Source organism: Phaseolus vulgaris, chromosome 5 (assembly GCF_000499845.2).
Source record: "Phaseolus vulgaris cultivar G19833 chromosome 5, P. vulgaris v2.0, whole genome shotgun sequence".
In the NCBI taxonomy this organism is placed as follows: Eukaryota; Viridiplantae; Streptophyta; class Magnoliopsida; order Fabales; family Fabaceae; genus Phaseolus; species Phaseolus vulgaris.
Window position 1 is genome coordinate 36,785,434 of NC_023755.2, and position 144,179 is coordinate 36,929,612.

Sequence of the window (144,179 nt, forward strand, 5' to 3'; positions counted from 1 at the left end):
GTTGATTGCATTACACATGCGGTTTAAAAAAGAAATTTTTGCATATTTCTTTGTTGCAACTCAGTAGGCTTACACGAGAAAAGAACTTCCAGAGATTTACATTCTATATTATTTGTTTTAAAAATTGATTGCAATGGTTAGATATTATTAAGAAAATAATGATTATCAAATTATACATAATTATTGTACGCAGTTATTGTACTTGTATCATTTACAACTCTTTTAATTTTATGTGGACGATATTGTTTTGACAGAAAATAATTTGACAAGAATGCAACGTCTTAAAAATTGTTTATTATGAAGCCATATAAAATTTTATGTGATAAAACATTCATGAATAACGTTCTTAACAAATTAACCTTAGAAGATGAAGGAGCGTTGAAATTATTTGGGAATAGATTTTTGAATAAGTGTGGGGTGTATCTCATTTTCATAGTTTACCTCTTTAGTTTTAAAGAAAAAAAAAACAATACAACAAGAAAAAAGAAAAGCAAAACAAAATAAAGAAAATAAGAGTGAATCCTCTAATACATTGGATTTACTGTTTATTATATGAAAAAAAAATTATATCTTGAAATAAAAAGAAGAGTTGAATTGTCATAATACTTACACTTGTTTTTAGACCTATCCTTCGTTGCTCCTTTGTTTTTCTATGCTTTTTAAGCCTATTTTTCCACTTTTATCTACCTTTACCTTAGCCTCATTACATACCTTATGAAGACCTCTTGATCTTTGATTGCATGTTTTTTTTCTATTGTTATGAATATTAGAGTCTTGCTAAGCATATGGTAGTGTTTGTCTGGATGAGTACTGAGTGTAAATACAAACCCTACTAAACACTTGAGAGTTGGAGAGTGTCTAGTGAAGTTCTGTCAATTTTGATTCAACCTTCGATTTTAATTACTTGCTTGTATATTAAAATATAGGAATTTTCATTCACATTTTTCTTGATTCCTTGATTTCTTGAAATTATATCATGTTTGCCATTATGCATTCTTAGAATTTGCTATTTGTTATTTGCACTGTTTTTCTTTTCTTTTTAAACCTTGTTTTGGCCGGGAGTGCAAAAGGATAAGTGTGGGGTATTTGATGAGCATATATTTATTCACACTCACTAGCCTTATTCATAGATTATTGGACTATAATAATAAATAAATTCATTGTTTTAATTAATATTCTTATAATTGGGTTTATTTGGGTCTTAACTATTATTAGAGTAAATTATCCGGAGGAAGCATCTACCTTTGTGAATGGGCCAAATATGCAAAAGTCCAAGTTGTTTCTTGAACCAAGACAGGAAACAAATCCTGAGGAGAAGAAAGACAAAATAAAATCTACAATATCTCAGAAACAGAATTGGAAGGAAATCTTCTGCAAAATACAAGAATTATGGAAAGATAGAAACTTGGAAACGGTTAACAAAATATAAACTACAATTTTCTTAGTTTATTTTCTTCTTAGTAATTCTTTTGTTTTGCCTCTGCATGGAAGGCTAAACTTTTTTTATTGATTCCTTTGTAATTTCCCATTGAGTTCTGAGGTTTTGTTCAATAAAAGTTTCGATTTGTTTTCATGGTCTAATCTCCTGTAAAACTAGTTTTTGTGAGAGGTTGTACTTGAACGCATGATTGAGAGTGGTTATTGATTAAACTAGTATACGCATGTTTTACTAGTGAGTTTCAGTTGAATCAGATCGGCGCATGTTCAATCTGGTTTAGCTCTGTTGGAGGATTGAGAAAAGATTAATCTTTAGAGAATCGGTGAAGAATTCAATGGTGGAAGAACTTGGGATCAACCACTTTTTATTTGCTATTTTAATCTCTTTTATACTTTCTGCACAACTATCTCAAACTCCCTTTTTATCTTTATTGTTATTGCTAACTTTTATTACTTGCAGATAAATTTTAAACCCTGATAAACTGATTTTACTATTGGATTCGTTGGGAGACGACTTCGATAAATTTGTCCACAATTATACTATCATCTCTCTCTAGTGTTAGACAAGTATATGCTAGAATCATATTAATTTGACAGCAAAACGATAGCTATCAATGTACCATTTGCATTTATGCTCCCGATAAAAATAAATTTGATTTATGCTTGTTTTGAATACATAGCTTACTATTGGTTAAACTCTTTGACTATTTTTGTATATTTTAAATTCGTAATAGTCAAGATGACATGTTATTTTATTATTATTTTTAACGATAGCTATCAATGTACCATTTGCATTTATGCTCCCGATAAAAATAAATTTGATTTATGCTTGTTTTGAATACATAGCTTACTATTGGTTAAACTCTTTGACTATTTTTGTATATTTTAAATTCGTAATAGTCAAGATGACATGTTATTTTATTATTATTTTTAGAAGTCTTGAATGATCAGTATTGTTTTTTATCTGGGTTTTAAGATATTTGAGTGGGGGGAAATGATCATTACTTTGATATTTAATCTAACCAATTTGTGTATGTAAGCATGACGGATTGCTGGATGCAGTTGATTGCATTAAACATGCGGTTTAAAAAAGAAATTTTTGCAGATTTCTTTGTTGCAACTCAGTATACTTACACGAGGAAAGAACTTCAAGAGGTTTGCATTCTATATTATTTGTTTTAAAAATTGATTGTAATGGTTAGATATTATTAAGAAAATAATGATTATCAAATTATACACAATTATTGTACGCAGTTATTGTACGTGTATCATTTACCGCTCTTTTAATTTTATGTGGACAATATTCTTTTGACAAAAAATAATTTGACAAGATTGCGTCTTAAAAATTGTTTATTATGAAGCCATATAAAATTTTATGTGATGAAACATTCATGAATAACCTTCTTAACAAATTAATCTGGGCTGAGAATAAACTATCATATTTCTTCAATGCTAACTTTAGATTATACACTACTAGCTTCTTCTCTCTTTATGGGTGCTTATATTATATTTTTTTTTAGATTACAAGTGTATTTTAGATGAACTGGATATGGGCATATAAGGTTATTCACATTCTAAGAATTCTAAGCATACGAAGGAGGGTGCCGGTAAACTTGTATTTGTTAGGTAATTAACTCTCTATTCGAGCACATATGATGTGATAACTATTTCAAATTTCAATTAAGAGGTATCATTTGCATTTATGCTGCCGATAAAACAAATTTGGATTTATGCTTGTTTTGAATACTTAGCTTACAATTGGTTACACTCTTTTAATTTATGTGGACGATATTCTTTTAACAGAAAATAATTTGATATGAATGCAGTGTCTTAAAAAAATTTTATTATGAAAACATATAAAATTTTATGAGATGGAACATTCATGAATAACCTTCTTAACAAATTAACCTCGACTGAGAATAAACTATCATATTTCTTCAATGCTAATGTTAGATTATACACTAGTAGCTTCTTCTCTCTTTATGTGTGTTTATATTATATTTATTTCTACTTGATGAACTATATAACGTTATTTTTTTTTGTTCTTTTTTTTCATTTCTTTTTGGGATCTTTTATGGAGATGATGGAAGTGTATTTTTTATAAACTGGATATGAATATATAAGATGTGATAACTATTTCAAATTTCAAATAAGATGTACCATTTGCATTTATGCTGCTGATAAATAAAAATTGGATTTATGCTTTGGTTACACTCTTTGACCCTGTATATTTTAAATTTATAATGGACAGGATGACATGTTATTTTAATATTATTTTTAGAAGTCATGAATGATCAATATTGTTTTTTATTTGCGTTTTAAGATATTTGAGTGTCGGGAAATGATCATTACTTTGATATTTAATCTAACCAATTTGCGTATGTAAGCATGATGCATTGCTGGATGCAGTTGATGACATTAAACATGTTGTTTAAAAAAGAAATTTTTGCAGATTTCTTTGTTGCAACTCAATATACTTACACGAGGAAAGAACTTCAACAGGTTTGCATTCTATATTATTTGTTTTAAAAATTGATTGCAACAGTGAGATATTATTAAATGATTATCAAATTATACACACTTATTTTATGCTATTATTGTACATATCATTTACAGTTCTTTTAATTTATGTGGACGATATTCTTTTGACAGAAAATAATTTGAAAAGAATGCAGCGTCTTAAAAATTGTTTATTATGAAGCCATGTAAAATTTTATGTGATGAAACATTCATGAAAAACCTTCTTAACAAATTAACATCGGCTGAGAATAAACTATTATATTTCCTCAAGTCTAATGTTAGACTATACACTACTAGGTTTTTCTCTCTTTATGTGTGCTTATCATGGTAGTAGAATCGAGATACAAGTAGTGTATCGGAGAGTTGATATTATGAATCGTAAATCGTTTCGTATCGTGAATCGTAAGATTCATAAACATTACAAAATTTAATATATACTTAAATATATAAGATATGTATACATGTAAGATACAATAAATTATATATATACCTTACAATTTCACCAAAAGAACCTCTACAAAAATAATGTGGTGCATATCTATCTTCTTTTATTTACTCATTTTTTAAAATCCACACTGATTCACCAATACAAAATCGTTTTGTTTCGGGATTCAACGATTCTTCGTGCGAATCGCATGATACAGTTAAGATTCAGGAACGAAAAAGATTCGTCAAAAGATTCGTATCGTGGGAGGGTGAAACTGTATCGTTTCGTATGATACGTATCGTGAATCATAAGATACTAACTACTATGGTGCTTATATATTATATTTATTTCTACTTGATGAACTATATGACGTTATTATTTTTTTCATTTTTCTTTGGGATTTTTTATGGAGACGATACAAGAGTATTTTAGATGAACTGGATATGGATATATAAGGTTACTCACATTCTAAGAATTTTAATCATACGAAGGAGGTTGTCGGTAAACTTGTAGTTAAGTAATTAACTTTCTGCTCAAACACATATGATGTGATAACTATTTCAAATTTCAAATAAGATGTACCATTTGCATTTATGTTGCCGATAAAAAAAAATAGATTTATACTTGTTTTGAATACTTAGCTTACTATTGGTTAGACTCTTTGACCACTGTATATTTGTATATTTTAAATTCGTAATGGTCAGGATGACATGTTATTTTAATATTATTTTTAGAAGTTATGAATGATCAGTATTTTAAGATATTTGAGTATGAGGAAAAAGTCATTACTTTGATATTTAATCTAACCAATTTGCGTATGTACGCATGATGGATTGCTGGATGCAGTTGATTACATTAAACATGCAGTTTTAAAGAGAATTTTTTGCAGATTTCTTTGTTTCAACTCAGTATACTTATATGAGGAAAGAACTTCAAGAGGTTTGCATTCTATATTATTTGTTTTAAAAATTGATTGCAATGGTTAGATATTATTAAGAAAATAATGATTATTAAATTATACACAATTATTCTACGCAATTATTGTACGTATCATTTACAGCTCTTTTAATTCATGTGAACTATTATTTTGACAGAAAATAATTTGACAAGAATGTAACGTCTTAAAGATTGTTTATTATGAAGCCATATAAAATTTTATGTGACGAAATATTCATGAATAACCTTTTTAACAAAAATAACCTCGGCTGAGAATAAACTTGCATATTTCCTCAATGCTAATGTTAGACTATACACTACTAGCTTTTTCTCTCTTTATGTGTGCTTATATTATATTTATTTCTACTTGATGGACTAGATAACGTTATTGACTTTTTTTTGGGTCTTTTTTTTTCATTTCACTTTGAGATTTTTTATGGAGATGATGCAAGTGTTTTTTAGAGGAATTGGATGTGGATATATCAAGTTACTCACATTCTAAGAATTCTAAACATACGAAGGAGGCTGCCGGTAAATTTGTAGTTGCTAGGTAATTAACTCTATGCTCGAGCACATATGATGTTATAACTATTTCAAATTTCAAATAAGATGTCCATTTCGATTTATGCTGCCGATAAAAAAAAATTGATTTGTGTTTGTTTTGAATACTTAACTTATTATTGGTTACATTCTTTGACCACTGTATTTTTGTATATTTTAAATTCGTAATGCTTAGGATGACATGTCATTTTAATATTATCTTTAGAAGTCATGAATGATCAGTATTGTTTTTTATCTACTTTTAAGATTTTTGAGTGTGGAAATGATCATTACTTTGATATTTAATCTAACCAACCAATTTGCGTATGTAAGCATGATGGATTGTTGGATGTAATTGATTGCATTAAATAGGCGCTTAAAAAAAGAAATTTTTGCATATTTCTTTGTTGCAATTCAATATAGTTACATGAGGAAAGAACTTTAAGAGTTTGCATTCTATATTATTGGTTTAAAAAGTTGATTGCAATGGTTAGATATTATTAAGAAAATAATGATATCAAATTATACACAATTATTGTGTTCGCAATTATTGTACGTAACATTTACTGTTCTTTTAATTTATGTGGACGATATTTTTTTGACAAAAAATAATCTGACAAGAATGAGTGTCTTAAAGATTGTTTATTATGAAGTCTTACAAAATTTGATTTGACAGAACATTCATGAATAATCTTTTTAATAAAATAACATCGACACCATTTGCATTTATGTTGTCGATAAAAAAAATTATTTGTGCTTATTTTTGTAGGAACTAATGGAAGGAAATAAGAAAAGGCAAAAGGTTATAACAACTAATTGAAAGTAATTGCACAAAATTGTAATACTGATCTTATTTATTTTGATTCACTCAATCATATATATATATATATATATATATATAATAATTACAATTACTGGAAGCTATAAACTAGGAATACTAACATGTCTGTAAATTGACCATTAATGCAATATAACGATAAAATAGTTTAAGGGTAATAAAATCTGAATTAATAATAATAAAATCTGAATTAATAACCAACATCCTCCCTTAAGTCTGATTTGGAACAATTTTCCCAATTTGAGTCATGATATTGTTTTTCTCAATCGCCATCAATTCTTCATTCATAGCCTTTTGCCATTTGGGCTGTTGAATGGCATCGGCAAGTCTCACAGGTTCTGATTCTGCAAGAAAAGCAAAGTGAACCAAATTTCCGTTATCGTCAACTTCATCATCAAGATTTACTTCGCAATCTTGAAGATGTACAGGTTGTCGTTGTTGCCTTCTTGGTCGGTCCATCATAGTTGCAATTGGAGTTGCAACTTCATGTTGAATTACAACTTTAGGTTGAATTACAACTTCAGGTTGAATTACAACTTTAGGTTGAACTACAGGCGATTAAAAAATGAAATTATGCACATTTCTTTGTTGCAACTCAATATACTTACATTAGGACAATAATGATTATCAAATTATACACAATTATTGTACGTAATTATTGTACACATCATTTACTGCTCTTTTAATTTATGTGACCGATATTCTTTTGATAAAAAATAATCTGACAAAAATGCACCGTCCAATCAATACCTAAACCGTACAGCAGACGATGTATCGTTATTAAAGGATCCAATCAAATATAGGCGAATTGTGGGACGACTGATATATCTCAAGATTACTCGGCCTGACAAATATAGACAAACGACGTATCAAGATCATCTGCGAAAGGCAATGGGTAAGGAACATTTTTTGACGTCGCAACACAAGTTGGGGTTCATGATCTTCACTTACCACCAACTTGAAAGGAAGTATTAAGGAAATAATAATTATCAAATTGTATGCAATTATTATACGCAATTAATTTGATAATAATAGAATTTCACGATTAGTGGATCACTACATAATTAGTTTGTAATTTGGAGAGAAAAAATCTTCATACACTTGTATATATTTTATACATGAAGTGATGTAAATACACACAAAAGAATAAGAAATTACCATTTTTTTACAGTCTTCTTATATACCATTTTCTTATAGATATGTTTTTCTTTTTTTGTATTTTTGTAATCATGGTAAAATTTGAATAACCATTGAACTGCTCTTTGAATGACATCCAGCGATAATAAAATTTGAAAACTTCTGGGTATTTATGTCACACTCTGACATACTATTCTTTGTAATATGTTTGTATCAAGTACCTGATGTGCCTCTGATGTGCCTCTGATATATGCTGGCAGAAAATCACTCTTACTTAAATACCCATAATATCAACCGGAGGAAGTAAAAATTTATGAAGAAGAAGGGTCGTATTAGAATAGAATGGAAATAGAGGATTCAAGAGATGTTATGGGTGTAAAGAAAAGTATTAGAAGAAAAAGGAGCAATCTGATGGACATAAAGGATCAATCTTGTTTTAAGAAGAAAATAACTAAGGTTATAATTTAAGTTTGTGTTTTATTTATTTCCAAACTTCAATTTTGGTTATCTCTTTGAATAACTAGGAAAATTCTTATACTACATTACTTTTTAAGCAGTTTATGATTTAGATTTAGTGTTATAGTTTTTTCTATAATAGTGTTTTTAAACTTTATAGGTCCAAATCCACTTTCTTGTAAAAAAAAATGTAAATCAAATATTGCTCAAGTAAATTTATTCATTTCTATTTATTTTTTAATTTATTCCTTTTCTTGTAAATGAACATTTTTCCCCCGCATATTTTTACTTGTTCATTAATTTTTGTTCCTACGCAGGAAACAATTGAAGGGGAAAGTGATCATAAAATGCCAACTCATTTTGAAAAACATTTTTTTTTCTCACTATAGTCGATGAATATACTAGATATATTTCGCTATTTCTTATGAATCACATATCTGAAACCCAACATCTCTTATAATCATTCATTACATTTGCACAAAATCAATTTCAAACATCTATTAAAACCATTCGCGTTGAAAACAAATTGGAATTTATTTCAATGCGTAATTTTTTTTCTCAAAAAAGTTATTGCGTCTACACTCCTCAACAAAATGGTATAGTAGAACGCAAACATAGACACATTTTTTAAACACAGCACGAGCCCTCCTATTTTAGTCTCATTTACCATTAGAATTTTAGGGGAATGTGTTTTAACCGTCACATATATCATTAATCGTTTGTCATCAGCTTTACTAAAAAATAAATCATCTTTTGAGATGCTATATAATCGCCCACTTTCACTTTCTCACCTAAAAACTTTTGGTTGCCTCTGTTACGCAACTGTTGTTTCACATAAGCAATGATATAAATTGATTTGATATAGATGCACACACTTTACAAGTTGGGATGTCACCTTTCCTAAAAGTGTTTTCCCATTCTGCCAACAGTCTCGGATGCAATCCTTGTAGGAACTAATTGAAGTAAATAAGATAAGGCAAAAGGTTGTAGAAACTAATTGAATGTAATTACACAAGATTACAATTATTGGAAGCTATAAAATAGGAATACTAACTGCCCTATAAACTGACCATTAATGCAATAATAACGGTAAAATAGTTTAAGGGTAATAAAATCAGAATTAATAATAATAAAATCTAAATTAATAACCAACAACCTCCCTTAATTCTGATTTGGAACAACCTTCTTGCCCAAGCATTGATCTTCAATGGCTTAGTGAAAATATCCGCAATCTGATCTAATCTACAGTATTCCAATTTGATCATGTTCTTCCCAACTTGGTCTCGCATACTTCTTTGATGAAAAACTGTATTCTTTGCAAGATTAATTTTGCAGAGACATTGTCAACATAAATCTTAATTGGAATATCTAGATTAAAACCAATTTGAGTCATGATATTGTTTTTCTCAATCGCCATCAATTCTTCATTCATAGCCTTTTGCCATTTGGGGTGTTGAATGGCATCTACAAGTCTCACGGGTTCTAAATCTGCAAGAAAAGCAAAGTGAACCAAATCTCCATTGTCATCAACTTCATCATCAAGATTTACTTCGCAATCTTGAAGGTGTGTAGGTTGTTGTTGCTGCCTTCTTGATCGCTCCATCATAGTTGCAATTAGAGCTGCAACTTCAGGTTGAATTACAGCTTCAGGTTGAACTGCAAGTTCTTCAAGAGTGACTTCATCTTCCACATCATTGTTCAAAACGTAAATATATCGTTTTTTTGAATCCATTTCAGTTGTTGCATTCCATTGCCATCCCTCATCTTCGGCAAATGTAACATCACGACTGACAATCACCTTCTTTTTCATTGGGGACATGAACATAAGTAATTGACCCAAATACCCTCAAGTGTTGCACATTGGGTTTGAATCCACTTCATGCCTCAATTGGAGTTGTGTTAGGAACACTCTGAGTGGGTGATCTGTTTATCAAATATACCGCACATGTTACGGCCTCAGCCCAAAAATAATTTGGCATACCTTTTGCTTTAAGCATGCTCCTCGCCATGTCCATGATTGTTCTATTCTTTCTCTCAGCAACTCTGTTGTGTTGAGGTGTGTAGGGACAGGTTATGTTATGCTGCAACCCAAGTTCTTCACAGTGCCTCTTGAACTCATTAGACTTGTACTCAACCCCTCCATCACTACGCACCATCTTAATTTGTTTGTCACTCTCTCTTTCAACAAATGCTTTAAATATTTTAAAGCAGTGGAATACCTCATCCTTGCTTTTCAATAGATAAATCCAGGTTTTCCTTGAAAAATCATCAATAAAGGTTAAAAAAATACTTATTACCTCCAACTGATGATATGTTCATCGGGCCACAAACATCTGTATGAACAAGCTCCAAAGGAAATTTCGCACGCCAAGGCTCCTTAACGAATGGTCTCTTGTGATTCTTTCAAAAAATGCAAGCATCACACAATTAATCAGGGTGATGAATATAGGGTAAACCATTCACTAAATTTCGTTTGGAGAGATTTTCCAAACTCTGAAAATTTAAGTGCCCAAAGCGTAAATGTCACAACCACGGTTCATTATTCACTATTGCATTCAAGCACTTGAAATCACCCATTTGAATATCTACTAAAACATGCGGTTTTTTTATAAAAAGGTTTTAAGAATCAAATTACCTTTTTTATCAAAAATTGAGAATTTATTTTCAATTATGTGCATCACGTAACCCTTTTCGGTCAGTTTTCCCATACTCAACAGATGTACCTGTGATCACCATTATTCAGTGTGATAAGAATTCACCATTTTCCAGTCACCGGATCAAACCTGTCATCACCGAATTTCACTTTTGTGCAAAATGAGTCATCCAAATCTGCAAACAGCTCTTTCTAATCACACATATGATTTTCCTGCAACCTATATCCAAATACCAAGTATGATTGTTTGGAGTTTCATTTGATGTGGTTGCCATTAGTACTGCATGATCCTCTTCATCTTGTTCGTGATTACTATCTTCTTGAGCACAATTGGCAACATGATTATCACCTTTTGATCTGCCCTCATTTGCATAATGGTCGCGATTATGACAGTTATAACACTCAACATTTGATTTGTTTTAAATGCCTCATCGTCCTCCGCGTCAGGTTCTCCGCGCCAAGAGTTATTTGAACTTGGATTGTGATTGGAACCAATGTTGTTTTGCTCAGCAATTCCATGAGTTTAGCCACCACGACCTTTGCTGGAATAGTACCACCACGTCCTCGTCCTTTGCCTCGTAAACTACTATGTTTATTATAGGAGCTACCAATTAAGGCTTGTGCTTGTAAAGCCTGTTCAATTGGTTTTTCAATATTATTGTCATTCATTCGCTGCTCATGCACTCGTAGGGAACCAGACAATAACCTTACTGTCATTTTTTAAATGTCATTGGCCTCTTCAATTGCAGCAACATGTTCAAATTTGGGAGTTAAAGATCTCAAAATCTTCTCCACCTTTGCTTGTTCCGAATATGTTTCACCATTGGTCTTCATCTGATTTGTCAAGGCAAGAACTTTATTTATATAGACATCAATAGTCTCTGTGGTTTCTATCTGCAGCAGTTCATATTGGCGTCTTAGGGTTTGAAGACGCACCCTCTTCATCTTGTCATCACCTTTATAATTGGTTGACAAAATAATCAAAATAATCCAAGACTCATTTGTTGCTCATTTTATCTGTTCAAACGTCTCGTTATTCATTCCTTGATGGATGAGATACAAAGCCTTATTGTCCTTCTTCTTCTGATCACGATGCGCTACTCGTTGCGCCTCAGTTGCATTAGCAGCTAATGCAGACACTCCACTCTCAACATTCCATAACTCATTATAATCAAACAAAACTCTCATCTACACACCACCGATTATAATTTTTTCCATCAAGGATAGGGACTGATAATTGGGTAGAGTTCATGATAACGGACGGCCTCTTGATAACTAATTGAAGAAAATAACAAAAGACAAAAGGTTGTAGAAACTGATTAAACTTAATTGCACAAGATTGCAAAACTGTTGAATTGATTCATTAATTTTGATTTACTTCAATAATATATATAATAAAATTACAATTACTGGAAGTTATAAAATATGAATATTAATCGCTCGCTATTGACATTGACTTTCCCACGCAACATTCACCCGATCCATCATCTTCTCCTACTCGTCACAATGCACCTAAAACTCCAACCGACCAACTTTCTTCTCTCACGCCAAGAAGTCTAACACCCATTAGCAAACCTTCTTTGAAAAGGTGAAATAAGGGGAGAACTCTTCTTGCAATCCATGAATGACTTTAACAGGACTAACAAGTGATGGAAAAATTGTTCTTATTATTCTAATTTGATGGTCTCACTTGTGTAACTTTCCAATTATGTTAGGATATTAATGAATAATTATCTGGTATTTAAAATCATATGAATTTTAATGAATTTTTGTTTTCTTTTTTTATTTGTTTATATTAATATCAATGTCATGAAAAAAAAATCTCATTCAAATATCGGAAATTTTCTAGTTCCATTTGTACTTTTCTTAATCCATAATAATAGTAGAATTTATCGTCTTATTGCAGATATTTTTTCTACATCAAAGTATCCGGTTTCTTCTATGTTTTGCATTATTATCTGTAATTAATCTATAAGTTATTATTATTATTATTATTATTATTATTATTATTATTATTATTATTATTATTATTTTATTATTATTATTATTATTTTATTATTATTATTATTATTATTGATCATAGAATCAATGAAAATATTTTTTTTTCTAATTTCACTTTTATATGTGATGTTATTCTATTATGACTTAGAGTTTATAAACATATTTCTTAAGACCTGATCAAATTTTAGATACAGGATCTAGACTTATTTATAGTCAACGAGATAAAAATGCAGGTATTAAGAATTATACAGAATTAACAAACAAGAAGGACAAGAATTAATAGGAAAAAAAATGGAGTTATGAAATATGTTAGGGTGCTAAAAAATTCTTATTGCATATTTATGTGAAAATAATATATCTTAATAATATACAAATTTTATAAATAATGTAATGCTTGTACTTCTAGAATTATAATATAAACAGTATAGATAATGAATACAGATACAAATATCATCTTAAATTATATAAGATAATTTTATTTTTTTTTAAATAAAGTAAGTAAGTGCTGACAAACTATAAGTTATTTTTTATAATTTATTCATGGAGCATAGTTTCTATAATTTGGAATAAGGGTCATTCTTTAAATATGTGTTTAATTTTAATTTTCTTGTATAAAATTTATATTTCTCTTATCTATTTATGTCTTTTTTCTACTAATATTTAATTAAATTCTTTATTTTTCTGTTTGTGTACATTAGTATGATATAATAATAATAGTAATAATAATAATAATAATTTGTTAATTATCGAAATGAGAGATTAAAAAATAACAAAATTATTTATTATTTTTAACAATGGGCCAGTACTTAATGTCATTTTTTTTACCTTTGATGATTTATTGTAATGTCTACTGAAATGTTCTTCGTTTTTAGTAATTTTGAATAATAAGTAACAATGCATTTCATCCTTTTTAAAGGTTAACACAAAAAAAAAACAGTTATAAATTATTTTAAATATATGAAATCTTTCAAATTCTTTTATATTCATAAATCTTTGGGATTTTATAATTTCATATTTTATAAATTTTTTTACATTATAAATTACAAAACTTTAATTATAAAAGTATTTTAAAATGTCTTCACAGAAATTATTACATTCTTACACTATTTTAATTTCCGAACGTAAAAAATTCTTTTGAAATCTCAATTGATTTCATCCCTAAGAATTGTCTCTGCTTATATTTTTTTAAATCTATTGCTAAACAATTCGAGACTTGGTTTTTTTATGATACAGTATATGAAATTTATTGTCATAGTAATATTATAAACCTTTGTTTAATTAATTTTTTAAAATAATTAGTATAATTAATTTTTTTAGCTATTATAAAAAAAATCAGTTTTAACATAATAAACTATGAAAGAATAAGCAAATGCATACGGAAATAATAATTTCTGACGTGACACTGTAGTTGAGAGATAGCTCTACTGTGAAGTCCAAATGACTTAGAAGTAACATTTTCTTGCTTCTGGTAAAACATGGAGTGAGTGGAAACTTGACTTGCTAATTTGTTTCCAAAACTGTGTATACCATCGTGTGTGGTTTTTGTATGTGAGTTTAAATGTTTATTTGTTGACAAATGAAATGGTTTAGAAGATAACTAAGTGACTCTCGTAAGAGTTTCGTTTCGCCCCTTTCTTTTACCGATGGTTTGGGTTGCTCATATGTTTGCATTCAAAATCAACCTATCAACTTGAAAACGCATGTCTACCTTATGTAAGAAATATGTATTGAAAAATGCCAATTCTATACAGTAACAAAATAATGTCAAGTAGTTACGGGAAAAATGTTTTTGTATATATGCTGCTTATGTCTTCATCAAGAAACCAACACAAAATACGCTGAAAAAAGAAAATTCAAATATATATGACACAACCCATTTGACTGAAAACAGAAAATTCAAATATATATGACACAACCCATTTGACTTTGATTCAAATCTAAAATCAAAAAAAGGAATCTCAAACAACCAAATCAAACAAAATATTTTTATTCATTTCAGAATCATGGCCATCAGAATAGCCATCAGGTTCATTTGTGCACTCACATAAATACAGTAATCACGGAACAAAAAAATATTAAAAAAAATACCTGGAAACGTCAGGTGAAAGAAATTGTTACGATCTGTGTACTCTGTATTTGGCCCTATAATGTCAAAACTATTGTATAGAATAAGCACGTATCACTTCCACCACTGGTGCTTGACACATTGGACACTTTCTTCTACTTTGGTGCAAATCATTTGCACATTTTGAACATGTGCACATGTGGCCACATCTGCAAGACAAATACAACAGCAATATGTAAGTGAATTTACATCAGGTACAAACAAAATTACTGACTTTATCAAAGTGCACTGAATAGCACCTGTACAACAAAGAATCAATATTGCTTTCACAGCATATACAACAAAGTCCCTTCCTCACACATTCCCATTTAGATTTATCGTCTGGTGAAACACGGTCATGTATTCCTGTGACGAATCTAAGAGTATTAGTACAAAGTCATTCTCCCCCAAGCCATAACGTTACAGGTCAGGTTCAAAGGCTTATGAAAAATAAAACGAATAGGGAAAGCACTAAGTCATCTGACCTGATGAACCAGTTGAACGATTCAAGGCTGCAGAGACTTCTTGTCTTATTGAGCGTTGTAACTCAAGCTGCATATCCATACAGGCCTCCAGCATTCTTTGCATATTATTCATCCTTTGTTGTAGCCTAACCATGTCAATTCTCAAGTCATTAACAATATCCCACTCCTGAAAAAAAAAAAGTCCACTCAGAAAATTATTAATATAATAACACAATTATGAAATGGGAAAAGTAGGCAATTGAATGTCAAGACTATGGAGTACATCAGCTAAAGAAAAGCAGTTATGTCCCGCAAATGAACGCACAATTCCTAAGCGCTGATTATTTATGTCACTCTGTGACCAATTGTCATGACGAGAGTGCCGATCCCATAAAGGTTGAGGCGGAGGTGTTGGTGGCAAGGGGCGGTGGTCAAGTGAGCTATTAACAATACTCTGAGGACCAACGACTGGGTCCCTAGTCTGTTGCCCTGAGTCTTGTTCTGCCAGGGGAGAAGAAGGGGTTGTTTCTTGCAGCTCCCATTCAACATTAGCGTGACCTTGCCTTTCAACATACGACTGTATCAACTGGTCAAGACTTTCACGAAAACTGCTGCGAAGGAGGTTTGAGACACTTCTCCTGCCAGAGGAAAAGAAATATTTATTCTAATTTATTTGTTTCGTTTTCAAAAGAGTTTGGCTGAAACACTTCAATCATATCAACCTACCTACTTAGCAATTCCCTGAGTTCAACACTGTACACATTGTCATCTTCGGGAAAATAAAACCCATGAATTCTACCAACTGGAGCTACTTCATTATCAGAAGGTCCTCCTAACCAAATTTCCACAGCCTCTTGAAAGCCACCATCCTCTTGCCACACTTCAGGGGTTTCTTGCTCTTGCATACGAGAATTTTCTCCATCTTCGCTACCCAATATGTTTTGGGGCCATTCATTTGTTGTGTTACTGAGCTGATGATCATCCACACTTTGATGCCAGTCACTTCCGTCATTTTCAATTATAACTTCTTCCTGTTGTTCTACTTCCAGAGCAATAGATTCAATCAAATCTACATCACCAACGATATTGCTATATACACGATCATCCTGATTTGATAAATTGCTTTCATCATTAGTTATATCTCCCCACTGAGATTGCTCAGTATGTACCTCGCTTAACTCTTGCATATTGTCATCCTGTGTATCTTCAATTTGCAAGCTGTGTTGGGTAAGGTCGTTAGAAGGATCTTCAGTTGTCATCGTAGCAACAGTTTGTCCAGTGCCATCTCCTCTTTCAACCCTCATACTGGAAGATGATTCCCAATCTCTTGTTTCTATATGAGCGGCAGAGCCTTGCCAGTCTAATATCTCACAAGGGGTTCCTTGTGAACAAATCTGATCACATGGTATCTCAATTCCGTCATTTCCATTGTTATTAGGCCCAGATTGTTCTGAATGTACAGTTGGGACTGCTTGTGAACTGCTAGCTCCAGTTTGTTCAATTGCATTAACATCTATATCACTCTCGGAAGAGATATCAGATAGGTTACTGGTTGCTTGACTACAACCAATATTGTCCTTTCTAAAAAAGAATCCTTCCCTGATCAGAAGACAAATTAACATCCTCAGTAAAAAGCAGATAGATAAAACAAAAATTAACATGAAGGAAAACGGACAAGTAATTTTAAGCAATAAAGCTAAAGCAACAAAGAACAGTTACACTTTCATTTGGTCCAAGGGGAAATAAGGTAGAGAAGATTATTTCAACAAATAACAATTTGAATTAATTTGACATAACAGTAATTTCAAAATGATCTTCATGCACCGGTTGCCTTAAACCCTAGGTCTGACTTTCCCAACAAAATACACACTACAAAATAATATAATTCACAGAAATCCTGTCATGGTTTTTTTTTTTTATCTAAAACGATAAACCTTTCTTTTGAGCTTAAAAAATACATTGTGTGATCTTCATAAAGTAAGATTATGGGAAAAGCTGCATGAAACAGACCACAAAAATTTAAGGGTGTATTATTAGAAACATATCAATTTTAAATGAAACAAAAACAGTAGAAGTGCACGGGGCCATTTGATTAGAAAAAATATATTCTGTTTTCACCTCTAACTACAAAATTGTCAACTTGTTCTGATTTTATTTCCTGTTTTCAAAAGTTTTCATAGGAAACAGTGAAAACAAAAAGCAATAAAGTGAAAACGAAAAACGTTTTCCCAAACCAAACCACTCCTTAATTTCTTATTGAAAATAATCACCTTCATTTCAATTTTACTGTCCTATTTAGAAGTTTTACAAATATGTTAATATAGTTTAAGGCGATGCTCACAATACTCTGGTTTTACTGTCTCATTCAGTAAAACATGCTTATAATAGCAGACTATTGTTTTATGAAGTGAAGACCTTTTTAAACAAATAGAGCAGATGTGTACCAATCCGTCCCTATATTTTTTGGTTGGAAAGTGTAAAGGGGATATATCCAAGAATAAACTCATTATAAATTAATTCAAAAATGTGTGTGTGTGGTGGGGTGGGGGGCATCTATATGGATCCAGAATAGAAAAGAAAGTCAAATTAGGGGGAGTTGGTAGTTTCAAATAGAAAAGTCAAGTGAGAGAAAGAAAAAAATCCAGAATATTTGATATAAAAAGTAAATTTAGTTTCTTCTCAACGTAATGGCAACATGAACTGTCTGCATACCTTAGACCTGATACAGTCTGCTTCTGTCTCAATAAGCCTAATTCACTTTCTGCAATGGAAGTGGATCTGTTATTATCAATCGATCTATCATTTCTCAAGAACCTGCCTCTAAGCAAGGCCTGAAAATATTTTAACAAACAATCAATCAATACAGCAAAGCTCGGATTCAAACCAAGTCGTAGATTTTAAATTCATTGTTCAAATAGATTCAAATTTATGGTATTTCCCACTTGTTCTTTCCTAGGTTTCCTTCAGATTCTAGAAATTTTTCTATTCTTCACATAATACAATTCCCCATCCCTTATGCCTGTGATGAAATTATTACGCTTCAAGTTCCCTACAAATTTGAGCATAAAAATAAAACCGAAAGTTACCCTAAAATTATTACACTTCAAGTTCACTTAAGAGTGCCTTCTAACACTAACTTAGTAAAGGCAAATATTTTACGAATTACATTGGGGAAAACATATCCAACATCCACACATCATACACTATGATGCCGGAATAGTAAATAAATAAGGCCTAAAGGTATCCATTTAGTAGACTAACCTGAATACGATTACGATGGGGGAAATGAGATACAGCCCGGTGGTCCAACAATTCCTGAACTTCTCTTTGCCTTTCCATCTGAGCCTTCTTAAGCATGTCAAGCAGCACCTGTCGGCCACATAATTTACGGATTCCCCTCCGTGTATGCTCAGTTTGGCCCTCGTTCTGATTAACAAATCCATCACGAACACAATCAATTTGGGTACCAGTTTCAGAAGATTGTTCGTCCCGATTTTCCCCAGAAGAAACACCTCTCTGCTGGCTACTCATCTGTACCCACTCCCTTATACTCACCCTTACCTGCTCAGTTTCCCCGCCCCTTTCCTGCTCAGTTTCCCCGCGCCATTCTCCCCTGTTTCCTTGGGAATTATTCGATGCACGATCCCTAGAACCACTATTCATCCACTCCCTGAAAATTTGCCTCACTCTTTCCCTTTCAACTTCTCCAAAATCAGAGGAGTTTTCGTGGCTAGAATTGTTCAATTCCTCATGTTCGTCATGGAACTCATTCTGACTTTGTGACCAGGTCTCAGAATCATTCTCACCAAAGCCTGCATCCTCTATCACATGCCCTTCTCTCTGGTTGCTATATGGCATATCTTCATGTGAGGGGTCCACAACCAACTCATCACTCCTTTGTTGAAGTAAAACCTCCCCAGGTCTTCCCTGGACTGGTCTTCCTACCTGCTCATCCTCAATCTCTCTCCACATTTGCAAGACCGAAGACGACCGGGTGCCTCCCCTCCCTCCATCTCCTTGCCTCCCAGACGACTGAGAAAGGGATTCCCTCAGGAAAGTAGATTCGAGCGCAGTCACATTATGCACACCAGCAACAGCCATTTCTAATTTAGATTCATAACAAGCACACAGATCTTTTCAATCCATCTGACTCAAATGCACTAAAATTTGCAATCAGGTGGGAAATCAAAGTTACTCAGAAACAGGCCTTACATTTCCATGGATTTGAATCACTTTTGCTATTACCATTCCTCTCCCTGATATCATCGCCGTCGTCGTCGTCAGTATTAGTCTCGTCAAGAAAAATATCTCAAACGCAAAATTTCAATTGAAAGGAATTACTGCTTACTCTACCTTAGCCTGCCAAAAACAAAATAATTATAATAGTAGTAATAAATAATAATCATAATAATAAGAATAATAATAATAATAATTAAGGAATACCAAATCAATCAATTCATTCAATTCTTATTCTCTAAAAAAAAGTAGTGATAATCACAACATGAGTCTATAATGCTAAGCTAAAATTCTCAAAGAATGAGAAAAACCATGAAAACAAAACAGAGTTGCAGATCATTCAATTTTTCAATAGTAAGCAAAGCAAAAGTGAAATAGGAATGTTATTCCACACAAAAACTGAGTGCACAACATTTGACTATTGGAAGAAAATTCATCACTGAAGCGCGAGACTGAGTATGAAACATGGAAAAGGAACGTACCAGAGAAGTTTCGCCTTCGATTTCGAAGTAAAGAAAAAGTAACCTAATCTCAAAAAAAATTGAGAGAGAGAGAATGAAAAATCAAAGACAGAGCAGAGACTGAAACACAGAGAGAGAAAGAAGAGTTGCGAATTTACAAAAGAGTGATGTATGTGGACACGTCAGCGTCTGCAAGACTTTTCTTCCTTAGATAAAGCAGCTATCATTCCGATGACACGTGGCGCATTCTCTTTTGTTCCGGGCAATTGACGAAACGTTCCAAATCTTAAATCGAACGTGAAGTTCGGTGGAAGCCAATTCCTAAACGACGCCGTCTCGATAAGTTATATTTTACAGTTATACTTACATTTTCAAATCTTTTTCTATGATTTTCCTTACAACTAGAAGAATTAATTATTTAAAGCTGTCGTTCTTTCTCCACCAAACACAAACATCTTACGACAGTAAAAATCAGCAACGTCATGCGGAATCGAAAACATGTTCCAATAACCTCTCTATTTTATTGAATTGAATTTGGACTTTATTAACATTTGCAGATAACTACAATTCAAGAAAATAAAAGTGATCATAGTTAACAGAATTAGATACTATCCCTTCTATGGTTAAAACGTCACAAAACTGAGTAACAACTTAGGACTTTAAACATAAATAATTTATCTCTAATTATTATTTTCTTACACGAAATCCTCCTTTTCATCATTCAGTCATGCTTACGTTTTATTTTTATATGTTTTCTCTCAATTATCTATCGAGATTGAATTATTACACTTACCCTATGTCAAATAAAGTTGGCACTACAAAGTGGGGTCACGTTAGCATCAATTATTTTCACTTCTAAAATAAAATATAAAGCATAAGGTTATTAAGATTTAAATTTTAAATTTTATTTAAATTTATAAAAGGTGGTTTGTATTTATTTATATATTATGAAATGTCTTAATTTATACTTGATTTAACATTTTCAACACATCACTATTATGCTAAGAAACTTAAATATGTGTGTGGAACTATATATTTATGCAGGGAGCAATGTGGGTTAACTTGTCCTGCATAAACGCAAGGAATGTAAGTTTATTTTACTTGTACACATTGCATAAGATGTAGTCCGTGGGCTTGCGGACTAACCTGCGTAAGTTTTTTTTAAAATAAAAATTTTATTAATAAAAAAAATTTATTAAACATTCATGTTGGAGATTCCACATCGACTAGAGATTAGGGTCTTCATAGTATATAAGTGGGTGCAAACCTCATCTCATTGAGTCAGTTTTATAGAGTTGAGTTAGGCTTAAAGTTTACTTCATAATATTGTATCAAAGTCATTTCGAGTTTATCCTAGCGAGTGTTTGTTGGGTTTATCAGGTCACCCGCTATCAGACCGTTAGACTTTCATAGTATATAAGTGGATGCAAACCTCACCTCATTGAGTTGGTTTTATGGAGTTTAGTTAGGCTTAAAGTCCACTTCATAATAATTCACTTTCTTAGTACATTAAAATTATTTTTTTTAAATAAAATAATATAAAGATTACAATGTAATAATGGATAAGTGAGGTATGATTTTTTTTAAAAATATAAAATATTTTTTTTTATTGATCGTTGGTGGTAAACTCGTCCCCTCTCATTCTTAGCCTGCATGGATTACAAATTATGCCGGATGAACCTATCCTAATTATAGAAACTATGCTCCATGAATAGAAACTATCCTAATTAGCCTAAATTAGAGAACTTATCCTACATTTTTTTAATAGAATGCAAGTCGTCCTACATTATCATCCCTAATGTATAGATAGTCCAATATCTTATAAGAAATAAATTTTAACTCAGACTTAAAATTAAAACATCCATTTATAAATTTCGACTAACTTGTATCCATTGTATCCATTGTATCCGGGACAAGATATTATATCCAGGACAAGATAGATCTCCAACCGTTAAAGAATTTTAAGAGGAAAAGCTAATTAATCAACCAATTTTCACACAGTAAAAAAATTATTATCAATCATTAGATCATTTCTGTAATAATGGGATCCTTCTTTATATATATGGCATTTGGTTCTACTAGTGGTTCTCTCTTTATGTGGGTACGATGAGCATATATAACTGTAAAAGAGGCAAATTAATCATCACATGGAGTAGTTAAAGATTAGTTAATGTTATTCCACCGTCTAAATCTCGCGTATTACACTATGTTCATGACAATAATAGAACTATTATATATGTAGAAAAATGTTTAATAAAAAGTCAATTCATTAGAAGATGATATTTAGGACTATAATATGAAGATAGTTACAAAAAAAAAAGTTTGGCTGGCTCTCGAAGAAGAAGGCATGGTCATGATGATGTTCAGAAAAGGCTGCATCCAACACATGATGCTTTTGTGGAGACAGAACTCACCTTAACCATTGGTTCATTTAAGTTCTTAAAATCAGTGGTTAGATTCGGATATGGGTTAGTTTAGTATTAACTAGTTGAAGAAAATCTTATATAAACATAGATATGCTAAACATGTCTACCTAAAGGTGCTTCAATGTAATCATAAGCTTGCTTTGTATACACAGAATAAATCTTTATTAGAAAGAAAAGCAATTTGGAAAAGTGCTTCTCTCCCCCAAACAAAACATAAATAAGAAAAGCACGTCCCCTGTTAAATTATAAGGTCCCTTGTTTAACCCCACTCTTCTGCCTCTGGCTTGTGATTGTCTTTGTTAATTGACAATTTTCCAAACACATTGCATGCATGCTCCGAAAGACGCGGGAATAGTCATGTTCCTTTGTCTTCATGTTTCACTATCTATCGCAACTCAAATGAACCATTTTACTGCTCTATGAATATATATATATATATATATATATGAAGACTTATATAACGTTTCAACTGCACTTATTTCAGTTACTTGTATCTTCACTTTAAATAATGTATTTATGGTTTCTGAAAACTCCATTTGCATGGATGATCTACCATTAATTGGAGTATGAAAAATCGATAAATCATGTGCCCAACTGGAGAAAGCAATTTGAATACCAACTATAAGATTGAAAAAACTAAAAGGGACTAATATCTAATAAAATAATGAATGAGCTTTAATCTTTTAGGTTTTTTTCTATGTTTGTTTAGAAAATTTGAAGAGAAAAAAAATGGATTATCTTCCCTAGTTAATTATAAGTGAGTAATACAATACTTCGACATTATTTTTAATTAAAAAAATTATCAATTAAAAGTAAATAAATAATGGAAGTATTTTAAGTATACTTCAACTTTTATATAAAAAAAATAAAGACGTCCTCCAACCAAAATTTGTCTAAACATTTTGAAAAAGACTATGCAGCACAAAAACTACGGCGTTTATCTCATATCCTAAGAAATAAGACACCCGAGCTCATCTCCTCTAGCATTTCTTTTTTTAGCTGTTTTCATACGTACCAAAGATTTCAGACATCAATCAAAATAAGAAAACATGCTAACCATATTTTCAAAATCCTTAAATTTATATATTTAGTCTTCCTCACTTTCTCAACTTGTCTATTTCTTCATCATTAGAATTTCAAATTTAATAATTTATTATTTACACATTGAAATAATAATTATCTTCGTATAGGTTTATGAATTTTTCTCATTTGTAAATTATTCAACTTGTCAATTTTAATATAATGTGAAACTTCAACTCGAACTTGAGTATCTATTATTTCTCTCTTCCTCTATTTCTCATTATATTTCCTTCATTTTACTCTCTTTCTTTTTGTATTTTTTCTTTCTGTCAATATTGAGTATAATATACTTTTTAATTTATGGGTTATTAAATAAATTTTTACATTATTTTTAATAACTATTTATTTAAATTATCTCGTTTTAATTTTAATATTTTAGGTATGCATAATTTGTCCTATAAAATAGTTTGAAATTTAAGTTATTTTGAATTAATTTAAAAAACCCTTAAAAATAAATAAATAAATAAAGTTATACAAATTTTAAACATATCAAATTTAGCAAATTTTAACTTTTTTTCATCCTAACATAACTTAAAATAATAATAATAATTGATATTCAAATTTCATTTACTCAACTGGTTCATTACAAATCCAAATTCAATTATAGTTAATGAAAGAGCAAAGTATCATATTAATTTATGAAAAACTAAGCTACATTTAACTTAATTTTTAAAAACAGAAAGCAAGTTAATTCAATCTTCAGCAGTAGAAAATTAACATTGACCATTAAAAGTTGACAATAGTGGTTCCTCAAAAATAATATTTCACAGTTAATCTTTCCACACGCACAAAAATTATCAAAAAAAAATTATACATCGAGTCTTTGGCTTAGCAACTGTAATTTTAATTTGATTTTCAGGTTTATCAATAATTAAAATGTAAATTTCATCATAAATTACCGTTAAAACACCCTATATCTTCTCCTAATCTAAACATTTCTTTATGAAATAAAATCTCTAACATCTAAGAACGTAGAGTGAGATATGAAAGTGGCGAGAAAAGATTGAAAGTCCTATAATTGGCATTAATTGGTGCTATGGGGGTACCCCAAAGATAAATTATTGAAGGAAAAGTGTGTGTGCTCTTCTGAAAATCACCAAACCAATAACATGCCAAAATTCATATATTATTTCAGTATGAAGTGGATGTGAAATGATGTAGGACACGAAGAGAACCACAGCCACAAATTACGATTCATATGCTTCCTTCCTTGATTCAAATATATAACTTGTGAGTAGTATATAAAAAAAAATATTAAGAACAAGACGAGATTTAATCTATCAACAATAAGATGAACACAAATTGAAAGACGGATATAGTTTCAGAGAAGATGTTTTTAATCACTATAAGACATAAGAATTGAAATATCTTAACATGTCAACAGATAATACTTGCAATATATGTTATATCATATTAAATATGTGGTGTGAAATTTCTTTGATCTTTCTATGTAGAATGGTATGAGTACTTTGAAAGCTACACTATTAAAAAAAAAAGCATAATTATAACTATGAATAACGACACCGGAAAGAAATCCATTGCAGTAAAAAGTACGGTGCCATTTTCGTGAATAATTTGAATTTTCAATGTTTTATAATGATGGTTATAGCTATAATTGTTGGTAATAATGGTCACAGTGAGAAATAACGACGGTTCTCCCATCTAATTATAAATTATTTTTTGTGAAAAATAACGAATGTTACCCACTTAACCGTCGTTATAAACGTGAATAAAAATAAAAAAATTGTCCAGTCCGCGCTCTCGCACTCACTCTTCTTCTACAACCGCGCTCTCGCACTCACTCTTCTTCTACAACTTGCGCTCTCACTCTTCTTTTCCAGCCTGCACCCTCATTTCTTCTTCTCCATCCAACGCTCCATTCGCACCACCGCCTCATTTCTTCATCTCCTCTACGACAACGTGCTCCACTTCTCTCCTCCGTGCCATTGAGCTCTCCCTCTTCCTCCGTACTCGTTGTCGGACGTTGCAGCCATCGCATCGTCTCACTCGAGCCACCGCGTCGCATCTCTCCTCCGCGTGTGCAAACCCTTCATGCCTGTAGCACCTCTGCACGCCTCCAACACCTCTCATACCTCCTTTTCACCTCACCACCGTGTCAGACATCTCGCTGCCCACCGCGAACTTTGCTGCACCCGCAACTCCACTATAGAAGGTTAGTATTTTTTAAAAAAAAATATTTTGCATGTATGGGTTTAGGGTTTGTAGGAACTTGATTTAGTAGATATTTGATGGAGGAGTCCTCGCATTGAATAGAGGAGTGATAGATTTGGAGTTGCCAAAAATTAGCATGAAAAAACTTGAAACGGTCATAACTTTTGACAAAAAAATCGGATGGAGACGCGTAAAAAATGAAAGTTGTTTGAAACGAGGTAACAAATCACATGAACAATATTCGAAAGGGATTGGGGTAGACCGAAATTCCAAAAATCCACCATTTACTATTATTTTTTATTTTTAAGTATTATTTAGGTATTTTTCAATTATATTAAGTTTTTAGTTCTCATACTTTCACTTGTCATAAAATTTTAAAATTTTGCATGATGTTTCCTAATATCAAACCATTATGATTATATTACATTCACAAATTTATTACTCATACATTACATGTTGTTATGTGTTTTAACATGAACTCTTATTATTTCGGTGTTTATTCTGGATATAACATGTTGAGTGGGAGGGGAGGTGCAAATGCAAAAAAAAAAAAACAATTGGATGCACTTTAAGGTAACCATATATAACACTTTAGGATAAATGAATTATTAAAATGACATATAGAACTTTTTGTAGAGTGTTATATGTACTAATTTATTGTATGTAGACTTTCATATTTAAATTATGATATTACATGCATTAATGTTTTGGAAATTTGATATTTTATGCAGGATTAGAGTGTATATATAATAATAAAATATTTTAAAAAAATACATTTATGATGACGGTTCCATCTGGTGTCGTTAATGTGATTTTATAAGGACGATTCTAGAACCGTCGTTATAAATAATTGATTTACAATGACACTTAAAATAATGATGATTCATGGACTGTCTTTTTATGTTTTTTTTTAACCATTGTTAAAGTACTGTTATGCACTAGTGTTTGACTATATAATTAAAAACGTATTAACATTGGGATATCTTTCTATAAGGACCTATGTATTGTAAAAATGTAACAATTTTTTTTCATCACATATAGTTATTACATTTTTTTTGTTATATGTTGTAGAAATACTTTGTTATTTTTAAAATTTCGTTATTTGAGAGAAACATGGGTTCTAATGCTTTTATATACATATACAGGTTAGAACATCTCATAAATGTTTCATCTCACAATTCTTTGTGAATATTGTGAATAAAAACTATTAAGAAGAAAGTGTAACGGATTTCTTCTTATTATAAAAAATAAAGGTTTTATATTATAAGAATAAATGATTAAATAAATAAGATTTCAAAGAATATATACATGAGATGTCTGTAAGAGAGAATTCATTTAGGCTTGTTTCAAGGGTTGTACTGTTTAAGAGGAAGGATGTGAGTGGATATTCATGGTTTGGATCGAGGGATGTGCAGGGAAGGGAGAGAGTGAACATCCATGAACAGTGATTTTTCTCATCCTTCTCATATGCAAAGATTTGAGAGGAAAGCCACCTAAGATGGTGGTGTTTTCCCTTTTTAACCTTTTTTTTCTTTGTCATTAATGTAATAATACATTTTGTTTTTATTATTTTTCCATCATAATTATCATATTATGATATTTCATACTTATATTATATTTTTTTTTCTTCTTTATAAATAAATTTGTTGTACAATTCACTCTATATATAATATTCTTTTATTATATAATGTCCTCTAAAATATCTACATGATTATGTATCTACATACAATCTAAATCAAAATTAATGAATATACAAAAACTTTCAAAATGTATAAATAAATATAACAATAAATTTGTATATGCTTAGATAATATTATTTTTATGATTTTTTCATGTTTTGATAATATTAAATAACTCGTATTTTTTTAAAAATAATTATTTAATAGTATCGAAATAAATTATTCAATTGTACAGAAAATAATTTATAAATACAAGGGTAAATTTGTAAACTTATATTTTACACTTTTAAAAAAAATTAAAAAAATCTCACAACAATTACATCACTCACAAACTCCCATAAATTTTCCTCACACATTCACTCTAACATACTCCAATCCAAACAACTTCATTTTCTTCGCACTTTCTTCACACATCCATTCCCTCAAATCTTCACACATTCACTCCCCCAATCCAAACTCACACTTAAAAAGGTCATTTATTTCAATAGTTACTATTCAAATTTAGTAATAATTAAATAGTAAAAAAACCATATTTTATTCGAATGTGCGCCATCTCCTATATCCATTTCTGCTACCTGTTTAATGTATTTCCCACACTTTATTCAAGTCATTTTTATCTGATCTATTTTCTCTTACCAAAGCCTGAATATCTGAAAGATAATGAAATAATTAAATAAAGTTGCCTTCAAAAGTTAAATATAGACTAAATAAAGTGTGTGTGTATATATATATATATATATATATATAATTGTACCTTTCTTTTCAATATACACTAAATTCCGTTCATTTCAAAGCATGGGCACATGGATTTGGTCCGTTACACATCTGCATATAGTAAGCCCCACGAAACACTTTGCAGCTTGATCGTGAAGGGTATGTATACATCATGTATCACTAGTTTTTTTGGGGTAAATTTTTTGCAAAATTAATCTAAAAAATATTTGGATATTTATGAAAAATGTTGAAAATTTCAAGTTCAATAAAGAAAATGATATTCCATAATACATAAGTAAATGCAAATCTCAGTCGATTTTATAAGATTAGATTAGACTGAAATTCACTTTTTAATATGATATTAAAGTTAATTTGAGTTTATTCCAGCAATAATTTGTTTGACTTATTAGACCATCCACTATCGGATCATCATAAATATATAGTTTCACACATAAATTAACCGTATCAACGTAAGGAGTGTGTGTTAAAAATCCCATATCAACTATAGATAAAAACATTTCATAATATATAAATGAATCTAAATTTTAAATTAAATTTAAAATCCACTTCTTATATTAAAAACTAAAAATTGATAGATTTAATTTGCATAAAAGTCCTTATAACATATTTAAAAACAATTTAAATATGAAACAATAATTTATAGAATGGGGTTGCACTCCTTGGACATTGGAATTTGACCTAAAAAAACAAAAAGTATATTTACTCAAATAACATGCTGGTAGAAACCCAATTAAGTTGAAACCCCATGTACTTAGTTTTGGCTCTAATGCGTCCAATTGAACCAACATAGCCGAAAACAACTCTCTCTTTTTTACACTTTTTCAGATTGCACTAGAATTAATCAATCAATAGTTGTGATGAGAAACAAAATGTGTGATTTGTGATTGGGATTGAGAAAAGGGTTTAGAAGATAAAGCGTGGTGTTAGGAGATGTCCTACTCCAAGTGTCATTTTCCTTTGGGTAATTAGTATTGGTTTGCTTGTGATGCCTATTTCCTCTCATCATTGCATTTTTCATTCTTGATGGGGGCCTCTCATCATTACTCCAAAGCTTATTCAATTCAAAGGATTAGTTGTCACTGGTGAACCCCCACCACCAACTACTCTTTACCAGCAACCTACACAGGTCACCCTTGTACTAGGGTTTTTAATGCTCCTACTTTCTAAGACATATCACAACCTATAACTATATTTGGATTATTCACTTTCTTTTGGTCAATGGAATGTACACACATCTTGGATTGGATCACTATTTCTCAAACACACACATCTTGGATTTAGGCAATTTCTTCTTGCAACATATCAATTTTGACCTACATCCTATATTTTTTTAAAAATTCCAAAATTACTCTTATTTTGGATTTGTAAATACAGAATAGTAAATAAAATTCAAAAAAAAAAAAAAAAATACATTCCGGACAAAAAAAAATTGGAACACAAATTAAAAATGCATTCTGGATAAAAATTTCCGGAATTCAAAAATTGTGTTCCAGAAATCGAAATCTGAAATATTTATGAATAAAAAGTTTTGGAAGTAATTTTTATTTACACCCTCCTTTTCTGTAAGGTTGTTTTCGTCATTTAGAAAGAGCATTTTTATCATTTTCAATAGTAGATTGGGTGCATGTTGAAATTGATATGGTGCAGGAAGAAATTGCCCAAATGGAATCACTTCATGTTGGTGTACTCCTTCTTGGTGTCCAAAATGTAAAGGGCAATTTCTTATTGCACCTCCATGCTTTCTTCTTGTATTTTATAGAAGATGTGAAATAATGAAATTTTTTTCTTTTCTCTAAAATTTCAAACTCTATAATTTGGAAAACAAAATTCATAATACAATTTTGTTTTGCAAATTCTAGAGTTCAAAATGTACTTTTTTAGGTTCAAAAATACATTTTGAACTCTATAATTCAAAAATACATTTCAAATTCTATAATTCGGAATATAGTTTTGTTTTTCAAATTATAAAATTCGAAAGGCATTTAATAGGTTTGAAAATACATATTGAACTCTAGAATTAGAAAATACATTTCAAACTCTAAAATTTAGAATACAATTTTGTTTTCTAAATTTAGAGGTCGGAATTTATTTCTTGTGTTCGAAAATACATTTCAAACTCTATAATTTAGAATAGAAAATTATTTTCCAATCTTAGAATTTAAAATGTATTTTTGGGTTCAAAAGTATCTTTCCAACTCTAGAATTTGGAATACAATTTTGTATTATGAATTATACAAAATTATACAAAAGTTTTTGGAATTCAAAGAGTTTGAAAGGTATACGAATTATACCACTCGTAAATGAAAAAAAAAAAACTTTATACCTTTTGTCGAAAGGTAATTTTGGAATTAAAAGATTTATGGAGGTGTGGGAAGAAGAAGTGGAGGAAGAAATTTCCAAAGTAAATAGGCTCGTTACAAATTAGGTCCATCATGGGTGTCCCTTTTCTATGCTTATAAATTGAACTCCTCATTTTTTTTTTTGCCACACCATTCTTAAACCTCCAATGCCCACCAATATACTTTATTTCTGAAAATTCACCTTTGACACAAAACAAACGCTTAAGTGATGTAATTTAAACATTCAATTCAAACCTAGTTTTGTCAATCATCAGGAACTCCATTTCACATCATCATAAAATCTAAAAAGTCCCAAATCATTGAATCATAAACATTTTTTTTCAAAAAAAGTTTAATAGAAGCTCTAGACTGTATAAAAATATTATTTTTATTTGAAAACAAATTGCATTATTTGTAATATATTATTGATTTTGTTGATGGTGCTTATAATATTTACTAAAGAAAAGAAAATTTCAAGTAGAACAACACTCCAATCTTATATAGATTCAATGGTATTGCAAATGAATTGAATGGCCTAATCATAACTATTAAGTGTAATTTTAAAACTACTTTAGTGGAAATTTTGATAAATAATTTCTCAACTAAAAAAAAGTTGAAAAACAATATAGGAATGTTTTATTTTACAATAGATACTGGAATCTTGAAACAAATATTCATGACAATGTGAAATCATTTTTAATGATAATATAAAATAATATCTATTTAAATATATAATAAATTAAGTATGCCTTAATTAATTTTAAAAAAAAATCTTCGTAAATAACATTTTAAGTCACATGAGACATTTGTCATTTCTTATCTATTAACAGTATCTTAAAAATAACACGTGAATTAACTAGTAAAATATAACATATAATTGTCAATGTGAACAAATAAATAAAACATCGTTGGATTTGTTATAGTTTTTTTTTAATCGAAATTCTTTTTTTTTAAAGAATTTAATTTGAAATTTTTTAAATAACTCATTATAGCATAAAAGAATGAAAAAAAAGTACAAGTATACATAAAGGTTAAATATCATCTTATAGTTTCAATATTACTAACTATGTGTATTATAGTATAGAACATTAAAGCTTCCAAAAAAAAAGATAAAAGTCTTAATAATAAAAGGATATCTATTTATATTTTTTATCAGCAGATATATTTATACAAAATTATAAATGAAGTATTTAGGTAATCTCTATACATAGTAAGCTAGATAGAAATTTTTAAGTGATCTCTGTACATAATAAGATAGATAAAAGTTTATAAAAAGTGAGCAAATATATATTCTAAATTTATTTTATTTTTAATTGATTGAGATCTTCAATAAACTCTTTTACGCTATCATATTAGGAAGTAAGTTTTAAAAAAAGGTAGTAAGTTTAATCGTAACTCAAACTCACAAAATCTAGTTATAAGATGATAATTGTCTCGACTTATCTACTTTAAATTGATTTTTTTTCTAGCCTATGTGAGATATCCAACACATATATCTCACATGAGGCATGCACACATCGAAAATGGAAGGAACTAAATATTTGTGAAAAGTCGATAGGTGACACAATAAATTTAACAAACTTTATTGAAATATTAAAAAGTTAATTTAAATATAACTCATATTCACAACTAACTTATAAAATTAAATTTATTTTCATTATATATTATAAATTAGCCTATGTAGTGAATTTGAGATGTTTAATTCTTTAATCTCACCAAAATATTTAAATTTGTGATACATTATATGAAACTTTAAACAACTTTTTAGACAAAATACATTCAAAGTATTGAACATTAGTTATGAGATTGTCCACTTTATATTGCTTTGTTTTTTTGTTTGGATCCAAAATCAACGTTATATCCTTTATCCTAAAAAACCTATCCATCTTCTTAGTCATCATATCCTCTCCATACTCTATATAGGATATTTATCTATTATAACAATTAATAAAGATATTCTATATTATAATTATTTTTAATGTACATAATTATTATCAAATTTATTTTTATTAATATAATATAATATAATTTTATTTTTTTTAGGTTTTATAATTGTTTTATAAACTCAATTAACTACTTATAATAAAAGAATCACTTAGCTGCCTGACGTCTCATGTTGGTCATAAAACTTTTCGAAGATGATCCATCCAATTAATGATAGCTGCAAGACACAAACGAAATTAAACGACATCAACATAACGAATGTAACTTTAAGTATAAGAAATCTACATACTATTAAAATTCGTCCACTTCTTGGACGACCTGTATAATGTTATCAACACCCGGGTAGGTAACTTAAATGGAAGTTGATAAAAAAACAACCAGAATCGACTAGTCTAGCGGTGACATAGATGACCTCGATCAGGTACCAAGCTGGGTCGGATTTTGGGTCCAGTGAAAAGAAAATTTTGTTCGCTCTTTTGTATCATAAAAGTATTCTCAGTCGTCTGGATTTACGAATATTTTGAAGTATTTTTCTTTGAAGTTTTTGTATGAGGTTGTGAAAGCTACCAAAACGAACATTCCCCGATCGGCTTGTTAAGGATAATCAACTCACATGAGTGCTCAGACGAGTACTATAATAAAACAAAAATGACTGCAATGTGGGAATAAGCCTAAAAGAACTCATAACACCTTAAGGGCCGCCCACGAGTTAGGGTGCAGTTGGGTCAGAGCGACATTGAGGATCCGAAGGACCCCTATAGTAAAATCATCGAAAGGTAGGACAATATGCAGGTATGAAAAAAAGGTATTATAAACAAAAAGAAATATTGGGGTGCATTTTCCCGACCATGACAAAATTGATCGGTGTGACCACAAATATCAGCCATCACCGCATCCGAAGGACAGTCGCGTTTTATAAAAGCAATCTTAGATAAAACTTTATCTAAACCATTGGAATCCCTAAAACTAGTAGGGATATTTAAAACACGGGAGTCAACCCACTCATATCTCGGACCTTCAGACGTCCGATCGACTTAATGGTCTGAACCACTCACTTCCCCCCACTGTCAGATGCAGTGCGAGTGACCTCAGAAGACTCGACATTATAACATTATTAGAGTTATCGAAAGAGGAAGAAGACATCATTAACCTGAATAGCATAAGAAGAACGAAAGAAAATGGGAAGACTCGACACTCGAAACTCTCAGTATACTTTTTCAAATTAGGGAAAGCGTAAACTCTACTTCCTTCAAATGTCACCCTATTTATAGAAAACTAAGCATGAGAGAGATTATTGTGTCTTTGTTCGGAGCCATTAGATCTACCCTCATCCAATGGTTAACATTACTCAGAATATGAAACGACACCACATCTCATCAGTTCAGAATATTTGATCAAACAGTGCCCATTCAAGCGACGATTTTTTTCTTAAAAAGCAAACGTCACATCCCTTCCAAACATTTAATGCACCTCGTCAACGCATCTCACCTCAAGAACTGTAATGGTTGTATTCGACTCTTCAGAAATTAATTTCCTCGAGCCTGGGGGACAAGTGTACCGGTCGGTACCAAACGGACCAGACTCAGTCCCTATGACCGACCGCCTGAGTTAAAGGACATAAACGTGATAAGTAACAACAATTATGATGGCGTTGAATGAGTCAACCCACACTTTAAAATATATGGAAAATATCTTTAACGTAACAGATAAAACTGACTAAACTAAAAGATACACCCCATATATTAAGGAATTGCTATGCATATCAGTTAAGCAACTGATATTTGGCCCATAAGGGTCAAGGCCCATCAAACAGGTACTATAAATAGAGCCTTTTGAGAAGAAGTAAGGTACGTTTTTTATATTCCACTAAAATACACCTAAATCAGAGCACTGACTTGAGCGTCAGAGTGCAATCGCAGGTACCTACGACCGGTCGAGCATCAATATTGGAGGAAGGAGTCTTAAAGAAGCAGGAAGATCACCAACACGTCAGCAATCCTACATCCAGTTACAGGTACTATCTGGGGCCCTAGCCTATACAAGTACAATAAAAAAACAAAAATTGTTTATTTTATTAAAAAAAACACTTATTTCAAAAAAGTGTAAACAAACTTACCCAATCTAAAAAAATAAATAATAATACTTCACTAGTAAAATCACATGTGTTACTCATTATGTTTATTTAATATTTAACTTTTTAAATGTATTGTGTCATACAAGTAATGAAGAAGGCTAGAGAATTTATCCAAACTAAGTTCCACAACTTTCCGATGTGGTATGCTATATATTCTTAACACAATTCCAATTATCAAAGATCAGTTTATTCCCCACCTGAGAAATTCCAATTTTCTCTTTTCTTTGATGAGTGGCTTGGCTGGATATTAGCATTGACAATAGTTGATTTATGAAAATAAAAGGTAATCCAATTTTAGAAAAATTATATACTTTGATTCTTAGTCATGTTTTTGAGTACTGGAAAAGCCATGATCCACTTCATACCCTCACTTTAAAGAGATGTTATTCAAAAGTTCTAGGAATCTTATATTATCTAATATTTTTTGTCTTGGTTTCACCATGTTATTCATAGTGCAAAATTAAAACTAGTAGCAATTATATTGTGGAGTGCTTGGAAATGAATATTCTTTTTGAAGATAATAAGTGGAGCTTATTATGTCTACAAGCCTATGTGGCTAACCAATGTAGAACTTTATTGAGAAAGTAATGCACATATCCACACACATTCACACATATACAATTTGTTATTTTAGTTTTTGTAAAATCATATAGAAGAATAATTGGCAAACTCCTATATCTCACCAACACTAGACCTGATATAACTTTTGTTGTCCAACTCCTTAGCCAATTTGTTCAAGAACCTACCGTTCATCATCAACAAGTTGTGTAACATATTCTACACTACATCAAAGCTAATCTTGCGCATGGGTTATTTTTTAACAATGAATCTGAAGTTCACATTAAGGCCTTCAGTGACTCAAATTGGGTACCACCGACTATTGCATTTTCCTAGGCTACTCTTTTATTTTTTGGAAAACAAAGAAACAACACACTGTTTCTCGATCTTCTTCTGAAGCAGAATACAAAGTGTTTCTGTTGGTTGACTCGATTGCCTTCGTATGTCTACGACGATCACTCGCCTTAATCTCTTTGCCTTCGTTCGTGCTTTCCTGCGATCAAACACCTGAAATTGCAAAGACAAAGAGGCGCCCTAGAGGCCGTTTGCACTCCGACGCTCAAGTCAGTACTGGGGCTAGGAAGCACCAAAACACTTAGCCGTAAAGCTCTATGAAATATGTGTGTGTATTCGCGTAAATATTTTGTACCTTATTAGGTTTGATACTACCCTTTATATACTCTAGGGTTTTCGCTATTTTCGCTACCCGCATTTAGGGTTTTTGAGGGCATGCCTTAGCGCCACTATCACCCACTCTTAGGGCAATCTAACACGTAAGGCTCCCTTACTAGAGTGCAACCTCTGACGGGATGAACGCCTGGGTACCAACTTGTGCACCTAATCTCTGGGGCCATCCGTCCTGGGAGTGCCCTAGTTGTTCACGTGCCATGCATGCAGCTTATCCTTGGAACGTAACCCTCACGGGCCTTAGCTCTTCCAGTGGCTTTTTACTTGTGCTATGCCTGAACGCGTCATTCACACCACACGCATGGACCCCTTGTGATCTAGGCTTCTCCCTACTGATAATTGGTGTGTTGTCTGTGACCCACCTCTCGTGGCCCAGCTCTACTATTTGAGTCACCGATGTCTGATGTCACATCGCCCTTACTCTATTGCTGAGGACACATCAGCACATTCTGGTGATCGACGTCTGACCACTCTTCGACACCCTGACTCGTGTCGCTTGTGGGACACTGGCCCATGCCGCTTGTGGGGCCCAGCTTACATGGCCCACCATTACTAGCAGTCAACGATGTCCGAGGACTGGTCGGTACACAGAGCACTTGCGGCTACTGCTTGTGAACTACAATGGATCAGCTAAATACTTTGTGACCTTCATATACAAACACCTGATCCTGCTACTCTTTATTGTGATAATCAATCAGCTCGCCACATAGCTCATATTCCTAGCTTTCATGAAAGAACAAAACACGTTGACATTGTGACTACAATGTGATTCATGAGAAAATATAGGACAAACTCCTACATCTCCTACCTATTCAATCTTCTGATCAACTAGCGAACATGTTTACGAAAACCCTACAACGGGTTCCTTTCCACAATTTTGTGAGAAGCTTGGTACGATGAATATACATCATCCTGCTTGAGGGGAGGATATTGAGAAAGTAATGCACATATTCGTACATATTCACGCATATACAATTTGTTATTTTAGTTTTTGTAAAACCCTAAAAAAAGGGGAACGTCTCTTTATTGTAAGTGTGATATACAATAACAAAAATAAAAACAGAGTTTCTTTTTACCTTGGTGCTTGCTATTCCTTCTTCTTCTTCTCCAATCGTTGCAACTTACATTCCAGGAAGCCATCAGGTTTCCTCCCTTCTTCTTCTTTTTGAAACACACACAAAAGGCTCAAATCTTTGTTTAAGTGTTTTCTTATGCACATATGTTTTTACCCTTTTGCCACTCTATCACTTTACTACTTTACTCTTTTCTATCTTTTTTTATAGGATATTGAGAAAGTAATGCATATATTCACACATATACAATTTGTTATTTTATTTTTTGTAAAATCCTATAAAAAGAGGAACATCTCTTTATTATAAGTGTGATATAGAATAACATAAATAAAAATATAATTTTTTAATAAAAAATATTAATAATAATAATAATAAAATAAAAAACTCTATTTACAATAAAAATATATTCCTTTTGTTAGAGTCTTACAAAAAATTAAAATAACAATCGGTATATATGTGAATATATACATGTGCATTATTTTTTAATAAACTTCAAGCTTTGGAATCCAGTAATTAATTCTCTTATTATTAACATTTTGTTTTAAGAATCTAAAACTATATCTTATAATTACACTTAAAATTTTTAACCACTATATCAACAAAATTGGTTTCTACAAAAGATTATCTTACCACTTTCTAAATCTACCTTTGAAATCTTTTGTTAAATTAAATGTGGATGGAAGTTTATTGCCTTAAGTATCTCATGTGTGGGGTGATATTATGGTGGAATTACTTGCAACATGGTTTTTTTTTTATTAATGGGCAATGGGATTTTTATTTTATCAATGGATTCTGTCATAGTCGAGACCATCCTCCCAATGGTGTTTATATTAATTTATATATTTTTAGATTTTTGTATTAATTTCAAACAATAATATACAAATGTATATTATAGACTGAAGAATTACATGTATTAAGTAAAATCAATGAAGCATTGCATCAACATATTTTCTTTGTATATTGTGTTAGTGTTGGAATTATGTGTATAATTAGATAACAAAGGGACACATTTTGTATTATCCCAATAGAAAATACATTTTTTTTTGTGAAAATAGTAATATCATAAAATTGCAGCGATGAAAGAAAAACACTATCAGACATAAGAGTTTGAACAAGAGAGTCATTTTAGAGTTGAAAGATAAAAAGACAAATTAGAAAAACAATAATAAAAGAAGATAACAACTTAACAGAAAGAATTACTAAAAAAATTGTCGTATAAATTTGAAGAAAATGTTAAAAGCTGTTGTCACACTAACTAAACAACCAACAAATAAACAAATTTGAATTCTTGATGTTATATGTTTTATAATTTAAATGATTTACTCTTTTTTTATTTTTTTTTATTAGTTATGAGTGTCAATGTTATTAGAAAATTTAACTCAATCTAGATAAGTTTTAATTACTATAATATTATTTTAATAAATTAACTTTAAATCTAATTCAACATATGAGATGTAAGATCTTTAACAAAGATAATATTAAAAATGAATTTTATAAATAGTATGAGTTTGTAATTATAGTCTAAATCCTAATTATTACACCATAAATCCTAAATTAATCTTAAACCATAAATCCTATGTTAGTTTATGATTTATATGCTATGTTAGTGTATGATTTATATGATTCAATCGATTGAAAATTAACGTAAATTTATAAGACAACTTATAAGAAAAATGAAGTTCGAAAGAGAAAAAAAAATATATAAAAAAAATGCAATGTATTACACGAGGTTGTGAAATATCGTATAAATCTCCTTCACGTTGATTCAAGTTGAAAATATAACTTTATCATAACTCCAAGAAATTTGAGAAAAGTTATCCATAAAAAATCATGAGTGAAAAAAGCAAGATAATTTTAATTTAAAAAAAAATAATTTAAACACATTAAAAGAATAAAATCTTACATCTAATAAATAAAAGTGACTATGAAACTACAAATAATTTTGTACGCATTAAAATTATTTTTCATCCAGATGAATAAAATAGAAGGATATTAATAATTTTAATTAAAAAAATGGAAGAAAACGAGAAATATTAAATGAAATTTTATTTTTTAACATTTAATTTGAAGATAAAAGAAATGAAGATAAACAGATTTTTAACCAAATCCTTCCACATGTATATGTATAGATTTGGAAGTAAACATATTTTTTATGCCTCTGCCTTCTCTTTTTTATTATTGTTAAAAAATCAAATAATAAATTATTATACACACGATGATGTATTTTCTTTTAACAAACTATATAACCTAATACCAAAAATATTTAGTAGAAAGATGATGATTATGATACCATCTTTTATTAAATAATAATAATAAAATGAAATATTGGCTTCATGAATATTGTTTAATTAAAATATATTAATTTAAATATTTTTTATATTATATTACTTAAATAATATAAATATACAGTGTATCTTTCGATATCTTGATCTCTCAATATCCTTTTACGACAATCTCTCAATATTTTCTTTAAGAAAACTAGCAAAAATACAGGTGTAATAGTGTTTGTGTATTTGCATTTTCTATTTAATTATTTATATATAATTATGTTTAATATTAAAATTTGAATAAAAAAGTATATATATCTATTATATATTTAATAAGATTTATTAAAACTAAATCCACCAATTAAATATACAATTGAGAAAAAAATATTTTAATAACTTTAGTATCACCGTTATTACATCCAAACAAATAAAAATATATGATTGCAATCTTTCAATAAACATATTTTTCTTTGATATAAAATAGTCAGTAGGAATAAATAAATAAACACTTTTGTTTCCATCTTCCTCTTTGTGCTTCATTCTATGGGTTTTTTTTATCCCTTTGGATTAATGAAACATGTCAATAAGCTTAATAAAACATTTATTTTTTTTAGTTTGAAAGGCTTAAAAAAATTATCTTTGTAAATAGAAAAGAAGTGGTTAATGGTTAGTGTTTATAAAACAATCATTTTAGTGATTTTAATAAGAAAAAAAAAACATTTGAGTCTTTAATAAAAAGAAAAAAAGAAAAAGGATTTAGGAGAAAATAGTGAAGAAATAAACAACGACGCCATGTGAATATTTGAAAGACAGAAAACAAAACTTTGATAGTTTTATAGTGTTTTATGAACAAAATTTGAGAAACTTACTCATTTGAAAGTGGAGGAAACAGTTTTAATTCAACCAAGAAACCAAATTTCATGCGCTTGAAGACGTCAACGGTAAATCAATACAAAAACTATATACAAAATCATATATAAAAAAACGTAATACATATAAAGAAGATGGAACAAAACCAGAAAAAGAAAATGAAGATGAATATTGTAAAAAAAAAAAAAATATAAAAAAAAAATAAAAAATATATATATATATATATATATATATAATAAAAAACAATTGAAATATCATAAATTATTTTATAAGAAACTTAAATTTAATCAAGTCATAAATTTAATTATTTTGTAATAATGGATTAACATATATAAAAATAGTAACTTTATGGGAAAGATATCGATTAACAAACTAAAAACTTTGAAAATATTACAAAATCACAAATATATTCATAATATTTAGTCCTTATTAATTTTTAACATTTTCTAAAATATAAATTAATAATTTAAAATAATACATAATAATAAAAATTATTAATATATTAAAATATTTTAACATCATCATTTTATTATAATACAATACCTAATTCATATTTCTAAAGGATTTATTTGTTATAATTTTTGATTATATCAAATAAATATATGATATATGCAACTTAGAAACTAAAATAGTAATTTGTCATACATCTTTTATTATCCCAGTTACCTTTAATTTAAACATAACCACAAAACATGGTAACTTGTTTAATAATATCGCAATTTATCATCATCAATTGATATACACTTTTTTACCATATTGATAGAACAAAATTACCCTCTTTTGTTGATAATTAGTTTTGATGGATACAAGTGACTAATAATCTTCATGTGAGATTTTTTTCCCAATTACATTTTATTTATCTACAAGATTTAAATTTGAAATTATATTATTGCATAGTGTTTATAATAAAAAGATAATTTTTTGTACACAATTTCTTACAATTTTATCTTTTAAATAATTATTTTTATTAAATTTAAATAATTATAAGAATAAAAAAAATCATCTGCACAAGAAAATAATTACTTACAATAAAACTCAAAAAATATTATTTTATAATTAATTTTAGGAAAAATAATTTTATAATTTAAGATTATATTTTCATTTCAATAATTCTATAATTTTTCTTTTCAAAATTTAACAATTTATATTTTAATATATTAAATTTATTATTTAATAAATAAAAATAATTTATATATTTATGTATAACAGTTAGATATATACATAATCCTTGTATTAGTTAATTAAAAAATTAAAATAAAATATTATAAAATTTAGATATATTTTAATGAAATAAAAATGTAAATACACAGAATGTATGTGTTTTTATTATTATACTACGGAACACAGATGATCTGTATATCTGATTTTTTATTTTTATTATATATATATATATATATATTTATTTAAATGAAATATAGATTTATGTGTATTCATATTTTTTAATTTTTTTCATAAACTTATGTGTATTTGTATTCTATAATATTTCGTAATGTATTTGTATTTTATAGTATTTGACAAAGTCTGTGTATCTGTATTATTTGACAATGATGAGTATCAAATATTTAAATATTTGAGTACTTATTATTTGACAAATGAATATCAAATATTTAAATATTTGACAACACTAAACTTGTGTATATGTATTGTTAAATATTTGACATCATCTGCGTATTTATTTTTTAAGATTAGCAAATGAGAATACACAAAACACTCTTATTGTTAATTATATATATATATAAAATATTCATATACATACTCAAAAATAAATGAAACAATTTTTTATTGTTCATCATCTCAAAATAAACAAAGATTTAAATATGATAGAGAGTATTATCAAATAATGTAGATACAAAAATATTCTCAAATACTATAAAATAAAAATATATTGTCGTAGATACATATAAATTTATGATTTTTTCTAAATATGGATACATAGATGTTGTCACTTGTGTTTTCATTAATTTTATAATAGTTATTTTAAAAATTATATTGAAAATTTAAAATTATTAATAAATCAGTTTGATTTGAAAAAATAATTGAAATCAAATATAAAAATCAATTATTTAAGTTAGATTTATGTAAATATAGAGAATGCATGTGTTTTTATTATTATAATAATATGTAGCATAAAAAATCGCAAATAACGGCAAATGGTTAACAGACACCTCATGATTGGTAACTGTGAAGGATAGGTGCAGCAAAAGTTTTCAAAATTGGTCAAGAAAATGTATTTAAATTTATGGAACGTATAAATGAGATAGCAGAAACTGGAATATCACAAAACACAAGGCCAAATGGAAAATCAAAATCTGGAGAAATGGTATCTTCATCATCGCAGGGTTAGTTTTGGCATTGGAGAAAACATTAGGATCTCTTCTTTGCCTTTCTCTTGACCCTCAAATCCCAATTTACTCACTCTTACCCTTTTTTTCTCCAAACCCTAGCTTTCCCTTTCCAACCCAATCCTCTCATTCAAAATCCCCATTCGCATGTGCAATCCGCATACTTTCTCGGATCTTCCTTAATTTTCGGGTATTATTGTGCCTTTTTTCCTGCCAATAGGTTCAATCAATGGCCAAGGGCACCGATTCCGACGAGTTCGTCTTGCTTTCTACGGTTCGGACTGGTCTGAAGAGGGAGTTCGCGTTCGCAATGAAGGCCCAATCTGAGATCTGCGGCGCTTCTCTGGGCCGAACGCGGGCCAGCAAGAACCGGCCCCACCCTCCTGTTCAGTCCACATCTTCCCGGAAACGGCCAAGGAAGACCGTGGAGCAGAAAGCGTCGGAGGACGTCTTGAGCGAGGAAGAGGCTAAGAGCGACGTTGTGGATCTTCAGAGCGACGATGAACCGAAGAATAATCACGCGGGAGAATCAGAGTCTGCGGCAATGTTGGTTTGTGAAGAGGAAACAAAGAGTGATGTGGCAGTGGAAAATATTATCAGCGAAGAGGAGCCGAAGGTGTTGGAAACTGTTATCAGCGAAGAGGAGCCGAAGGTGTTGGAAACTATAATCAGCGAAGAGGAGCCGAAGGCGTTGGAAACTATAATCAGCGAAGAGGAGCCGAAGGCGTTGGAAACTATAATCAGCGAAGAGGAGCCGAAGGTGTTGGAAACTATAATCAGCGAAGAGGAGCCGAAGGTGTTGGAAACTATAATCAGCGAAAAGGAGCCTGTTGTGGCTGAGACGTTGAAGGAAGAGGTTGTGGATGAGATGGCACAACCTCTTGGCGAAATTAACGAGGAATCGGAGAAGGGTGTTTTGGGAGGTAAGGTACCTAGTGGGGAAACCCTTGTTTTGGAGGATAATGACGACAAGGGGAAGAAGAGGAAGAGAATGAAAAAGCGGTTGGAGAGGCCTCAGACTGTGAGAAGGTTTACGCGGTCGTTATTGAAGGAAAAACCCGAGGAAACAAATGATGAGAAACATGTTGGTGCGGTTGGACTTGATGATGCTATTAAGAGGGAATCAGAAACTGAGGCTTCGGTGTTAATGACCACTCCTAGTTCGGGAAGATTTTCGAATTCTAGGTTGAGGAAGTTTCCTACCAAGTTGAAGGATCTTCTGGCTACGGGGATTCTTGACGGATTGACAGTGAGGTACATGAAGGGATCAAAGGTATATCTATCTTTGCTTCTTTTAATAGTGGCTTATGAGTGTTAGTATTTAAGAATTTGTGCTTAATGTTTTAGTTTGTTTGACTATTTTTTAGGCACGAAAAAATGGAGAAACAGGGCTTCAAGGAGTGATTCAAAACTCTGGGGTTCTGTGCTTTTGTGATAGTTGCAAGGGGGTTGAGGTGCATTTTATGAAAATGCCTATTTTTAGTATCTGACAGATTATTGTTGTAAATTGTGTTTTTTATTTGGTTTTTGGTGGAAATAGGTTGTCTCACCCTCTGTGTTTGAGCTGCATGCTGGCAGTGCAAATAAACGTCCCCCAGAGTACATTTACATGGATAATGGGATTAGTGGATGTAACCTCCGTGATGTCATAAATGCCTGCTGCGATTTGCCATTGGAGTCAATGGAGGAAGCCGTCCAAAAACTTCTTGCTGGCTTCACTATGAACAAATCTTCCATCTGTTTGAACTGCCGAGGTTTGAAATTCACATGCTTGATATCTCCCCATTGATTATCCCAATGTGTTTGCATCTTTGCATACTTATTTCCAGGCCATGTAACAGTTGATATTGATGTCTTTCGGTGTCTATTTTAGGAGCATGCAAGGGTGTGTCAAAGCTAGTATGTGATTCTTGCATATCAAGCCCCCCTCAAACAGCCACAGTTAGTAGCAAAAAGATTTCATCACTAGTTGAACCAAGGTATCACTTAATTTTTTGTTTTATAAACATAAGGACTACTTGGTTTTAAGATGAGAAATAAGAAATTGGGATAAATATGGTACATTTTCCTTCCTTTAAATTGATGAATAATTTCTAAATTGTAAATCTTATCAACTGTTTTATCTTCCGTCTTATTCCTTATTGATGAATGGACAGGCTATTATAGTATAGGATGACTAGTTATTTTGTTTAATGACACTTTCTCATGTATGTTTCTATATGTCTATGTAATGTGTGTTGTGATTGTGATATTATCAAATTTCACTGGATGCATTGCATATTATTATTTATTACATGCACATTCCATCTATCTCAGATCACCAGAGCCAGTAACGGTTAAAAAATCATTAGACTACGAGATGCATCCAAATTCATTAGAAAATACGGTGCAGCCAAACTTACTAAATAATGGTGTGCCGCCAAGCTCATTAAACAATGAGATGATGCCAAATTCGTTAAATAGTGTGGTGAAGCCTAATTCATCAAACAGTGCGATGAAGCCAAATTCGTTAAAGAATGGGATGAAGCACAGTGCATCTCGTGGTAAGAGTCAGGGAAGACTAACTAGGAAGTAAGTGTATTTGTAATCACTTATCTAAACATTTGCTTCACTTAGAAATGCTTATATTTACACACTTTAAAATATTGGGGATTTAATTAATGTCTTTTTTCTTTTGTAATTTTTGAAAGGGATCTACGCTTGCATAAATTGGTATTTGAAGGAGATGTTTTGCCAGATGGAACTGAAGTAGCCTACTATGCTCATGGACAGGTTGCTTGGATCGATATTGATTCTGTTCTTTTTTTTCCTATTATTTTTGGTTTTTATCTTTCCTTATTGTACTTTTGTTTTGTGGTCAGAAACTGTTGGTTGGTTACAAAAAAGGATATGCAATTTTTTGTACCTGCTGCAACTCTGAGGTGCTTTTCCTTGTTACGTGTTATATTGGGCCACATATTTAGCTATGATAGATGTTTAACAACTGTACTTTTTTGTAAAAAAATTGATTGGGCAGGTCAGTGCTTCTCAGTTTGAAGCTCATGCTGGTTGGGCATCACGAAGAAAGCCGTGAGTTCTTGTTTAAATTTTATTATTGGATGCAGGGTGCAAATGTATTGTTTATCTAGATTTGCATTAATACGCTCATCATAGTTTTAGTTGTTTTCTTGCTCATTAAATGAGTTTAACTTGTTATTGGATGCAATTATAGGGTGTGCCTGCTCTTTCTATCTAGCTTTGCATTAAATTGCTTATAACAAGTTCAATGTTTTCCTTTTGGGTCCTATAATATATTCTAGGTCTAGTACAAAGTGAAAAAAATATATGATTAAATTAAGAAACTAAGTATTTGGGAGGAAAAATATTTGTTACCATGCCATCTTTGTTAAGGAAAAGTAGAAAGAAACTTAATCACTTTCCCTTATTTTCCAATTTCTTAGGGCTGCATGAGTTTGCCATCATGAATTGATGTGAGTGTTTTGTACAATTGACTATCGTCATTTCCTTGTTTAAAATTGTGTTATTGTGTTGCAGTTACCTGCACATCTACACATCTAATGGAATCTCACTCCATGAGTTGTCCATCTCTTTATCTAAAGATCGGAGGTTTTCCAACAATGATAATGATGATCTCTGCATCATATGTGAAGATGGAGGGGATCTTTTGTGTTGTGATGGATGCCCTAGAGCTTTTCACATAGGTGAAACATTATTTTCCTTTCATTTTGTTAATCTATTCTGTATTGACATTTGTTACTTTTCCCTCTCTTCGAATAGTGGTTTATAGCATCCAAGAGTTACATTCTAAACTGAACAAGCAACTAAATACTAAACCAGAACTAGCTGATATATGGAATTGAAACAAAGTCAGTAATGATATATTGTCAGCCAAAACTATTAAATGAACCACCGGAAAGCCTTCAAAGAATGTACACCTGTATAGAATTTCTTGTGGTTGTATGCATATGAGGCTCGAAAGGCCATAATGGTTAGAGATCATACCATTATTAATTGTGTTTAGGATGTTGTTGCTCCCAATAATCTTAAATTTCTGTAATAACACTTTTAAAGTGATTGTAAGCTTTTAAATAAATTCTTCAATAGAAATTTATTTTATAATCAAAATAATAGGAATATTTGTTATTTATTATTAAATTTTTTTTGTCAACGTAATTTAAAAATTCTAACATGTAAGTTATATAGATCCTCTTTCTGGTTAGTTTTTTTTACGGTGATCCTTCATTATATGTCATCTGTAAGACCCTCTTTAAGCACTTGCTAGTGCTTTTAGCAGGTCATTTCCTGGCCGAGGAATTGGACAATCTTACCTCTCTCCTAAAACATTCCAATTTTATTTTATCAAAATATGAGAAAGTCATTTTCAAAATAAAATTTTATGTAAGATTTTCTTTTATTGATATTCTTGCACCTTTGGGAATTATGATGATTGTGTTTTTTTTTTCCTTTCATGAAATTTGTTGGCAGTGATGGTGGAATTTAATTCGTGGTATTCTTTTGTTTATTATATGAAAGTAATTCTTTTCGTTCTGCAATTCGTTCTTGATGTTAGTTTTTATAGCCATTGTTCTGATGGGCTGTGTAAAATTTTACAATTTCAGACTGTGTCCCTTTACCATGCATTCCTACTGGTACTTGGTATTGTAAGTATTGCCAGAATATTTTCCAAAAAGATAGGCAGGGGCAACATAATGTGAATGCTCTGGCAGCTGGAAGGATTGAAGGCACTGATATTTTGGAACAGATGAACCCCAGATGTATTCGTGTTGTCAAAACTGTAGAAGTTGACCATGGTGGATGTGCCTTGTGCAGGTAACACTGCTATATATATATATATATATTTATTGGTAGGCTCTTTAGTGACTCAAGTTATATTATGATTAAATTATTATTGCCATGACTTCTCTTTGGGGTCGTGTTATGCCTTCACAAGCCAACTGAAAGCTTGCCAATATAACACTAGTCTCATTTATGGGTTGGTGCGGTGGATGCATGTTGGGAATTTTTTTGCCAGGCCATTTGAAATTATTCTTTTCAATTGAATACTTCGTTGAGTTTTTTTAACATTGGCTAGTTTATATACATGTCATTTAATACGCCAGCATTGACATTCTTTTACCTTCGTGATGCTTTTGATGTAATGTACAGTCGTCACAATTTCAGTAAAAGCTTTGGTCCTCGGACAGTAATTATTTGTGATCAGGTATTTGCCTTTTCTGACTTTTAGATAGCCAGGTTTTAATAAACTGTTTCTTTTTTTGATATCATGACATATTTTAAAATTCTGATTGGGTACGTTCTTGCAGTGTGAGAAAGAATATCATGTTGGATGTTTGAAGGATCATAACATGCAGAACCTTGAGGTGCTTTTGATTTTCTTTATTGATTTTCTCCTTACTGAAATTTTTTATGTCTTGTAAACATACATTTTTAACGGATATTAATCTGCAGGAATTGCCTGAGGGGAATTGGTTTTGTAGCACAGCTTGCAATCAAATTCATTCTGCTCTGGTGGATTTGGCGGCATGTGGCGAAAAGAGTATCCCAGATTCCCTTCTAAGTTTGATAAAAAAGAAACATGAAGAGAAAAGTGTAGACATTGGTGGAGGTGGCCTTGATGTTAAATGGAGGGTTATAAATTGGAAACTAGATGATTCTGTTGAAAATAGGAAAAGGCTTTCAAAGGCTGTTGCTATCTTCCATGTGAGTATATAAGATTATGATTTATTTAGTTTCCTACTCCTTCCGTTCCTATTTATAAGTGCCTCTAGACTGATTCATACTCTTTAAGAAAATGGGTTAAATTAGTTAAAAAGAATAAATTGGTCAATTATTAGTATTGTTGTCCCAAATTAAATCTAAAGTATTAGTGAGACTTTCATATCATAATTACTTGTATTCTTAAATCAGATTACTAGAGAGCATGACTATCAAAATTGCGAGTCAACTTGTAAAATTCGCACACCCTCAAACCTCATTAATTCGCATGCAGGATCGCTTTTTAGTAGGCTCATGTAAACTCGGTTTAAACTTGTGTTAAATCGTAAGTTTAGAGGTCTTTCAACGAGCTCAGTTGGACATTAGAAATAAGTCAAAACCGACACTGGATTTGTTTGTTTCTGGGTCACAATTTATAAAAACAAACCTACGGAGCAATTTCATGGTTCACTGGTTCTCTCTTAAAGTTTGTCTGTTTTGGGTGTTGATGCTGTGTTCTCCTATTGTACCAACTGATCTCTCTTGGTGTCTTCTCAGCTCCGCTCTACTCCGTTTTGTGTTTGTAATTCTCCTTCACAATTTCCCATCTCACTACCATTTCTTTTCTCTTGGCCAGTTTCGGATATAGGGCTGGCACAAGCTACAAAGTAGAGGCTTGGGTCATTTTAGGGTTTTAGCTTTTTTACTCCTCTTCCTATTTTGGATTGTTGGGCCTCTTTTTAAGTCCAACAATTTATGTAAAGCATAATATATCATATTAACTAGAGTAATGATAAAGGGATAATACTATTAGATAAATAGAAAAAACTATATATGTTATATGATAAACTAATAATAAATAATATCACTGTAAGATATAAAAAGTTATTTATAACATTATATAATATTGAACTATTATGTTATTTATAAATATTATATTTTTTTATCCGAAGTTAATTCTTGCAAGGTTACGATTGGAGTTTATAATCCGAGTTTATACGTGTTTACTTAAACACTTGAGTTTGACAACCTTGCTATAGATAGAGACTTTGTCATTAATTTCTAATGTTTTTTTTTTTTGGGTAAAAACATCTCAATAAATGAAGGCTATTTTAGGAAATAAAATTAATGCATGATTCAACATCAAGGGGTCTTTTAAAATGGTACAACAAATTTCCTTGAAAGGGTCTTGTAAATAGGTATAGAAGGAGAAATTTTTATCAGTTACTTTGTCTTTAGTATATATATTGTGGTAAATTTGTCATTTGTATTTTGAAGACACGACATTTATTTTATGTTAAGTTTGATGGATGGGCAATTTTAGTTAGTGTTAGAATCCTGTTTTTTACAGGAAAGGTTTGATCCTATAGTCGATTCAACATCTGGCCGAGATTTCATTCCGACAATGTTGTTTGGGTATGTCTTGCATTTTTTTTGGTACATTCTATATATATATATATATTTATGTTATGTATACGTGGGATGTGAATGAATTTTCTTGTTGGTTTCATTTCCTCAGAAGGAACATTCGGGGTCAAGATTTTAGTGGAATGTACTGTGCAGTGCTTACTGTCAAGTAAGTATCTCGATGACATGTTTTATGTAGAGGTTGCAAATCTGGATGTAATTGTTACCTACTGAGTATATTTTTATTGTTTTGCAGTGGAGATATTGTGTGCGCCGGAGTATTTCGTGTGTTTGGGTCAGAAATTGCAGAGCTTCCATTGGTGGCAACAACTTCTGATCAACAAGGACAGGTTATTTAATTTTTTTTTACTGTAGTGACAAGGATACAGTGTACTCCAAGTGTAAGATTTTGTGAATGGCAGGAAATATTCTAACTGACAACGATATTTCTTTTTCAGGGTTATTTTCAGTGTCTATTTTCTTGTATTGAGACATTACTTGGATCTTTGAATGTGAAAAACCTTGTCCTACCAGCTGCTGATGAAGCTGAATCGATATGGACCGGTAAATTTGGGTTTACTAAGCTAGCTCTAGATGAGGTATGTATAAACTTCATCTTATGTTTAGTTTACATTCTCAATGGTTTCCACTCGTTATATTAGACTAACTTCTGCTGTGGCTACAGATAAACAAGTATAAGAAATTTTATCGGATGATGATATTTCAAGGGACCTCGGTGTTACATAAGCCTGTTCCTGCACTATGAAGTTTGTGTAAAGTTTTTGGTGGAACAATATGCAGTAGACTTTTTTCTTGGTTGCTCTGCTGGATGCAGATCGAACGTTTAGTATGTACAGGGATCTACCTTTTTTGGTGTACAGAAATACTGACAACCACCTCTAGCTGTTATAATTTGTTTTGGTAGCAAAGGAATGAAAGGGAGGTTAGAGTTGAAAATAGAGGAAAGCTAGGTCAAGGGAGTTTGTGAAACTAGCCAAAATTTTGGTTTATGTTATAAAATTCATTTATTATTGGCCATACTTCTTTTAACCTCCTTTTTTTTTATTAATGTAGTGTTTTTGCTTTCTCACATTTTTCTTTTAATCACAGATGTATTTTCCAGTATCATTGATAACCCTGGTTGCTTTATGACTTGGCAAGTGAGATTTATAGTGTTACTTTGGTTAATGCACTAAAATGTGAATTTTAATTGATACTTGAAAATAATATCATTCTGAAACACAGTATTAACCTTAACTCTTACAATGATAACCAATAATTACTTTAAATAGTTGAAAAGAAAAAAGAATGTTACTGACTTGAAAGTAAATTTTCTCAAACATTTTGTACATCTCGATAACAGGTTTTCCTCAAATTTTACACGAAACATACTTGAACGAATGAAAACTTAAGAATATACAGAAAACAGTGTTAATAAGAAGAAGCATATATTTATTAGTGCTTATTATAATTTAATTTCTTAATCTCTCCAATAACTTTCCTAAATATGTTAAGAGTTAATAAATAATACATGATTTTATATCATAATCAAAATAAAATAAAGAGTATGCTAATAAAGTATTTAAATTCAAATACAATTATTTAAAACATTTAAAATAGCTTCTTAAAATCTATTTAATATTAACTAATTATAAAATGAAAGTAAATAATCTCAAATATTTTATCTATAAAACGAAAGAACAAAATTATATTCACAAAAAAAACAAGAAAAACAGTTTGAAAAATAATGTTAATATTTTCTCTCAAAACTATTAAACAAAACTAAATTAGTTTTAAAATATGAAATAAATATTTTTATGTTATTATTCTTACACTAAAGAATGAAATAAAGATAATTATCTTAAAATTAAATTATTCTGTTATTTTATTTTAAACGTCGGTTTGATTGAAAGGAGAGATAGTGACTGAAGATTAAGATAATATAAGGTGTTTGACGAGAGGAAGAAGAAGTGAAATTATTTTGAGAGGTCGTGATATTTTATTATATTACTTTTTACTAATTATTATTAACTAAAAAAAATCAATTATTATTATTTTTTTTTGTGTATTTCTATTTTATCAATTTATTTTTTATTTTTTTTTGTCTATTTCCGTTTTATCAATTTATTTTCATTAAACCTATTTTTCTCCTCACTATCAATTGATAATGATAGTTTGTTACACGTGCTGAAACGGAAAGCCAATGATTTATTCATTTAAATAATTATTTTTGAATTTGGATTATGCTAAATTTTTGATAATGTATATGTACTATGTTTAATACATTAATTTAATATTTTAAAATATATTAATTTTTTAATATAGTAAAATATTATATTTTGAAAACATAATATAAAGTATTATTGTACTGTTAATGTAATTATTACATTATTCAAGAGTTGAGACCAAATATTCTAATTCACAACATATTTTAAAGATAAAACGGTGATGGTGCACAAATCTTTAAAATAAATTTATACTATTTTGTCGAAGATCAAAATAATAATATCACTGGTTTAATATTATATTTAAAAAATATAAACTAGATTTGAATAAAATTTATTTATATCTCATATTTTTATCTGAAAGAAAATCTGCAATGGAAAGGTTGAAAAACTGGCTTATGAAATTATGGAATTGAATTTTGAAATTATGCAATGGAAAGGTTGAAAAACATTTTTTCCAATAGGAGCATTTATGTTATTGCATTTTTTTTCTCCTTTTCCAAATAATTTAAAATTATCTCATTTTTTACTTTTATCTTCTCTTTCTTTCACTTTTTTGTTAAACCAATCAGAAAATGACATGCTATCACACACTACGTTTATACTCAAAATAATGGATATGATACATTTTATTTAATATTTTATAAAATATGGATAAAATGTTAAAAGTATCATACTTAAATAATTTGTTAATACACACTTATAAAGGAAGCGTATATTTGATCTTTTCTTTAATTATTATTGTTTATTGAGCTTATGAAGAGTTTTCCTTTTTATCACCCATGAAAAGTTTGTATATGAATGTTGAGTTCTATTTTTTTTTCTCATCTTCCCATGTTCTTAGTAAAAAAAACTGATATTATACTTAACATAATTCTACAATAAACTTTGTGTGTTTTTCATTTAAAAAGAAGTGACAATTATAATTTTAACTCGAAAAAAACAATAACTGCACTCATGTTTTGAGTTTAAATTGTGTTAGAAAGTTTTGCCATTTAAAACAGTTTTATTCCATTGACAATTTGAATAAATCATTTACAAGAGATCTGATAAAATATAATTTTAAACAAAACATTCTTAAAGAAGTGAAAAATTGGAAGGAAACACTTTGGTGGCGGCTATTGGGGACGCTTTGGAGGTTTGACCAGTTTTAGCACTCACTGGAGACATGGCATCTGTTCCATCGGCAAATGCAAAGAAACCTGTGAAATACTTTGTGGTATGTTTGTTGTGAGTTTATTGAGTTGTTCATTGTTTTCACTTAGGATGTTTTGTGTGGTGAATCTGAGTTTGATAATCAGGTAGATGCATTTGCTGAGGCAGCATTCAAGGGGAACCCTGCAGCTGTTTGTTTGTTGGAGGAGGAGAGGAAGGAGGAGTGGCTGCAAGCAGTAGCAGCTGAATTCAATATCTCCGAGACCTGTTTCATAACTCCCATTTCTCCAATATCTGAATCCTCTATCTCCCGTTTTCGCCTCCGATGGTTTACTCCTGTTGCTGAGGTAAAAATATAATCAGAAAGGTTAATAAGATAGTTTACAACACATTAGCCCAATATCTGACATTAGTTATACTTTGTTGAAAATCATAGATCTAACTATATCTTACACAATTTGAATGAGTCTTTGAATTGTGTAGTTTATGATAAATTTTAGTTAGCAGTGTTGGGAAGAATTTGTTTGAGAGTTTATAGTTAACACTCTCAAGAACTGCATAGAAGTAGAGTAGCTTTGGAGTTGAATTAGTCCAAAGTCCAGGTCATGATATCTAATCTGTTCTTGGCGTTGTTGTTAGATTTATCAGATCAACTGTTACTGTTTTATTATATGTTCAATGGTAAAAACTTCATTTGAGTTAGTTTTGAAGTTGTGTTAGTTCTAATTCAAATTTTAATTATTTTTGGACCTTTTGGACTACCTGTTATCAAACAATTAGCCTATGTTCAGTTTTGCAAATTTTACTTTGAGCTGACTTTGAGATTAAGTTAAACCCGAACATTATTAGTAAGGGCTAATTATATGATTTTGGATTTCTGAGCTTCATTAGTTGTTAAAACACTGGCATTTTGTGCAGGTTAAACTTTGTGGTCATGCTACATTAGCCACTGCACACACACTATTTTCATCTGGTTTGGTGGATGGTGATATTATTGCATTTGAGACGCTTTCTGGAGTATTAATTGCTAAAAAGATCCCAACGATTGATACCACCAGTGCCTCAAACTTGGAAAAAACCCCCACAGGTTTTCATATTGAATTGGATTTTCCTGTTGATTCTTTTACAGACTTCAGCCTTGATGATGAGAGTGCTTCACTAATTTCGGAGGCATTGGACGGTGCTTCCATAGTTGATGTGAAGAGGACAAAAATTGGAGATGACTTGCTCGTAATTGCTATTCCTGTTCTCTTCCATTTCGTTATTATTGTCTGATACAAATCAGTTCAGCTTAGATGTTAACATAGAGATACTGCTGTATAGTGTTGAACATCTGTTAATCTGTTTGATTATTAGAATTAAACTATATGTATGTATCTACGCAAGTGTGTGTTTTGAGCAATTGTTCACATTGAACATTTTGAAACTTACAATTTTGTTCTAGGTTATAATCTCATCTGGGAAAGCTGTCTTAGAACTACAACCAAAATTTGATGCACTAGTTAAATGCCCTGCAAGAGGGGTAGTTGTTTCTGCGGTGGCTCCTTCAGATTCAGAATTTGACTTCTTTAGTAGATTCTTCTGCCCAAAACTTGGAATCAAGGAGGTAAGTGGCTAAGAATCTTATTTATAGAAAGATTCATGTTTTGATTTTGAACTTGATACATTTCTGGAACTGTATAATCCCTCAAAAAAGATGCTATTATCTTCTTTCAACAATAACTTCACCGTTTTAAATTAAATTGAAGAAGAAAGCTTTAGAACAATGCAAAAACTGATAGCAAAAGTCGTCCAATCCTTCATTTCACTTCATGTTTCCTTTCAGGATCCTGTTTGTGGGAGTGCACATTGTTCACTGACACCCTACTGGAGCAAGAAGCTGGGAAAGTGCAACTTCAAGGCTTATCAGGTGGGAACTCTCATCCCCTTCATTGGGATAAAGCATTACAGTACATACTTACATAAATGTATCATATTCATGCAGGCATCACCCAGAGGAGGAGTTCTCAATGTCCACTTTGATGAACCCACACAGAGAGTGTTTTTGCGTGGAAAAGCTGTTACAGTAATGGAAGGGCATGTTCTAGTCTAGCAATGTTCTTAGTTTTGCAGAATATGTAATTGCACCTGAACATGTGTAACAAAACTTCAATCTCATGAAATAAACATCTGATCATTGAATAAACAAGTATTCTGAAATCAAATCACCATTTCATTAGCATGTAGAATTTTTATACAAGTTCTTTACGAAGTACAGAAAGCTTAAAACCCTAATAAGAGCTAGTGAACTTGGTAACAGCCTTCGTCCCATGGCTTTGCCACTATCAGAAAGGAGAGAATGCAGAAGATGATGGATGAAAGAATGCTCTTAGATTTTGAAACTGTGTTGTATATATAGAGGTTCAGTAGCTGCTATTTGATTGATTGATAGATATGGGTAGGGTACAGATTAGATTGATGATGTTAACCGTTGGATCTTTGCTTCTTTTTTTAGTGTTTTCACGGGATAGATTTGTTTTGGATTGAGTTTTGCCAGGGTAGCATGAAAAAAATTTAAAAGTTAAAAAATTAGTGAACTAAAACACAAGGTTAATTTAGATTTATTATGTTTGAACAAAAGGAAATAAATTAGGGAAAAATAGAACAAATAACTTAAAGCTATAAGATGGAATAAAACCTCATCCATATTATTTATTTACACTATGGAAACACTCGCATCGCATTGTTCCACTTTCGTATCTGCAATTTTTTTTTCTACTAAATTTTTATTATTGTAAAAATTTAATATATATAGAAATAAAAAAAGTAATATGTAAAAGAAAAATATAAATTAATTAATCAATCTATTTTTTTTATTTTTCTCTGAGTTTTTTTTTAAAGTTTTTTCTCTTTTTCCATTAGTAGTTTTGAGATGGAAAGATGTGATGATGTTCAAGTTAAGATTAAGATTCACTTGATAGTAAATGACTTTATCAAAGAATAGGGTTGCGCAAGTGGAGATAATAATTGGAAATAAGTGTTATTTTATTTGATGTGTGAGATTTGGAGAAGAAATCTAATAAATGTGTTGTTGCCTTAAAATAAGAAATTAAGAGAAAACTGAGGAAGTTAGTTTGCATATAAAAACTGTCTATTAATATTAATTTAAAAAATATTTTTTTAAATAATTCATATGAAATGATAAAATACTTCATCGTAGTAATAAAATTATATATATTAAACAAAGACAGAATCAGAAAAATTTGTGCACACAAAAAAAGGATTATTTAAAAAATTCATTTTTATATATAGATATAAATATGTAGATATAGATGAGTAACAAAAAATTCAAAAAATTAATTTAATTATATATATAATTAAGTGATTTGATTTGTATTAAAGATAAAATTAATTTTTTTTTAATAAAATTGAACTAAACTATTTATTATATTTAAATATAATATTTACTGTATTTTATTTATGATATATTTATATTTATTAAAATACTATAACAAATTTATATTGCAATTTTTATGTATAAAATTATGTAATTTTTAAAAAAATAAAATTTATGAATAGAAATTATACAAAATAATTCAAAACATATTTTTCTATTTAATAGTTTTTCATTATAAAATGTTTAACACTTTTTAGAAATATTTTATAATCTTTTTAAAATGTTTAACAATAACTACTACAACAAAATAAAATCATGAAATACAAATTAATTTTAAAGATGAAAAATAATTAATTGTTACCGTGACTAAAGTAAAGATTATTTTAAAAACTAAAAGAAATTGATTTCTAAATTTTTTATTATTGTTAAATGATTTATAAATTGGTATCTAATTAACTTTAATTACAATTTATATATATATATATATATATATATATATATATATATATATATTCTAGAATAGTTTTATCCTTCTTTTTTGTTCTTATATATTACCATGAGTGCATTTTAATCATTTTACTTTATGTTTATTAATCTCTGAATATGATTGGCTTTGAGAAACTAAACTAAAAAAATTATTTTTAGGCAATTTATTTCTATGCTAATGATCAAATCAATAACAAATAAATAATTTTTATCAGTTTAAGTAGTAAGGGTATGGAAGTTAATATATTTTAATACTCTAAATTTAATAATAATAAAATTTGTATCCATCTTCAATCCTGTTCCTGCATAATTGCCACACCCTCTTTTTTTGTCCTTTACTCACTCACTCTCCTTGTTACTTATCACTTCATCTCCTTCCCTAGGATGGAAAAGTTCCAAGCTTTTGGGATCACTCTTGTATTCTTTGTTATACTATTTCAGGAAGGATCAGTAACATGTAGCAGTAGAAGCTCCAGGAATGAAGATGGATCAGAGGAATGGGGATATGTGCAAATTAGATCTAGTAATCTCTTCTTTCTTTACTTTCTCATGGTACATAATGAAAAACTAGCATGATTCTGTGCCTTTGAAAATTATTGGACAGTAGTTACTTATCTTTATGCTTTGCATTTTGCTATCACAGAAGCTCATTTGTTCTGGTGGCTTTACAGAAGTCCATACAGAGTGGATAATCCCTCAAAGCCCTGGCCAATCATTCTCTGGTTGCAGGGAGGACCAGTATGTGTTTTTTTAGAGTAAAAATCAATTATCCTGAGATTAGAAATTTTTTTCTCATTGTAGTTGACTAAATTGGTTTATGGAAATTATGACAGATTTCCCAATATTCATTCTTAAAGTTGGGTTATTATATGAATTAAGAATAGCCACATTTTGTTCTAATGACATTGATTTTTTCAAAATATTGAACAGGGTGGTTCAGGAGTTGGGTTTGGAAATTTTGGAGAGATTGGTCCTTTGGATGGCAATTTGAAGCCCCGGGATTTCACATGGTTGAGGAAAGCAGATCTCTTGTTTGTGGTAGCTCATTAACTCTTATTTTTTTGATTGAAGCAATTGGTTACAGTTTCTAAGTAATTTTGCATTGTAATGAGCTTTTCACTGTGCTTCTTACATCTTTCAATGACATTAAATCAATGTGTCATGCCATATACTATACAGGACAACCCTGTTGGAACCGGGTACAGTTATGTCGAAGATTCGGATCTCTATGTCAAAACAGATGAAGAGGCAGCCACAGATTTGACAACCTTGTTAGCTGAATTATTCAACAATGATGTCAACCTCCAAAAGAGTCCTCTGTTCATTGTTGCAGAGTCTTATGGTGGCAAATTTGCTGTAGCTCTTGCATTATCAGCTCTCAAAGCTATTCAACAAGGAACATTAAAGGTTATCCTTGGAGGTATATGTTCCTTCCACATTAACATCATCCAAGACAAATAACAATTCTTGTCCATCAATATGGAGAATTTTGTTTTGTGTTCCTTACACAGATCCATTAATTGCATATATGAAATATTATATGTATAGTAACTTTCTTTTTCTTATTTAGGTGTGGCATTAGGAGACTCCTGGATCTCCCCAGAAGATTTTGTGGTATTTATCAGTATTATTGTAGTCAAAGGTTAAAACTTAACTTACAACTTTCACAATTTTAATATTTTCAACCTTGCAGTTCTCATGGGGTCCTTTGCTGAAAGATCTATCAAGACTTGATGACAATGGACTGCAAAAAGCAAACAGGTGCACCTTTTTTCCACAATCTCAAATAGACAAATTGGTGAAATGTAGGAGTTTGATTTCATTTTCTATATTATCTGATAGATAAATATGATTTTACAAACAGTATAGCTGAGAGGATCAAGCAGCAACTTGAGGCAGGTCAATTTGCTGATGCAACTAATTCATGGGGCGATCTTGAGGATGAGATTAGCACTAGCAGCAATTCTGTGGTACTATAATTTCCATTAATCACATTGGTGTATTTATTTAATCACTTGAATGCTTTGAAAAACTGATATGATTATTAAAATAGTGTATACAAGTGAAAGTAACATTTCATGTCATTAGCTAACTTTTGGAGTTGTGGTAGATTTGAAACTAGTTGTAAAAGTGTTTTGTATCACAGCTCCTGAAATTCTAAATTTGTAATACTTCAGGATTTCTATAATTTTCTACAAGATTCAGACATTGGTTCAAACGGCTTAAACGAAATGGAGCTGGGATTATCGAAAGAAGTGGCAATTATGCGATACTCCAAGTATCTAATGTCAAAGATTTCAACTCTTGGTAGTGAGGAGGATGATCTTGAAAAATTACTAAATGGTGTCATAAGGAAGAAGTTAAAGATCATTCCTGAGAATGTAACGTGAGTTCTTAATTCTTTGAATTAAAAAAATCATCTCAAATTCCAATTCAAATTCGTGATCTCACAACTTTTGTGATGATGACAGATACGAAGTGCAGTCCTGGGAGGTTTTCGAAAGTCTTGTAACTGATTTTATGAAGCCAAGAATCAGTGAGGTAAGAAGATAATAACATGCTTAAACCAATTTGATTATGTATTTTGTGCTCAAAGAATTTTTGATGATGATATTTATTTTAAAAGAAGTACAGACAGGAAAAAAACAGAATAAAGAAGGTAAAGAATATGAGAAAAAATATTTATTCTGTTTTTTTATTCAAATCAAAGCAGGTGTCTGAATATATAGAAATAATACACTTTTTTATAGGTCTAACTAAAAAGAGAATGTAAAAAGACAATAAAGACTAAATCAGAAAAGACAAAATAAAGACTAGATACTTGTATAAACACAAACAACTAAGAATTAGAAAAAAACAAAATTGATATTAGCTTCCTTCTAGTAACCTTGTATCTATATCCTTTGATATTTATAAAATTAAATTAATTAAAATGGGTATTTTTTTTTAGTTTTAATATTTGATGTCTCTAGTTTAATTCCCTTAGGTTGATGAGCTGCTGGCACTTGGGGTCAACGTGACTGTGTACAATGGTCAAGTAAGTGTCCTTCCCCAACATTTTTACAAACAGTTTATATCAAAAGTTGATGGCAGCACAATATAAACATTGTTCATCCCAATTGTTTGATATATGTAATCTGGGTTTAAAGCATGGTATCTGTATATTTAAGGAAATTGACAGAGCAAATTGCTGGAAAACCTGATTTGACCATCTTTTACTTTAGAGATCCTTCGATTAGAGATGAAAACAATTTATTGTATATAAGTGGATGCAAACCTCTCACCTCACAAGTTGGTATTATAAGATTGAGTTAAGCTTAAAATGCATTTCGTAATGATTTTTTATGTGATTTTCGCATCTCAATTATTTGAAATATTACAATGTGCATACAACATTGTTCATCCCAAATTTGTCTGTGGTGTGAGAAATGATAACATTAAATTTGGATCATGCTACTATATATAATCAAAATTAAAAAGATAATAAACATGTACATAACTATTTAGAAAGTCATGTGCAATTTAATGATCTACCTATCCTATTCTTATGTCATAATAGTAGAAGTACTAACATAGAAAAACATGCATGTAATCTCAATGGATCATTGTAATTTGTGGTTATTATAGGTTGATCTCATTTGTGCAACCAAGGGAACAGAAGCTTGGCTTAAGAAACTGAAGTAAGCAACTATGCATCATAACTTTGGATCTTTGGTGAAAGCATAGATTTATGAGAGTAATGGTGTTTTTTCTTTTTTGGGGTCCATTGTGTAGGTGGGAAGGACTTGAAAGTTTCTTGGAAAAAGACAGAACCCCCATCTATTGTGGAAGTGACAAAACCACCAAAGGGTTTTTCAAGTCACACAAAAACCTACATTTTTATTGGATCCTTGGAGCTGGTCATTTTGTAAGTGGAAATAATTCATAACCACTGCTTAACTTTTTTATGTGGAGTGAACCTCCAAGTTATAAGCTTTACTTACTATAGAATTAATAAAAACAAAGTAAATAACATTAATAGTTAATAAAATAATAACAATTGATATTTTAAGAAATTACTTATTATTTATGTATATATAATATTAATAACTGTTAATTTTGTTAATCTATGATTATGAGTACTCATCTTAGCTGTAAGAATAGTTTTCTCGAATAATTTATTTATATTGTATTTGTATTTGAAAAATTAAAATAGTTGCTTATGTGAGTGAGAGAGAATAAAGAAAAGTGGTGCCTGATTTGAGGAAAAATATATTTTTTATGGTGCATCAGCAAAATTAAGTAAGCATCTACGTATTGGTTAATAATTTCTACATTTTCTTTTTAAAGACTTTAACTACAAGTATGATATGAATGATTTTTTTATTTTATATATGTTATATATAAATGTTTTTAAATTGCGTTTTTTACACACATTTGTTTTATCAATAAAATAAAATAAAATAAGACATTTGAGGAGTGTTCCAATTCTTATCTAGACACTTTAAAATGTTCTAACATTTATACAGAAAATGATCAAGACTAATATGTTCAACACCTTACCTACAAACATCCATTAGACTCTACAAACCACCAAACCAATTCTTAAGCAAGAAAAAGAGTGGTGGGTCACATTAAAAGAATTGAGCAACTATCCTCTCAAGATCCTTATAACCAATCTTTAGTTGAAAGATAACAAAATACAATACAAACAAAACATCTCCTAATACAATTAGAAGTACTCACAAAACAGTTACCAGACAAATTCCTGATTGAAAAACAAGTACCACACAAATCTATTCAAGAATGAAACTGCTTTCTTCAAACCTGAAAACACATTACCTGCTTAGTAACACACAAACATATAATCATATAAAAATTAGAAACTGGTTGAGGAAATAAGTAAAAAAATAAAATAGTATAAAATTATAATTATTAGTGGTAAGTGAGATGATTGAAAGTGAAGCATTTATAACTGAAGTTATACTTCTACTCAACGGTTTATAATATATTTCTTAGTAAAGGAATAGATAGAAAGATGAGTGAGAGAAATGTTAAGTTAACATCATGAAGAGTTAAAAAAAAGGAATTATAATAAGACTAACAAAATATGAATCCTTGTTAATTGTGGCATCAGATTGATCATGTTTTAGGAATCAATCTAAAAGAGATTAATTTGTTAAATTAGGAGTGTCTTTGATTTTCTTCTTTGTTTGTTTCAGTAATTTATTTGTTTGGTCACTGTTACAGGTACCTACTGATGAACCCTGTGTAGCACTAGACATGGTTGGTGCAATTACACAGTCACCAGCTATTTTGAATATACAGTAATGTATTATTATGTACCCAATGGAATAAATAAATTGTTACAACCCTAATAAAGAGAATGGCATTGTCACTTAGTATATTTTAGTTTTTTTTGTCTCTCTTCTTTACAATAATGTGAGTATGAATTGAGTAACCAAACAATCTATGATATTGGGGAATGAACAAATAAAAGATGTTAAGTTCATTTTTTATCATTTCAAAAAACATAGAAAAAACTCTAATAAATTCTCCCATAGTGCAAAGATAAAAAAGGTCACAACTTTAGATTTTCAAAACTAATCTTCAATTTAGGACTTAATTACACTTATAATAATAAACATATCATTTCAATTATAAATATCTCTTTGCTTCAATTAGCAAGATTAGCACTGCACTATAAAGACGGATAATTGATTAATTTGTATCAAATGTTTTTATTTGAATTTTATCATATGCGAAATATTGTATAAAACTGAAGAAACATATAGACTAATTTAAAGGGTCTAGACATAAATTATTTTTACAAAGAGAACCCAAATTTCAGCTGTTGCAATAATATTCTTTTGAAAGGGAATTAATAGAACTCTACAAGAAAATAAATAATTAAGTAGTAAATAGTAATTAAATTTAGAGATTAAAAATAATTAGTTATTATATTAACTAAATTAGATACTAATTTAGAGACTAAAAAATTATTTATATTTAAAGTGTTTTTTATTATTAATAAAAATTTATAAAATGATTTCTAAATTTGTACTTACTCCTAATATTTTAGATTCTAAAGTAATTTCTAAAAAACTAATAAAAACTAATTTAAAATATAAAGTAGTAAATAGCTAAAACATTGATAACTAATGGTTAGATACCAATTTAAAAATTATTTTATTAATAATATAAACTACTTTAGACACAAATTGTTTTTAGTTTATAAAATAATATCTAATTAATCAAATACTAATTAATTATTTTGATATCTAAAATTAGTTTCTAATTAATGATCTTCTTATTAGTGGAAAGAAATAAAGAATAATAAAATAATAAAAAATAGAAATTAGATGGATAAAAATAGGAAAGGAGGAAATTAGAGAAATTTCATTGTTTTGAATAAATAAAAAAAGCGAGTAGAAAGAAATATATAAATATTATATATTCTCTAAGAAAAATTAAAACACTTATTTCTCGTTTCATCTTGAGAAAATAATATTTGTTTATAGATTTTCTAATTTACAAAAATGATTTCTTTCTTTTATATTTATTTTTCTCTTACAAACACATTAAAAAAATATAATGCCTCTATCTTATTTCTTATCTTATCTCGTGTCTTTCACTTATTTAATACATGACTCTCACAATCAAACACTAGACCGATAACAGTGACATCTCATGAATTATTGTTTTTATCAATAATTTTGTCTTAAAATGATATACTCAAATAAAATATAATTTTAATTTCTATAATATCCATAAAAAAATATTAGAATTTATTATTTATTGAATGCAATATAGTGTGTCGAGCTTCTTTAACTAAAAAAAATTATAAAATAAAAATCAATTTTTAGAGATAAAAAATAATTAGTTGTTATAGTGACTGAATTAGAAAAAACTAAATAAATTTTGGTTAAATTAGTTTCTGATTAGCAACCAAATTTAGAATATAAATAATTGGTAGCAAAAACTTTGTTTGCTAATTAGACACCAATTTAGAAACAATTTAACAATAATAAAAATTAATTTAGAAACCAAAATTATTTTAATTTCTAAAATGATCTTTAATTTAGTCACCATAGCAACTATATATTTTTTATCTCTAAAAATTAGTTTTTATTTTATGATTTTCTTGTAGTGTCTTACCTAATATTGTAGATACCGTATATATTTACTTATCCAAAAAATTATATAATTGTATATTTTTATATGAGTTAAATATATATATATTTTTTTGTCTATTTTAAATCTTAGGTATACTTATAATGAGAAAATTATTTAAATAAATTCTTATCAATGTTTTTTTTTACTTAATAAATTAATTTTCAATGTTAAAATATTTCATAGACTCACATAAATGTTACAATAGAGTTTAGAGTTTAAAGTAGATCACGAAAGACATATGTAACTTTAATTATCAACTACTATTGATTTTCTTAACTTTGCTTGTAGAGAAAAACTTGAGAAAGCTCCTCGAGTGACTTTACTTTAAATGTCATATGTTATACAGTTGATGTACAAACTTCGTTTTCAACTTATTATTAATTAGTGGCATGGATAATGGCCACAGTTATAATTCACCATACAATGTTAGAGAACACCAACCAATTCCCACAAAATTTTGTCTACACTCATTTTGTCTTTTAACTCTGCTTTCACCTTTAAACAAACCAATCTATATATGAAAAAACTTAGTCTTTTATATATTATCTCCCACAGTAAAATATATATTCTTTTCAAATTTTGAATTATTAAATTCCTACAAGTATTATTATTTTATCGTAACAATTAATAATATGACACTCCTTTTTTTGTAATTTTGCGCTTTCTTTTGTATAGAGTTCTAAACTAAGGATCATTAATTAACACACATATTTTTGCTTACTTTGTAATTGGATTTGATTTCAAAAATAAAATTTATATCAATTATTAAGAGAAATAATTGTTAATATATGGTGTGTTCACAAAGACAAGGTACTCACCAAGGCACAGAATCCAAGCGATACAAAATAATCTATGCATGAAAGTTTCTATACACTGATAGCATCTGATTTTAATTCATTATCACAGACCAAAAGGTGACAGAAAAACAAGACAAACTCTGTAAAATTTATAAAATGAATAAAGCTTTGTAAGTTATGCAACTTGTTTTTTTGAAAAACTAAACAACTTTTATAAAGATTAAAAAGCATAAGCTAATTATAGCTTACAAAGAAAACATATTTTTCTTAGTGAAGTTTAGTTAAAGATGTTACAGTATGATTGGTGTGAAGCAGGGAGAAGAGTTCTTGATGAATGATGATGATAGAGACATAAACATCATCTTGAGCTACCATCAATCTGCATTTGCAATGTGTGCTGCTCCAATTTTGCTGAGTATGATGAGAGAGCAATATTGGTGATAGCTGGTTGGTGCCCCACGAACAAAGCAACATGGCCCATGAGTTTGTCTTTCCTAGAAAACGAAGTGCCACACGAGCACTGCCACTTGAGATCCCCACAGTGCTTCTCATGTGTCCTCAGATCAGAGAGCACAGAGAACTGCTTCTGGTTGCATCTCTTGCACACATACATTTTGGGGCAATGGCTTCTCTTGTAATGATTCTTAGCACAAATCATAGACTTCAATGGCTGGAACTTGGCATGCTTTCGGTTCCACCTACACCCTTCTTGAGGACACGAATATCTCTTTGGCTTCAGGCTCATCAAAATCTCGCTTTCCCCTTCTAACTTCCCCATATTCTTAATTGGGTTGCTTAATGCAGCATTGGTCTTGTACTCATCCCCATGAGCCCTCATGTGCATCCTCAAATTCGCATCACGCTTGAACCCTTTGCCACAAACTTGGCAATAGTGCGTGTACTTAGCCAACAAATCCGCAGCATCCAATTCAATTATATCACTATTCTTTGGTGAAAGCCCTCTATGATTATACCACTCTTCGTTAGGTTCATGTTCTTCTCCACCTCTACTAATAATCATATTGTTTTCACTAACTACAACGCTTGGATCATCTTCCTTAGTCTTACTAATAATATTGCTATTATCCTCGTTATTGTTATAGCTTTCACTAAACCAGTCCAGTGCCTCTGACTCAGTGCTAGAAAACAAACCCTGATGATGGTCACTGATATCTATGCCTATGTTACCAAGCACACTTCTATTTGTGCCAAAATTTGAGTGAGGCAATAACTTGTTCAGCTGGTGCAATTTGTTGGTGCATGTATTAGTATCATTAGTACCTGAAGGGGTAGTGGTGAGAGCCATCTGTTGGCAGGTGAGCATCATTGATGTGGCAGTGACTATGATTTCTTGGATTGTGGAGTTCATGCTGGATATGGCCATGGAAGTTGACTCGGGTAGGCTTTCATTTGGGGAGAGAATAACACCTACTAGGGTCTGCACCTCACCAACCTTGTCCTTCAGAATAGAGAGATTGAAGAGGAGGGTACTGGAGTGTGAAGCTGAGGCAGACTCCACAGAGGGTGACACCAAATCTTCTGGGTCAGAGAACATCCGAAGCCCTTGATGATTTTGGAAGCTAGATGTGGCCCTTGAAATCATTGCAAGATTACCTTCTTCAAACACTGCTATCTAGCTGCTACCAAGATATTAACTCTAAAGATTGGTTCTGAGTTTCTTGATATAAATATTGAAAGCATATTACAATTGAAGTCTCACAAGCAAATTAAGCACACTTAACATAACATATATGATGGTAATAAGAGAGAGAGAAGTCAACTGAGAGATGAAACTTGAAGTTCTTCCCCACTTACGACCTCCCTTGCATGTACCCTATATGAGGGTGGGACCATTCTTCATTCGAAATTGTAAAGAAATTGCAAGTGACAGACACAGACCAATGGGGTACAACTTTATTGGACTTCCCGGCAATACGTTTTTTACATGTTGATGAGTTTTTATAATATTATTAAAGCTTTCTAGGTTGCTTAGATCTATAAACCCTACCATGCTTCTCTCTGTCCTCACTCTCCTTTCTCAACAAAGAAACATTATTCTCTTCTCTATTTAAATATTTTATGTGAACATAACTGACTTGGTTTTGTTTTTGTAAAACTTTTTGGAACAATTTTTGTCATTATAATAGTACTATGTGTGTTTTTATTGTCTTTCAAATATTGATTGATATAGAAAGACCCTTCCTTACACATGAATTCACTTGACCATCCTAAAAAAGGTAATTTGATACCAAGAACATAAATGACATAATAATCTGTATTGATTCCAAAAAAAGGTGTGAAAGATTAAAAAACCAGAGGCATCTGAGGCAGACTTGAAACAAAACTGATGAAGAAGTAGAAGTGACTCAGGAGAAGGAGATGAATGGTCTACTGTAGTTTGAAACTACGCAATGGATCAATCCAAAACTAAAAATCAAATTAGACAGATAAAATAAGCAGAAGTTAATATATAATAAATGCTCAAATCAATTTTATGTTTCATAACTTTCCTTTTTCTTTTTATTTTCTTCACTACAAGAAAATCATCAAATAAAAACCAATTTTAGAGACAAAAAATAATTAGTTGCTATAGTGACTAAATTAGAGAACATTTTAAAGATTAAATAATTTTTTTGTTTCTAAATTAGTTTCTATTATTGTTAAATGATTTCTAAATTGGTATCTAATTAGCAACCAAAGTTTTTGTTACCAAATTTAAAATCTATATAATTGATAGTTAAAACCTTGGTAGCTAATTAGATATCAATTTAGAAACTATTTTACAATAATATAATCTAATTTGGAAATCATTTTTTTTGTTAGTTTCTAAAATGATTTCTAATTTAGTTATTATTGCAACTCATTATTTTTTGTCTTTAAAAAATTAGTTTCTATTTGATGATTTTCTTGTATTGCTTATGAACTTTAATAGTTTTGAACATTCTTAATATAGTATTTTTTAATGCTCACAAATTATAATTATATTAATAAAAATATTTTATAATATATAAATGTGTATAAACTTTATTTTATAAATTGATTTTATAAAATTTAGTAATCATATTGAATTAGACTTGGTAAATATAATTTTTTTTTTTGGATGAAGTTGCTTCTCAAATCTTTGTGTTCAGAAAAATAGAAACAAACATGTTAGGTGGATTGAAAATATATTTAATCTTGTACACGTTTGTTTGATTGGTTTAGGTTTATCTAGTCAACCTATTCCAAAGTTTGAAATATTCATATGGAAGAATCTTGTTGAAAAATAAGACATGAGAAATAGCGTCATGCATGCTTGGAAAATGCAAGAAGCAAGCTTCATAAGATGACCTAATCCCGAGCCATTGCCAAACAGTCAAAACTCATGCAGCCTTGCCATCCAGCCCTGCTAATTATCCATATCACTCTCCATGCCATCTTTTATTCCGATTATAAAAATATTTTTAACATTTCTGTATGCATGTATATATAAGCTTTTTAAAAATAATTTTTAAAATTATCTCAACATGTTGAAAAACTTCTTAAATTTTTTTTGGTGATTTTAAACTTTTCACTTTTAAGACTTGGTAAATAATCCTATAAATTTTAATGAATTATAAGTAAAGGTGACAAATATTCATTTATCCTCGCCTTCATTATTATTCATCTATTCTAACAACAGTCATCACCCACTAAAAAGAATAACAAAACTGAATAGGATCAAATCCATTCTTTTACTTTTATGAATGCTTGATATCAACTATTTTTTTAATTCAATATATCAAAATTAATTAAATCATTTTCATAATTAATTTTCCTAAATGTAATGTTTTAAAAAAATTCAACATGATCTACTTAATTTCGTTCTAATTTTGTTGGAGGATCTCATTCACTCAAATTTGACCAAATATATTGTCAAATGATTTTGATGAAAAACATTATCGATTAGACGTTCATGAAGACTTTATCAACTCAATTTTAATCAAGACATAGTGACAAAATGTCATTAATTTCACAGGTACGTTTATATGATGTTTTGTCGTATGGATACGGAGATTAAAAACAAAAAGGAGTAGATTATGGAGAGAATTTTTAGAGTCTAAATACAGGAGTTGGAGGGGTTTAAAAGACTAAGAGAAGAATAATTTGGACTCGCTCTGGTGGAGGGAGTTGAAAAGAATTTGGTGTCTCTAAGAGAGTGGGACAATACCTTTGAAGACAAGATAAGATGGGATATAGGTGATGAAAAGTGTACTTTGTTCCGGAAGGATAAGTGGTTGGAAATGGTGGAACTTAAAGTTAGATTTCCAAAATTATTTTCTTTATCTTTATCTAAAACGGTGAATCGGTCAGGTGGGTGGGTCAACAATAGGTGGACTTGGAAAATGGGTTGGAGAATGAACTTATTTGTATGGGAAGAGAATCAGGTAGCTCATCTATTATGCCTTTTGGATAATAAATTTGTTGTTAGAGATGTTGAGGATATGTGGATTTGGGGGAAAATGATCCTAGGATTTATACGGTTAAGTTAGCATACGAGATACTAAGGAAAGAGTTAGTTAATGAGGACAAAAATATGTTTGAATGTTTTTTGAAGGATAAGGCTCTCCCCTCAACACATGTGGAGATCTGGAAGGTGTTACAAAATAAATTAGTCACGAAAGAAAAATCTTAAGAGAAAAGGTATTTCTTTAGATAAATGTGTTACGGGTGAGGAGGTTAAAGAGACAACAAATCACCTCTTTTTTAGTTTTAAGATTGCTTGTCTAGTGTGGTGTTTATGTTTCTCATGACTAGGTATGATCATTGTTTCGCATTATGAATCCAAATCCCATTTCCTTCATTTTTCAGGTCTTTGGAAACAATGTCAATAGTATATGAAGGAAAAGTCTGTGAATCGCCGTTTTAAAAGAAATTTGGAAACAAAAGAACTATGTCATTTTCAAAAATGGTAGAGTAGATTATACCAAGATCTTTACTTTAACACAATTAAAGACATGATCTTAGATCTCGTACAAAGAAAGACGTGTTGATTTTCAATATTCTGAATGATGTATTGATCGCATTACCTCCTTGATTTTGTAACAAAATGATATGTTTTATTAGAGGATCTTGTCGATAATATGTTTATAATCCTTGATCTGGTATGACATAAAAGCTATTTGGCTGGAAAGGTATTGGGTTTGTTGTTGCAGGTACATCAGCCACACAATGATGGAGGATTTTTAGCAGGATGCAATTTTCTTGTTTTGGGATTACAAATGGAGGAACTAAGCGAGAAAGCATGGAGGCAGGGTAGAGGAACAAAGAGGAGTAAGTTTGGGGGATGTTCAGTGTAGATGAGGAAGGATTGAGAAACAGAAACAGTGGGGTGTAGAATTTTTAATAATTTTTTAATAGATAAAAATAAATGAGTTGATATTTTATTTATGAATGACTTCATAATAGATTAAACTTATTTATTTTTTTACTGATAATATATATATATATATATATATTGAAAATAATTTAAATTAAAAATGAAGCAAATAATATTTTTTAAATAACCACAGATCCACTTCTACTCATCTTAGTAATGGGCTTTGTTATTTACACCTCTCTTTCTTTCTTTAAAACTACTTTGTCTTTTCTCTTCACCCTCCCGTCTCTCTTTTAACTATTTCTCAGAATCCATCACAAACCTTGTAACTTATGTATTTGGATAGTTCATTCGAAAATATATTTTATATTTATTATTTTTAAAATTTATAATTATTATTTTAATGGTTATTTATAAATAAGATAATTTTAAATAATTTTCTAAAATTATATTTTATATTAAATAATCTGAAATGAAACATTTTGGAACTGTATTTTGAATTATATCATCAAATATTTTTATATTGTACTTTCCATAATTATAATATAAATTTTGGAAAAATTAAAATATACTTTTAAATTGAGTGATGTACAATTTTTTTTTTAAAATATAAAAGTGTTTAATACGACTTTGATATTTTTATATTGTATGAATGGTAGAAGATAGTTCAGGTTGGAGAAAAAAATGTGTGCAAAGTTAAAAGAAAAAAGATATTACAATGTATTAGCTACTTTATTTAACTTCCTATGCACATGGAAACAAGTAATATTTTTCTCTATACGCTAAAATCAATGTTTTTCTTCAAGGACAAAATTTAACTTAGCAAGAAAGGTACTTACAATCAAATGAAAATATTTCCCCGAAAAAGAAATACATATATTTGGATAAAAGGACGCGCATGTTTTTTTATTCTCATTTTATTAAAGAATTTCTTAAAATTGTTTTATAGTTTATTTTAAATATATACTATTTGATTAGGGAAACATGAGAAGTTGCTGTGGTGTAGTGGTTATCACGTCAGTCTTACACACTGAAGGTCCCCAGTTCGATCCTGGGCAGCAACATTTTGTTTTTGTTTATTAATTTTGTATTAAGATAATAATTTGTATATATATTTTATCTGATAAGTATAATGATAGATTTTTATAAAAAATTAATGTGCTCAATAATTTTTAAATAATATAATTGTTCGTTTTGGAAAGAAAATGGTGTAATAGTTAGTGTAATCAATAATAATGTAATCTTATATGTCTTCATATACAGTATGAATCTTTTTATTCATTGAATTATAAGTATGTATTATTTTAATTGCTTATACAAACTTCATTAAATTTAAATAATTATATATTTATAAGTTTGATTTATATATAACGAACTCCTATAAAATTGTAAATACTATCTAAATATTTTCACTATACCAATAAAAAAATGTACGCTGGATGATTTCTCAGATAATATAAAAACCAACGAAGTATATTTAATAGTTTGTGATTTGTTGATACTATAATTTTTAAATATTTTTGGCAATTAAGGTCTAAATATATAATAAATTAGTTCTTACTTTTTATGAATTCAATTTTGATTTATATATATTAAAAAAGTGTTAAATGTTTTTTTTAATCTTTATAATTTAAGTATTTTGTTTTTTCAGTTCCCATTAAACTAGTTTGGTTCTTTTAGCTGTTACGATTTGGCTACTTTCTTCTTCAAGTCCTCACACTTTATTTTGATCATTTTAATTTCTGAAATACATTACATGTGTACATTAATGACAAGTAACATGCTGACATAACAAAAAAAAGGAAAAATATTTCAAAGAATATAAAATAAGTCAAATAATTTTGTGGTCTAAAAACATATAAATTATAAGGACTAAAAGTATTTGACTCTTTAGTTTTTTTAATCATCAATGTCGTATAATTAATGATTGTAATGAATGGACTGTTAGAAAACATTTTTGTTTTATATTGACATTATAAAAAATAAGTTAATAATTTAATTTAGTAAATCACAATAAGAAAAAAAAGAAAAAAAAAAGATTTATTTATAGAGAATCTTTTCATTGGTATAATAAGCTACTATCTAGTCTGTTATTAGAATTCTTTGTGAATAGGTATAGTTTACCTATGTATCGTTTTTGTTAATATATGAGTTTTGGTCTAATCTCTTATATTTTTGTATTTTTTTTTTAATAATACTTTTTTCATGTAATGATAAATGATTGTTGTTACTTGATATGTCAAGTTGCATAATGATATCTAACATAAAAAATTTTATTAAATAAAAAAGAAAGAAAATTTTAGAAGCATATAAATAAATAAAAATAACAAAATGTAGAACACAGGTTCACAACAATATGAAAGGTTTCAGTTATCCGGTTCCTAGTTTAACTCAAACATTAGACATAACATTACACACTCTCTTAACAATTTTTTTATACTTTAACATTTCTTAAAAATTATAGATACGACTCACAAAATTTGATAATTTTAGTAAATTTCAATAAAATAAAAATGTATTTTAAAATTCATATATAAAAAAAGTATATTTCTAATATTTTTCTACTACCACATATGAACGTGTCTTGAATTTTATAATCTTAGGATGTACACATGCTTAAGTGGTAAATCTATCTGTTGTTGTTTGATTTTGAGGTTATGAAAAGGTTTTCTGTTTTTATCATGAAACGATTCATTATTTTTCTGTTTTTATTAAGGTTCCTAGTTTTTGTTAGGTATACTGGTGCTGGTGTTGTATCTTTGTGTTATTGAACAATCAGTTAAGTTTTATTGTAAAAGTCAACTTATACATAAAATGCATAAAATATCTATAGATTTTTTGTGTTGTTATGTTGTTGATTTATTTTGGGTTTAGTTAGAGACGTATAATCTCTCTTTTGTGTATATAGATAGAATTATTCTTCAAATATTTAATTTAATTTATTTATTATTGATAAAAAGTGTGAAGAATTTGTAGCCATTGGAAATTAAGGTAACTAAACCGAAAACCAGGGAGGTAGATCTTAGGTGGCCACATATATAGCACCAAAGTAAGAACTACCACTAAATTAATGAAAAAGAGGAAGACTTAAAATCCACATTTATTGTTCCATGGCTGGATACCAAACCTAGCTAATTAGTAATAATAAACTATACACGATCATGGTTTGGTTATGATAATTTGAACCTAATCATGTTGGATGAATACTAATGCATGATTAAGCAAGAGAAGCAATGGTTCTGTTAAATGGAAATTTGTTTAACACCAATAACACAAATAGAAGTGAAGGCTGCCAAATTTTTTGGTGATGGGCTAGTAGTAGCGACAACAGAGCCACATAGTTAACCAACTCAGCATTTTAAGTTTTTGTTTCTATCTCCAAAAACACTGAACCAATTCTACTGCAATATACATACCTACAAGCAAACACCATAACAACTTCTAATTACTCCATTCTTTAGTTTGGTTGAGTACTTTCCTACACAACTTACATACTTCCAAACTATTCATTCAGATGCTGAGATCAGAAGCCACGCCAAACAACTTTAACATATAGGAAAATTCTCATTCACTCTCTGTCGAATTCAGATTGTGATATACATGGATTACTATATTAACTATAACGTAGAACTCACATAGTTAAACCTCAATGCTCTAATTTTACGCAAGAACATGAAAACTTTCAATGTGTTTGTATTGTAAGTACACATGGTGTGGCCAAAAGGAAGAATTGTGTGAAAATGATGTGATACAAAATTACAAATAACGTGGGAATATATAAAGCGATTAAAATAATAGAACTCAGAATACTCGTTGTTCGTCCTTTTCCTTTTTTTACTGATAAGGACATTGGCATGTCATGATACCAGGGCCTGTCTACCCGTGACTGGTAATTGAGGTATGGCGAGACTAAAATTATCAGACGTTTAAGTTTTCTCACCGTTTTGTTTTTAAAAGACGTTTACCGAGACAAATTCATTTTGTTTTGAATTGAAAAGTTGAAGGGTAAAAGATGAAATGAGAGAAATTGGGATAGGGTTAAGAAAAGAAGGAAAGCAATGATTTATTATTATAGTACAAGCGTATAATGAAGTTCCTTTTGAGTGTAATAAGAATATTGTTATATTAAAAATGATAGAAAGGGGAGGTTAGAGAAGATGGAAGGAACTTCCCAACCTACATGTGCTAATGTCAATGAGTGATCACTTACTTCTCTTTTCTTTATCTCATTTCTTATGCATTCAGACACCTCACGCAACGTATGTGTCCACATGCTTGCCTTACCAGCATTCACCAAAACGTGCACATAACTAACTTTAGATAAGTGGCCACTGTAAGTCACTTCAAAACTCTTCCATCTCTCTCTCTCACACACTCTGCTACGTGTCCACATTTATGCCCTTCTCTCATGCTAACACACATTATTAATAACATTTATGTAACGCTGTTCTCATTTTCCTATTTTTCATGGAAGAGAAAAAATAAATATGTTGTCATTTCTTTCTCATGTCCCTTTCTCATCTCCATTCTGTGAACTGCATAAATAATAAACCCCAAGTTTGTAACTAGAAACTAGAAACTAGAAAGACAGATAGAGAGTATGGTTGATGGGTCCAAACAGTGGACCACACTACACTATACCTCCTAATCGAACGTTTGTGGTCTCAGACTCACCAGTATCTTTCTTGGGAGCATCAACTTTTCTATGGGTCCACAACTTCCTTCACATAATCACACCACAAACCCACCTACCCAACTTGTATTCAAATTTTACTTTTTTCTAACCAAAATTTCAAATTTACTCACTAAACACTTGCTAGATCAGCTTACTCAAATGGTTTAACTTAAAAGATAAAATAAAGTACTGTATATTAGAATTGGGGTGATCATTTAGAAAGTCACATTTTTGAAACTTGTTATTTTGATTTGTAATCCTTTGTTTTTGACAGTGAATGAAATGAAACAGAGTGAGGGTGGTAGCTAGAGTAAGTGAGAAGAACAGAGACTGAAAGAGAAGTTCTTTAAGTATTATTAAAGTAATATAATGATATGAACAAAAAGTAAAACAGAGGAAGCTTATCCCATGACTTTTGGTTGTGGTGATGGTGCAACCAAACTCCAGCCATGCCAATCCACTCCACTGCTCCATCCATCTCCTTCTCTTATGGTTCACTCTTAAGAAAAACGTCCAAAATAAAATAAGATACACACTCAAAATATATTAAAATTAATATAAAGAGAGAAAGAAAATGAAGATGCTCTATGACTCAATATCACTTTTCGTGAATGAAAGGCAACCATGAACACTAACCACTTACTTACTCAAAGTATTCCAAAGACTAAGTAGATAATCCAAATGAGAAATTATTAATAAGCGGAAAAAAATAATCCAAAGAATCGATAATTAAGAATAATTGTAAATTAAAAATAAAGCTAATAATTCACAATGATCATTGATCAAATAATATAACTTTTCTCCCCCTCCCCTCCAATTCCCACCCTGGCTTCTAATAATGGCATCCCACCAAAGCCGGAGCAGCCGACAGCATCATGGAATTCGGATTCCCCGGAAACTGAAACTTCGAGTCCCGGAGATCGTCCTCCGGCGCCGGCAGGTTGAGATCTAATTCTAGAACATTCCGAGGCTTAACTTCAACAGCACCATCAGAAGTTGTTGTTGTTGTTGTCTGAACAACAGTATTAGTATTAGTATTATTGTTGTTAGATGACCTATGCCTCCTCATGTGACCACCCAATGCTTGTCCTGATGTGAATTCTGACCCACAAATGGAACACTCGTGAATCTTGGACTTGTTTCCATGGAAATTCAAACCACCCCTATTGTTTCCACACCCTAATTGAAGCGACACTGAAGGGCTAATCTTCATGTGATTCTGTTTTGTTTCTTCGAAATTAAATAGTTGCGACGAGGAAGACGGTGGCGGTGGCGGCAACGCCGGTGGTGGGGATTTCTTTTCCTCAACCTTGGGCTTCTTGTGACTCGCCCTGTGGCCACCAAGTGCTTGAAACGAAGGGAATGTTCTGTTGCATGTTTTGCACTCATAAACATAAAATTCAATTTTGTTGCCACCCTTCTCTGTCTTCACACCATCACATAGCTCCTTGTGATGAAGAGGGTCCCTTCCTCCTCTTCCTTGCGCCAGGAGAATCAAACAATTGGCCATGTCTTCCTCTTCCTCCTCCAGGGTGACTGATGAAAACGACCCACCACCGCCGCCAGAAGCACTTGAACAGCTTGATGTCATGGCGGCGGCGGCCGTGGCAGTGACGGCGGTGACAACACAAGGCGACAAAGGCCTCAAGCGCCGCTTTGTGCGCTTGCCTTTGGCTATGTTGGTTGGATCGTTGTTGCATGAGACAAATTCCTCCGTGGCCATCCCTTCCATGTCCAATATTTCTGACAACATTATATATCCTATATGGTACTAAACAAAGACAATCAAACAGTGATGTCTAGGAACACCACAGAGGGTTTTGGCTTTGCAATAAGAGATGCTATAGTAGTGGAGAGAAAGAGACACAGAGACATGTAGAATTTATATGGAGGAGGAGTGTGTGAACAGGCTATATATATATATAGATGTATATATGTATATATTTATATTTATATATATTGGTAGTGAATGGGCCAGAAGAGGGTTTGTTATGTTATGATATGTTACAGTAGCTACTCCAAATAGTCAGCCACCCAAAATCTTCCTTGCTTTTCTAACCTTGGAAGTGTTGCTAACAAGAAAAGTTTGTGTTCTGTCACGCGTCTTTAACAGCGTCTGCAACCACGCTTCAATCACCACCACAATTTTTTTAGCCTCTCTTTCCGTTTCATTGCTGCAATTAATGTTTTCTTTTCTTTATATATTTCTATGTATGGTGGAAGTACTTTTTACGAAAGAATATTTTATTTTCCGCCAGTTTGTGTTCGAGAACAGCACACTGTTTTCACACACACACACATAGTAGTTGCTGCATGCGTATGATTCATCAATGATTAAACATGCTTTGCATTTTGCAATTAATGTTCAAATTTAATGAGACGAGCACGTCTATTGTCTGTGGTTTATCCTTAGCGAGTGGCCATGTAATTGTTAATGCTTTTTATTGAGAGTTTGAAGAAAGAGATAGTGTTGTTAAATGTTAACACTGATTATCTGTGGGTGTGGTTTTTAAGTGGTTTACATAAACCATTTTGCACACAAACCAGCTACACTACTTTATCTGGTGTGGCTTGTTTCATAAAGTTACTGCAATTACTTTCAAAATTATAATAACCATATATAAGATAAGTTGATTTATAAAGTAGGGCTGTGTTTGGATATGTTTATGTAAAAGGATTATTTAGGTGAAGTTAAAAGCATGTCATGTCATTTAGTTGAGTTTGAAAGAAAAGTAGTAATATAGATGGAGTGATTAGAGATGCCGGTGGCTTTCAAGCAAACACTGCTTTAGATGTTATGCATATATATATATATATATATATATATATATATATATATATATATATATATATATATTAGCAGTCCAACAAGAAAAGAAAAGGACATGAGTAGCATGTGATTAAGTATAGGATTCGGGTAAGAAGCATGGAGTAAGGAGGGTATATGTAGCATACAAGTATATGACATAAGCACTGTAGGACGGTTCCTACTTTTATTAAATTCCTTACTTAGGCTTAATCTTTCTCATTAAACCTCTCTAATTATTTTACTGTCATTGCTATTTTCTGCATAAAGGGTCTATTTTATGTAAGGTACTTTCATCTAGAATTGCCTCATCTTCTGCTTCAATTCGACCCTTTTTTCTCTTTCTCAACGTGATATTTCAGCTTATGTGAAAGAAAACTTAATCTTCTGCTTAAAGGTATGTCCAGGAGTTGATGTTGCAGTTAATCTGTCATCATAATAATAATCATCATTTGCTGCAAAACCAAACGTTAATCATTTCATGCACAATGAGAGTTTTGAAAGCTGGTTAAATCACGCTTTAATTTTGTTTCTAAAGAATACTTTATTTCATGATAAAAAAATGTTAATTTATTTCTAAATATATTTTTCAATAAAAAATAAAGTATGTATTAATAATATGTAGACTTCATTTCTTTATAGAGAAAATTTTGATTTTAGTAACTAATTTATTTTTTGTTTTTCTTTATCTATAAAATTAAATTTAGGACGAAATATTAATTAACTATTTGAAATGGCAGCCAATAGTGTTTGTGGTATAATTTTCACATTGGATACTTCTAAAATAATTTTAATATCCATACAATAAATATATTCTTTATCTATTAAAAAATAAATGTTAATAAAACCAAAAATATTTTTCAAAAAATAATACTTAAAAAAACACAAGTTAATAATAATAAAAATATTTTACCAACTGCCAATTTTGTATACCATTCAATTATAATTAAATTTATTAACCATATTTAGATACTTTTAAGCTTTGGTTGAAATTTTTTAACTAGTACAAAATTATTTTTATATCAGAAATTTATACCGATTCATAATATATTTTTTGAAATATTTAAATAGACATTTTAGATCTATTTCTATAGAAATTGATTTGTTGCATAATATTTTATAGATGCATTAAGAACAGGTTTAGAAAATAGTTTTTAGTCTGGTATTTTAACAACTAAACTCTTTCCATGTTTTGTTTATTTTATCAATTATACATATCAAGAATCATTTTTTTGTACAAAGGATTTAAAAATTCAAACAAAAGATTTCATGTTTCAAATATACATGTTCATATTCTTGTTTTCACTCCATTTTACAACCACTTGTTCTCTGCCTAAAGAAATTGAAGATACCTCAATGAGATGACTTTCAAGGATACGTATAGCATTAAAGATACTTCACTGACAAGATATTCAAGAAGACATTGCAAACAGAGGACACAATATTAGAGGAAAGTATCATTCACCCAAAAATAATTTATATATTATAAGAGATGAAAATGTGATCATAAATATGAAAATGAAAAGATGGGAAAAGGCAAAAAAACATAGGTTATAGAGAGTCCATGAGAGGAAGAGGTTGAAGCATTTCATTCTTGAAGAGTGGTCCAGCACTAATGGTTTAATAAAATGTTATGTTACTGATCAAGTGGATCTCAAATCATTGATTTAATCGTCTTTACTAAGACATTTGGTCCACTAGTTGGTGAGAAACATACTACTCATTAATGTGTAATTTATTTATTCCATTCCAAAGAAAATTAACACACACCACTAATATTATAAACAATGAGTTCACTTCTACTAATCAAATTCTTCAATTCAAAAATCACTACTACAAGAAAATCATAAAAAAAAAAAACAATTTTAAAAATAAAAAATAATTAGTTGTTATAGTGACTAAATTAGAGACCATCTTATAAAGACTAAAAATTTTGGTTTTTAAATTAGTATATATTATTATTAAATAGTTTATAAATTGGTATCTAATTAGCAACCAAGTTTTTTTTCCAAATTTATAATCTATTTAACAATCATAGATACCAATTTAGAAACTATTTAACAATAATAAAAACTAATTTATAAACCAATTTTTTTTTTAATTTCTAAAATGGTCTCTAATTTAGTTACTATTACAACTAATTATTTTGGTATCTAAAATTGATTTCTATTTGATAATTTTATCGTAGTATATATAATATATACTCATCTCAATATTTTTTACTCATCTCAACATTTTTTACTTGTGTGCTTGTTAGAGTTACCATCTTCCATTTGGTGTGAGGAATTGTTTGCTGGCATAGACTAAAGTAGTTCATTATCTGGTTCATGTATCGTTGACCCACATCTTAAGATCATGCTATATGCTATGGATCTACTAATTAATTTGCAGTTGCTCAAAGATCAAGCAAAGTTGGTTGGATCAAATAAATTTAATTCGTATACATATATATTAAGCTTTGAATTCCTATAGATTAAACCACATCATTTCAAAAAATAAAGTTTGATATGTGTGCTTAATGTTTACAATTTTAAATTAATTAACTTCTATGTTGTATAATTTTCTGTCTAATAAAAGTTAATTGTTAGTATAAATATTACTTATTTATATTGATAGTAATTAATTAATGAAGTTTCAATTGTATTAAAACATTATACAATATGCTAATATGATGCTTTCTACTACTAGTGATAGATATTTATGCTAACATTTTAATTTCTATTAACAAAAAAAGCATATATACTAATGAAAAGAATCAGTATATTTAATACTTTTATTTGTTCATCAATATATAAACTTTAGGCAATAAATTCAATTGTCTTTAAATAGGTACATTCTTTGGACAGACAAAAAAAAAATTGTGGCCATTAAGTGGTTGATTTACGTGGTGGAGTTCCTTAAAAATGATTAAGAATTTCAACCCACTCTTATATCTGAAAAAAAAAACTGATTAAAGAAAGACAAGGAATCTTCCATTGTCTTCAAATCTTTTGAAAGAGATTAGTCTTGCTAAACAACTGGTATATTTCTTGCAATTATATGTTTCAAAAAAATAAAATAAATGGTCATATTTGTGACAAGAAATATCCAAAAATTCGCGTTTACCTTTGATTTTGAGTTCATACACTTGTGTAACTAGAACATCAATTAATTTATACTTGTTATGAAGAGAATGATTGAAAATGTGTGATAGATACAGAAAACCATATCCCAATTAAGTTACCATATATTAAAATCTTATCACTTCATAATTCTCTTGTGATTTTCCTTTAAGAGAAGATTTCTTATTAAGAGAATGTACAACAAAGCTAAAATGAAAGGTGATCATTAAGAGGATTTCCTATTAAAACATATGAACATTTTTAAAATATTTATTTTCTTCTTAATCCTATTCGACCCAAAAATATTCGTAACATATAAATTGATCTTAAATGTTTTCCCCGAAAGATAATAAAATTTAAATTTAAAATTTTGTATAAAAATTTAAATTTAAATTATTATTATTATGGTGGACAATCATATCCGCATAACTTGGTCATGGTTAAGGTTTGTTGGGTTTGCATACACACTGAGTTTTAGATCCTATATTTTGCCTAAGATGATTATTGATAAGTGAAATGTTTGTATGGTTACTTGTAGTTATGTTTTGTCACATGAATTATGACGTTTTGAGAAATTTAGTTAGAAGTCAATAGGTGTACTCATGACAGTTTCTCCAATCTTCATTCTTGATCTGAATTGCATAAGAAGAATTGATCTGAGTTGGTTCTTCTCCTAAGAACAAAGTTTCTTTCTTTTTCTCTCACTAACTTTCATAATGTCCTCCCACTCATTTTGTTTTAACTCTGTTCCAAAATTTATTTAATGAAATCTAGCTCAAGCGAGCCAATCTAGCTTAGGCTATAATTTCCTAAATATTGTGAATATTTTAATTATTTTTATTTGTTTTTATTTTTAATTATTGTGTTTAGAATTCTTATTGTTTTTTGTTCAGATTGGTTATTTTGTTTTTGTTGTTTTAATTCTTATTTTGAATTTATTTGTTTATATTTATTTTAAAATCTAGTTTTTTTATTTATTTTCCGATTCTTGAATTTTTTTTTTCTTTTATTTTTAGTCTCTTTTAATTGTTTTTAATTTTAAATTTAAAAAGGGAAGCAACATTGCAAAAGAACAAACACCACCTCCTAGAAGAGTACTTGGAGATTATGTCATGCACGAGGGGGCAAGGTATTTTTCTAGTAATGTAATACCTGCTATGACCAAGACCTTAGAAATAAAACTCGTTTTTCTCACTCTCATCAGTATCGAGTGGCTCAAATCACATCCAAATAAGAGTCTCACTAATGTAGAGTAAAAATTTTTGCAAATATTTTTTCCAATCTCTCGCTACATCAATTAAAATCTTTAATCAATTTGTAGTGTCAGAACAAGATTAACCTAAAAACCATGATAACCTAGATCCATTTAGAACAATGTTCTCACCCGCATTTACAAATAGGTTGATGAAGAGTTGAATTTATTTTTACAAGCATTCCCATTTGAACTAAAACTTGAAAAGCGAACTACAAAATAAGAGTACTAGATCAATAAGATAGCTTTCCAATTTGTAAAAAAATCTGACACCCGTAAAACCGAATCCAGAAGCATAAGTTATAAATATGCTATGGTTTACAATAGTTTAATTCACTCAGATAATATAGAATTGAATTGTGTTGATTACTTTATTAACTAGAAAAAGTTGATTTATCACTATTATAAGTTTTCACTTAATTACAAATACTTGATCCAACTATATGTAGATAGATATGACTTTTTATATATACAATAAAATTTAAATTTTATAACTTCTTATAAATGATTTAAACTCCTACTGGACCAATTCTAATATATTGGAGAGATGTTGGCTAATTAATATGATTAAGGTGATGAGAGACTTGATAAAATAAGCTTGTGATGTGTTTTCTATTTATAAAATTCACGGAATGAGATTTTTAAGTTCTAGTCAACTCTTCATTTTAAACACCCTGTATAGTAACTTTCATACAAGGTTAAGTGAATTAACTTAATGATATATAATTTCAAATGAGATATAAAAGTAGTATTTCCATATGGTAAACGCACGCGAACACACACATAATCGTGTAGAAAATAAATAACACATGATTTAACGTGATTCGGTCGCCAACTGCTACATCCACACGGACAATTATTAGGTTTTATTTTTGTCATGTTGTACACCGATTACAAGTACAATAATCTCTTTAAATAGAAATTATAAAAGGGACACCATGATTATATCCACTAACTAAACATGGTGTCTAGTCAGCCCAATTCAATTGGTCATGATTTCATACCCAACACCATTGTACATTAATTAATATGAAATTATTATTTGTGATTCATGCACTTATAGAAGGAAATGTATGTAGTAAATTTCATGCGCGGAAGGAGAATTAAAGAGCAAGGTTGGAGAGCCTTTGCAGAGTGATAGTGGAATGCATTTGCAGCAGCGATAGCAGCAGAAGGTTCAATGCACAGTGAAGTTTTTGTGAATAAAGAAGGGCAGATTCTTAGCGTAGCAAATTAAATGTGGCAACTTAACTTGTTTTGTGTGAGGCACGTAACGTGAGGATTGGATGGATACTGGCATAACATAACCTGGTAGTGACATTTTCCACCATTTTCCTTTTTAAAAGGCAAAAAGAAAAATATTAATTAGTGGAAGAAGAAAAAAACAAATAGAAGAAGGTACACCATTCTTCCTTATCCCTTTTCTACTCAACTTGATATCTCAATTCTGACCACGCAGCCTTTTTCTCCAAACACCATGCTCCAATATTCACACTTTCAATTATTCCTTCCAATTTCATCCTTTTATTTTTAGTTTCATGAACAAACACTCTACTTTTCTTCTCCTCCAAGAGCACAAGATTTAAGAAAAAAAAATGATGTTTCCATCTTACGTATGATTGGTGGTCTCCTCCAATTTACCTTAATGTTGAAAGGGAGTGCTGAATTGTGAAAGAGTGAGTTATCATTTTCAGAAGTAGAGAAAGAGAGTACAAAAGGAACAGCTCTTCATTATCCCATTTCTAAATAATAAAGTACAGAATAATAGTTGGGGTGAGTGGTCAACACGCTCCTGAGATGAAGTGTGGAAGTGGTGTGTGTGTATATATATATATTACAGAGAGAAAGCAGAGTAGGAATTAGCAGAGGAGAGTGAAAGTAGTGGACTTAATACTCCAACTCCACTTTAACAATTCAGACGTCACTTTGAGAGAAATGTTGTGAACCACTCATAAGAACCAAACAAGTTGGTTGTATCTAAAACACCTATATTTATTTCACATTCAACCATCCACACCCAAATTGGTGTTTAGGCCAAATCTATGGTGCTGATTTTCATATAATCTCCTAAAATTAAAGTGAAATTCTTATTTAATGTTTTGCATATTTATGAAATAAAACATAATTTTAAAGACAAAAAATAATTAATTGTATATCAATTTAAAAATTATTTAATAATAATAAAAATTAATTTAAAAATAATTTTTTTTAAAATAGTCTCTAATTTAATTAACAACTAATTTTTTTTAAATTAGTTTCTATTTTATATTTTTCTGACTAAAATATTTTTTTCTTCTAAAGTCCTGTTATAAATTCGTTCACCTCAGATTTTTATTATTCATTTTATACAGGGTGCAAATATTTTTCTGCTTCTCTCTTTTATCTTTTTTTTTTCTAGTTTTCCCGCTTCTTTTTCTTTTTCTTTTCCTTTTCCTTTTCTTTTTCTCTCTCTTATTTTTTTTTAAAGAAAGAGTATTAAGTATTCAATCTTAAGAATTTAAATGATACAGAATGATATTAGAATATATTTGTTATGTATAAATATATTCAATAAACGATTAATTCATAAAGTTTGCAAAAGCTTGCTTTGAAAAATGAACTGTTGTTTAAGAGTTTATCACAATAAAATATTTTTACTAAAGGTTGAAACATAATTTTAAGTTTTAAAGTGAATAAATATAGATATTTTTGTGTGATATGTCTCCTTTTTATCTTTTGTGCTTAAGTTTCCATAATTTGAGTTAAACCTTTTGAGCTTATATAAGTTTTTTTAAGCCTATGCGATTTTTAAAAAAAATATATATACACAAAATTCAACTTCTTTTAATTTTTTATATCTATTTTTTTTTTAACTCTTCTACACCTATCTCTTTTTTCAATTTTAGAAAACTTCTCATCTCATTCTTATAGAAATTTAGTAATTAATTTAAAAACAAAAAATAATTAATCATTATATTAACTAAATTAAGACTATTTTATAAATTAAAAAATTATTAATATCTTAAATAATTTTATTGTTATTATAAATCTATAAAATAGAATCTAAATTGATATTTAACATTATTTATGTTTTAATTACTAATTATTTTATATTCTAAATTAGTCTTTAATTATAAATTAGTGATTAATTTATAATCTAAAGTAATCATTACATAAAATCTTTAATAACTAATGTTTAATATCAATTTAAAAACCACTTCATAATTTTTTATTAATAATAAAAACTACTCTGAATACAAATATTTTTTTTATAAAGTAATATTTAACTTAGTCAATATATTAATTAATTATTTATTATTTTTAAAATAAGTTTTTATTTAATGATTTTATTGTTATATATAGTTTTATATTGATTAATAAAAAATAATCAAGTATTACCTTTTATATGTGGTTTACAAATGAAAAAAATATATGTTAAAATTAGGATACCAACTAGCTTAATAGTTATTGACTATAATTTATGAAAAATTATGCAGTTAACATCATTTAACTTTTCTCTTTTTCAAAATTTTCTAACTTCCAAGTGATTTCATCATTTAAGAATTATTTAGCAGTCGTTTTATACAAGCAAATGAATAACTTCATTTGAAAATAATTAAATTTCCATAATTATGTTTAATTTGAATACTCTGTATTAAAATCCAACTACCTTGCAATAAAGGGAATGGTTAAAATAGTGAGTTGTTAGGCTTGGTAGAAGAGGTGGAAGTGCAATTAGTTTGGCATTGCTTGTCTGAAAAGGCATGAGAAACAGCACAAACAAAACCAGTAAACCTAATACTCACTCCACTTCATCATGGTAAAGACAACCTAGTTTGTTGCAACTAAGCATGAAACACTCACATCACTTTACATCACATTATACTTATAATTAACACACTAACACTCTCTCCAATCATCCCTTTCTTTTATTCAATATTTTGGTTTATAGTACTGAATCAACCAGCTCTCACAATCCCATCATAGTTTAATACATTCTATGTAAGCACATCTCTAAAATATTTTCTAATCATCTCCCAAAACAATTATAAAACAGATCAAAAAATGTTAAATAATAATCTCTACACTAATATGAAAGGGGTATCTAAGATTTCATATCCCTTCTTAAATCACTATAAAACTAAAAGTCAAAGGTTTACGAAAATGAAAGCTTGGAGAAATAAAACTTGCTATTTATTGAGTTGTCTTTTTCTGTTTTTTAATTTATAAAACTGAACTTATCAGCAACACAACTTTGATCCATCATTTCTTCCTTTAGTGAGAACTGCATTTTTATTGGGTTCTTTTCTCACTCATAATCACTTTCAGGGTTTGATTATTAAAAGGAGTAGCAATATATTATTAGGATCGGTTCACATAAAAAAGTACTACTTCTTTTCCTATTCATGTTACTGAACCACCACCATCAAGTGTGTTAATTTTTTAATTTAATCATTAATTATGTTAAATATTCAAATGAATGTTAAATAGTATACAAATTTATCTTTTGTAAAGAATACTTAAATCTCTATTAAAATATATTAGCTAACCACCAAATAGTTGTTAGTTACTTGGTAGAACCTGGTATTTCTTTGAAAATAAATGTTCTGGTCTAATTATTGACTATACAGAATTGAGAGAAATGTACACACATGAAAAATTTGACAAATAAAAAACTGTTATCCATTGGGTTATGAACCACTCTTGCAATTAAACTATTCTTAAGATTAGCATTATTATCCTTTCTCCATCTAAAAGTGTCCGTGATACTTGTTCATGTCTGTTCACAGGCAGCAGGAAAAAAGACTGTCTCACACTGCCACTTCAGACAGTTAGGCACTGAATAATGAGTGGAAGCTGAAACCAAAGAAAATGTTTAAGTGTATATATAATTTGTGTATACATCCACTATTGAGTATTGAATGGTGGAAGTTATGAGGGTAATGAATGAAACAATTGGAAAGTGGAGACAAGGGTGTCACGGGTCAGCAAATTGAACCTTTCCTTGAAGGAAAACTACTCTGCTGATTCAGCCTTATAAATGTTATGTTTATTGCTTCAGGATAACACAACTATTTCACTCTCTTACCTTAGCTTAGCTAGCTGCTATATACTTTAATTTCATTCTCATGCCTGCCTCGTGACCAAGCTTTTTCCATCAAATTTTCACAACATCTTCTAACTGCATCAGCAAGTGTACACCAATACCATACTTAATTACAGAACATCACAAACATAACCATTTTCATTTTTGCAAATAAAGAAAGAAAGAATCTGTCATGCCATTTACCAACTGCCCTCCAACTTAATTTCCAAGGCCATGTGTACACTTTTCAATAAACAATGATAAAAGGTTATAAAACTATCATTTGTGTGCAACTGGGATAGAGTAGTTGTTTCACTAGTGATTTTAAGTTTCAATCATGAGCACGCAACTGCATTTAATACTTGAAGGAGATTTTTATGATCTATAGCACTCTCAACTTCTTGCTGTGGCTATCATAATCATAATATCAACAAGGTTGGTGCATTTGAGGTTAGGTGATTTGATTTCACTTGAATTTGTTGTTTTAAACTCTATAAAAAGTTACATTTGTGAATGCAGGATTGGTGTTACCTCTGGCTGTATTCACTAGTAGATACCTAATTGTAGGTTGCTTCTGTTGTGTTCCATGTCCAACTGCTAACCACAAGTGGTGACTCATAATTAATAATGGAGAAAGGAGATGGCTGACCCTTTCAAAGCCACATTAATTAATTATGCCATTATGCCAACAGAAGCATTCTTAAGCCACGAAATAGACAGTTCTTCAGTAGAAGTATATAGTAATAATGTAGAAAAAACACATTCCACATGTAAATTTAATTATGTATAGATAAAGTTGGTGGGGGGCTAAAAGTGGTACTTGCCTTGTGTACACATTCCATTTTTTTTCTCTTCTTTGACCTCTCACTTTCTTGAAGACATGGTAACAACATGATCAGAGAAGTATACACAAATCTATATTGGATTAGAGCCAGAGTGTGCCCATAAGATTGATTTTCTATGGACTCAACTCCGTGTTTTTTGGCAAAGGCCTGTTTGCACCTTGCAAGCCAACCCACATGACAAAAACTGAGATTAGATCAATGATTATATTATACATAATTCTACGTACCCTCCCTTTTGAAGGCTTGAATCAAACTCAAAGCCCAAAACTCCTATCTATTTAAGCCAAAAAGTCTTAAACTACAAACTGAAAAAAAGAAAAATAGGCACAAGTAACTCCTGAAAGGCAAATAAGAACATCTCATGGTGCAATCATGGAGAAATTGATTAACTCATTTTTGTTACACCATTTTGAAAGAATAGTCTCTGTATTCTCTTCCTGAAAAAGAAATAAGAATATAACAAAAGAATTTCTTCATAAACTAAAATTAATTTGTATACATTAAAAATCAAATTTTGAAGAAGTTAATAGAAAATAACTTTTGTCTCTTCAAACAAACTCATATTGTCCTGTGGAATTTAAGAGTTCGAACAATTCTTAAAAGAACTTGTAATAGGCCTCACAATTGTCTCTCAATTTCCATCAACTATTAAAATTGGTTTACTCGTGTAAGCAGTTGTTCTTATGTAAAAACTATCACATCAATTACTCTAACAAGGTACCTGCATAAGAATTAGTTTTTATGTTTAAGAATCCATAAACTACATTAACTAGAGATGCTCTAAATATGAATCTGTCTGAGACACTCCCCTAGATGCACATCCTCTCATGGTTTAAACTCATCGTTATATCATTTAACGTGGTTCGGTCGCCAACTTTAACGAACAACTATTAAGTTTTATTTTTTTATTCTGTTGCACACTAATTACAAGTAAAGTGATTTTTTTAAATAGAAATTATAAATGAGACACAATGATTAAATTCACTCACTAAAAATAATGTTTAATGAGCCTAACTCAATTGGTTATTACTTCATACTCAACACATGGGGAAATTGATAAAAGCAAGGAACAGATAAAGCACAGCTGCTGCAAAAACATTAGTTGCGTTTACAGTGGAGTCAAACCAACCACACCTGCAAACAAGAAAGTGCAAAAGCATTGATGTGAAAGGGTCTTCCAACTAGTGAACTGGGTCCAAATAGAGGTATCTGCACATTTTAGGCATAAACACCTCATTCAGCTTTCAAATGCAATAAAAAAAATTACATTGACCTCCTGTAATTTCTTGAAATTCACATGACACACCTATGTCTTTCTGGCTTTACAGTAACACTGGTAGGAGTACAAGATGTGTGTTTCTTGGGTAATTGGGACTGTCAGTGTAATATATTTTAAACAGTTAAGATAAGTATCTGCTCTCCCTCTTTTTCATTTTGTTTGGATAAATACCACTAAATCAAAGAAAATACATTAAAATAAATGTAAAATAATTTTATTTATTATTATAACAAAAATATATAATCAATTTTGCAACTCATAATATTTAAATAGGACGCTATAAGTTGACACTCATAAGTATTTTCACTGCCCATTCTACAAATCATTTTATTATTTTTATATGTAATAACCATTTATATTTTATTTAAATAGCTTAATTTAGTATATTATTATTATTATTTACGGTTGCTAAAAGAATGTCAAATAGAAAAGTGGTGTTAAAGCATCTTTTCCCATTTAAATAATAATTGTTTTGATAATATAATAAATTATACTTAATATTTTAATAATATAATAAATTATATGTGTAACATAATCTATTCTATAAAAATTATTAAATAATAATTAATTTTTATAAAATATTTAATTACTATATTAACTAAATTAGATATTATCTTATAAATTAAAAAATTATTGGTATTTAAAGTAGCTTTATTATCAGAAAAAATTTATAAAATAGTTTTTAAATTAATCTTGTAGATTAATTATCAAGATTTTAACTACTAACTACTTTAAATTAATAATTTTTTAATTTATAAAATAATATTTATCTTAATTAATATATTATTTATTTATTTTTTACTCTAAAATTAGTTATTATTTAATGAGTTTTTTTAATACTAGTTTTTCACATTTATATTTTTTTTTCAAATCTCACTAAAATAACCAAGAAAAATATTTACATTATAGGATCGAGAGGAAAATAGTATACATAAGGAAAAATTTACTATTGTGAGAGAATTTGGAATTACCAAAATGAATAAATTTAAAGAAGTCGTATTTGATTTTTATTTATGATATGCATTTTTGTTAGTTTTTAATGAATTATTATGTTTTTAAAATTAATGATTTTTATTATTATGATAAGTATGACCTTTTATATATTTTTTATTTTTGTAATTATTTATTATGTTTTTAGAACCAATAAAAATATTTAATCTATCATGTTGGATTTGTGTGTATATATGGTGCCAAAAAAATATTAGGAATAGTTAGTATCATAAAAGTGTTTAAATAAAATTCAAATGAAATTATCACCATAAGAAATAGTGAGAGTAAGCTCTTTTAGGCGTTGTTTGTTTCTTGGCGAAGAAAGGAGAATATTTATTGTGGTAAAGAAAATTACGAAAAACAAAATACTAAAAGAAAAAAAAAATAAAAAAAAACAAGACTGTTGATTGATTAAAAACTTTCTTCGCAAATTAGGAGAGAACTACAAAGTAATATATATATATATATATATATATATATATATAATATTTTTATAAAATAATATAATTAATCATATTATCTATAGTAAATTATAAATATAAATAATCATAAATATTTTTTTTAGTAATAAAAAAAATTATATAATAATTATATTAATTATAAAAATATAAAGATAAAAATAATAATGTTATTTAATTTATAAATAAATCAATCCAATTAATTTTTAAATATAAAAATAAGTTTATATTTTATCAATTAAAAAATATAGTTTTAATCACACTTATTACATCATTCACAAACTTTTCCACACTTTCTACTTTATTTACCTTAATCCAAACAACCTCACTTTCTTCACACTTTCTTTTCAAATAATCTCAAATCCACTCCATAATCCAAACAAAGCCTTAAATATGGACACACATGATGAAATATGAATGTTAAATATATTTTAGGGTGGGCATAACTTGGGTTGGCCAATAAAAGATAAAAGCTGGGAAACTATTTTTTTTTTTACGGGTTGTAGTTACTAGTGGTTGTAGTTACTAGTGTGGGCTTAACCCTCTCTAGTTTGAAACTAGTAGACAAGCTTCCTTCTAAACTAGAGAGAGCCAAGCTCTCTCTTAGTCTAACCTAGAGATGATTAAGTCCTAGCTAAACTGTAACCCAAATAAGTTATTTTTTATGTGATAGATTGTAGCTAAGTCTAACCTAGAGAGTGTTAAGCCCTAGCTGAAGAAATAAAAACAGGGGCTAAGCCCTAACTATGATAACGTGAATGGATAAAAAGATACTAGATGAATATTGCCTACAATATTATGAAAAATAGATATTAATGTGAAAGGATCTATCCAACTCAAGGAATTGAATTCCACAAAAATGTCTATTGTGCAACATTAATATATATATATATGCAATGATAAATTCAATATATTATTCGCTACATATCACTTCCTTCTCCACGGAGACAATGTAAGTTCTTACTTCCTAAAACATTTTCATAATGTATTATTATTGATTATTTTTTCAATAACATATTCCGTCACACAAGTTTAAACATCCCCCGTTATAACCTCTTTATCAAATAAAAATAACATGTTGGCCAAGTCGGCCAAGTCTTTTTTTCTAATCGATAGAATATTTTTCTCACTTCCACAATGACACCATATTCCATATATACTTTAATATCATCTATACATTATCGATGCACAATACTTCAGCAGGACGGACCAATACGGACGAACTTACCCGTATTGCCACCCCTATTTCCGATATATATATATATATATATATATATATATATAAAATAGTGACATTGTATTAGTTAAATTAAAAAAAATAAAATAGTATTGATTAATAATGAATAAATAAAAATGAAATTTTATAGAAAAATGATGTAATTCTACAACTGAAGTAAGATTGTTAGAGATTAAAAAGTAGAAAAATAACAACGGCACTGTTTATAAAATCTTTGTTGATCGATGTGCATGAGAAATGATGGAAATACTTTGTATCATAAAAAATATATATGGTGTCAAAAAAATATTAGGAGTAGTTAGTATCATAAAAGTGTTTAAATAAAATTCAAATGAAACTATCACTATAAGAAATAGGGACAATAACTTCTTTTAGGCCTCGTCTCTTTTTGGGCAAGAAAAGGAGGATATTTATTGTAACAACAAAAATTATGAAAAACTAGATATCAAAAAACAAAAAATTACAAAAAAAAAGAGAATGTTGATTGGTTAAAACCTTTCTTCGCAAATTAGAAGAGAATTGCAAAGAAAATGCTATATATATATATATAATTAATTATTTAGGTTTCTTTTATTGTAAATTTAAATTATTTTTATTTTTATTTAAAACAGGATTATAATTCAAACATATAAAGTATAATTAAAATTATAAAAAAATATTTTTATAAAATAATATAATTAATCATATTTTTATAGTAAATTATAAATAATAATATATTTTTTAATAATAAAAAAATAAATTTATATAATAATTATAAAAATATAAAAATAAAAATAATAATGTTATTTAATTTATAAATAAATCAATCCAATTAATTGAATTCCAAAAAATATCTGAACAACATTATAATATATATAATAATAAATTCAATACATTCTACATATCACCTCCTTCTCCACGGCGATATAAATTCTTACTTTCTAAAACATTTTCATAATATATTATTATTTATTTTTTTCAACAACATGTCACACAAATTTAAACATTCTTGATTACAATCTCTTTATCAAATAATAATATGTTAGGACCAAGTCTTTTTTCTAATGAATAGAATATTTTTCACACTTCCACAATAACGTCATATTTCGTACATACTTTAATATCATATATACATTACCAATACATAATATTTAAGCAGAAATTAATGACGCAATGTCACCCCTATTTCATATATATATATATATAAAATAGTGGCATTGTTATTAGTTATATTCAAAAAATAAAATAGTATTGATTAATAATGAATAAATAAAAATGAAATTTTATAGAAAAATGATGTAATTCTACAATTGAAGTAAGATTGTTAGAGATTAAAAAGTAGAAAAATAATAACGGCACTGTTTAAAAAATCTTTGTTGATCGATGTGCATGAGATATGATGTAAATACTTTGTTGAGTTTTGAGTTGAGTTGAAGCCATTAGACCAAACTCCAACTGCAGAACTCCAGAGTCCACGTTTCAAGTATCTATCTTCTATCTATATATACGCAAGTGCAACCTGCCAAACACAACTCCCAAAAACCAAAACACAATTTAAACAAAAAAAAATAAAAAGGAAAAAAAAAGAGGGAAGAAGAATGGGATGAAGCTGGAAATCGAAATCTTGAAGAGCAAAGAAAGGAAGGCATTGACATTTCAAAGATGGAGCAACGAAACCCTTCTCCGTCGCCGTCACCCGTTCGAGTCCTCATTCGCCCTCCGTCTTCTCCCTCGCCGTCCTCCTCCGATCATACCTCGCCGGCGCAGCCGCAGCCGCCGCTCCCTCGTGCCTCCGATGGCGTGGTTGTTGTCGGCTTCATCGCGCGACGGCACGACGATTCAGCGCAGCTCCTCGACCGCGTCATCGACTCCAACGTCTTTGCCTCCGGCAATCTCGACGCCCCGCTCCTCGTCGAGGATGAGGAGGCGAGGGAGTGGTTCGAGCGGAGGAGAATCAGCTACTTTCACGACCACGAGAGGGGGATTTTGTTCCTTCAGTTCTCTTCCACTCGCTGTCCCGCTATTCACACGGCTACGGACGTTGCGCCACCGGGATTTGATTCCGCCTTGGAGGAGCACGAGTTCGGCGACCTCCAGGGAATGCTTTTCATGTTCTCTGTAAGTCATTTTCTTCACTGTTCTAAATACCTTACATTATTATGTATACTATTACAATGTCCATAACCTAATCATATAGGCTAAATTACAGTTAGAGAAGTTTTGTATTCATGTAATGAAAGTTTGTGGGATTAGAGTTGGATTTATATTGTGAGAGAGACAAGTACTCTAGCGTTCAGTGAATTAATAAGTTGAATTTATTAGTTAGCTTTTGTGAAATTACAGAGTGCGTAGTCTGTATTATTTTGATTTTAAATTGTGCATAGTTGATGGTGTAATTGACGTCATAGAAATGCAGGTTTGTCATGTTATTATATATATTCAGGAGGGGTCACACTTTGGTTCTAGGATTTTAAGGAATTTTCGTGTGCTGCAATCAGCTAAGCATGCAATGGCTCCCTTTGTTAGATCCCAAACTATGCCGCCATTGCCAGCTAGATTGCATCCTTCATCGTCTTCTAGACCTGCTTCGGCAGCAAACAATTCTTCTCCAGGTAGAGGTGGTGGTAACTTGAGTCGCAATGTGTCGGCCATATCTCTCATGTCAGGTTTAGGTTCTTATGCTTCTTTGTTTCCAGGACAGTGCATACCTGTCACTCTGTTTGTATTCATCGATGATTTCTCCAGTTTATCTAGTTCCAGTGCAAATGGGGATGAATCTTCAGATAGTACTTCACTTAGTCACTCTTCTAGTTTGAGTGGAACAGCTAAGGGAAACTTGTCTGCTAAAGGTTCTGGTTCGGTAGTTGTGCTGGCACGCCCCGCAAGTCGATCTGAAGGTGGATTTAGGAAGAAACTACAGTCATCTCTTGAAGCACAAATTCGCTTTCTGGTTAAGAAATGTCGGACGTTATCAGGTCCTGAAATAACTCATCCTGGCGTGAGAACTGGGGGTTCTTCAACTTCTGCACCTTTGTTTTCACTTGATGCATCTAGGACAGTTGTCTTGTTAGATCGGTTTTCAAATCAAAGAGGCGAGTCTCTTGAGTTTGCCAGTGGCCTTGTTGATGATGTGTTAAATGGGAAAGCAACTTCAGATTCCCTTCTGCTCGAAAGCCATGGTCAAAGTGCAAGCAAAGAAGATTTAATATCAGTTAAGGAGTTCATTTACAGGCAATCTGATATTTTGAGAGGGAGAGGGGGACTAATTAATACCAACAGTGGCTCAGCTGCTGGTGTTGGCATGGTTGCTGTTGCAGCAGCTGCAGCCGCTGCCTCAGCTGCATCTGGGAAAACATTTACTACTCCAGACCTTCCAAATCTTGAAGTTTGGTTATCTTCTAGTCGTCATATCTTGAGTGGAGTTCTCTGTGCAAAAGGTGGTTCCCTGGATGAATTTGATATTATCAAAAGAAAACCTCATCCTAGGAATGCTGTTTCATCCTCAGTGGAAGGATCTTTGAAGAGTACAAATCCTTTAGATGTTGCAGTATCTTGGTTACAAAGTGGTAGAGGGTTGAACACTAAATTCTCGACTGTGTGGTGCCAAAGAGCCATTCCAACTGCAAAGGAAGTTTATTTGAAAGACTTGCCTGCTTGTTATCCTACTTCACAGCATGTGGTCCATTTAGATAAGGCTTTGAATGCATTTCGCTCCATGGTGAAAGGACCTTCAGTGGAACTATTTGCAAAAAAATTGGAAGATGAATGCACTTCCATGTGGAAATCAGGAAGGCAACTATGTGATGCTGTTAGTTTGACAGGAAAACCATGCATGCACCAAAGATATGATGTTGAAACCAGTAATTCAGATTTAGGAGCCTCTCCCAAGCCACATTCAAGTGGCTACTTTTTCCTTCATGCTTGTGCTTGTGGGCGTTCCCGGCAGTTACGTCCTGATCCTTTTGATTTTGAATCAGCTGATGACAGTTGCTTCTCTGACTGTGATAAGCTACTTCCTGCAGTCAAATTACCAGAAACAGTTGCAGGACCTTTTAAATCTTCTGCTTGGAGTTTGCTTCGTATTGGGGGTGCTAGGTACTATGAATCTTCTAGAGGCTTACTTCAAAGTGGATTTTCTGCCACTGAAAAATTTCTTTTGAAATGTACAATATACCTAGAGAAAAAGAAAATACGAAATGGTTCTACAGAGAGTATAGTGATGCAAGGTTCTGTAATTAGGGCACCCAAGGTTGAATCTATTGCAGATGCAAAGAAAACTTTGGCTATACAAGGCCACCCTCATGTGCAGAACGGAGTGGAAGACGTAGGAACATCTTTAGATGTCATGAAGGCTGATGATAAAAAGATAAGTTTTGGTAGAGGTTTCCCTATTTTCAAAATGAGAAAACCTTTTTCTGAGGTTGTTGCTGGATCAACGTCTAGTGATTCAGGATTCCCTCCTCTTCAACAAAGGAAATTGCCAACATCAGGTTCAGAAAAGGGGATGAAACAAAGCAGGTCTAGTAGTCGGACTGTTGAACAGGTTAATGCAGCCATTGATCATCAACTATCTCAAAAATCTCAAAATGTTTCATCTACTCAGGGAAATCTTGATGGTAATGGAAAAAATATGTGCAGGGACGGTGATCCCTTTTTGCGAATTGGTAGCAATGTAGTACCTGTATACTTGAATGATGGTGAAAGGAACAAATCACATTCTTTGAAGCATGTTATAGTATATGTTGGATTTGAGCATGAATGCCCCCGTGGCCACCGTTTTCTGTTGAATGCCGAACATCTTACCGAACTTGGATCTTCATACTCATCATCCGAAGAATCTCATGTATCTTCTATGGAGCCTTCTGACAGAAATCAGGCATGTCATACTAAAGTAAGCAAGAATGCTTCCTGGAACAAAGTTCATCGAAGCTCAAAAGAAATTCTTTCTGCAGCCACAAATAAAGAAAGAGATGTGAACAAATCTAATGAAATGATTTCTAATGGTGATTCGAATTCAAATGGGCTAATACATACTAACATTCCGCTAAAGCAATATAATGTGACTTCAACAAATGCATTCGCAAAACCCCTGAATCTTATGAAGGATTTTGGAGGAGATCTTCAAGATATTAGCATGGATGGTGATGATCTTGCATTCTCCATGTTGAATCAAAACTTGCCTATCTACATGATCTGTCCTCACTGCAAGCTTTCAAAGAATAATAAGGATACACCAAAGGTTAAGTTTGCAAGTGGGATCTCACAGCTTAAAAGAATTTTTCTGGTAGGAGTTTACTGCTTGTATAAGCATTAATTTATGTTTCAATTAGTATGATTGATTTTTCTGTTAATAATAAAATGCATATTTATGTTTAAACATGTTCTAATTTTGGAGTGTGTTTGTCATTTTATTCTTCTGATTTCTTTTCTTATAAGCCTACAGGGGTTGCACAAATTTCCTTTTGGTTTTTTGTCTTCTACACTTTGTCTATGAACTTCACTCTTCACATATTTGCATTATGTTAGAAATTGGATATAATTTTCTTGGGTAATCAACTCATGCATATAAATTTAGCTGGTTTATATTTGTATGCCACCTAATATTGATGTTGACTGTTGAGTTTAATTCTTTATTTTAAAATTATTATCAGATTAGCAAACTAATCTATAGATATTACTTTAGGTGACACCCGCATTTCCAGTGATACTAGCAACGTGCCCTGTCGTACAATTTGAGGTATGCCTTTATTCTTTCATTGTGCAGTTCTTGAAACTTTTTGAAAGTAAATTAACTATAATTTGCATATTTAAAAAGCCAACTAACTCTCTATGCATAGAGTTAAGCTTCTCAAGAAATGGATGCTTTATGATGCAAGGGAACAACCTTCTGTTGTGTACTATAGGCCAAGCTTGTTGATGTGTTTAGCATTTTGTCTATCACCATTTGTTTCATCTTTGTAATTGATGGTATTACTTTTACCAAAATGTTGTACAACTACAATCAACAGAGAACTTGAAAGCCTTTAATGTTACCTGTGATTTTTTAGCTGCCATCCCTGAAATGGTTTAACTATTGGAGTTTAGGGCTGTGATGTGCCGATGCTTGACTAATAGCTGTTTGGTTAAGACAAAAATCAACTTTTCAGGAAGGGGTAGTTGCTTTGTGCAGTACTCAAGATCCTTTTGTATAAGTTTTGGCTTTTTTTAAAACCAATTTTGCAGTGAGTAAAATTGATTTTGAGAGAAGTTGAGTAGAATTCATTCTAGGTATGAGATCCAGAAAACACATATTTAAGAAACGAGAATGGTTTTTCTTCTAAACAAAAGTAGTTCTTCTAAACTCACTTTTATATATCATCCCCTAATGTAATATTTTTAATCTTGAATCTTTCAAAATCAATATATCAATATCTAAAACAAAACCAACCCTAAATCCAAATTTTGCATCCTTATTGTTTTTTGTACTTTTTAAGTTATATAAATCTGCTGATCTGCTCAATTGTGTCTTGCTTTTTTGACCTTGTAGACATCATGCTTGCCTCCCTCAGTTCCAGATCGTGAGCAAAAATTGCAGTTTAGCCTTGGATGTGAAGTGATCTTGCCACCAGAGAGCTTCCTGACACTTAAGTTACCATTTGTATATGGTGTCCAGCTTGAAGATGGAAACAAACATCCTCTTAACCCGTTCGAACAAAAGCCTGAAATGACTGCCTGGATTGCCAAGGGCACAGTACTGCAGATCTTGTCCAAATGGAACAATGATGAGGAATATCAAGCCCAGTAAAAGCTTTCTAAAATTTTGAGTGGCCTTCTTGGAGTGAAAAGGAATGAATGTCAATAGCTTCTCCAAAACTCAGGTGCAGTTTGTGCCCCTTGCTTTTTCCTTTTAGCTAACATCATGTTTTGGAAATTTAATGGGCAAAAATATGCACCTTGCTATAATTATTCAGTATAGAAACTGGATCCTTTATGTTAAAGGAAACAAATTATATTGTGTGCCCTTTCAAAGATGCCCTTGGTGGTCCTTCTAATGGAGAATGTTGCTTCAAGGTAAAAGCTGTATATGAGATCATAGGAAACAATTGACAAGAGTATACTGTGGCAGGGTCCCATCCAGTTAAAAACTTGTGCTAGAATGTCTTGATGTGAAGTGATACATGCATGTCTATCTACCTTGAAGAACTAGCAGAAACCTTCTAAAAAATGTTCCTTTTTTGCTTCGTATGTTCTTGACAGAATATTTGCAAGCTGTGATTAAACTTTAGTCAGTACCCTTAAAACCGATGTGTAAAGTTTTCTACACTCCTTGTTAGCTAAATTATAGGATACTTTTTTGCTTATGAAGATTATGTACGAATTTTGAAGGTCTAGAACTAATCTTAAATGTGTCGGACAATAAATTAGGCTATTAATGCTGATCACAGTTCAATATTGTCTTGCATAAAATAATTGAGTTTGTGACTTTGCTGGGATTGGAGATGTGTGCAGGATAAGTAACTCTGTGGATGATGGATATGGTCTGCAATTCAATTACTGATATGTAATGGAATCTAATGGAGTTCATTACTCAGGCATGAACTGGTAACATAGATGTTTTCTTTTGTAAATTGTCTGTACTTAAAAATCACCACCCTTTTAATTAGGTGCAATTGTCGACCTCTTGGTTATTTGCAGCTGTGGTACGCTTTCTAGCTTCTTCACAAGTTCTTGTATCTCATGTGGGTATCTGCAAATTCATGATTCAATTATTGCTGTCTGAATTAATTTGGATGATATCGCCCTTTACAAATGAAAGTATTCCATGATTAGAAGGAGTCTGAGATAAGTGCATCAATAACCAGAGAATCATAATGGTCCCAGTAATGGTATGTGACTATGTTTTCTGGACGCGGTTCCTTATTGTTTCATATTTATCTTTTCAATTGTCCTCTCTTACGAAAGACTTCATTTGTTATGATACTTTTTTTCTCTTTAGCCTTCTTGACTTGACAGTAAATTTGTTGTGGGGGTTTGCTTGATAATTTGATTAGTTGATACGTACGTTCTATCAATATTGTGCAGCTTATTATATAGAACTATAAAATAATATAAATAAGCAAACAAAAGGTGCAGTTTGTTAGATCATGCAAGGTAGGGGTAAGAGTTGATTGATCGCTTAAATTTGCACGTATCACAGCTAATTGGATAAGCAACTCTTGAATTTAGATTGAATACACTATAAATTAGATTGAATACATTATCTCTTTCACATAATTCTTGGACATCCTTATGATTTATCCTTTTGGCAGGTGATGCCCGTCAAAGTTGTAGTTGAAGAAAAGATAGGATGGATGGAAAGCGTATACGTAGAAGATCATATAACGAGGACACTGAATGATATCTTTGATGTAGTGATCTTGTTCTTCGACGTGAAGCACAATATATGAGCAATGATATTGACCGTGTGCATTCCAATATTATGCCAAAAGCACCAAAGTATAAAAGGAGCAAGCGTTAGGCCAGCAAGGAAGAACCGTGCGCATTGGTGTATCTTGATTTCTTGATATCCTAAGCTTGCTGATTATGAAGTGGTAAAAAATGGTTGAACTGAAGCCTGTGGATGGGGCCTCTGAGAAAGGCTAAAATCGAGTGTTCTTGAAACTGTTGGCTTACGCATTACCTCAGCTGGGGAACAAACAAACTGTAAACTTTCATTTTAGTCCGTAAGGTTATATGCTTTGCTCGTTTTATTTTATTTCTTGATTTTATAACTCTTCTTTAGTCATTTATTTTGTAAAAGTGAACCATTCCATTTTCTTTCTCTTCCTTTTGTATTAAAATAGTTTAAAGAGAATTAGTCCCAACTTTCAAAATCGGATAAAGAAAAGTTTGTAGAGTAGAAAAAATCAGTGATCGCTGTTCAATTCTAGGGATTAGAATTAGAAAATAATTCATAATTTCTTGTGTGAATTTTATACCCGAATTCTTCCGGGGTGTTTAAAATTACTTCTCCTTTCCTTATAAAATGGAATGAAGATCAATGTAAATCCAAGTTTTGTGCACCCTCTCACCCATCCGAAAATGTGATTAATCATATGCATGGACATGATTTTATTTAGCAAAATGTTTAAAGTTAATGTAATAATATATTACTAGACGAGTCAATATACATTGTTAGGAGAGTCACGAGATCATTGAAATATTTTATGGTAGTTGTCTTTGTTTTATAAGTTGATAATAATATGTAAATAGAATTAGTTTCACTAGTTAAATAAACGTGATTGTATAAAATTAGTGATTAATTGTATCATTAAATTATTGAGATATATAATTGACTTATATAGCTAAGGATTAATGATGTTAAGAACTCATTAATTATATTAAACGTCTGGTGGACATTTTCGAATGTCTGAATATTCACTACTCTTTTCTCCCAGTTTTGCTGGTTTACAGTTACTCCAGTCTCTGTCGAAGGAATTTTTTTAGAAGCATGAAATAATTTTAGAGTTAACTTATTATGAACGTGTGTCTTTGTAGGGTTTTTGTTTTGCTAGTCTTTGTAGTGTTTTTATTTGTTCTGAAAATTGGAGAATTACACATAACGAAATGTGATATCATACTATTACTGATGGTGTTTGAGGCTCATACCAGCTCCAGATTTTGACTCCCATATTGTGTTTCATGGTTCATCATAATCTCTTAAATGCAAAACGTCATACTTAGTGCATTGATTCAACCAGAAAACGATGCCACGAATTCAAAGCCTTGGTTCAGAAGAGCGCCAGTCACCCATAGCTTCAAATTTTGCAGGTTAATTTCTGGTTCTGATCCTTTTATCTGTTTTCATCACATCAATGACTTAATCCGTGAGCAAAAGTAATAACTCAATATTTCAAAGAAATAGAATTATTGAATTGGAAAGGAGAGAGAGAACTGCTTACATTCAATGTAAATGTAAGTTGAAAACTATTACAAACTGTAACCAAGTTTGAATTCTGAACATTAAAGCCTGCAAGAGACTCAAGAGCCCTGAATAACGATGCAGCCACTCCTTCTCCTTTATTGCAAACTATTTTTGCATAATACCCTCTTTCCTCCACTTGCAACATCTCCACCTACAAACAAGCATTCAAAAATGTTACACCAATTAATGTACATAGAAAGACTAACTGAAAAGTTATGGAGTTATCAGGAATTTCTTTAATCAAACCAACCTGCATGATCTTCTTGCAGATTGGATGAGTATTACGGGCCGCTTGCACATTTTTGGGATTGTTAATTGATCCTTGATAGTTTTCAGACACTAATAAGGATGCTTCAAGTCCTGCAACTTCAGCCTTCAGCTTCCTAGCTTGAGCTTGAAGATCATGCACGTATGCTACTGCGTCTCCAATTATGGAGGCCTTGTCCATCTGTGTACATAACTATATCAATTACATTTCACTCTCAAATATAAAAACATGTTAGTTTTAGGCTCACTTTGGATAAATTTCAACGTAAACACTTACAGGAAAACAATAGTTTAAGTGAGAAACTTAATTCATTTTACCTTCATGTGTTTATAAAGAAATTCTTCTATACAAAACTTAATTAAACATATGTTCTTAGTTTCAAGCAACCTTCTTACATTACACTAATATAATAACAGTTTCACTAGCTTAATTAATCGAAAAGGGGACACGTACCTTTGTTATGTTGGGAACCAAAGAACGCAATGCGTAGAGCTTCTCCTTCATTCGGCCTCTCCTTCTCCTCTCAGAAATGAGAGTCTTGGACCTATCATTTTTTAGTTTGGGTTTGCAATCATCATTCTTGGTCGTTGTTGTCGTGGTTGTTTCAGAAGAATTCTCTCCATCATGTTCTTCTTCTTCTTCTTCTTCTTCTCTTTCTCCTTCTCCCTTCATATTCCCATCAAAGCATGAAAAGGAGCTAAATGTGGAGCTTTGATCATAGACATTCACAGCATTGTTATTGTTCTGATCAAAAGGGTATGCAGGGCATGGTAAGAGCTGATTGTTAACAAAACTATCAGTGATGAGGTCAGAACCGAAGTCACAGTTGGCATCTTCATTCTCCCCTCGGATCAAATTAATGAACTGATCAAAATTTGGATTGTCAACGAAGTCGTACAGCTCAAAATCATTGATGTAAGCCAGTGTGTCTTGGTGAATTGCATCCATAGCGTTCAGTTAGAACTGGGGTAGCTAGAGGTCTGATCCTAATATATAGAAGGTTGACATGATTATTAATATATAGTTTTGGTGTGAATGGAATAAGAAGAGTTTCCTTTCATGTCACCAAGGTCTATTATTTTATTTGCACCATTGTTAATTAACTCAAGTGGAGATGCCTTTGATTTCTTTTCTGGTTACTACAGGCTGATCATGGCCGTTATTTATTTGGTTAGCATCTGTGGAAGGACCAAAAGATGTACACAAGATAGTTTTTTGTTGTTACTTGCATGTATTTTCTTTCAGAAACTATTTTACTCATATTTGATACAACATATATCTTGTAGTGAATATATGAACTCTAGTTGTTTACATTGTAAAATGCTACTCTTTTCATCAAATCCAACCCGGAAGCTTCTTTGGCTGTTTATATATAATATAAATTCAACTCCGAGACAAATGAATTGCCATTTTAATTCTATTTTTATTTTATGTTAAGCATATATAAATCGAAATCAATCTAGTTGCAGCCTGATCTCAAGTTTTCAACTGTTGCATGATGAATATAAGTTATTGCAATTGGCAGTAGCAAGAATAATGCAGAACCAGCTTTAAGAAAACTGTGGATGTTGAAGTAAAAGTTCTAGACTATGTTAAGTAACCTTTTTCCAGAAGCAATTTTAAAAAACGCTGGTCCTTTTCATATCATATGCTGGCTAGCATATAACTAATTTTATGCTGCTTTAGAAGAGGTTGAATATGAGCATTTCTGGACTATTATATTGATTGAAGTTGAAGCCAGTATTATTGTCAAGCTCATTATCAGAAAAGGGTCACTTTCTATGATGAGTTCAGGATAAATAAATGCAGATGCGCTACTGTTATAATGTGAACAGAATCAAGTGGGAACATAATGACGTACCTCACATATTTTAAATTTCATAAAGCAAATGGAAGGTGCTGGGGATGGAAGTTAGTGGTTTCACAATCACAATAGCCGTCAAATTTTGCACCACATTAATTCACCCTATTTCATAAAAATTATAAAAATATTTGATAAAAAAAGAATCAACAATTTCTTCTATAATGTGTGCATGAGTAAAAAAGACCTATATAGTAGCTCACGTTCCTTATGTTTTTCACCATATGCAATTTCGTTTAATATGTTACAAAATAGTTTTTTTTTTAATTACGAAAATGAGTAAGTCGTGTTATACTGGTACAAGTTTTTTCTAAAGAAATTGTCTCAGAGAAAGAGCAACATGACGTACAAGTACATTAAAGTCATGCCATGGTTGAACAACTTTGGTTCAAAGTAATTTCCATCAAAATCATAAATGACTGACACGACTTTACTTAGTTAATAGATTAGGGTTAAGTGAAATTGTGCATGAGTGATACGATTTCAGTGTATATCGTGTATGACTCTAACAACTTCAATTGTTTTATTTTACACTAAAGTCCTGTAAAGGTAGCATAACTTCAATATCCTAATTACTTTACTTGTGGAAAAATTGGTGATGTTGGAATTCAAAAAGAAAAAGGTGACAATAATAATCGATTAAAAACTTAGGGTTTAGGTTTTAACGAGTAGGGTTTAGGATTAAGGGGTTATGATTTAAGGTGTATAAGTGTAGGGTTTAAAGTGGAAGGATTATTATTAGTGTTTAAGGTCAATGGTTTATACAATACTGCAGAATAGTATTTTAACGACGATTAAAAAGGTCATATAAAGACGGTTCGAGGATCGTCGTTACTTTGGGTGTCGTTATAAAATCACATTAACAACACGTGTAGAAAACTGTCGTTATTCTGCCAAATAAACAATGAAAAAATTAAAAAAAAAATGTATTTTTAAACCGTCATTATAAATGTATTTTTTTAAAAAAAAGGTTTTATTATTATATATATATACTTTAATCCTGCATAAAATATCAAATTTACAGAACAATAATGCATGTAATATCATAATTTAAATATGAAAGTTTATATACAATAAATTAGTACATATAACATTTTACAAAAAGTTCTACAAATATATGAAAAAGTTCTATGTCATTCTAATAATTCATTTATCCTAAAGTCATGGTTACAAAATATTTTGACCATGTTATCTTCACATACTCCAATGCTTTCGAATCTAGCGGTTGTGGGTCATTGAAAAATTGTGACATTTGAATTTTTTTTGAATTAGTGCATGAACAATAAACCCCAAATTTTAAAGTGTTTTTGTATTGAGGAGGTATTACCTGGTCTCAACCTCTATCAATTTCAGCTTGCACAATAGCTGACATCCACTACATAGTAACCGCATTCATTGTTTCCAGATTGCTTATTGCACTGCAAGTTAAAATAAATTTTATTAAATGAACGAATGAGACACATTAAAGTGAGTGAACAAATATACTTTAAATACCTTAAGGTGCATCTAAGTGAGTTTTTTTGCATTTTCACTTCCCCTCCAACTCAACATGTTATATCCAGAATAAGTATTAAAATAATAAAATTTAATGTTATAACACATAACATTAAGTAATGTATGAGTAATAAATTTATGAATGTAGTATAATCATAATGGTTTGATAAATCTCTAATTTATACTAGGAAACATCATGCAAAATTTCAGAAATTTTCTAACAAGTGAAAGTATAAGAACTAAAACCTTAAAATACTTGAAAAATATCTAAATAATACTTAAAAGTAAAAAATAATAGTAAATGGTGGATTTTTGGAATTTTGGTTCACCCCCTTCGTCGTCTCGTTTCAAACAACTTTCATTTTTAACGCGTTTGCATCTGACTTCTTTATCAAAAGTTATGACCGTTTGAATGTTATTCATGCTATTTTTTAGCAACTCCAAATCTATCACTCTTCTCTTCAATGTTAGGACTCCTTAATCAAACATCCACTATATGAAGTTTCCACAAACCCTAAACTAATAAATAATCAACACCTACATGCAAATATTTATTATTAAATTAATTTAAAAATATAAAATACTAACCATCTATAGTGGAGTTGCGGGTGCAGCCAAGTCCGCGGTGACATTGTGCATCAGTCCTGACAGCGTGTGGTGGAGGTGTTGGCGGCGTGCAGAAGGTGTTGTCGGCATGCGGAAGTGAAGGGTTAGCGCACGAAGGAGAGATGCGGTGCAAAGGAGAGATGCGGCACAAAGGAGAGACGCGCACAGGAGTTTGACGCACGGAGGGTTGGAACAGTGTTGACTGTGGTGGAAAAGGAGAGAGGCGCGGAAGAAAGCTTGGGGTGCGGAGGGGGTAGGTCGGAGGTGGGAGCTGCGTTTAGTGTAGTGAAAGGGAGAAAGGCGCGAATGAAAACAAAAATGAATGAGAGCTTGTAGATGAGCTTTAATTTTCACTCTTTTAACGACGATTTCCCACTTAATCGTTGCTACTTTTCCCACAACTCCTCGTTATTCCAGAAAAAGAACCGTTGTTATTTTACCAGCAAATCTTGAAATCTTCACGGCAAAATTATGTTACCCGCCCATTCTTATAATTAAAAAAAAATGTTAATTATCATATTATCACGAGGAAATTGGACCATTTCGGTGGAAAAATGGACGTTATTAACATACAAGGTGGTAAGAATCTCATAGGTTTTGTTGTTTACTAATGTTAATGTTAACGTGTCTATATACAAGTCATGCGTATACTACCTTAATTAGTTGGTGATTCATCAATTACTTTGATTTTTTTAACTATTGACTTTCTGTTACCGTAAGAAATACATGCATATATGAACTGCATATATAACTGTGAAAAAGTGAGAGTAAATATATAATTGAACCATGCAGACACATGTTGCCTTCATTGACCTTAATCAGATGATTGAAGTTATGGATCCTCTGACCCTGTCTTCTTCTTCAGGAGGAGAATCTAAAGTGACATAAGTGACCACGGTTTTGATGCCTTATTGAGTTCTATTTTATGTTACCTAAGTATCACAAAAAGGGGAAGGAAGAAGCACACGCAGTGTAGTGCAATTTCTTAATGAACTTCACTGTTTTGGAACAGTACTTGTGGAAGACACGTAAAGGGGTGTGTGAGACAACAGTTTGAGGTGACGCTTACACGTGTCATGGCCCACTGTATACATTTTATTTTCCACGTATCATACCCAACACAACACTTCAATTCATCTCATTCTATCACAGCTATATCATAAGCTTCATAGCTGTTATATCAGAGAAAAATAAGATTTTTTTTTTCTGGTTTTGGTTCTAGAAACGATAAGCAGCAGGAATATGGTACACGTAGAAAATGAATAAATATTGTAGGATAGGTCATATTAACTTATTTTATTTTATCTTGGTCAATTTCTTAATTTCATGCCATGTCTCGGATGATGCATGACCCATATATTCTATTCTTTGCCATAGCCAAACTCAGTCAAACCTTGGATTATTTTTCAGTCCCTAATATGAATGAGTGATAGAGAAAATTGATTCGAGTTGGGTTAACACTCAAAAAATATATTAAATAAAAACTAATTTAAAAAAAATTAGTTACTATTTTAATCAAATTAAAAATTATTTTAGAAATTATATGTAAAGTAATTTTTATTATTAATAGAAATTTATAAAATAATTCTTAAATTGATATTTATTAAGATTTTAACTATTTATAACTTTATATTCTAAATTAGTTTTTATTAATTTTTTTAAGATACTAATTTAGAATCTAAAATATTAGTCACTAAATCTTAGGTATCCAATTTAGTTACAAATTTATAAATTATTTTATAATTTTTTATTAATAATAGAAATTAATTTAAATATAAATATCTCTAAATTAGTATCTAATTTAGTTAATATAATAATTAATTATTTTTAATATTTAAATTTAGTTACTATTTAATTATTTTATTGTAATGTAATTTAGACAATAATGTTGGATGAATGAAAATATTTTGAATTAAGTTATTAATACACTATTGTTAACCCTCAAATTAATCATATGCATAGTTTTATTGTACAATTAATCTGTCACATTAACACTTTTCCTCATTCCACTTTTGTTTTGTACCATCTTCTATTTCAGTGGTGGATTCTCATTGTACGATGGAATTAAGACTGAGTTATTATGAGTGAATTTAAGTTCTAAATATTTTTGTAAATTGATGGATTTTTTTTAAACAACATAATTTGTAAGGAAAAATATATTTTAGTTTCAGAATGTTAATGATAATGCTTTTAAACTTTTGATGAGTAAACAATTAAGGTTTGGTTTATATTTAATAAAAGTGAAAAGAAAATGAAACACTAAAAAATATATTAATTCTAATAGATTGTGAATGAGGAGCATTTATTCGAAGAAAGGAAGAAAAATAACTAGAAGTGAAGATAAAGATAAAAGAAAAAAACATCTTCAATTCTTTATAAATAATAGAAAACACTATAAAAAATTTGTTTGGAAATTGAAATAAGCTAACTAGTTTAGGAGTAGCCGACTCTCATCTAAGTTTGGTTGGGAACTAAGGTTCTTAGTCTAAAAGGAAATAAGTTTTTCTTTATAAGAATCTTTTTATCAATGGAATGAGAATTAGAGAGTTTTTGTGAAGAGTGTGATTTTTCTTATTTTTTTAGAGAGTTCTTATCTTTATTTCTTTAGAGAGTTCTTATCTTGAATAGAATACTCTCAAGTGACGAATATTTATTCTTTTCTTATCTTCTTAATGAATTTTGGTAAGGTCTAGACCATCTAACTTAACTAGACAATCTAGTGGAAGATGTGCCTTTCTAGTATCTATGTAGAAAATCTTAGTAGAACATCTAGTTATTTAGCTTATACTAATATAGTATCGTTTGGAGCATCCATCTAAGTGACGATTTAATTCAATAACGAAATGCACAATTTACGTGTCTTTTCTATTTGTTTAAGTGCACGTTAGTTATGTTAGTTATATTGTACAAACAAGAATCTCTCCCAACAATTGAGATTAACTTAGTTGTGAGTTCAACTATAAAACATAAAATTGTGAGAGTTGAACGAGAGCCACTGAGAGAGAAACTTTGTGTTGTGATATTTATGTATAGTCAATTATGTTGTGGATGAGATTGAAGTTTGTTAACACTTTAATTGAACCACATTATTTTTACGTGCAATTATTCTTGTTCTTCCTTCATTTATCTTCTACAGACTACATTTACAGATTCTTTGTTATCGAGTTGTTGTTAGTGTGGTAGACACTTTTGCAATGAGTTTGATTAGAGTCATTCTAGAAAAATCTCCTTGTAAGTGGGGTGTCTTCCTCAATCAAAGATCTTGAATTTGAGCCCCCTTCTTGGAGTCATTATTGTTTTCAAAGATGAATCATTATTCCTAGTCATGTTCGTTCTCATTTCTTACTAACCATTCCTGGTTACTTTTCTCTTCTTGGAACCTTGCATTCTTGCATCAACTTTCCGTCACCATAGCATCCTAGAACCAACTTTAAGCAATAAAGAATCTTATCTTATCACGTCACACCATTTGTACAAATCAACTAAACATAACCAAACCAAAACAAAATTACATAGATGACCAACAAAAAATTACAACAGAGAAAATTCCTCTGTAAATTCACAATTTCCTTCAACACCAAAGAAGACATCTTATACAAAGTTATCTACCAGATAAAACTCAATTACTTTCCTTGACACCCCTGCCAGACCTTCAACTACAATAAGGAATAAGAAAGATACAAGAGGACCTTGGTGTGGACCCTTTTGTAGATGGAACTCCTTAGTTGGACTTTCATTTATTGGATGGAAGAAGATTCCAAGCAAGCTTTGATCCACCTAATTTATTTGTCAAGGAAACCCAACCTACCAAGCATGTAAAAGATGAACTCCCAACTGACAGAGTGGCCTTCTCATAATCAACTTTAAAAAAAAAAACATAACTTTTCTTCTTCCTTTTCATCTCCTCTAAGACCTCATTTTGATTATCTAAGGTGTATAACTTTGTTTATCACCTTTTTCAACCTTAAAAGACAAAATCTTCGAGATAATTTTATATAAACAATCGGTTTAAAAATCACAAAACTCTCATGTCTACAATAGGGAGAATGAATTTTTTTTCTAATGTAACGCGATTCCAGTAATAAAATTATTCTAAGTGACATATTATTCACAATATTTATTCAAATAACACGGTTTACTGTTTAAGATTTATTTTTCATGATCAAAATTCGATCAAATATTTTCCGAAGTAGCATGGTTACCAATAAAATTTTCTCACATGACATATTATTTCCAATATTTACCAATAACATTTTTTACTATTCATGATCAGAATTGGTTGGGAACCGAAATTTGATGTTCATTTTGACACATTATTACAAAAGAAATAAGTTAATATTGACGTACTTTAAAAAAATTTGGAAATTTAATTTTTGTAATTATTATTTTGATAAATTTTATATAACTATTAAATATTTAATATGTCCATTATCATTAATAAATTTATAAATTTATTTATCTATTTTGTATATATTATTTATTTGTTTTTTCTAATTTGAATTTATGAATTTTCTTATCACTGTAATGAATTAAATTTTTAATATTCATTTTAAATTTCAATTTAAATAATTTAGAAAGAAAAGTTCTAATACATTTAAATAAATGCAAATTTACAATATTAAGTTGAATAATTAATTTAAATAATGACTTGATTTTTTAATTTTTATTATCAAATAATTTTATCATTATTAAATAATTTAAAATTTTATTAATTTTAAATCACAAAATTCCAATATTTTTCAAGAAATACAGTATTACTTAAAAAATAAAAAATAATTGTGACATGTTTTATTAACAACCACATCGCAACTCAATTTAATATATCATTTGATGTTACATAATTAATTCAATAAATTTCTTTAAATTGTCACAATATTTAATAAGTTTGTAAAATTTATTGGGAACCGTGCTACTTTGAAAAAAAATCCATTAAATTCTGATCATGAACAATAAACATTACTATTTGGATTAACTTTTAGATAGAGATTGCAGAACAAAAATTAATGTCTTCATAGATTGAGATATTGGAGAACAAAAATCAACGTCTTTATGCTTTATTTGTGAAGTTTTCCAGATAGTGACACCACACAAAGGTCCCAATAAACCTTTTCCAGACAAAAGCATTTTACCTAAACTGCAGATCAGATCACTGCCACTATTTATTTCTTTCCAATTTGCATGAAGCTTTTGAAGAAGCTATTTCACCAGTTAAGAATTCCAGTTGTAAAAGGAGAGAGGAGTAAACTAAAATAAATAATGAAGGAAAAAAGAACAACATATAAGAGAATGTTAACAGAAAGCATATATAAGAATGTTAATATACCGAACATGTACATTTTGGAATAAAATTGTACTAGTAACCTTTAGAATCTCATTACCTTTTGTGAGCCTTCATTGTTACATCGAAATTCCATGTTTGAATTGTACTGTTACCAAGCACAAATCCATACAATGCTCCAAAAATCAACCCCTACTTTATCAAGCTTAAAGCCTTGAAGTTTCTTTCTTTAGGATTCAAGGACTTTCTTTTTATAAGATTAAAAACAGTGATTATTAATTTACTGACAGACCTTTACACAAAACAAGAATTTCCTACTGAAATGGTGCTAATTTGATGTTTAATACAAGTGTTTATGTCAAGTTCAATCTCACATCTAACATTAACAAAATTGACAACGCCTTTGAAAACAACCATGCTTTGTGTGGCAAATTTTAGCCTTGGAAGATGGAAATGCAAGCAAAGTACCAGGCACTAACTTTAAGCAAACAAAAGCTGCGGGGCAAATTAATATCATATATATAGTATGTGTAGTTACAAAAAAATGTGCAGTCTCTTCATTTCAGGTGGTTGCCCTTATAAGATGCAATAGGAGACCATTGGGACCACATCTTCAGTGTTAGCCCCCCCAGTCCCCATGCAGTCAATAATCTGTCACAACATTTTTCACTTTGTAGATTTAGGGATATATCACATGGACCTACATAACCATCATGTTGCATTCAAACAGAAGCTGAAAACTACCAGTTTTTGCTAGCTGCCTAACATCTGTAACAAAAATATTTATGAGCTGTTTCTTGCTGTCTCTCAAAATGGTTTAGACTGGATTATAACCCGAGCTCCTGAAGCAAGCCTGTTGAGTTAAACCAAACTCATTAATCAATGACTCAAAACTATAAGAACAACCTAACAAAAAAAATTAAGGACATGAGTAGAAACAAAGTAAAGACAACACTTAACTTTCTTCAATTTTGATCACTCTCTCCTCTTCTCTATATGAGTCTATCCTCTTAGATTGCTTTCTCCCTGACCCTGATGAAGTTTCAGTGATCCTTTTGCTGCTGCCGTTAGATGGTGCTGAAGATATGCCTGAACCATTGGTTCTATCCATGGAATTTCTTGATCCATCAGAAACAGGAGATATCATGCGTTCACCTAGTGATTGATTGGTCAATGAAGCCTTTACTGACTGTGGAACACATTTTGAATTTCCTGGGGATGATGATTCCTCCATGTCTTGTGATTTCAACTCTGTAGATGTCCTGCATATTTGTTACAGATGAGATATTGGCCAGGATGTGACGACTACTGTGTTCCTATCATACGCCTATCAAAATCAATCACACCACTCTCAGACATGAACCCACAAAGATGGTCATAATATTTTTTTATCACCAGTTACTTTTTGCAGCATGTCATACAAGATAATCTCCAAACAAGGACCTCCTTTTGTAAGAAAGGAAGAACACGTACGTTAAAATTAAAAGCTTAGAAAGAATTTTGTAAACTGCAAAATATATTATCAAATTAGGATGCTATTCCCAACATTTATTCTGGCATACAAAACATAAAATCCTTATTCTACTTTATGATTCCTCTCCTCAGGTCCTTTTTCTTCTCAGAGTTATGTGTTTCACATGATAAGAGATAGAAATAAAAAATTGAAAACTCAAGAGAATCAAATCCTCCGTTTGTCCATTCTTTTTTGCCTTTTTACTTTTCTTTTCTCCTTCCCTCCTGTGGGAGGATGCTAGCTATTGGATTTGGAAGTTCTAATGATATCTATTTTATTTCAACAATAACTTCATTAAAAAGTAATGAAGCCCCTTCTTTTGTGCCTTTGAAGCCTCCATTTCCTTAATCATCTTGTTGTACTATCTATCATAAGTATAGACCTAAGAGTAAGCATGTGAAAGCATTACATTTCATTAAATATTATGTATTTCGAAAACAAGTTTCAAACATAAATAATTTGAGAAAAGTGTTATAATCTTTCACCTTGAACAAGTTCTGAACTGACAAAGTGACTAGACTTGTTAGATGCTCAACTGTTTTTTATCTAAAAAATGTGTGAAGTTGTCTTGGTAATAATGATTAACTAGCATCTCATTTAGTTAGGCTCAATCCGGACAAACCTCAGGTCTGGTAAAAACTCCAAGTAACATAAGCATTTTAACACCGGATTCAGGTATTTTCTATTTTTGTACTATGGCACAATCTACATGGCAATTGTTCCCTAATGCAGCATTATTCACTTTTGAAAGAATAACACAAAAAAAAATTATTCTTACTACTCGTCAGTCCTAAAGAACTCACTTCCTCAGCTTTGAAAAAGAATTCTCCGAATTTATGACTGGCATGGTTCATTTGCTACAAACCAAACAGCAATATGTGATAAACCATGATTTTGGAATGGAAACAGTAACTCTACCTAATGCTAATTTGTCTAGTTGCAAGAAATGAATTGAAAGCAAAACCTACCTCTCAGAATTGAAAGAAGAAGAGCGTTTCAGAACATTATGTCCACCTTCTTCCTTCAGTACTTTAGACTCCACTACGCTCCCACTATAATATTCTTTGTCTTCCAATTTGAGGCCCATCACCTTCGTTTTCTCTGCTAGGCAGTCAAATTCCCCAAACATAACAGAAGTTGAGAACAATGGGGAGGGGAATTTGGAATTGGAAAGCCTATTCTTGTAAGAAGGAATAAGGCCAACACTATGATTTTTCACAGATATAGACCCGCATGATATCAGTTGCATTAGTAGACTTGAGGCTTTCAGCCTTGCATTGGTTTGCATTCGAATACGCTCCTCTTCAAGGATCCTAAAGCTGTTCATTTTACTCACATCAGCTCTTATAAGGGACTCCAAAGTCTCAGTTTTCCCTCCAGAAGATGATGGACTACAAGTTGAGGGAGGAGGAGGAATAGTATCCATACCGATTTCAGGATTGTCTTTCACTTGTGGCACTTGAGCATCACTTATTTCATGGCACTCTGGTTCTAATGACCCATCATCCTCGGTTGATACACCCCTGGTACAAGTTTTCTGGGTTTCGGTTTTGCTAACATTTTCTTCTGTCTGAGTTGAAGCATCTGCCAATCCATCAGTCTTGTAGATTTTGTATTCTGTCAATGGTAAGCTAAGAGAATCACTTGTCCCTGCTCTAGACTGAGGAGACACATCAGATGAACCAGTTAGTTGTCTTGGGGAAAGTTCATCATCTTCTTGGGAGTTTCTTGTATCTTTCTCATTCATGCTGGAAGAGGTGGAAGCCTCATCATGGCTCCTACAAGAAACCGGCTCTGGCAACTGCTTCAGGTTCTGAGTTTTCACATTGCTAGTAGGGCTAAAACGTTCTGCAAGGCAAAATCCACAATCATTATAAGATCTCTAACAGGACCTAAGAAAACACACCATGATTTAGACAAACAAAATATTAAAAATAACATTCTTGACCTGAATTCGATTCGTAAAATAGCTCAGAACCTTTGAGGACATACTCATTTCCATGAGCAGGTAGAATTAGATCGTCTTCACAGAGATCATGCCACACAAATCCGTTTTTGTAGCTTCTGAATAACATAATAACAAACATACATGATGAAATGTGAAGACAATTAGATCATAGGGTGAAGCAACATCACAAAGCTCAACAATCTCGACTGTTTTATCCAACTAAAACAATACACATTGGGAAAAGATCCTCTCCATTTCTTCCATTACTATGCTTATGAGAAAACAAATGAAATGAAGATCAACCTGCGTTGACTTTCCCAAAATGCAAAAGAGAAACAAGACAGACCCTACCAATCAACTCTCAGCCTTTATTCACAATTTTCAAGCTCGCTTATTCTCACCATTCAAAATAAACACCAAGAGAAATATTAATTAAGGAATTGAATAACTTCCTCACCTCTTACAAGACCACGAATACAAAGAAGCCATGCCTCTACCTCTCAAAGCGTTTAGTCTATCAATCACATCTGCACACAAAGAACCCCTAAAAAAACCACACCCCACAAACAAAAACAAAACAAAAAACACAAAAGCTTCTGCTTTTGCTTTTCCGTTTTTCATATGAAAAAAAAAAATCTACCTCTCAAAACCAACCCATCAGGGGATGAAAGAGGAACCTCCATGAAATGAGGATGTTCTAACTGCCTATTCCTGCAAAGATAGTAAACCACCGGCACCTTCCGATTCTGATAGTACTTTGGGGACTTCTCCGTCCACACTTTGGCCCTCTCTGGACTCACTTGCCGGTACTTTCTCATCCGTGCTTCCATTCCCACATTCACAAACTCGTAAAAATCCAAACTTTCTCCGCAACTTGCTACTGGGTCCAATTATTAATTCTCTTCCACCATCACTTACAGCACACCAGAAATCTTATTGAAGCTGGAAAAATCATCAGCAATAACAACCCAATAATTAAACAATCAAAAGAAAGACCTGTGTAAAAAAGTAAGCAATAAGAAAGATCGTACAGGAATCTATGTGGTCATGTTGGTTTGTTTAGTTGCAAATTATGAAAGGTCGTGCCTAGAAGAACGTGAAGTGATACAAAATTCCAAATGAAATGGAATTAGAAGAAACTTGAAGACAGAGAGAGAGACAGAAGATTGTGATGTATGAACTGGAGTGTGAAGTGAAGAATATAAAGCGTTTAGAGAGAGAGAGAGGGATAAAGTTCTTATTAGATTGAAACAGAGACAAGACGGGAAGTGAAGTGAAGGTTGCACCTTACTTCCTGTAATCTTTTGGGTGATTTGATGGACATATGTTTCTTATGTTATGCTCAGACACTCACTTTTCCTTTTGCCTTTTTTTAATTTCTTAATCATTCTCTTCTATAATTATATTTTGTATTTAAAAAACTTGTATGAACTGAATCTGGCTAACTAATCAAAATTACTGTATGTTTCAAGATTCGACGAGATTCATCAATATGCATATTGATCAAGTACTCAGACTAGAAAAAATAAACACATGAAAACGCTTTTCACCAATAAAATTCTCACATTAATAACGGCATTGGATAGTAAAAGTCAAACTAAAATACTTATAAATCACTGCTAAGATAAGGGATTCATGTAAAATATGAGTTACTTTGTATAATTATTGATTAGTGTTAGGTTTAAATGGCAAATTCTGTATTACCAGCTCTACTTATTAGTTCCGTTCAACCGCTCTAAAGAGTTGTGGGTCGGAGAGGATGTAAATGGATTTGAAGAAGTCAATTTCAATTTAAATCAATGAGAAAAAATATTAATAAAGTGAAATTGTTTAAATTGAGGTATATTAGAGTGAATTTGTGAAGAAATATTATTAAAATTTGTGAGTAATAAGATAATTATGATAAAATATTTAATTTTTGTGAAAAATGTGAAATATAAGTTTACATATTTATTTATTTTTTTAAAAATGTTTAAATAATGAAATATAAGATATTATTTTATAGATTTGACATAATTAAAATTTTGTAAATTATTTTTACTACTGTTTAATAATTATTTTAAAAAAACGAGTTTTTTATCATTATCAAGATAAGTTTTCATAAAAATAAGTTTGGAAATGATGCAATGATTGTAATAGAAATTTTAATTTTTTTAATTAATAAAAAATTAAGATTACAAATTTATTTTTAAATTTAAAAAATTAATTATTTTAAAAATTATTTTTTATTCATATGTTATTTTTTAATACTTTATGATCATATTTAATTTCATTGATACCTTTTATTGTATAAAAAAATTCTTAAAATAACTCATCATATGATAATTGTATATCAAGTTATTCACAATAGTATAAAACTAAAGTAAACTAAAATAAATGTTTAAATATGTTTTGGATCTTATACCAATTTTATTTTTTATTTTTTTGTCCATGTAATTTTTTAATATTTTTAAAATGTTTTGTTTTTAATTTTGTAATTATTCTTTCTTACAAAACAAATTAACTAAAAGTAACGCCAGAAAATAAATACAAACACTTCAAAATTACTTATAATTCCTTTTTATATAAACACAAATAAAATTCACTATAATTATTAAAAAAAATGTACTTAAATCTAAAATTTTAAAATTTGTACTAAAAAATTATATATTCATAATAATACTGAAGTTTAAAGAAAGAAAAACATATCACGTCGTATTTTGTAAAAGAAGAGATTTGTTATTGGATGAAAAAGTTGAGAATAAATAAAACAAAAATTATTAAATTAAAAAAAATATGAATCAACGTATGCTATCATGAATAATCCAATATAATAATTTGAATTAAAAAAAAAACTTTCTATAATATTACATATATATTATATGAGATTAAATTTATGCCGATATAACCTTAATTAAATATAAGACTAAAAATAATCAAATTATACTAACGTAATTTTTATTAAACAACTTTGTATAAAAGATTTGTCGATTCAACAATCACAATCTTGTATTTACATAATTATTTATATTCAATTTTATCAAAATTGCCTAAAAATAATAAGATAAACAAATTACTTCTAACATTCTTATATTTTCCCACATCTAAAAACTAAAATCTGTATAAAATATTAAAAAAATATATAAACATAATACAAATATGTTCACCATTCTTTCTTAAAAAATATTACAAAACATATCTCTCTTCATAAAACTTTAATATCTACATAAAATTAAAACAAATATTCAGATTTCAACTAAAATAATTTCATCATCTAGCTTCTCACTGAGGAGGAGCCCAATCACCTATAACATCATCTGCTTCCGTGTAAATACACGATCATCACAGATAAAGAAACAACACAAACAAATAACAGGGTAAAGTAGCTATATAAACCAAAATTCTATAAAATTTCAATTTGAAATTAATAAACATAAATCATCAAGTTTCATACAATTTCTCCAAATCATCAAGTGTCATTCAAATTCTATATTCATCTTTCACATGTTAGACTTTCACTCACTCATATAACATAGACACTTGACTTTACTTCCGGAAGACTCGTGTATTGAAATTAGAATCCTGAGACTTGCACATGTCATACTACTCGTTGTAAATCCACACAACCATATGCATAAACATCTCAATATCTCATCATCTCGTATGACAGGGTAAATTCATATGACCTGAAAGACCAGATTATATTTCAAACTCCAGACAAAGTCATATGAACCTCCATCGACTCTCACCAACTGAATAACTTCATCTATGTGATTCCATTATATCAGTAGAGTTAGGATGTCTCATTACAGGCCTGACTGATCAATACACCCTAACAACAATCTCAACACGATATTTCCTTTCCTGAAAATACTATGTCTTGATCACACTTTCAAATCATTGCACACTTCATTTAACACATCAATACACCATTCAATCATAATATATAATTTAAACTTTTTAACAATCCAAATATATCCAAAAAGTTATTTAACAATAGTAATCTAAAATAAACTATTTTAAAATAATAAAAAATAGCAATATTCATATATGTATACAAAATTTTGGATTGATCGAAAATATTTTAGGTTGATCTAAATGACACCAGAGAGCACCAGAAATTTTGGATTGATCGAAAATATTTTAGATTGATCTAAATGACACCAGAGAGCACTAGAAATTTTGGATTGATCGAAAATATTTTAGGTTGATCTAAATTACACCAGAGAGCACCCAAGAATTTTGGATTGAACGAAAATATTTTAGGTTGATCGAAATCACACCAAAGAGCACCCAGGAATTTTGGATTGAACGAAAATAGTTTAGTTTGATCTAAATTACACCAGAGAGTACCCAGTAAATTTGGATTGAATGAAAATAGTTTAGTTTGATCCAAATCACACCAGAGAGCACACAAAATAACAAAGTCCCTGCTATAGCTGAAATTACTCTAAATCAACATCAAACAACCCAGACTTAACAACATTATAATTGTATAACAACAACCATATATCAATTCCACATTCAAATCTCAATCAATTTCTAATATAAAACAAACAATTCTGGAAGAAAGTTTGAGACTGGTGGTCACCCTCACATCCAGATCTTCTAGCCTAATGTTCTATTGGGAATTAAAGCTAGCTTCCCTTACCTGAAAATTAGCAGATATTCGCTAAGAGCTCCAAATCCACCAAGAACTTAAAAGTAACATAATCTGCACCACAGAGTCCTAATAAAAAATTTAACTATATCATTAAGACCCTGAGCTAACAGAGATTAACCCTGAAGCTAAAAAGGTCACATGCAAAGCAAAGACAAAAACAACCTAATAAGTTCAAAATTTGACTCAAAGAGTAGAGTAAAAATGAACTTACTCTATCAGAGATTCTGATCGGGCAGTCTTGTAGTACTCACTGCCAGGAATTTGATGGTGGACTCTGATCGTCGAACTGATGAACGAGGAAGTCAGAATATTAGAGAGAAGGGAGAGGAAAAGAAAAGAAATTTATAGAGAGATGTTTTAAAATGAAACCTGAATAACAGAATTTCTATCTATTTATATGCTCTTTTAAATTTAATAATAAAATATTCAGGTACCATTTTAATTTTACCATTTCTACTCTAAAACTATTTTTCTCAATCATTACATTATTCATATTTTACTATATTTTATTTTCATAAACATGCATTATTTTTTTTATATAAAGACATTAAACGATTCTAAAATAATATAAAATTTTGTATATATAATCTATATTAAAGAAATATTTAATCCAACATTAACTTTTTAAAACATGATTCAATAAAAAATATTAAATAATGTAATATTTAATAAAATTTGTATAATTGTAATTTGGTTTCTCTTCTTATATAATTTAATATATATATATATAACAAACTATCTATCAAAATAACTAAGTGGGACAAAAATTACTTAATTAATGAATACCATGATTCATGAAGCTCTGCAGTTGCAGAGTATGAAATAATGTCTCTGTTTTGGTTTCGTTGGAAATTTGTTGCAAGGACTAAATCACTATTTTAAAATTTATTTTAAATCTTTTTTTCCAGTTTTTATTACTATGAAGTAATTAAATTTTTCTTACAAAAATATTGTTAAGTGAAATTTTGTTAACACAAAATCTTCCTGCTTTTGTATAATTACTGCCATATTTATAACTTTAATTGTTTCTCATACTTAAAAAATTTATATAATCTTATAATATTAAATGTATTGAGCAAATTTATTATTATGTTTTTTATAAATATAAAGTATAAAGACAGATATTAAGTATAATGCAATTAAACAGTAAAACAATTCTTCAAAAGACATACTTAAAAATGTTTGTTAAATATTAATTAACTTAAAGACACGTAATATTATATTTACATAAAATAAACATTTTGATTTCTTTCTTATTTGTGGAGCTAAAAACTAAACCAAATATTATTAGAGATAAATAGGTAGTCATTTAAATTTATTAAATAAAACGTTATCTTTTTTTTTCCTAAAGTTCAACCACATTAACCTCAACGTGGATATTTTGTTACAAGTTATAAAAACTTAACAATTGAAATTTCACTAAAATTGTAATTAATTCATAGAATCCTTTAACCTAAATTTTTTAACTGGCTATTTTTTAGCTTATTCATTTATGCCAATGAGGTTACTAAACTTGGCTTTATCATCATTTCTTTTGGGGTAAGGGACATGTGCATGTATATGTAAAAATAAAACATTATAATTGTATACAATTGTAGTCTAGTGAGCAAGGTCAGCTGAGTCAATTATCAGGTCATAGACCAACTATTTTTGCTGTGGATTTGAATATCTTAATAGAGAATAATTTGTGAGTATATTTATGAATACTTTATAATCGTTTATGAATGTCCTGATTTTGATGAACTCAATAAAACTTACCTAAATTTTCATGTAATAAAGAAAACCAAAAACACATAGCAGAGATCTCATATAATATAACCAATATTGGGTATTAAGCCAGCCCAAAAGCTGACTAAACACCGTGTTTAGTAGGTGGGTTTAATCATTGTGTTCCTTTTATAATTTCAGTTTAAAAAAATAATTGTACTTGTAATTAGTATGCAACATGATAGAATGAAAACTTAATAGTTGTTCGTGTGAATGTAGGTTGCAGTTGACGATCGAATCACACGTTAAATTTTGTGTTGTTTTTTTTTTTTACAGTTGATTCGTGATCATGTGTGTTGCTTCGACGTACGTTTTTCCCATTAACTAATTTTTTTCATTTCTCTTTAAGGGTAAGCAAACCGTATTAATGTTTAGTTAGCCAAAAAGATGAAATTGCAACTGTGGAAGTTCGTGCTACCTTTGATGGTGAAGGGTAACAAAAACATGAATGATTTGAGAATATTGCAGAAGAAAGTGCAAAATGGCAAAGTGTGTAAAAAAAGAAAAAGAAAGAGTAAAGAAAAGCAACACCTGTCGTCACATACCAATGGCCCTTGTCAACAATAACTTAAAACATGTTTGACTTATGGAATATAGTTGGAACACTTTTGTTTCATCTTCTCTCTGTGCTTTATTTTCTTTTAGTTTACGAAGATCTATGCAAAGTTGCACTAGTAACGAATTTTCATGAATATGGTGGACCATTGTTTACTTTGCATAGCAAGCTTTCACTTTAGTTTCTGATGGGGCAATGGGTTTCTCTTCCCTCACCTACTTTGTTCCTCACTGTAGCTGCACCAAGTACTGTTACCATTAAACACCGCCAAGTTAAGCTCCATGCTTTCACTTCATTCATCATACTTCATTCGGTTTGAACATTACATGAAGCAGCCCAAAAACTTAATGCCCTCAAATTCAAATCTTAATTAAATAACTTGTTAAATCACCCTAAGAATGTAATCATCCGTTACAAAGAAGGTGCAAAAGTTAAATTCTTTATGCTTTGTCATCTAATTAATCAGACATTTACCTAGGTGCAGCAGATCTGAAGTTAATTATATAATATACATTACTTTCGGGGTCTTCAAGAATTTTTAGCAACAGAGAAGTATATCATTATTAAAGCGTGTGAGTCTAGTGAATTTCTGTTCTTGTGGTTGATCTTAATCCAACAAAATCTTTTTAAGGAAATCTGGTTTTAGTGTAGACACGTAAAAGGATAGGCTTTAGATTTCAGTAGCTAAACTCATGAAAAAGCCCGATACATACATTGTTTCCTAGTCCCTGCAAAGGATGCCTCATCGTAGACAGAATATTTATTGTGACAACGAAAATGTCTGCCAAGGAAAATGGTTTATGCAGATAGGCAACAGTAACTCCACATGGATAACACCAGATGGACATTACTCACAAGGTTATGCTTGTAGGTTGTGCATTGATAGTGATCAAATAGAGTGTAACTCTTCTTCTGAGGTGAGGATGAAACCAAGATGTTAATATTGTGTTCTATGCCACAACAAGAGCAAAGTAGCACTATGAAACAGGATTAGTAGTTGTACATTTCTCTTAATTCTTAGTTCTATCACATCTGGTCCTTTAAAAGTACTGGTATTTTTCAATTTCACTCTACCAAATCGAACTATGATGAGTGATTAGATAAAAGATGATCTGATAAATTCAACAAACTCGTATTAGATATCTGTTACAGTATTAAATGTATTTTGAGATGTAAAACCACAAACCATGAAGGCACAAAGTGGAGAAATGAAGAGAGAATAAAGCAGAAGTTCTGCTTAACTGAGGCCTACAAATCAAATAAGGAAATTAGTTGTTTAATGCACCAACTTTTAAGGAGCGTTCTATAGGGATGATTCAGATATGCTATAGAATACAGTAGTGCATCATTTGTATTTTATTGGAAAATTGATCTCTTGTTGCATTGAGGGGGCCAACTTTTGCTTAGGTGAGAGACATTAAATCTTGTTGCATTGAGGGCCAACTTGCAACTTGAAAGTGCTGTAACTATCACACTAGTTGCCCACGTTCAGGGCAACTAAACCTACCAAGGAAGACAGAGATAGGAACCTGATGGCTCATGACAACAAAAGGGTGAAGCTTCTTCCCTTCTCCAAGGGTAAACTGATTAATTGCAATACAACACTCACTGCATCCATCTCACCAAGCACCAACTTTTTGGCCATTAAAGAAAATTCCATCAGTACAATATCTTTATACAACGTTTTACAACTGTTCATATACAGAAGATAGTGAATCAAACTAATGCCCTAGTTCAGTCCCCCCAGAGTTAATACTTGTTGCCTTCTCCACAAGCACCAAATTTAATACCACCTAGAACATTTTATCAATTCTCATACTTTTTTAAAGGTAATGTATTTCATACTCTTTTTTGTGGATTTTTCATAATAATGAATTGAGTGTTAATTTGTTAGAAACAAAGACAATTGAATGAAGTAATTTTGAAATTGTGTTAACCAAATCATAATTATTATGAATGATGAATTTTGACTTACATGTTCAAATAAAAATTTTCTAACTAATTTAATGAAAAAAAAAGTCTTGGAGAAATAAAGTTAATGTAGATAGGGCTCCTAAAAGTGTTAATGTAGAGAGGGCTCCTAAAAGTATTAATGAGACTTGGCGAATAAAAGTAATATTTTGGTAAATGTTAATAATGGAAAGAACATTTAAGGAACTGATAAGATGTAGGCTTTTAAATTCTTTCAAGACCAATTGAGGAAGAGTTGAAGTACCATTGAGACTATTGAAAGAGGTTCAAAATTATGTTTTGAAAGGTCAAGATTGAATATTTGAATTCAAGATTTAATTCATATTTAGCTTTAGCAGTTGTTAGAAGTTGTATAAAACTATTTTGATAATAAAGTTAAGTTAACTATTAATAGGAAGAGTATGGTTATCCACTAAAAAAATTAATTAATTTTAGAGATCAAAGAGTATGGGTTGTATTGGTGGCAAAAATTTTAATAGCTAATTAGATACCAATTTAAAAATTATTTATCAATAATATAAACTAATTTAGAAACCAATAATTTTTTGTAATCTATAAAATAGTCTCTAATTTAATCATTATAACAATTAATTATTTTTTATTTCTAAAAATAGTTTCTATTTAATTATTTTTTGCGGTAACTTCTCTTCTCTAAATAAATTTCTCTTGTTATATGTTGGATACTTGTGAAAAATGCTTATAAATTTTAAAATATCAATTCAGATAAAAATTAATTTTAAAGTATAATTTAAATAAAATTACACAGAAAACTATTAATGTAAATAAATTTGCTCTCTCTAAAAGGATAAGTTTAAATGAGTTGCATTATAAAGCATCAGTTTTACAAATTTAATCTTTTTAAAAATAACTTCAATTTTATATTTTTTAAAACAATATAAATATATAAAATCAAATTCTAAAATATTCTTTAATTGTTGATATTTGTTCACTAATAATTTTATTTTGATTACTTAATTTTTAAAAAAAAATTACTAATAATAATTAGCATGTACCATAATACTTTGTATCTAACCCATCAACGAATAATTAAAATAAGTGTATCCATTACTTGCATGGTTACATAGTGGGTACGAATTATTTTTGTTTTCCCAACACAACAAAAATCAAGTATTGTATCTACTTTGTCTCTCTTATACTTTTCTCAGGATCATTTTTGAGAAATTATGAACCAATGAAGGGTTTGGAATATTTTTTATAAACACTATTATAAGAGGAAAAAATTATAAATTAAAATGAACCTATACTTAAATTTAAAAAGTAAAATTATATGATAAACTTCTTACGAATTAACTTATAAAAAACTTATTTTAATTTTTTCTCTCTCTTACAAAGAATTATAAAAAATTGTCCTAACACCACTATTTCTTTCTTATGGATCATATAAATTATATTAGATTAATAGACTTAAATTTCCTATTTAGTTTGGAAGAGACCAGACATTTTCTTCTTGTACCTCCATATACTTATGAAAAGTTAGATTTATTCTTAATAAAATTTAAATTTCTGCATCCTTCATCATCTTTCGTTTCAGTATAATATTTCGAATTTTAAATTTATTTTTGAATTTAAAAAATAAATTTCGAATTATAAAATTTAAAAACTAATTTTATATTCTGACTTCTAAAGTTCAAAAGTTATTTATAAATTCAAAATATGATTTTCAAATTGTAAAAGTCAATTTTCTATTTCATATTCTACAATTCAAAAGTTATTTATAAATTAAGAAAATAACTTTTGAATTATAAAATTTAAAATACAAATTTAAAAAAAGTATTTTTAGAATTAAAACAATTATAGAGGTGCACTAAGAAATTATGGAGAATGAGGAAGAAACTATGGGACAGGAAGAAATTGGGCAATAGACTATATAGGTTGGGCCTTGAAGACTTGGAAGCTATCGTTTTTTGTGTCATATACCAGACTTTTTCTTCCTACACCTCCATACCTTTTTTGCCACCCCATACTAAATATGAAAATACCATTTTATTCTTTTTTTTCTACCCCTTTGGATTTGAAATAATAAGCCTATGGATTATGTAATCTGGATATATTCTGAATTACATAATCCGGAAGTCAATTTCATATTTAGAAAAGACTTCCAGATTATGTAATCCGGAAGCTAATAACACATCTGAAAAAAAGGCTTTCGGATTACATAATCCGGAAGCTAATCTTATGTATAGAAAAGACTTCTGGATTATGTAATCCGGAAGCTAATCACAAAAGACTTCTGGATTACATAATCAAGAAGGTAATTCTGAATCTAGAAAAAGACTTTCGGATTATGTAATCCGGAATATTAAAAAGGGTATTTTTGGAATATGAAAAATTTATGGGAGTGGCACAAGAAGGTATGGAGGTGCAGGAAGAAGCAGCCCATATACCATTGTTTAGCAGGCTTTTTTAAAATGCGAGCGTAACAACCAATAAAATATTAATTTAATGTTTAACATAATATCACTTATTACTTTGAATTTTAATATTAGAAAAAAAAATCATCTTTATTTTGAATGTATTTTTTAATTTATTTTTCAGCTTGGTTAAATATTAAGTAATTTTATTCTTTTAACTTAAGTGTGTATTAGTTTAGTTGTTAATGTCAGGGATCCTATTAAATTAACTGTGACGAAATTCAAGATTTGAAATTAATTTATTTAATGAGGTTAGATAATAAATTAATTAATATATTAATCTTAAGAGTTGAAATTTAAATTTAAGTCAACTTTACATAAATTTTTATGTGTTTCTTATTTGTACATACTACATATTTTATAAATATTCTGATAAGGAATGAAATGATAAATTCAATAAATTTGTATTATGTATTAGGATAGATTTTAAATCTCTGATATTTTAAGAAATAGATTTTAAATTTTATTTAATCGTATAATTTGTAAAATAAAAATTACACTTACTTTTATTTATTTATATATATTATGAATTAATCTTATTTATAGAGTATGTCAAAATTTTAATAATAAATTTTAAAAATTAAATGAATAGCTTTTGTGCGTGTAATGCATGGAGATTGAACTAAAACTCCATACATATTATCCGCAACCCCATTACTAAATAAGCCTTAGTGGGTTAATTTGATTGATGATCTTTAAAATATAGACTAATAAGGGTACCAAGTTATAAGTAGGCGTATATTATCTCTCCAATAAAAGTTATAGATGAAAGTTACAGCCTAGTTTATATTAAGCTTAGATTATGCAAAAATTATTTACTAAATAGGTTAGATCAAATATTTTTAAAATCATAATTATTTAATATAACAGTGTTCAATTGTTAATGTTTTAGTCTAATAGACTTAGGTTTTTAAGACAACCATAATAAATCATAATCATGTAAGCTTATATTATTATTATTATTATTATTGAAAAATTGAAATAAATAATACAATAGTGTCTATCGTGATCATCACTTCAATATATCTATATCTGATATTTCTGATTTATAGAAGACTAAACTATCTGTGTTTTTTCTTAGTCCAGATGTGTGTAGAAGAAGTGCGAATGTGATGTACCAATCTCCACGGACATGAAAGGTGTGTTGGAAGCCAGAGAATCAAATTGACTCAAGGTGGAACTCTGCCTAATGTTTTCCACAATTTGGTTTATAGAATCAACCAAATATTCAAGCCTCACAGTAGTAACCCAACCTACACTTCACTCATCTCTATTCCTCCTTTTTTGTCCCACACATAAAATCATTTTCATCTTTTAAGATTTGATTATTTATGTATAATCTCTGTGTTTCTCCATGAATGCAAGTTGGTAAGTGTTAACCTTGAGCTGTGAAGTAAAAGTCTGTTTGAATGTCAAACTTAGGTCCAAGTTAGTTGTGTTTGTATGGCAGATTAGTTTCCTATTGGTTGACCAAAGTTTGATGGTTTGTGTTGTTTAGTGATGCATGAGTGGCGCCATTTGCGGCTTCTTTCACTGTCCACAATCTGCATTACCGCGTTTTCACTGTTTTTATGATTAATTCTCATATTAGTTTGATACTGTATATCATTCTAAGTGTTGAGATGTATTTGTTTGAGTATTTAGTTAGCTAAATCAAGGGTTTTGGTACTATAGTACAACTACAATGTATATTGATTATGTTCTTCATCAATTACCAATCATTATGATACTATACTTAACAAATATCTCATCCATCTCACTTTTTCTTTCCTTGCCCTTCTCACTATATATCTCCATGCCATGCCACTGCACAGTATCACATTCTACATTTCTATAATTGAGGTGCCCACTGGCTGCTGTTAGATGCACAGATATTGTTTCACACTTGCAAGGGAAAAACGTGTATGAGAAGTTGATTAAAGGGTGAAGCAAAAGAAAGAAAAATAGATGGAAGAATTCACAACCCTTTATTTCCTTATCAGAAATTCTGTACAAATATTTTTTGTGAGTTTTTCTGTGAACTGATACATTTAGGTTCTGGTATATTGTACAATGAAAACAAGCCAAGTTGGACACACACAATTAATGATAAAATAATCAATTTTTAAAAGGAATGCTAAAGGTAAAATCATTTTGTATTTTAATTCTTTTTGTCAAACAAACAGCTGCTGTGAGGATCCATTCCATAGACCATAACAGTGATTATGATAACGGCCTAAGCACACTTCAGTCACAAGATTTTTTCAACAGTGTGGCCAAGACACCTCAGTAACAGTGAGTTTTCCAGAAAGAGCATACAGAGTATTTTTTATATTATTTTCTGTGATTTTATTTTTCTACGAGATTATCTATCTTTTTTTTCATTTATATATGAAACTGTACATGTTGAACAAAATTAAAATATAAGTAATTATTTTTTAGAAAAGAGATGTACTAGGACAAGGATTGGTACACAAAATAAGAAATGTTCTGAGAGTAGTATATAATTTAACCTTTTCTTTTTCGCCCAATATAATTCAATTCAACCCCCTTTTTTATACCATAATGCAGCATGTTACGTTTGTCTGCAGAATCTCTCTTTTTTCGACCCCAATTGCCATGCTTTCATTGAGCATGATAGTAGTCAACATTTTCTGCTAAGAAGAAATATTTGTGAACTCACGTTAAAACTATGGAAGCATGTAAGTGAAAACAAGTTTAGATGCCAAACACGGACTTAATTAATATAATGAAAAAGAAATAGAAAAAATATTTGGAAAAGCACAAGATTAGACCTGCATAATGATAACAACCCTAACAAAGGCTTAACATAATCATACACCACACCAGTAACAGATCCTCTGTTCCTAAATTTTGGGTCCACCCAACCCGACAAGCAGAACTCAAAAACCTTCCCTTTGGTCGTTGGACACACTCATCTCCACGATCCACCAACTCCACACCATTTCTCTTTGTTGTTGATGTGATCTTTCAGAGATCAATCAATCTCACTTCACACCCACACACACTCAAACTAAATGCTTGTTGGACTACAGTATCTTTGTTACATGATAATAATAATAATAATAATTTAAGAGAAATCAAATAAAGGTCCCTAAGAAGCAAAAGTAGAATGTGAAGAGTTGAAAATGCCAAGGACAAATCTTCACCAAAGTAAAGCCAGAAAGCCTAAACCAAGCACTTCTTCTTCTTGATCATCCTTGTCTTCTCTCTCAACGAGTTAAATCCGGATAACTTGTGTTCTGTCCTAGAACAAGTGAACAACCACTGTACAGAAGCTAGATCAGTCGCGTACCAGCTTGTTACTTTTACCCTCTAATCCTAAAAGCTTGCGGATAAATATATAAATTAGAAACTAAATATGTGAATCTGACTTGGGGGAAGTAAGTCAGTGAAGCACTAGCCTTTGGTACTTGGTCTCGGTGGGAGAATCAGAGCCATCACAGAAGATCCTTTTTCGACTAACCCTTCCGCAGTTGGCTGTGGTGCTACTACCGTCAGTGTTAAAAAAGGAATCTTGGTGGAGGAGTTGTGGTTGTGTTTGTGGTGTTGATTGTGACTGTGATTGTGGTGGCGGTGAAGGTATGGTGACTGGGGGAATCTCAAAGGACTCAAGTGGGGGAGGAGGGTGTCTCCATTGGGGAAGAGGTCCTGCAAGGAGAAGGGTCTGAAGGAGAGGACCAGCTTTCATCACTGCTTGCAAGAGCTTACCCTTTTCTGGTAATGGTTTGTCAGGTGTTAGCTCAATCATGGATTGTGGTAATTGTGGTGGTTGTGGTGGTAACTGGGGTTGATGTTGAGACAGATGGTCAATGACGGGAGAGGAAACAATGCTCTCTTCACAATCTGATGATGAGAGGCCATTGTTGGAGTCAATTCCTCTTCTTGGCTCATCCTCAATGCTAGAAATTCCAGACACAGGAGCTGCTTGTTGCTGGTGTTGGAAAACTATCTTCTCCAAGAGTAGACTCTGGCATTTCTCTTGCGCTTCATCTCTCTCTCTCATGGTTTTGCTGAGGAGTTCCTTTAGGTTGAGTAGTTGGTCATCCCTCTTTCTGAGCTCTTCTTGGACTGCAGCCCTTGTTTGTTCAAGCTCCACAGTTGTGCATATGAGAGACTGTCTCAGCTCCTCCATTGACTGCACCAATTGAATTAAACAAACAACAGCGAAAAATTAGTGCTCAAATTCAAGCAATCATCGCCCCATTACAGTTGTTTTAAGACAAATAGATTCAACCAAGGACTTTGAAATGATCAATGTTGATGGGTAAGAGAAAGTAGCTACCTTTCCCTGGAAGTAGTAAGCCCAGCTTATGAGAGGGCTACGCTGGTTGTCCATGCTCTGAAGTTGCAACTCCCAAGATGAGAATTTAGATAATAATATAAATATGTGCGTTTTGAAAGAGGAAAGGGAAATGGAGGGAAGAGAAAATGGGGAGAGAGTTAGGAGTGTTGTGTGTGAAGGAACAAGGTGTTTTATAAGTAGTCGATGTCACTGTTGGGTGTTGAGGGAAGAAATGCACATAAAAAGCCAAAAGGGAAAGAGAGGCAAAATCGTAGGAGTAGTGGTGGTGGTGGTGGTATTTTGATTTTCAATTTGGTAACATATATTATGGGAGAAAAGGAAAGGGATAGTAGGAATGGCGGGGAGAAAAAAAAGAGCAGTAAAAGCGGGAGCAAGAAGGCAGTATCTGAGACACGTCCTCTTCACGTCTATTACTTAGCTTTTCTAGCCATTTGCATAGTATTGAGCAATAAAAATTTATGAAAGTGACCGTAGTGACCGTGGAAAACAGTTATGAAGAGGTGGAGTGAAGATGACATTTAACATAAGAGAACCAAATATACTAGAATCATGTCTTTTTTTCCTTTTGTTTGTGTAAAACTAGAAAACTGAAGGGGTAGAAGTCTCCCCAAATGTCGTAGAGTTGTAATAAATTCAGGCGGAGTCTATTGGTAAGACTTATATTCATATCTTGAGGACAACAACATTTATAACGCATCTCCAATTTATTACTCATTGCGCCTTTCGAATCAACCCTCACTTCCCAAAACTTTTATTTTTCATGCTCTTCGTATCTAATCAAACCAAAAATATACAAACACATCTTCCACTAAGCTATTTAATCGTTTTCAACAGTTTTAAGTATCTCTATCACTCATTTTTAAAGGTTTCTACTGGAAAGTAATGTAATTTTTTTCATAAATTAAGATTTTGGGTAAAAAATAATCTTGTTCACAAAAATGGGTAAATCATACACCAAGATAAGTTTTACTTCCTGCATACAATTTTTGGATGAAAAAGTCGTATCTCATTAGTACAACTTTATCAGTTCTATTAAAAAAAAATAATACGACATTTGAAAGACTTTGATTAAATCTGAAAAAATAAATTTAAATGAAGTCGTATCATACATATACAACTTCAGTTGTATTATTTTACATTGAAGTTGTCTGCCTATTTTCATTCTAAAATAGTTTATATAATATAAAAAAAAATCATTTTTTTAAAAAAAATTAACCAAAATCGTTTTGTCTTGGAAAAAAAATTGCACTTCTTTCTTGAGAAAAAACATTTTAAAACCTAATTTATACTTAATCCTCACTTACATAAAAGGTGACTTACACAAATGTAAGTAACATAACAAAATAATATCCATTCCCATTAGGTCGGCTAAATAAGAAAGGGAGCAAAGATCCAAACAAAATAATATCCATTCCCAATAGAAAGGAAGCATGAATCTCATTCCTTGGAAGAGTGGACTAATTAAGACCCAAACAACAACAAGACTAGAGGTACTTACAAACCTCTTACTGTGTATCCATGTAACTAAAAATTTAGCTTAGTAATTATTTAATTCCACCCATCTCAACCCTTTGTGTGGGTGGAGTTTTCAAACTTCATTTTCGATGGGTTTGATTATAAAATTACTTTCCACAAAATAATGAATTTAAATTAAATCTATTGTTAAAATTTGTGAAATCATGATGATAAAAATATATTAAAATTAATATTTGTTTAAAACTTAAAAATAATTTCATAATATAAATTAATATATAATTTATATCTGACATAAGACTTTCAACTGAATTTTTAATATCTTTCTTTCAAGTGTAAGTATGTTCTATATTGGTATACCTCTGGCAAAAGAGAAATATGTCACAAGTAATTCTAAATGTGAGTACTTTTATATTGGTATATCTTTCTTTAGCAGAAATATTTTTTTTAAGTATGAGCACCTCCACCATAACTCTTATTTGTGTCAATGTTTATCACAATTATCTAAAATACTTGTAAAAAAAGCTTCAAATGTGTAGAATCGATAAACTCAGAATTTTGTAAAAATTATTTTGCTCGAGTAAAAAAAATTACATCCTAAATATAAGTTATAATTTTTAGGCCAACAATAATAAAATCACGATAGTTGCTTTTGTATTTTCAAGTTATCATATTAAATTTTGTTTTATTCAATGCTGGCAACCGTCTATATTTATACTGGATCACTTAAAATCATGATTTTATGTTTTGTTTTAAGTTAAAATATTAGTTCTTCATTAAAAATGTGAGTTAAAACAATTTATGTAGTTTTGAAATTAGATAAAAAGAAGTATACTAAATTTTATTATCAAGATTCTTTTAGAATAAAAATATTTAAATAACTACTCTAATTCAAATTTAGTTTTAATCAAAACTATTTTCATAATAATTGATTTTATTAAAATCAATTTTATAAATGTTGAGATATCTCTCCACATATATATATAATATTTAAAATCACGAATCAATTTTATTAAAATAGTTGTTAAGTGGGTTTTTTTTATTGGTGAACTATGAGGCTCAGACACTTCTCTTAAATGGGTGTATCCGTGTCGGACATACGTATCAGTGTTGACACTCGTACGACACTTATCAGTGAAGTGTTCAATTCAAAAAAATATTTATTGGATTTTTGAAAATTCTAACACAATTTTAAAAGGCATAAATACAATAATTTTCTAAAAACTCAAATTTATTGTATAAATTTTTATTATGATTATAAAAATAAGGAACAAATTTTTTTGAACCAGTCATGAAAAATATTTTCCTACTCCCAAAAGAATCTGAAACATACTTTTGCACATAAATATTTATTTTCAATTTATATAATTCAAAATTATATAATATATAGATCCGTGTCCCCGAATCCTACATTTTAGAGATTATACGCATCTCCGTGTCCGTATCCGTGTCGTGTCAGTGTCCATATTCGTATCTATGCTACATAGCTGTGAAAATATCTTCCGATTTAAAGAGTTAATCTCATGCACTATCATTGATATACTAAAATGGAAACTCCTCCAAAAATTTCAATAGTTTTTACAACATAAATCCATGGACAATGTTACTAAATTTGCATATATAATTGTAAATATTTGTCTTGCTTGACTATTTCAGCAGCTGAGTGAGGAATACTTTTGCCAAAAATATTGACAATTTTTTTTTGTATATGTCCATAATATAGCAGTTGCCTGAACTGACTAGTCACTAAAGTTAAATTAAGTTTATCAATGATTTCAAAGTTAAATCGTATAATTACATTAAACAACCATTTAAGTTTCCAATTAGGTAGGTTTCTTTTAACTTACACTTGGAACTTGGAGAGAATTTTTGTTTGCTAGTTTAAATAAAATAATTAATTCTCCGTTGATAAAAGAAAAAACCCACTACGTTGATTTTTCTATTCAATAAAGTTTTCTGTCTTGAACTAGAATAATCCCCACTTAATATAAATAAACGAATGGAAATTGATTGATTCTTCTATTAAATTTTCAACCTGCTATTTAACGAGGTACCTACCCTTAAAAAATTTGAATGAGAGATTTTCTCTTCCCTTTTTCCAATTGTAAAGAAAAACTAAATTATCAATATAAGAATACAATGATAAATTATTTTTTTCATAATAAAGTAGAAAATATCATATTTTAGATCTTATTCATGAGTGTGATATTGAGATCTCCATTAAATAGTTGATAGTTTTCATTCATAAAATGGTAGATTCATTTATCTAATCAGTTATATTTTAAGACAATATATAAGATACTCTCTAATATTCAAGCCTCTTTATATTATGACTTTTATGTTCACAACTTTTGTCCTTCGCTTAGAAAATAAACATTTTTATTATAAATATTATTATGATTGACTATTGTATTTCATATATTATTATTTTGGAGTTTGTAACAATCCTATGTAATGGAGGCTAATAAATAAAAGTGACGTGAAATTCTTATTTTTATGTTTATATATTAGGTTAATGGTTGGATCTTCAATCTTTTAAGATAATATAATTAAAATTAATCATTGCATTTAGTATATATTATTATTTATAAAATTTGATATTTTTCTCATAATTTTGTTATTAAAAAATGTTTGTCGAGATAATAAGGTATATAAGTTTTTCTATGTTTAGACTTTTAAGCTTTATTCTAAATAATAAAGACATCGAGTCATACCTTCAAGTCTTGGCGTCAAGTCATGGCTTTGAGCCTTAACATTGAGTTAGTCTAGTGCAAGTATCAAGATTAATCAAGTTATAACTAGTGTTGCAAAAACAGAGATAAATGTAGAAAGGGGAAGATTGGGTCTTAAAAATGTTTTGCAAATTTCTATAAGATGATTAAGGAGTAATTGTTTAATAGTTAACAAGAGTTTAAGAGAAGGTACTAGGATTCAAAGTTTTGACATACTATATTGGTTCTATGCACTACAATAATATCATTCAATACCAAATGATTTAGAGACACTTTATAGATTTTAAAAACTTGATAGCTAATATTAAATATTAATTTATAAACTATTTTATAGATTTTATTAAAAATAAAAACTACTTTAAATACCAATAATTTTTTAGTTTATAAAATAGTATATAATTTAGTCAATATAATGATTAATTATTTTTTATCTTTAAATTAATATTTGTATTTTTTAATAAGAAATGAATGTAGTATGATAAATATAATATTGATTACGATTAAAACTTGTTTTTTTCACATCGATTTCCCAACAATCTCTGTTATAAATGTGACGTAAAATCACAATTGTGTACTTGTGATTTTCTTTTACTCACGTCGTAGTGTTATTGACATTTCGACTTCCATTTACTATTTCTAAATATATTTAACACCTCTTACTTATATTATGAATATGAGATAATCATTTTGTTAAAAAAAAAATCAACTAAAAATTATCAATTTTCAGGATACACGAGATCCTTAAGCTGCAAACGACAAAGTATCTATAGATGAATTGAAAAAAAAAAGTGTGGACTACACACGTTTTCTCAAATGCACCTAAATAATTGAATGAATCTCGTTGTTGCTTGCTTATTTTTTATGTGTATATATACAAATATATAAGAAGTGAGTGGTTTCATCATAAAATAACAAGTTTCTTTTGCTGATCATCTACACTTTTTTACATTGGATTTTGCTATAGAAAAAAACAAAGGAGAGAAGAGGAAAATCAAAGAATAAATTAGGCTGAGATTCTCTTGTATTAAATGTTGAATGGTAATAGCGTATAAATTCAAATCGCTAAGCGTGCTTGTTATCGATAACTCTTTTCTTAAACTTGCATTTTGGTATGCATCATGCTGCGACTCCATTATTCAAAAACGATCTTTACAAAAAAAGGAAAGCAACTTAATTTTTCAGCATGCCCTTTTTGACAAACCAAGTAGATGAAAGAAAATATGTATTTATGAAACATCTCAATGCACACTCGTCTTTGACTTCTTGAGTATCTCCACGTGATTACCATACTATTACTCCACAACCTTTTCATTATTTCTCTCCCACTCAAACAAATACTCACATTATATATTAAAAAATAATAATAATAATATTAAAATATAGAATTTAATTCTAATTTAATTTTATAAAATCAATTTATAAGATAAGATTTGCAGTTATTTATATATTATTATGTCTTTATTTCTAATGAGATCTTGAACACACGTCTCTAAACAGTTACAGAAAAAAATACCAAATAAATAAAAGGAAATACCAAATAAGGTAAAGTAACAGATAAATAGAAGGCTAAGAGATATTACTCTCTTTGATCTTTGTCTGCTTCCTTGGGCTTGTTAATATCAATTACTGGGTCAAGGAATATTATTAGTTTGATTGGTCAGAAAAAGGAGCTGGTAACCAAACTTTCCCACCAATATTTGTCCAAAGAAAGGTGATGGACCCCTTTCAAACAACAAAGTCCTACCCTAAGGAAACAAAAGGAGCTTCCATTTGACTTAATCAAGACCCTAAACCTGCAATTTGTAGGAAAATTAGTGACATCTTTGTTCAACTTCGTAGGGTATACCCTACATCTTATTATGGTATAACAAATCCTCTCTAGTACAAGACACGTGTACGTTTTCAACCTACAAGACAACAACCGATGGCTGTCAAACAAATGATGAGGGTAAATTAGTTAAAATTCGTTAATGGGTTTTTATTTATATGTTTTTTCTTTTTTCACTTGGAAGAAAGAGAAGAGGAAATCCAGTTGATGATAAAAGCCCCAAACCCAAGGGAACAAAGTGGGGCGCCGCATCTTTATGTCCCATCTTGGTTTTTATTTATACCTCTCCTTGGTTTTTCATTAGTGAATAGTTATCTATTACATAGACTCATATAAAATTTTTAAAATTAGAATAAAAGAATACGAATTTATATATTATATAATTATAAATTATATAATTTGATAATAAAGATTTATGCGCACAATAATGTTTCAGATTATCTTTTGGAGCAGAAATATGTTTTTGCATGACTGGTTCACAAGGATTTGTTTCTTATTTTTATAATCATAATAACAATTTATCCAATAAAATTTGATTTTGTAGAAAATTAATGTATTTTTTTTTAAAACTGTGCTAGAATCGTACTATAATTGTCATAAATCTAACAAATACTTTTTGAATTAGACACTTCACGGATACGTGTCTTACAGGTGTCATACGAGTATCGGACACCGACACGTCATTTAAGAGGAGTGTCTGAGTTTCATAGGTGAATAGGTGAATAGTGAGAGAGTGATTTGTCCTCTTATACTTTCCTAATTGAATTAGTGAACACAATCTTTAGAATATGGTACAAAGAGATGTTGCCCACTTGAAGGATTATTTAAATAACTTGAGGATGTTTTGGCCTTTGTGCTCTCCACTACGGTCTTCTATAATTAATTTATGGCGTTGATGAATTAGGGTGTGGCATATGTTATCATACACCATTACCAAGCGTGCAAAGAGGTCATCTTCCTACTTGTATTCAGTATAATTTCATGCCCACAATGTTTCTCATTTCATAACCTTCAATTACTATTTAAGAATTCAATGTTAGTTAGTATAGTTAGCATACCGGTCGCTCTAAAAGGTGTATATATATTATTCTATTTCTTAGGCATGTTATCAACCCATAATTTCTTATTCAGGCATGATACTATCAATTATGGTTATTAATCAATCAAAATAACCAAAAGCCAACCCATAATCCATATAATCTTCAGACCTAGTCCAGTTAATAAATTTGGAAATATACATCATATCATGTTTAACCTTTAATTTGTGCATATTTTAATATGTGAATTATATAATTATGGTTATTTTCAGAAGCATTGGCTCCACATAAATGTTTGGGACCCACATTATCGGTAATTTACGGTGTCCTCTTCAGTGAGCATATTCAAAAGGCTATGATCTGGTTGGCGATTTGGAGTGCAGAGAGGGTTGAGAATGAATGAGTTTGAACCCTTTGCAAGCCTACAAAGTATTCTAATATCTGTTACGAAATAAGGAAAATGAAAGAAGAAAAATATGAATGAGAGTACCCCCATTTAGGTGGCAATTTGAGATACTACTTTACCCACCAAATATGGCATCGTCCATGTTTTCGAAGCATGGATAAGAAATTCATTGGGGCAAAGACACAAACACGTGAGAGTCACAAGTGATTCATTATTTGTTCAGGCATCAGTGTCTTAGGAGTCACATTTACTCCACCTGTTTGTTATTTTGCTCTTCACAACCACAACAAAAATATACATTACAATGACCAAAATCAACTTAAAATCTATAATGATGTTATTCTGGTCTTTGAAAACAGTATACATTATTACAGAGTTTTTGAATCTAAACAAAAAATTATATTTAGTTTTGCCTTTCATTAAGAAATAAACATGACATATACTTATACTTATTATATACTCATATCACTAAAAAAAAATCATAAAATAGAAACTAATTTTAGACACAAAAAATAATTAGTTATTACAGTGACTAAATTAGAGACTATTTTAGGGATTAAATAATTTTTTGGTTTCTAAATTAGTTTCTATTATTGTTAAATGATTTTTAAATTGGTATCTAATTAACAACCAAGGTTTTTCTACCAAATTTAGAATCTAAATAATTTAAAACTTTGGTTGCTAATTAGATATCAATTTAGAAACTATTTAACAATAATAGAAACTAATTTATAAACCATTTTTTTTAGTTTCTAAAATGGTCTCTAATTTAGTTACTATTGTAACTAATTATTTTTGTCTCTAAATATTGATTTTTTTTTGATAATTTTCTTGTAGTGTATCATATATCATCTTGTTTACATTACATTTGAAATGTTCTAGTAGTGATATCTTGAATTTAGTTAATAATTAGTTATATATGTATAATTATTCATAAATTAATATTTATATTTATATAATTAAATGCATATCATGTAAACAAAATATTTATCTATGCAAGATAGGATTTATTATAATATTTTTTAATTTTAACTTTAGTGAAACAAAGTATAGTCATTTCAGAAATCAAATAATAATAATTTTAAAATTAAATTTAAACTCAATATTAAACTTTGAGACTGTAAATTTTAAATTTGATATAAAAATAAACTAGACGAAAAGAAATTGTGCGAAAAGAATGTAAATGTAAAAAAATAAGAAAAAGAGTAAATGGAGAAGATAATAATACATTTACTATTAATTTATGCACTCATTTGAAAGTTGAAAATATTTGTAGAAAGCAAAATAGTAATAATTAATCAAACTTAATGATTAAATTTAAAAATAAAATATTAAAAAGTAAAAGAAAAACAGTTTGTTTTTTTTTTTACTTTAGACTGTCACATATATTACTCAGATATGTAACTAACTTCAATTATTCAATTATTGTGTAGACGGAGGAAGTGTCACGTAGGTATAAACATTTTAATGAACCTCTTTTATCAAAATAATAAAATTAGGTAATTCTTTTATATTCAGAATTTTTTAAACAATTATTATGCTTTAAAGTACTAACGTGATAACGTCAAACATTTTTAAATACTAATATTTTGAGTACAATAAATATAAAATATAATGGTATGAGTATATTAAAAATACAAATTAATAAATATTAATAGTAGTTGGTGTTTTATATAAAAAGTGTTCATTTAGTATTAAAAAAATATTTTTTAAAATTTACAGGAATAAAATAAAATAATGTATCTCATTATTATAAATTTAATTATGATTGTTAGGTTTAGATCCTACATCAAATTTTGACTTTGGACAAATATTACCTTAGTAGTTGGTTTTATATCCTTAAATGAATTTAAGATAGTTTTTATAGTTTTTTGGTGGATTAATTATTGGATTACATGTCATCCACATTCTTCCACACTCCAAGGGTCACTTGTATATTATTTTATATTGAGAGTTTGGTGGAACTTTAAATTATTCAACTACATCTATCTTTAAGTGAATAATACTAACTACTAAAACATTATAATTAATTAATTAAGTCAACTTGCTAACTTCCTAGTAAGAATGAGAGTGGAGAGGAATAAATGGCAGGTTAAAATCTTTTGCTAACAATATAATTAACTATTAACCATCAATGTTTTTCTATCTAAAAAACTAATTAATGAAATTAAAGTGGAAATAGTTTATTAAAAAAGCTTTAAATATTTCAATTATAGGCCCTTTTTATTACCATACACATTCTTAATACCAATTCTAATACAACTTTCAATTGCTTATATAAAATTATCATGGTAATTACAAGAAAACTGTGTTTTAAATTTAAAATGAATGTGGTGGTTAATTTGTTAAAATGAATGTAGTATAAGTAAAAATTTATAAAATAGAAGTGTAAAACAGAAAAGGAAGAAGTCAACATGACTTGTTTTTAATAAGTAAACATAACCTATATAAAATTAATTAATGTGGACCATGTCAAAAAGTTACAACAAGTTATACCATATAAAAGAAACATATTTAGTATAAAATTAATGTAATTATATATATATATATATATGTCTTTTTCTTTTATTTTGAGAGTTAGGTTTTTGTGCAATACATGGTAACATTGTAACAAATATCAATAACATATATATTAAACTCCATTATCTCTTATAATATATCTAATTCATTATTATATAATCAAATAGCCTTTATTAATATACAAAACACGAACACAATAAGATAAAAATAAAATAGTTCTAGAGTGAACTAATAATGCAATAAAGTTTAGTATTAAATTATATATAATCACTAAATCAAATTAAAAAAAAGAGTAGATTTTCAAGCTTATTTGATTGTATTTTTGTTGATGTGATGCGAAATTCATGTGTAACACTATATATTTATGAGTGATCCGATAGAAATTCATAATTTTGATAAAGCTAACAAATCCTCACTAGTATAAATTTTAAATAATTATACTATATTAAAAAATAAACTTTAAGTATAACTCAATCTTATAAAACAAGTTCACAATGTAAGATTTGCACTTATTTATATACTATAAAATATTTTTATCTTTTAATCGATGTGACATTTTTAACACAAATCTAATCTAAAAATTATTTATCTTACAAGATATACATAATTATTATTTATATTAAGTTTAAACTTATAAGACTAATGTATGTTATGTCCTGATATTAGTTATGTGCTGATATTAATTTCTCGGATATAATATACACATTTATCAGATGAATTGATATTTTTACACAGCTCAGTAGCATAGTGACACGATAAAATCTAATATTGTTAATTAAATCAATTAAATTCAATACTGATAAAACAATGAATATTGACTAATTGAAAGTGAGTTTAATTTCAATAAAAATGGTTTTTATGACCATACTTTGCATTAAAAATATAAACTAAGAAAAAAACTTATGAGAAATGCAAAATTTGTAGTTTGTTGCAATAAATCTAAATTGAGCATAAAGTGTGTTTTGAAGGGTGTATTGATAATAATTTTTTTATCCAACAAAATTTCAACCAGTACGAGAGTGTGTGAAGAATGTTTTTTTTTAATATTTTTCATCTTAAATATGATTTGTTTAATTTGTAATTAAAAATTGTACATGACAAACTTTAAAACTGCATTTCTCTAAAATAACACATAAAATTGATAATACGAAAACATATAATTACAATTTTTACATGAGATAAATTTATTAATTTGGCAATGATTACTTGAGTGATGATATGAAGAGGTATTTATAATTGATTTAGAACAGAAAAAGTTTGGTATGTAGAGGTGCAGTAAAGTGTTGTTTTGTTGTGTTGAGATGAAGGACAGATTTTGATCCATGCTTAGGTTAAGGATACAAATGGAATCGCTTTAACAAACTGTGTTGATAACAAAAGAAAGAAAAAGACGATACTTAACGAGGAATGTTTGGCAGTTGAAGAGTGATTTGGCGCGCTACACATCAAAGCGATCCCAAAAGTTAATTACAAGAGGAAACAGTGAGTGTAGAAAAGAATTAACGAATTTCTTTTGGGGCAGTTATAGTATGAAAAGTCCGGTTGGATAAAGCCACATACTGCACATTTTGACTCCTCCACTTTTAACTCTCATACATACACCTAAACCATAGGTCATTCTCTAATAAGATTGAAATGAGAATTGATGGAAAAAATAGAACCAACACACCTAATTATGAATCAATTATAGAAAATAAATAACATAAAATTTAATATGGTTCGATCGTTAATCTGTCATCTACATATTTATAAACAATTATTAAGTTCTATTACAAACTAATTATAAGTATAATAAATTTTTTAAATAAAAATTATAAAAAATCTATGCGAAAGTAACATCTAATCACGAATCAATTGTAAAAAATAAACAATACAAGATTTAATATGATTTGATCGCTAATCCACCATCTACATGTCTACGGATAATTATTAAATTTTTATTTATAATTCAGTCACTAAATATTATATTGTGTCTAGTCAGTTCAACCCAATTGATTTTTTCTTATACCCCGTAAGAATAATATTGGAAAGAAAGAAAACTGAATGAGGTTGAAGGTAGATGAAATGGGGAAGATTGGTTTAGATGAAACCGTAAAAGGGGAAGTTGTTAAGTGGAGCATGAGTGGGGTCTTGACTGGTAACAGATGTCGGGAAGAATCCTAGAGAATCATGGATGCCAACTTTGTTTAAACCGTGTGGGCTCCATTAACCAACATCATTTTTCTAAGCAAAAAAAAAAGTAAAAAAATAAAATAAAATTGAAAAAATGGGTCACTTAGACAAAACCCTTTTTTATTAAAGTCTTTAGGTGGGTCGTCAATTCCATCTCCAATCATATCATGTTTTATAGATCTTTGGAATCCCAAGCGGTGGTTAGTTAACACGCACGTTCCTCCCCCATTTAACTATACTTACTGTTCAATTCATTTTTAATTTTAACTAGTTAACAAAAAACTATAAATCATACCAACTCATTCAATCATATGTATACATGAAAATGTATCTTTCGTATGAAGAAAAACTTGATGTGGCTAAATGGAATGATTTTTATATTTTTATATTTTAAAAACAAACACTTATACTAATATTTTTTAAAGGGTTAGGATCATCTAGTAAAAATATCATCATTGAGAATTTAGTCTCGTGGAAGAGAGTTTTAGTTCACTAAATAAAGCCACATAATTTTTTGAAATGCAAAAAAAAATAAAATTGTACGTGTCAGGGTAAGAAAAATACAACTGTTAATAGTGGATTATTTGATAATCTATATTTGTGAATTATTGATACAAATATAAAGATAAGATTTTAATTTATAAGAGTGGATAATTAAACTGAATAGCCTCAAACCTTACATTATAATTGTAAGTTTATAACAAGTACTAGTTGAAGTACTACAGTGTATTCCCTGTCTATATATAAAAAATAAAATATAACTAATTTTAAAAATATAACTTAAGGAGTTGCATTGTTATTTTCGAACTAAGAGATTATGTAATTACTTTTAATTAAAAAAAAATTGTGTAGTTACAGATAATAATAAAAATCCGTGGGTGGACGCGGTTTTGTGTCTGAAGAGAAAAACGACGGCACAATTGTCGTATTGTTGATACCGGATCTTGGCCTGGCATGTGAGGAATTTGAATTGGTACTAGTATTTTAACCCGTCTATTTATTATTATATAGTTTTAGAATAACAATAAATAATATAAGTAATAATAATTATAATAAAGATTTTATATAAATTAACTGCCACGTGTCCCATCTCATGGTTTTTATACTATGAACAAAGAACCGTCCTAAAATTCAAAAGGGATGTTTTTTTTTGCTCGATATATCTTTTTTAGTATTTTTTTTAATTTCAAACATCGATTAGAAATAAAAAAAAATTATAATATATAATAATTCACTTCTTAATATTTTTTTTAGGAAAGAGAGAAATCTGAAAAACATAAAAGAAAGATGCATGAAAATGTGATTATTATGGACAGAGTTTGCATGATAACCAGAGGGGTTAAGGGGTAACCAAAAGAATCTGTGTGAAGATTAGAGTAATTAGAATTGACATCATTGTCTAAACAAAAACGAAAAGGTAAGGTTTTGGCACTGTCATTTGGAATCAAAATGGAATAAAGTACCTAAGATTAGGTCCCACACGTTTGTCTACAAGGCATGTTAGTTATCCTAAGAACATGAATGAACATAAATGGTGCTATGTTACTCACTGCACCAAAAATTATGGTC

General features: G+C 30.0%; 10 protein-coding genes and 1 non-coding gene across 20 annotated transcripts; 5 read left to right on the forward strand and 6 right to left on the reverse strand.

The window, feature by feature from the left end:
• Positions 1–14,916: 14,916 nt before the first annotated feature.
• LOC137835682 (uncharacterized) lies at positions 14,917–20,397 on the reverse strand. Of its 4 annotated transcripts, none has more exons than XM_068644292.1 (9): positions 20,232–20,394; positions 19,726–19,872; positions 18,775–19,616; positions 18,226–18,344; positions 16,240–17,112; positions 15,839–16,151; positions 15,535–15,700; positions 15,310–15,415; positions 14,917–15,219 (listed from the first exon to the last, which is right to left on the reverse strand). In XM_068644292.1, the coding sequence occupies exons 3-9, from the start codon at positions 19,612–19,614 to the stop codon at positions 15,102–15,104; spliced, it is 2,535 nt and encodes an 844-aa protein (XP_068500393.1). In that variant the 5' UTR covers positions 19,615–19,616; positions 19,726–19,872; positions 20,232–20,394; the 3' UTR covers positions 14,917–15,101. The 4 variants fall into 4 exon arrangements, with proteins under 4 accessions (XP_068500393.1, XP_068500391.1, XP_068500392.1 ...); XM_068644290.1 differs by having other exon boundaries at positions 15,797–16,151; XM_068644291.1 differs by having other exon boundaries at positions 18,775–19,872; positions 20,232–20,397.
• A 21,936-nt stretch (positions 20,398–42,333) lies between these two features.
• Positions 42,334–50,674, forward strand: LOC137835683 (uncharacterized). The gene is made up of 18 exons (XM_068644293.1): positions 42,334–43,789; positions 43,884–43,970; positions 44,057–44,270; positions 44,390–44,495; positions 44,833–45,087; positions 45,207–45,288; positions 45,378–45,437; positions 45,533–45,585; positions 46,051–46,217; positions 47,136–47,346; positions 47,683–47,737; positions 47,841–47,897; positions 47,986–48,237; positions 49,583–49,647; positions 49,751–49,807; positions 49,895–49,988; positions 50,097–50,237; positions 50,324–50,674. The coding sequence occupies exons 1-18, from the start codon at positions 42,746–42,748 to the stop codon at positions 50,402–50,404; spliced, it is 3,081 nt and encodes a 1,026-aa protein (XP_068500394.1). The 5' UTR covers positions 42,334–42,745; the 3' UTR covers positions 50,405–50,674.
• Positions 50,675–52,793: 2,119 nt separating this feature from the next.
• On the forward strand, positions 52,794–55,222 carry LOC137835684 (uncharacterized). Of its 2 annotated transcripts, XM_068644295.1 has the most exons (6): positions 52,794–53,082; positions 53,165–53,365; positions 53,937–54,248; positions 54,463–54,624; positions 54,844–54,927; positions 55,003–55,222. In XM_068644295.1, the coding sequence occupies exons 1-6, from the start codon at positions 53,032–53,034 to the stop codon at positions 55,108–55,110; spliced, it is 918 nt and encodes a 305-aa protein (XP_068500396.1). In that variant the 5' UTR covers positions 52,794–53,031; the 3' UTR covers positions 55,111–55,222. The 2 variants fall into 2 exon arrangements, with proteins under 2 accessions (XP_068500396.1, XP_068500395.1); XM_068644294.1 differs by having other exon boundaries at positions 54,844–55,222.
• Positions 55,223–57,172: 1,950 nt separating this feature from the next.
• Positions 57,173–62,266, forward strand: LOC137835685 (serine carboxypeptidase-like 51). The gene is made up of 13 exons (XM_068644296.1): positions 57,173–57,403; positions 57,524–57,618; positions 57,811–57,918; positions 58,060–58,300; positions 58,451–58,494; positions 58,574–58,641; positions 58,745–58,850; positions 59,058–59,266; positions 59,352–59,421; positions 59,867–59,917; positions 60,508–60,560; positions 60,655–60,787; positions 62,110–62,266. Exons 1-13 carry the CDS (start codon positions 57,265–57,267, stop codon positions 62,188–62,190), a joined length of 1,398 nt encoding a protein of 465 aa, XP_068500397.1. The 5' UTR covers positions 57,173–57,264; the 3' UTR covers positions 62,191–62,266.
• A 2,695-nt stretch (positions 62,267–64,961) lies between these two features.
• LOC137835686 (protein SENSITIVE TO PROTON RHIZOTOXICITY 2-like) lies at positions 64,962–66,636 on the reverse strand. The gene has a single exon (XM_068644297.1). It carries the CDS (start codon positions 66,433–66,435, stop codon positions 65,191–65,193), a length of 1,245 nt encoding a protein of 414 aa, XP_068500398.1. The 5' UTR covers positions 66,436–66,636; the 3' UTR covers positions 64,962–65,190.
• A 4,525-nt stretch (positions 66,637–71,161) lies between these two features.
• On the forward strand, positions 71,162–71,234 carry TRNAV-UAC (transfer RNA valine (anticodon UAC)). Its single transcript has one exon. It is a non-coding gene; the product is annotated as a tRNA-Val (tRNA).
• A 4,284-nt stretch (positions 71,235–75,518) lies between these two features.
• On the reverse strand, positions 75,519–76,939 carry LOC137835688 (zinc finger protein ZAT5-like). The gene has a single exon (XM_068644298.1). The coding sequence runs from the start codon at positions 76,596–76,598 to the stop codon at positions 75,678–75,680; it is 921 nt and encodes a 306-aa protein (XP_068500399.1). The 5' UTR covers positions 76,599–76,939; the 3' UTR covers positions 75,519–75,677.
• Positions 76,940–93,284: 16,345 nt separating this feature from the next.
• Positions 93,285–100,700, forward strand: LOC137835689 (uncharacterized). 5 transcript variants are annotated; one of them, XM_068644302.1, is made up of 8 exons: positions 93,290–93,975; positions 94,274–94,469; positions 94,554–97,141; positions 97,541–97,594; positions 98,384–98,714; positions 99,346–99,438; positions 99,532–99,722; positions 100,146–100,700. In XM_068644302.1, exons 1-5 carry the CDS (start codon positions 93,520–93,522, stop codon positions 98,639–98,641), a joined length of 3,552 nt encoding a protein of 1,183 aa, XP_068500403.1. In that variant the 5' UTR covers positions 93,290–93,519; the 3' UTR covers positions 98,642–98,714; positions 99,346–99,438; positions 99,532–99,722; positions 100,146–100,700. The 5 variants fall into 5 exon arrangements, with proteins under 5 accessions (XP_068500400.1, XP_068500401.1, XP_068500403.1 ...); XM_068644303.1 differs by having other exon boundaries at positions 99,346–99,428; XM_068644299.1 differs by having other exon boundaries at positions 93,285–93,975; positions 94,274–97,141.
• Positions 100,701–101,375: 675 nt separating this feature from the next.
• On the reverse strand, positions 101,376–103,100 carry LOC137835690 (transcription factor FER-LIKE IRON DEFICIENCY-INDUCED TRANSCRIPTION FACTOR). The gene is made up of 4 exons (XM_068644305.1): positions 102,522–103,100; positions 102,051–102,248; positions 101,778–101,951; positions 101,376–101,673 (listed from the first exon to the last, which is right to left on the reverse strand). Exons 1-4 carry the CDS (start codon positions 103,014–103,016, stop codon positions 101,569–101,571), a joined length of 972 nt encoding a protein of 323 aa, XP_068500406.1. The 5' UTR covers positions 103,017–103,100; the 3' UTR covers positions 101,376–101,568.
• An 8,703-nt stretch (positions 103,101–111,803) lies between these two features.
• LOC137835691 (protein SOSEKI 3) lies at positions 111,804–116,084 on the reverse strand. 2 transcript variants are annotated; one of them, XR_011085115.1, is made up of 8 exons: positions 115,800–116,084; positions 115,409–115,710; positions 115,226–115,295; positions 114,769–114,884; positions 113,789–114,668; positions 112,267–112,569; positions 112,052–112,160; positions 111,804–111,958 (listed from the first exon to the last, which is right to left on the reverse strand). XR_011085115.1 is itself a non-coding variant. In XM_068644306.1 (7 exons), the coding sequence occupies exons 2-7, from the start codon at positions 115,596–115,598 to the stop codon at positions 112,115–112,117; spliced, it is 1,605 nt and encodes a 534-aa protein (XP_068500407.1). In that variant the 5' UTR covers positions 115,599–115,710; positions 115,800–116,084; the 3' UTR covers positions 111,804–112,114. The 2 variants fall into 2 exon arrangements, 1 of the variants encoding a protein (XP_068500407.1); XM_068644306.1 differs by having other exon boundaries at positions 111,804–112,160.
• A 12,748-nt stretch (positions 116,085–128,832) lies between these two features.
• On the reverse strand, positions 128,833–130,871 carry LOC137835692 (uncharacterized). The gene is made up of 2 exons (XM_068644307.1): positions 130,422–130,871; positions 128,833–130,274 (listed from the first exon to the last, which is right to left on the reverse strand). Exons 1-2 carry the CDS (start codon positions 130,473–130,475, stop codon positions 129,525–129,527), a joined length of 804 nt encoding a protein of 267 aa, XP_068500408.1. The 5' UTR covers positions 130,476–130,871; the 3' UTR covers positions 128,833–129,524.
• Positions 130,872–144,179: the final 13,308 nt, after the last annotated feature.

Excerpts from the sequence above, each read along its gene's own strand:
- LOC137835682 (XM_068644289.1), bottom strand. The coding sequence starts at position 19,614 with ATGGCTGTTGCTGGTGTGCATAATGTGACTGCGCTCGAATCTACTTTC. Across the intron at positions 18,345-18,774 it reads CCCATCGTAATCGTATTCAG|GCCTTGCTTAGAGGCAGGTT; the intron begins GTTAGTCTACTA and ends AAATATTTTCAG. Across the intron at positions 16,152-16,239 it reads CTCAGGGAATTGCTAAGTAG|GAGAAGTGTCTCAAACCTCC; the intron begins GTAGGTTGATAT and ends TTCCTCTGGCAG.
- LOC137835683 (XM_068644293.1), top strand. The coding sequence starts at position 42,746 with ATGGCCAAGGGCACCGATTCCGACGAGTTCGTCTTGCTTTCTACGGTT. Across the intron at positions 46,218-47,135 it reads CCCTAGAGCTTTTCACATAG|ACTGTGTCCCTTTACCATGC; the intron begins GTGAAACATTAT and ends TTACAATTTCAG. Across the intron at positions 47,898-47,985 it reads ATAACATGCAGAACCTTGAG|GAATTGCCTGAGGGGAATTG; the intron begins GTGCTTTTGATT and ends ATTAATCTGCAG.
- LOC137835684 (XM_068644294.1), top strand. The coding sequence starts at position 53,032 with ATGGCATCTGTTCCATCGGCAAATGCAAAGAAACCTGTGAAATACTTT. Across the intron at positions 53,083-53,164 it reads AACCTGTGAAATACTTTGTG|GTAGATGCATTTGCTGAGGC; the intron begins GTATGTTTGTTG and ends TTTGATAATCAG. Across the intron at positions 53,366-53,936 it reads GGTTTACTCCTGTTGCTGAG|GTTAAACTTTGTGGTCATGC; the intron begins GTAAAAATATAA and ends CATTTTGTGCAG.
- LOC137835685 (XM_068644296.1), top strand. The coding sequence starts at position 57,265 with ATGGAAAAGTTCCAAGCTTTTGGGATCACTCTTGTATTCTTTGTTATA. Across the intron at positions 57,619-57,810 it reads TCTGGTTGCAGGGAGGACCA|GGTGGTTCAGGAGTTGGGTT; the intron begins GTATGTGTTTTT and ends AATATTGAACAG. Across the intron at positions 59,422-59,866 it reads TGAAGCCAAGAATCAGTGAG|GTTGATGAGCTGCTGGCACT; the intron begins GTAAGAAGATAA and ends TAATTCCCTTAG.
- LOC137835686 (XM_068644297.1), bottom strand. The coding sequence starts at position 66,435 with ATGATTTCAAGGGCCACATCTAGCTTCCAAAATCATCAAGGGCTTCGG.
- LOC137835688 (XM_068644298.1), bottom strand. The coding sequence starts at position 76,598 with ATGTTGTCAGAAATATTGGACATGGAAGGGATGGCCACGGAGGAATTT.
- LOC137835689 (XM_068644299.1), top strand. The coding sequence starts at position 93,520 with ATGGAGCAACGAAACCCTTCTCCGTCGCCGTCACCCGTTCGAGTCCTC. Across the intron at positions 93,976-94,273 it reads GAATGCTTTTCATGTTCTCT|GTTTGTCATGTTATTATATA; the intron begins GTAAGTCATTTT and ends ATAGAAATGCAG. Across the intron at positions 97,142-97,540 it reads AGCTTAAAAGAATTTTTCTG|GTGACACCCGCATTTCCAGT; the intron begins GTAGGAGTTTAC and ends ATATTACTTTAG.
- LOC137835690 (XM_068644305.1), bottom strand. The coding sequence starts at position 103,016 with ATGGATGCAATTCACCAAGACACACTGGCTTACATCAATGATTTTGAG. Across the intron at positions 101,952-102,050 it reads TCTGCAAGAAGATCATGCAG|GTGGAGATGTTGCAAGTGGA; the intron begins GTTGGTTTGATT and ends GCTTGTTTGTAG. Across the intron at positions 101,674-101,777 it reads AACTTACATTTACATTGAAT|ATAAAAGGATCAGAACCAGA; the intron begins GTAAGCAGTTCT and ends TGATGAAAACAG.
- LOC137835691 (XM_068644306.1), bottom strand. The coding sequence starts at position 115,598 with ATGGAAGCACGGATGAGAAAGTACCGGCAAGTGAGTCCAGAGAGGGCC. Across the intron at positions 115,296-115,408 it reads TGATGGGTTGGTTTTGAGAG|ATGTGATTGATAGACTAAAC; the intron begins GTAGATTTTTTT and ends CTTTGTGTGCAG. Across the intron at positions 114,885-115,225 it reads TATTCGTGGTCTTGTAAGAG|AAGCTACAAAAACGGATTTG; the intron begins GTGAGGAAGTTA and ends TATGTTATTCAG.
- LOC137835692 (XM_068644307.1), bottom strand. The coding sequence starts at position 130,475 with ATGGACAACCAGCGTAGCCCTCTCATAAGCTGGGCTTACTACTTCCAG. Across the intron at positions 130,275-130,421 it reads CTTACTACTTCCAGGGAAAG|TCAATGGAGGAGCTGAGACA; the intron begins GTAGCTACTTTC and ends CAATTGGTGCAG.